The 116,375-nt window shown below is 40.2% G+C and overlaps 2 protein-coding genes and 1 long non-coding RNA gene across 4 annotated transcripts; 2 read left to right on the forward strand and 1 right to left on the reverse strand.

Moving 5' to 3' along the window:
• Positions 1-290: 290 nt before the first annotated feature.
• Positions 291-24,928, forward strand: LOC103565264 (purine nucleoside phosphorylase-like). The gene is made up of 6 exons (XM_070584793.1): positions 291-426; positions 15,092-15,261; positions 17,644-17,747; positions 17,946-18,121; positions 18,235-18,425; positions 19,268-24,928. Exons 1-6 carry the CDS (start codon positions 416-418, stop codon positions 19,483-19,485), a joined length of 870 nt encoding a protein of 289 aa, XP_070440894.1. The 5' UTR covers positions 291-415; the 3' UTR covers positions 19,486-24,928.
• LOC103565260 (purine nucleoside phosphorylase) lies at positions 401-58,203 on the forward strand. Of its 2 annotated transcripts, none has more exons than XM_070584772.1 (6): positions 401-426; positions 53,904-54,073; positions 55,955-56,058; positions 56,258-56,433; positions 56,547-56,737; positions 57,562-58,203. In XM_070584772.1, the coding sequence occupies exons 1-6, from the start codon at positions 416-418 to the stop codon at positions 57,777-57,779; spliced, it is 870 nt and encodes a 289-aa protein (XP_070440873.1). In that variant the 5' UTR covers positions 401-415; the 3' UTR covers positions 57,780-58,203. The 2 variants fall into 2 exon arrangements, with proteins under 2 accessions (XP_070440873.1, XP_008539482.2); XM_008541260.2 differs by lacking the exon at positions 401-426 and adding an exon at positions 50,779-51,525.
• An 11,804-nt stretch (positions 58,204-70,007) lies between these two features.
• Positions 70,008-70,699, reverse strand: LOC139077375 (uncharacterized). Its single transcript, XR_011529834.1, has 3 exons — positions 70,601-70,699; positions 70,373-70,475; positions 70,008-70,144 (listed from the first exon to the last, which is right to left on the reverse strand). It is a non-coding gene; the product is annotated as an uncharacterized lncRNA (long non-coding RNA).
• Between the last annotated feature and the right edge of the window lie 45,676 nt (positions 70,700-116,375).

A 116,375-nucleotide genomic window follows, 5' to 3' on the forward strand; every position in this document is an offset into this window, starting at 1 on the left:
GAACGGGGTTGGAGACAGATGGTTCGGGGGGTCTCCTCCTGACTTCTTAGCCCTCTTCTGTCATAGGCTTCCCTACCGGAAACCCTGGCCTGAGGACTGGAATGGGTGCAGATATGAAATACTTGATGCCCCCTTGGGGGCAGGAGGGGGCGCGAGAAAGGATCCAGGCCCGGGAAGATCTCGGATTAGGTTTGCAGCCAAGCCTGGGGCGATTGAAACAGTGTGTGTCACCTTGGAGATAGGACTGGCCTGCGTGCTCGGCTGCCATTGGCTGGGGGCCTCCGGGCTGGGGATAAGCCAGCGCCGAGGGGACAGCGCGCTAAGTGTGCGGCCCTGACAGGCGGCGGCAGCTCAGCTCAGCGGAGCAGATCGCGGCAGCGAAGGGCGGGCTTGTCTAGAGAACGTCGGCGGTTCCATGGAAACCCAGTGAGGCGGGCACCAGGCTGGGGGAACCCTGGCGGCCCCTGGGGAGGGGAAATGGCTGTCACCAAGACCTGGAAACCCGGCTGTGGGCCCTGAGGGAGCCGGGAAAGGGAGAGGGCGCCCTTGAGCTGCTGCGAGGCCTAGCAAGGAACCCGGGGTCAGGGTCAAGGCTCAGAGCAGTGGGGCAGCCGGCGCCGGCAGGGACGCAGGCGGGAATGGAGCCAGGGTGGCGCCAGTGGAGCAGGAAGGGGACAGGTTGGTAGAGTGTAGTGTACTCCGAAAAGAAGCCAGTGTGTTTTTGTGTGAGTTGGGGGTGTAAGTCTAGAGGGGGGCATACCCCCATCCCCCAATATAGGGCGAAAATCTTCCCACTGCACGTGCTCTTCACAGATTCCCATTCTAGAGACCAGGTAAAGCCACGAGGTAGTTTTGGGGCCCAAATCTAGAGTTCCTCCTTCAGAGGAGAGATTGCTCAGGTCCCTTGCCAACACCTCCCTTCCCGCCAAATTGGAGGTCCAATTGAGTTGGGGACAGAGTCTCCAAGGAGAGAAGGAAACCCTTATTCCATGACCCGGGCACCAGACCCTGCCCACTTGCCCGACTCCCCTCTTACCTTTGAAAACCTTTTTCTCTGCTTTGGTCCCGGAAATGCCACTCCAAGTCTCTAGTGTTAGGCATCGCAATGGCTTTTGGATGCTCAGGGCCCCAGGTTGTCCTCAGGGCACTAATGGCCAATGAAGAAGTCCTATGGCTGTGGCTAGAAATGCTAGGTGACTATGGCTTCACACTTCCTTCATTTCCTTTGCACCTCTTGGGGATGCTGTTTGATTTACTTCTTACTGTTTGATGGTTTCTCTTCTCCATCGTCCTGTGGTCCCGGCTCTGTTTTTCCTGCCCCTGTCCCTTACTCAGCTACTTCCTGAGGGAAGCCTGGTGTATTGTGGACTGATTTGGTTTCAAAGGCTCTGCTTTTGAAGGAAAGAATTTCCTCTGGAGGCTTGGTTAGCTGTGTTCATGGGTGTGAGAGAATTGGACTGGAATTGTGAGAAAAATTCTAGATAGATTCTTGGGATGTATGGGTTCTGGATGAGTGTATGTCCTTAAGTCTCTGAAAGGCAAAGACCCTTGGTGAAGAGAAGAGAAGATGGGAGACGGCAGGGAGAAGAATAGAGACAAGGGGGAAAATGGGAGCAGCTTCAAGTGCTGGGGGCCTGAACCAATGATTTATGGAGTCATGGATCATTGGAGCTTGTTAGCAAGTTTTTAATTCATTTTCAAATTGAACCTCTAAGATAGGCGGTACTGATTACATTCCCTTTGTTTATAGCTGAGGAAAGTATTTGAAGCATGAGTTATTTGCCTAAAAAGACAAAATTGGGACTCAAGTCCAAGTTGAGCTCTCCTTACCTCTAGACCAGAAATTCCTAAACCTAGTTTTTGAATCAGAATTAACTGAGGCACTTTTGTAAAAAATACAGATTCTGGAGTCTTTCTCCAGAATTATGAATCCGGAGGGGTGGGCTCCAGAATCCATTTTTAACAAGCTGCTGTGAGAAATCTGTGCAGTTGGTTCTGCTCCAGTGCTGAAAACCAGAGTGTGAATGGAATCTGCTTTTTTGTGGGGTAGCTTGTCTTGTCCAGGCTTGAATTACCCCTGGCAATTCCATATGACAGGGCTCTGTGTGTGTCTGGGGATCCCGCAAAGAAGGGTCCAATTGAACTGACATGTAGACCTCCACTAGGAGTGTTCCTATGGCTCTCTTTGTCAATCAAAAAATTTAGCCCTTAGTATTTGTCTGAGGGAAGAGCTAGAGGGTGTCAGTCCAGAAGGAAATTGGATTTATTCCTTCCCCTCAGGTTAGTTAGTCTTAATTACGTTTTGAGTGTTCTGAGCAGGCAGGTATGGTACTAAGAAGGGTGGTAGTAGGAAGGTCTTAGTCCCTTTCTGAGTGTACTCCTGGGCCTGCCTCCTCAGGCCCTGCACTTTTGTTGTTGTTGAGTTCATAATAGTTTACATCATTGTAAAATTTCAGTTGTGCATATTTACTTATCTATCACTGTATGAGTGCTCCCCTTCACCCCCTGTTCCCTCCCCCAGGCCCCTTCCCCTGGTAACCATTGAACTGTTTTCTTTGTCCATGTGTTTTTTTATCTTCCACATATGAGTGAAATCATATGATGTTTTTCTTTCTCAGTCTGACATATTTCGCTTAACATAATACCCTCCAGGTCCATCCATGTTGTTGTGAATAGGACGATTTTGTCTTTTTTATGGCGGAGTAGTATTCCATTCTATATATATATGTGCCACAACTTCTTTATTCAGTCATTGGTCAGTGGGTACTTGGGTTGCTTCCATGTTTTTGCTATTGTGAATGGTGCTACAATGAACATAGGGGTTCATAAGTCTCTTTGGATTATTGATTTCAAGTTCTTTGGATAGATACCCAGTAGTGGGAAACTTAGGTCATGTGGTATTTCTATTTTTAATTTCCATATTCTTTTCCATAGTGGCTGCACCAGATTGTATTCCTGCCAGCAGTGAATGAGGGTCCCCTTTTCTCCACAACGTCCCCAACCTTTTGTTTGTTTGTTTGTTTGTTTGTTTTAGTGATTATAGCCATCTTATCAGGTGTAAGGTGATATCTTAGTGTAGTTTTGATTTACATTTCCCTGATGATTACTGATGTTGAACATGTTTCCATGTGCCTATTGGCCATCTGTAGATCTTCTTTTGAAAAATGTGTGTTCATATCCTCTGCCCATTTTTTGGTCAAGCTGGGTTTTTTTTGTTGTTCAGTTCTGTGAGTTCCTTATATATTATGGAGATTATCACCTTGTCGGATATATGATTTGCAAGTATTTTTTCCCACTTGGTGGATTGTCTTTTTGTTTTGATTCTAGTTTCCTTTGCCTTGCTGAAGGTATTTAGTCTGATGAAGTTCCACTTGTTTATTTTTTCCTTTGTTTCCCTTGTCTGAGAAGACATTGTATTTGAAAAGATCCTTTTAAGAGTGATGCCAAAGAATGTGCTACCTATATTTTCTTCCAGAAGTTTTATGGTTTCAAGTCTTACCTTCAAGTCTTTGATCTGTTTTGAGTTTATTTTTGTGCATGGTGTGAGATAATGGTGTACTTTCATTCTTCTGCATGTGGCTGTCCAATTTTCCCAACACCACTTATTGAAGAGACTATCTTTTCTCCATTGTATGTTCTTAGCACCTTTGTGGAAGATTAGCTGTCTGTAGTGTGTGGTTTATTTCTGGACTTTCAATTCTGTTCCATTGATCTATGTGTATGTTTTTGTACCAGCACCATGCTGTTTTGATTACTATGGTTTTGTAGTACATTTTGAAGTCTGGGGTTGCGATGCTTACAGCTTTGTTCTTTTTTCTCAGGATTTCTTTAGCTATTCTGGGTCTTTAGTTGCCCTATACGAATTTTAGAATTCTTTGCCCTATTTCTGTGGATAGTGTCATTGGGATTCTGATTGGGATTGCATTAAATCTGTAGATTGCTTTGGTAGTATGGACATTTTAATTATGTTTATTCTTCTGATCCATGTGCATTTAACATCCTTCCATTTCTTTATGTCGTCATTGATTTCTTCCAATGATGTCTTATAGTTTTCATTGTATAAGTCCTTCACCTCCTTGGTTAAATTTATTCCAGATATTTTGTTCTTTTTGTTGTGATTGTAAATGGAATTGTATTCGTGAGTTCTCTTCCTGTTGGTTCCTTATTAGAGTATAGAAATGCAACTGAGTTTTGCAAGTTGATTTTGTACCTGCAACTTTACTGTGGTTGTTGATTATTTCTAATGGTTTTCCAATTGGTTCTTTAGGGTTTTCTATATATAAGACCATATTGTCAGCAAACAGCAAGAATTTCACTTCTTCATTTCCTATTTGCATTCATTTTTTATTCTTTCTATTGCCTAATTTCTTTGGCCAAAACCTCCAGCACAATATTAAATAAGAATGGTGATAGTGGGTACCCTTGACTTGTTCCTGTTCTCAGAGGGAAGGTGTTCAGTTTTTCCCCATTGAATATGATGTTGGCTGTGGGTTTGTCATATACGGCCTTTATTATGTTGAGGTAATTTCCTTCTATCCTCATTTTGTTAAGAGATTTTTTTTTTTTATCATAAATGGCCATTGGATCTTATCAAATGCTTTCTCTGCATCTATTGAGACGATCATGTGGTTCTTTTTTTTTTTATTGAGTTAATGATAGGTTACAAGCTTGTGAAATTTCAGTTGTACATTAATGTTTGTCATTTGTGTTGTAGGTGCACCACTTCACCCTTTGTGCCCACCCCCCACCCCACCTTTCCCCTGGTATCCACTAAACTGTTCTCTTAGTCCACATTTTTTTTATTATTTTTATTTTTATTTATTTATTTATTTTTTATTAATGTTATGATAGATTACAGCCTTGTGAGATTTCAGTTGTACATTTTCGTTAGTCATGTTGTGGGTACACCACTTCCCCCTCTGTGCCCTCCCACCACCCCCCCTTTCCCTGGTAACCACCGATCAGATCTCCTAATCAATATACTAACTTCCACCTATGAGTGGAGTCATATTAGTCGTCTTCTCGCTGGCTTATTTCACTTAACATAATTCCCTCAAGGTCCATCCACGTTATTGCAATTGGAATAATTTTGTCCTTTTTTACAGCTGAGTAGTATTCCATTGTATAAATGTACCACATCTTCTTTATCCATTCATCTGTTGTTGGGCACTTAGGTTGCTTCCATGTCTTGGCTATTGTAAATAATGCTGCAATGAACATTGGGGTACATAGGACTTTTGGGATTGCTGACTTCAAGCTCTTTGGATAGATAACCAGTAGTGGGATGGCTGGATCATATGGTAGTTCTAATTTTAATTTTTTGAGGAATCTCCATACTGTTTTCCATAGTGGCTGCACCAGTTTGCATTCCCACCAGCACTGTATGAGGGTTCCTTTTTCTCCACAACCTCTCCAACATTTGTTACTACTAGTTTTAGACATTTTTGTCATTCTAATGGGTGTAAGGTGATATCTTAGTGTAGTTTTGATTTGCATTTCCATGATGATCAGCGATGATGAGCATCTTTTCATGTGCCTATTGGCCATCCGTATGTCTTCTTTGGAGAAATGTCTGTTCATGTCTCCAGCCCATTTTTTGATTGGGTTGTTTGATTTTTTTGTTGTTGAGTTGTGAGAGTTCTTTATATATTATGGATATTAAGCCTTTGTCACATATATGACTTGCAAATATTTTTTCCCGGTTAGTGGGCTGTTTTTTTGTTTCAGTACTGTTTTCATTTGCCTTGTAGAGGCTCTTTAGTCTGATGAAGTCCCATTTGTTTATTCTTTCTATTGTTTCCCTTCTCTGAGAAGACATGGTGTCCGAAAAGATCCTTTTAATACTGATGTCAAAGAGTGTACTGCCTACGTTTTCTTCCAGAAGCCTTATGGTTTCAGGTCTCACCTTTAGGTCTTTGATCCATTTTGAGTTTATTTTGGTGAATGGTGAAAAGGAATGGTCAATTTTCATTCTTTTACATGTGGCTTTCCAGTTTTCCCAGCACCATTTGTTGAAAAGACTTCCTTTTCTCCATTGTATGCCCTCAGCTCCTTTGTCAAAGATAAGCTGTCCATAGATGTGTGGTTTTATTTCTGGGCTTTCAATTCTGTTCCATTGATCTGTGCACCTGTTTTTGTACCAGTACCATGCTGTTTTGATTACTGTAGCTTTGTAGTATGTTTTGAAGTCAGGGATTGTGATGCCTCCCGTTTTGTTCTTTTTTCTCAGGATTGCTTTAGAAATTCGGGGTCTTTTGTTGCCCCATATGAATTTTAGGATTCTTTGTTCTAATTCTGTAAAGAATGTCATTGGGATTCTGATTGGGATGGTGTTGAATCTGTAGATTGCTTTAGGTAGAACGGACATTTTAACTATGTTTATTCTTCCAATCCATGTACATGGAATGTCTTTCCATCTCCTTATGTCATCATCCAATTCTCTCAGAAAGGCCTTGTAATTTTCATTATGTAGGTCCTTCACTTCCTTAGCTAAATTTACCCTGAGGTATTTTATTCTTTTTGTTGCGATCGTGAATGGTATTGTGTTCTTGAGTTCTTTTTCTGTTAGTTCGTTATTAGAATATAGAAATGCTACTGATTTATGCAAATTGATTTTGTACCCTGCAACTTTTCTGTAGTTGTTGATTACTTCTAAGAGTTTTCCAATGGATTCTTTGGGGTTTTCTATATATAAGATCATGTCGTCTGCAAACAGCGAGAGTTTCACTTCTTCCCTCCCTGTTTGGATTCCTTTTATTCCTTTTTCTTGCCTGATTGCTCTGGCCAGGACCTCCAGTACTATGTTAAATAAGAGTGGTGATAGAGGGCATCCTTGTCTCATTCCTGTTTACAGGGGGATGGCGTTCCATTTTTGCCCCTTGAGTATGATGTTGGCTATGGGTTTGTCATACATGGCCTTTATTATGTTGAGGTAGTTTCCTTCTATGCCCATTTTGTTCAGAGTTTTTATCATAAATGGCCGTTGGATCTAGTCAAATGCCTTCTCTGCATCTACTGAGATGATCATGTGGTTTTTATTCCTCAGTTTGTTGATGTGGTGTATCATGTTGATTGATTTGCAGATGTTGAACCATCCCTGTGTCCCTGGTATGAATCCCACCTGATCCTGATGTATGATCCTTTTGATGAATTGCTGAATTCTGGTTGCCAAAATTTTGTTTAGAATTTTTGCATCTATGTTCATCAGTGATAATGGCCTGTAGTTCTCTTTTTTCGTGGTGTCCTTGTCAGGTTTTGGTATGAGCATGATGTTGGCCTCATAGAATGTGTTAGGAAGTGTTCCATCCTCCCTAATTTTTTGGAATAGCTTGAAAAGGATAGGTATTAAATCCTCTCTGAAAGTTTGGTAGAATTCCCCAGGAAAGCCATCTGGTCCTGGGGTTTTATTCTTTGGGATGTTTTTGATTGCTGTTTCAATCTCTTTCCTTGTGATTGGTCTGTTCAAATTGTCTGCTTCTTCTTGAGTGAGCTTTGGGAGATTGTAGGAGTCCAAGAATTTATCCATTTCCTCTATCCATTCTGTGGACATATAGTTTTTTGTAGTATTCTCTTATAATCTGTTGTATTTCTGCAGAGTCTGTTGTTATTTCTCCTCGCTCATTTCTGATTTTGTTTATTTGAGCTTTCTCCCTTTTTTTCTTTGTAGGTCTGGCTAGGGGTTTGTCAATTTTATTTATCTTCTCAAAGAACCAGCTCTTTGTGTCATTGATCCTTTCAACTGCCTTTTTCGTTTCAATAGTATTTATTTCTGCTCTGATTTTTATTATTTCTCTCCTTCTGCTGACTTTGGGCTTTATTTGTTCTTTTTTCTCTAGTTCAGTTAGGTGTAGTTTAAGATTGCTTATTTGGGATTTTTTCTTGTTTGTTAAGATGTGCCTGTATTGCGAGGAATTTTCCTCTTAATACAGCTTTTGCTGTATCCCGTATGAGTTGGTATGGCATGTTATCATTTTCATTTGTTTCCAGGTATTTTTTGATTTCCTCAATGATCCATTGCTTGTTCAGTAGTGTGTTATTTAGTCTCCACATCTTTGTGACTTTCTCAGCTTTTTTCTTATAATTAATTTCTAGCCTTATAGCATCATGATCGGAGAAGATGCTTGTTATTATTTCAATTTTTTTAAATTTGTAGAGGCTTGCCTTGTTTCCCCACATATGGTCTATCCTTGAGAATGTTCCGTGTGCACTTGAGAAGAATGTGTATCCAGCTGTTTTAGGATGAAGTGATCTATATATGTCTAGTAAGTCCTATTGTTTTAGTTTTTCATTTAGCTCCACTAGTTCCTTGTTGATTTTCTGTCTGGATGATCTGTCCATTGATGTGAGTGGGGTGTTGAGGTCCCCTACTATTATTGTGTTGTTTTTAACATCTTCCTTTAGGTCTGTTAATAGTTGCTTTATGAATCTTGGTGCTCCTGTATTGGGTGCATAGATATTTATATGCGTTATTTCTTCTTGATGAAGTGTCCCTTTGATCATTATATATTGTCCCTCTGTGTCTCTCTTTACCTGTCTTATTTTGAAATCCACTTGGTCTGATATAAGAATTGCAACACCTGCCTTTTTTTGCTTGCTATTAGCTTGAAGTATGGTCCTCCACCCCTTCACTCTGAGCCTGTGTTTGTCCTTGGGGCTGAGGTGTGTTTCCTGGAGGCAACAAATTGTTGGATCGTGTTCTTTAATCCATTTTGCCACTCTGTGTCTTTTTATTGGAGAGTTCAATCCGTTTACATTGACAGTGATTATTAATGTGTGTGGACTTAATGCTGTCAATCTGTCGCTCATTATCTTGTTTTCCTGCGTTTCTTTTCCTGTGTGCTTTAGCCTACCCATTTAATACTGCAATTTCTTATGCTGGGTTTCTTAGATTTTTACTTATTTATGTTTTGTGGCTCTGTTCTCTTTTTTAGTTTAATGGCTACTCTGAAGTTTGTATTTAGAATCTCATGTATAATATAGTCTATTTTCTGGTGGTCTCTTACTTACTTGGCCTATACTGATTTAGACCCTTTGCTCTTCCCCTCCTAAATAATTATTTTCATTTCTTATTCCAACTCCTGTTATGAATTTGTAGTTAAGAATGATAAGATCATCCTTGCTTTGGTAGTTTCCTTACCTTTACCCTAATGCTATAGTTGAATACTTGCTATCCTGTTCTGGTTCTATCCATCGGTCTCCCTAGTCTGTGGTTTGTGACCCCTTTCTCCCTGTTTTCTTTTTTCAGGTATGAGAGCCTTCTTGAGGATTTCTTGTAGTGGAGGGCTTTTAGTTACAAATTCCCTTAACTTTTGTTTGTCTGGAAAAGATTTAATTTCTCCCTCATATCTGAAGGAAATTCTTGCTGGATAGAGTATTCTTGGCTGAAGATTTTTATCTTTTAAAGCTTTGAGTATGTCACTCTATTCTCTCCTAGCTTGTAAGGTTTCTGTAGAGAAATCCACTGAATGTCTGATAGGAGCTCCTTTGTAGGTAATTCTCTTCTTTCTTGCTTCCCTGAGTATTCTTTCTTTGTCTTTTCTTCTTGCCATTTGTACTACTATCTGCCTTGCAGTAGGTCTTTTTACATTGACAAATTTAGGATATCTGAAAGCTTCCTCTACACACATTTCTCCATCAATCCCTAGATTTGGGAAGTTCTCTCTATAATTTCATTAAGCACACTTTCTGCTCCATTTTCCTTTTCCACGTTCTCGGGAATTCCTATGATCCTTAAGTTCTTACTCATTGAATCCACTATCTCTCGGAGATTTTCTTCTTAGTTCTCTTTCTTCCCCTGTCTGGAGCCATTCAGCCTGTCTATCTTCAATTATGTTAAGTTGCTCTTCTATGGTGTCTACACGGGTATTCAGGGAATCAGTATTCTGTTTTATCTGGTCCATTGTGTTTTTCATCTCAAGTAATTCTGTTTGATTCTTCTTTATAATTTCAATCTCTTTTGTGAAGTAACTCCAGAACTCATTGGCTTATTTCTCTATCTTTCTCTCTACCTCATTGAGTTTCTTGATTATAGCTGCTCTGAACTCATTATCACTTAGTTTACCTAATTCCAAGTCCTCAGGACTTAATTCTATGTTTTTATTGTTTTCCTTCTGGTCTGGGGCTTTTATAAATTGCTGGATGGTAGAGGAGCGGTTTTTTCGCATAGTGATAGAATTCGGTTGCAGTTACCGCCTGTCGCCAGTAGATGGCGATTCGAGAGCAGCGTGTTCTGAGCTCTCTGCCTTCGGGCAAGATGGCGGTGCCCAGTGCGCTTTTCCGTGAGGGAGGGGCTGCTTTTCTCACGCGCAGATCTGGATTCAGATCAGTTCTGTTCTCTGGTCTCCTGAGGCCCTGGGTTTATGGGGTCCTCACGCACGGAAGCTTTCCACTGTCAGCGGGTTTCCACTGAACCAGCGGCAGGAGTCCTCGATGATCCCCCAGTCGCGCGGCCGTTCCCCCGCTCCTTCCCGACCCACGCAGCAGGGATCGCAGACTCTAGGGGAAGGAGCGACGTTCTCTCCTACCCCATTCCAGCTCCTCCGAGGCTGTCAGCAAGGTCTCTGTTCTCCGCCTTCTTGGTATTGTAGGTCTCTAACGTGTTGGCATTAGATTTATTCTCTGAAATTCAGTTTTTCCAATCCTTTGTTGTATTTTGGAGGGGAGAGAATCCCGGGTCAGCTCACCCCACCATTTTGCTCCGCCCCTCTCCCGATCATGTGGTTCTTATTCCTCATTTTGTTAATATGGTGTATCATATTGATTGATTTGTAGGTGTTGAGCCATCCCTGTGTCCCTGGTATAAATCCCGCTTGATCATGGTCTATGATCTTTTTGATGTATTGCTGCATTTGGGTTGCCAATATTTTGTTGAGGATTCTTGCATCTATGTTCATCAGCAATATTGGCCTGTAGTTTTCCTTTTTTGTGCTGTCCTTATCAGGCTTTGGTATCAGTGATTTTGGCCTTGTAGAATGTGTTAGGAAGCATTTTTTGGAATAGCTTGAGAAGGAAAGGTATTAAATCCTCTTTGATTGTTTGGTAGAATTCTCCAGGGAAGCCATCTGGTCCTGGACTTTTATTTTTTGGCATGTTTTTGATTACTGTTTCAATCTCTTTACTTGTGATTGGTCTATTCGGATTCTCTGTTTCTTCCTGATTCAGCTTTGAGAGGTTGTAAGAGTCTAAGAATTTATCCATTTCTTCTAGATTGTCCAATTTGTTGCATATAGCTTTTCGTAGTATTCTCTTATAATACTTTGTATTTCTGTGGTATCCATTGTAATTTCTCCTCTTTCATTTCTAATTTCGTTTATCTGAGCTCTCTCTCTTTTTTTCTTTGTAAGTCTCGCTGGGGGTTTTTCAATTTTGTTTATCTTCTCAATGAACCAGTTCTTTGTTTCATTGATCCTTTCTACTGCCTTTTTTGTTTCAATTGCATTTATTTCTGCTCTGATGTTTATAATTTCCCTCCTTCTGCTGATTTGGGGTTTTGTTTGTTCTTCTTTTTCTAATTCAGTTAGGTGTAGTTTGAGATTGCTTACTTGGGATTTTTCTTGTTTATTAAGGTGACCCTGTATTGTGATTAATTTCCCTCTTAGTACCACTTTTGCTGCATCCCATATGAGTTGGTATGATATGTTTTCATTTTCATTTGTCTTCAGATAGTTTTTGATTTCTCCTTAATTTCTTCAATGATCCATTGATTGTTCAGTAGCATGTTGTTTAGGCTCCACATCTTTATCCCTTTCTCAGCTTTTATCTTGTGGTTAATTTCTAGCTTCATAGTATTGTGGTTGGAAAAGATGCTTGTTCTTATTTCCATCTTGTTAAATTTATTGAAGCTTGCCTTGTTTCCCAACATATGGTCTATGCTTTAGAATGTTCCCTGTGCACTTGAGAAGAATGTATATTCTGTTGTTTTTAGATGGAGTATTCTATATACATCTATTAAGTCCATCTGTTCTAGTTTTTCACTTAATTCTACTGTTTCCTTGTTGACTTTCTGCTGTCCATTGACATGAGTGGAGTGTTGAGGTCCCCTACTATTACTGTGTTATTGTTAATGACTCCTTTAGGTTTGTTAATAGTTGCTTAATGTACTTTGGTGCTCCTGTGTTTGGTGCATGGGTATTTATAAGTGTTATGTCTTCTTGGTGGAGTGTCCCTTTGATCATTATATACTGTCCCTCTTTGTCTTTCTTTACCTGTCTTATCTTGAAGTCTACTTTGTCAGCTATAAGTATTATAACACCAGCTTTCTTTTGTTTGTCATTAGCTTGGAGTATCATCTTCCAACTCTTCACTCTGAGCCCATGTTTGTCATTGGAGCTAAGATGTGTTTCCTGGAGGCAGCATATTGTTGTGTCTTGTTTTTTAATCCATCTCACCACTTGGTGTCTTTTTATTGGGGAATTCAGTTCATTTACATTTAAAGTGATTATTGATAAATGAGGGCTTAATGCTGCTACTTTATTGCTCATTTTCTGGTTCTCCTGCATTTCCTTTGTTTCTTATTCCTTGTATTTCAGACTACCAATTCAGTCATGTGGTTTTTTATGCTAGATTTCTTAGTGTTCTGCTTATTTATTCTTTGTGTCTCTGTTCTGTTTTTTTGTTTAGTGGTTAACATGAGATTTGTATGCAAAATCTCGTAGATATGCTAGACCATTTTCTGATGACCTCTTTTTTCCTTATACTAAACCAATTCAGTCCCTTTCCTCATCCCCTCCTATGTTGCTTTTGTCACATCTTATTCCACCTTGTGTTGTGAGCTTGTGGTTAAAATCACAAGATTATCTTTGTTTTTGGTGTTTTCCTTCCCTTTATCTTTAATGTTATCTTGAATATTTACTAACCTGTTCTGATGGATAGCTACAATTTACTGATTTTGTCTACCTATGTATCTCCTTACTCTGGGCTTTGTAACCCCTTTCTTCCCTCTCTTTTTGCAGGTATGAGGGCCTTCTTGATGATTTCTTGTGTGTGTGTGTGTGGGGGGGTCTTGTGGCTATGAACTCCCTTAGCTTTTGTTTGTCTGGGGAAGCTTGTATTTCTTCTTCATATCTGAAGGATATTTTCGCTGGATAGAGTTTTTGGCTGAAACTTTCCATCTTTCAAATATTTGAATACATCATTCCACTCTCTCCTAGCCTGTGAGGTTTCTGCTGAGAAATCTGCTGAAAGCCCAGTAAGGGTTCCTTTGTAAGTTATTGTTTTCTGCCTTGCTGCCCTTAGTATTTTTTCTTTGTCATTGACTTTGCCAGCTTGACTACTATATGCCTTGCAGTAGGTCTTTTTACATTGACATAGTTAGGAGATCTCAGTCTCTTCCACGTAGATTTCTATCTCCTTCCCCAGGGAAATTCTCTGCCATTATTTCTTTGAACAAGCTTTCTGCTCCATTTTCCTTCTCTTCTCCTTCTTGTATACCTATAATTCTTATGTTGCATTTCCTAATTGAGTCGAATATTTCTTGGAGACTTTCTTCATTTCTTTTTAATCTTAGTTCTCTCTCCTCCTCCATCTAGAGCAATTCTATATTTCTGTCCTCAATGTTGCTTATTCATTCCTCCATGATATCAACTCTAGCATTCACGGAATCCATATTTTATTGTATCTCATCCATTGTGTCTTATTTTTTTTTGAGGAAGTTTAGCCCTGAGCTAACATCTGCTGCCAATCCTCCTCTTTTCTCTGAGGAAGACTGGCCCTGAGCTAACATCTGTGCCCATCTTCCTCTACTTTATATGTGGGACGCCTACCACAGCATGGCTTGCCAAGCAGTGCCATGTATGCACCCGGGATCCAAACCGGTGAACCCCGGGCCACTGAAGCAGAACATGTGCACTTAACAGTTGTGCCACTGGGCCAGCCCCTCATTGGTTGTGTTTTTCATCTCCGATATTTCGGATTATTTCTTCTTTATACTTTCAATCTCTTTTGCAAAGTAGCTCCTGAACTCATTGAATTGTCTGTGCATTCTCTTTTAACTTGAGTTTTTTAATGATAGCTATTTTGAATTTTCTGTCACTTAGATTATATATTTCTGTCTCTTCAGGATTGTTGTCTGGGTACTTGTCATTTTTCTTCTGGTCTGGATATTTAATGTATTTTTTCATACTGTTAAACAACATGGCTTTGTTCTTCTGCATTGTGGTATTATTTGATTGCCATTTCCACCTATTGCCACTGGGTGGAGGTCAAGAGCTGCATATTCTGAGCCTTCTCGTTTCTGCTGGGATGGCAGGTGCTGGACTCAGGTGCTGGGCAGAGGGGAGGGGTGTTTTCTTTCTTCTGCATACTCTCTGGGGCTTCTTGCTCTGCCCTTGCTATCTGCTCTCCTAGGAGGTTGACTTGATGAAGTCACTCCCATGATGGCTAGTTAACTCTGTAGGGGGTTTTCCCCTGGACTGTGAGGGACCTTGGGGATCTATGATGTTCCCATGAAAGGGTGCCCCAAGCCTCTTTCCTCTCTTTGGCCATGCACAATCCCTGGATCACTGTCCTTTGGTGAGGGAGTGAAGCTTTCTCTTATCCCATTCCACCTTCTGACATATGGCTGCATGGGTGTCTCAGATGTCTTTTATACTGTGTGGATGTCCTTTGTTGGAATATGAATGTTGTTTTCATGGTATTATAGAGGGAAAGTTCACCAGGAGAGCTCACTCTGTCATGATGCTGTCATCACTCGTTAGGCCCAGCACTTTTACCCTCCTTGATTTGGTTATTTCACTGTTTTTCTTTGTAGGCTCGATGATCCCTTCCTCTAAATCTTTGTAATAAGGAGAGCTATTAAACCTGCCAGTGGTAGCAGAACTGGAGTTGGGGCTGGTGGTGGAGACATAGAAATCATTAACTTTTGCCAGGAATGAGGAGTGCATTTCATGTCAGAATTTTAGCAAATCTGACTCAGAAAGAGGAGTGAGTGGGTGGGTGAGCTTAATGTGGCATCTCCTCTGGGGCAGTTCTTTGGCCAGCTACTCTGTCCCCTGTCACCTTGGTACATCTCCCAGCCTCTGTACACTGAGGGTCATTACTCTGTGACACCCTTGGGATGGGAGCGAAACTCACCTTGATTTTCCCTTTCTCCTAGGTTCACATATGAAGATTATCAGACCACCGCACAGTGGCTTCTGTCCCACACCAAGCACCACCCTCAAGTGGCGGTGATCTGCGGTTCTGGGTTAGGAGGTCTGACTAATCAGTTAACTCAGGCCCAGAGCTTTGACTACAGTGAGATACCAAACTTTCCCCGGAGTACAGGTACTGGCCAGGGGAGGGAGGGATGGCACTGGGGGATGTTGATGGGATTCTGATGGAAGGGCAATGCTTCCATGCCTGGACCTGGTTATCCTCTATGGCATTTGACTGGAGACAACTGTTGTGATGGAGGAGAAAAGACCACAGGAATCAGAATGACTTTAGAAGGAAAGTTCCGTGTTAGGAATTTCAGAATAAACACATATGTCTTTGTTGGGATACTATATGATGACGTGTTTCCTAGGCTTGAATAATTCAGAGCTCCTTAAAGCTCTTCAACACCTCGCCCAATGCTCCCCCATATACCATGGTCACCACAGAGTCACACACACACCCCTCTCTCATTTCTTTCAGTCTGCAGCATTAATGGAAAAATAAGTACCTGTAACCACCCAGGACAAGATCAGGCCATCCCTGTTCTGTGTCTTCCTGCCATTCCCAATCTCCCAGCGCTAGCTCCAGTCTTAGGATAAGGTACATGCTGGTGCACAGCAACAAATGAGCAGGCTGCCATGTTCTTGCAGACAAATACACAGAAAATATGTGAATACACAGGACCTGATTCACACTGACCTTTGGAGGGGGGAAGAAGCAGATGTCCACTGTGCACAATGGAGCTCTGAGGGATTGGAGGATAGTGTATCCAGCATCCTAATAGCAGCCAGAAATTTCTAAGGCTAAGGCTTAGAAAGGGCCAGGTGAAATAGGGACAAAGATAGTTTGTTTGGTTTACTGATTAATTTCTCAGAACACTAACTTCTCTTGGCTTACTTATAAATTTTTTAACTTCCTACCTTCTTTTCCCTGGAGGGTTATGACTTTTCACAGATATTTTTGAAGTCTTTTGCAGCAAGACTGGGGGACTAGAGTGGGAAGTTGGAATGGGGGATGGAGAAGGAAAAATTAAAAAGAGAGAGGAAGGGCAAAGTTTTCTAAGGGAGATAGTAGTGGCATTGGCTCTACCTGCCACTCATACCCCCAGTGAGAAGGGGATTGCACTTAATGATAAGTGGATTAATTTTTAAATTTTATCAACCTGTTTTTTATACTCCACTTGAGTTTTCAATCTCTATCACTTCTGCTCTTTTACTGGTATTTTTTTTTTTTAAATAAGCTCCTATATCTTTGTGTCTCCATCAACTCTTCCGCTTAGTTTTGGTCCCTCTCTCAGACCATCCATGCTCTAAGGAATACGTTGGCCATGTCCATTAGAGGTGACATGCCAAATAAGGGAAATGGTAATCATGGTTATGAGGTCTGGGTGGGAGTTATCTTTGCACTCCCATCCCCTGCTGCCCCATCCTGGGCATGTGCTCCCACAAGACTGTTTTGTGGGTCTAATGGAGGAGACTTGTATGGATCCAAACTCTGCCCATTTCCCCTTGTTCGGTAGCCTCTTTAGAAAGCTAGAATATGCCTTGAGTTCCCTGTCAGGAGTGAGGAAGCATATAGTTAGGGTAATAAGTAAGAATGTACACTTTGAGAATTTTGAAAATTTGGAAAAGAGTTCTATAATTACTGCATTCACTGTATTCATTGTTACCCCTTTATTCTATTTTTCACTCCTATTCTCTCACATTATAGCTTTCTCATTCTTTTGAAATTTCTTTAAAAAGCTTTCCCGGGGCCGGCCCCATGGCTGAGTGGTTAAGTTTGCATGCTCCACTTTAGCAGCCCAGCATTTCACCAGTTTGAATCCTGGGCACAGACATGGCACCGCTCATCAAGCCATGCTGAGGGCGGCATCCCACATGCCACAACCAGAAGGACCCACTACTAAAAATACACAACTATGTACCCAGGGGCTTTGGGGAGAAAAAGGAAAAATAAAATCTTTTTTTTTTTTTTTGAGGAAGATTAGCCCTGAGCTAACTCCTGCCAATCCTCCTCTTTTTGCTGAGGAAGACCGGCGATGCACTAACATCCGTGCTCATCTTTCTCCACTTTATATGTGGGACGCCTGCCACATCATGGCTTGCCAAGCGGTGCCATGTCCGCACCTGGGATCCAAAGAGGCAAAGCCCGGGCTGCCAAAGCAGAACGTGCAAACTTAACCACTGTGCCACCGGGCCAGTCCCCCCCAAAATAAAATCTTTAAATAAAGAAAAAAAGCCTTCCCTTCCTTGGAGGTATATGAATATTGAACATCCTTACCTCCATAGCTCCTAATCTCAGGATGTATTTATATAATTTTTTGTCAATTTATGATTAATTTCTGTCTCCTCTACTCGACTTAAACTTTCTGAAAGCAGAGATGATAACGTCTTCTTTTGCTTCATTATGACCTCATGTTGAGCACAATGAGTTGCCTCACGGTAGGTGTTCATGGATATGTGTTGTATGAAGGCATCATCCCATTCGTTTCCCTTTCTTGTTTATATACAGTGCCAGGCCATGCTGGTCGACTGGTGTTTGGGTTCCTGAACGGCAAAGCCTGTGTGATGATGCAGGGCAGGTTCCACATGTATGAAGGCTACCCGCTCTGGAAGGTGAATCAGGGGCATCAGCCTAGATGAATCTGGAAGAAGGGAGAGAGCCGTCTCTCCTATTCTATTACCTAGCTACCTGGTCTAGGTAATTTTTGGTCCCCTCCTTTCTCTTTCATGACGTAGATCATGCAGGTCTGTGTGGGTGGATTGGCGAAATTTTAAAGAACAGTTTATGATCTTTTATCTTTTGCATTGAAGGTGACCTTCCCAGTGAGGGTTTTCCATCTTCTAGGTGTGGACACCCTTGTGGTCACCAATGCAGCTGGAGGGCTCAATTCCAGCTTTGAGGCTGGAGATATCATGCTGATCCGCGATCACATCAACCTGCCTGGTTTCTCTGGTCAGAACCCTCTCATAGGTCCCAATGATGAAAGGTACAGATCTTGCTCCTTTGGTTATAGATGGATGGGTTGTAAGGAGTTGCCTGGAACTTAAGAGAAATCTCATTGTATTCCATTAATCTGAGATAATCCAACCTGTGCCCTAGGTTTGGAGTTCGTTTCCCTGCCATGTCTGATGCCTACGACCGGGATATAAGGCAGAAGGCTCACATTGCCTGGAAACAAATGGGGGAGAAGAGAGAGCTACAGGAAGGCACTTACGTGATGGTGGCAGGCCCCAACTTTGAGACTGTGGCCGAGTGTCGTCTGCTGCAGAAGCTGGGGGCGGATGCTGTTGGTGAGCAGGGGCATGTGGCTCTAGGCTTGAAGAGGGAGGGATCTGGTAGAATAAGGATGGCAAGAAGTACGAGATTGTAGAGCTGATGGTGGATTGAGAGAGGATCTGACTTAAAGGAAGATTGAATGAAATTGACTCCTGGAAAGATACTAAGGTAGTGAGGTTTGGTGTGTTGTCCCATCAAACCTCCCCACCCAGCATCAAGGGCTTTAACAGCTGTAATGCTTCTAACTTATCCAGGATTTGATAACTGTTTCTAAGGATTATTCTCACAAATATCATCATAGCCACCTTCTGTACCTTGGCTAGAAGACAGAACTGCATGATTAAAACTGACTTCAAAATTGCCATAGACAAGGGCTGGCTCCATTGCCTAGTGGTTTAGATCAGTGCTCTCCACTTCAGCGGCCCAGGTAGGCCCCTACACATTCGTTGACAGCCATGACATTGCAGTAACCCAAATACAAAATAGAAGAAGATTGGCATGAATGTTAGTTCAGGGCAAATCTTCTTCAAGCAAAAAAGAGGAAGATTGGCAACAGATGTTAGCTTAGGGTGAATCTTCCTCAGCAAAAAGAAACAAACGATATTTTGTCACAGACAGATACAGAAATAAAGTATTGCAATGGTAATATTTATAAGAAAAGTGTAAGGCCCTCTGAGGCTCCACTCCTTTAAACAGTACAGAACAACCTAAGCTCAACTCTAATTTAGCTGTTTCTTTGGATTTTTTTTGAGATGTTAAATTGTCAGTGAGGTGATGAATAGCGGTTAGGCCAAAGGATGAGGAAAAGAGTCACTTGAGGATCCTGAGAGTTGGTGTCCCTCTTTCTCCCCATCAGGCTCGAGCACAGTTCCAGAAGTTATAGTTGCAAGGCACTGTGGACTTCGAGTCTTTGGCTTCTCCCTCATCACTAACAAGGTCGTTATGGATTATGAAAGCCTGGAGAAGGCCAATCACGAGGAAGTCCTAGAGGCCGGGAGACAGGCGGCACAGAAACTGGAAAAGTTTGTCTCCATCCTTATGGCTGGCATTCCACAGCCTGGCTGTGCCAATTAACCGGGCCTGGAGTGGTCTGGCTTCTCCCTTATGGGATCTAGGTAGCTGCTACCTGCTTTGGCCCCTTGGTGGGTCGTGTGCCTCAGCCCTTAGGTAGTAGCAGACAAGAAAGGAAGAACCACATCCTTCTCCTCCCCACTTTCCCATCAGAACTTTCTGGTGCCAATTCTTCTTTTGCTCCATTGTTTTCTAAACAGTTCTTGTCCAAGAGTTGGAGCACAAGGCCTACCATGTATCCATGGATATCCCCAGGATGTGACTTAGGCCATTGAACTTGCTACAGTAGCTTCTCTAGTGTCTTGAGATGATGCTCTCACATTCCTGAGAGCTCAGTTCTGAGTCCCCTAAAGCAGTAGATAATACACAAAGGCCAGCCTTATGTCTCTTGGACTTTAATGCTTTCATCCTTTGAGAATACAGAAAAAGATAAAATAATTTCTTCACTTTTGTGCAATTTGTTGTAAGGCTGTGTCACAGGCCAAGGGGAGTATGAAAGGCCTTGAGACCACATATCTTGTGTGACTATCTGCTTCTCAGAGAAGTAGCTAAGCACTGAGATGAGGTTGTATGTGAATGCAGGAAAGAGGAAGGAAAGGCAAAGTGATGACAGGATAAAGTATCTTAGATGAGATGAGGATGGAAGGGCTAGCTTCTGGCAGATGAAGGCCTCTTCCGTCACATGAGTCTGCTCTGTCCCTTGCCTTATGATCACCTCCTGTCTACTTTCTCATCAATATCAGCCCCCATTAACTAGTCTTGAAACTGAGGATGAAAGACTTCAAATTTCCCTGGATTCAGATGAAACCTGTACCCACAAGGTTAACATGGGAAACAGAGTAACCAAAGTTTCTGAGCTTGCCTGGAAGAATACCAGGAGGACCACTGATAAGACAGTAGCTTCCTGACAGCCCTCCACCTGACTAAGCCTCATGCAGGAGCATTGAGAAGCTATAATGACCGATTGTAAGCTTCACATGTCGTAGACTAAAGATCCACCACAGGCAACACGTGGAACCCTTTGGAATTTGGACAGGTCTCCTGTGAAGACGTATGAAGGACAGCTGCCCCTACGCAGAGGACTCTTAGTACTTCAGCCCCCCAAGGCCATATGTTCCCCTCATCTTATTCTCAAGATACGCTTTGGAAAAACTGTTTAAACTGCATATTGGCAAGCTGATCTGTAACTGGTAGAAAGAATAGCTTGTTAGTAGAAAATTTGTGTCCTCTGCTCAAACTGTTCCCTCTGTCCGAGATAAGAAAGGCACTGAGGTTTTCTTAGGTTGCTCAGGAATGTTGCATTCAGGAGATCTGCTACGGTGAGGCACCCAACTTTCTGTGGTCATCCATCGCCTGACATTTCTGAGCCCCCTCCCCAACTCCATTTGCTTTATATAAGTCATTTCCAAATCAGCTCCCTTTTAAGACGGGTGTTTTTTAGGATGATAGTCAGCTCTCTGCCAATTTGCTAGTTTATCGCTTATTAAAGTTCTTTCTCTACCATCGCCTGCTTGACCTTTTATCTCGGGGAGTGTAGATCGAGCCCTTGCTCTGTATCAATCTCAGCTTCTGTTCATAGTCGCCACTTCCTTGTTAGGCCTTCATTATATTTCCTCTTGATTTCCTTCTCTTTGCTACTCGACATGTCACCAGCCACGGACTCTAACCCACTTCCCTTGTCTTGCCTAAAGTCTAACCTTTTTTTGTGTTTGACCTAATTCTCTTGTCTTTTTGAAAGCTACTGATATTCCCTTCTCTAATGACTTTGGAGTCTTGAGCTTTGTGGTTTCAGCTATGCTCCAGGAAGAAGCTCTAAGTGCCAACAGCCCTAGACCCATCCACTCTGAACCAGTCCAGACCTCAACCACAAGAATGACAACTGTGCAGACAGAGAATTGTACTAAAATAAACTGCCCTCATTAACATCCTAAATTCTCCTCCTCTGGGAGGGGCGAAGTAGCGCTTTTTAGATCATGCTATTTATATAAAAGCGTGATTTCAGGGGCTGGCCCTTTGGCCGAGTGGTTAAGTTTGTGCCCTCTGCTTTGGCGGACCAGGGTTTTACTGGTTCGGATCCTAGGCGAGGACATGGCATCTCTCATCAAGCCATTCTGAGGTAGCGTCCCACATAGCAGAGCCAGAAAGACTTACAACTAGAATATACAACTATGTACCGGGGGGCTTTGGGGAGAAGAAAAGAAAAACAAAGAAGATTGGCAACAGATGTTAGCTCAGGTGTCAATCTATAAAAACAAAACAAAACACAGAAAGCATGATTCCAAACCATGCGTGTGCAAACGTATGCCCACCTCTACATGTGATGATGAAACTTCCCCTTTGAATATTCATTCCTTACCCCAAATAAAGGCACCCACCTCCCTTTGCTAGGGGAGCCATAGCTTTGTGAAATTATTCCCAAAGTTCTCCATTTGCTTTGCTGCAAGCTGCAAATTTTCTGCCTTGTGTGACAACTCCTTTTGGTGTAGTTTGGGTAACACACCAAGAAGGGGACTCAGGTTTGGTCTGGTAACAAATTGGTGAACCAGATGGGACCCAGTCCCTCTGAGGCTCTATTTTTCCAACCATGTTGCTTATGCTACTGGAGGTTGAGGGGTGAGCCTGCCGGGGACTTGCTTCTTGGTGTTGGTGCTGTTGGTTTGACGTCACTTCCCCATTAGGAGACTCAGTGGCCACAGTGAGCATTTTGCTCAGAGGATCTCTCAATGGATGTAAGTGGCGCCAACCCCGTAGTACAAAGATAAGTTATTTCTTTAAGTTGTCTCACAAAGTCAGGTTGCCTGATCCTTGGGTTAAAGGGTGCCCTAGCCTTGGGTTCGAGTCCCAAAGTTCACTTCTTGGAGTCTGGGTTTTGGGTTCAGATCCCCTCTGGAGGTAGCCTGGCTCAGGGGAGTGAGAGTCCCTGGCTGGTTGGAAGGATTACATGACCGACCACTGGAAGAGCTGATGCTTGGCTCTGGCAGAGGAGCAATCCCTGTTGACTAGTTATTGAGCAGTGAGGGCTTGAGGCCCATTTGAGTTTGTCACTGCTGGGGCTTGATGAACTTCTTACAGCCCTGTTGTGTTTGTGTTGTGAAAGCTACAAGGGGTGGGTTCCAGTCCTCCCTGGGAGCCACTGAGTCTTTATGTTTCTGTAGTGTCTGTAACAGAAGGAGCTGATCCCCTGTGGCTGGAGTTAATTCTCTCAGAAGTTACAGAGTCCATCTCTGAGTCTTGTTTTGCAGTTGTGGAAAAAGGCAGGGTTCGGTCCCCGCGGGCTGAGTTCAGAATGTTTGTGATCTGTGTGGGTGCTGGTCAGCCATGCCAAACAGAGGCTTTGCCTTAAAGTGACAGAATATTTATCATGGTTTCTTTCTCTGTTTCCTTAGCAAACTGGCTCTAGGCCTCTCAGATCTCTCTCTGTTCCTCAGTTTCTTTACAAGCGGTCATTGGGGAAAACTCAACGCCCCCCTGTTTTTCTTTCCCTCACACTTTCTGCTAGAGAATTTCCATTGACCTCTCCCAGATTTCCTCCTAAAATCTGCTTGGGGTAATTTAGTCTCCTTAGTCATCCACCCTCAGGAGGTAGCTTTTGCTTTTGGTGGTGAAAGAAATTAGGTTTGGGCATATGAAAAGACATCTTTGGTAAGTAACAGAACTCGTGCACGGCAGTGCCAAGGTACTTGGCTTCTGAGCACTTGGTCTGATTTTTCTGTAGTGGATAATGGATCTGGCAGGCTTTTGTTTTTGTCCTTGCGTTACGCTTTTCCAACAAACTGGCTGGAAGTGATGGACTTTCTGTAAAATGATTACATCTGTTTTGCCTAATTATATTTTAAATTATATTTTTGGGATTATGAGAGCATATAAATCCACCCTTCAGACAATGTTAATTAAACACGCTAAAAGAGATTTAACTTTAAAATGGCCCAAAGGGGACAATTTCAGTTTACCCAAACTGGTCTATTTACATATGTAATTGTAAAAAGAGTGGCTATAAAAAAAAATTAAACAACCAATGGGAAGACTATTTTAGTTTTTGAGACTTCTAAACTTGGTCAGAAATCCCATGCTGCCTCTTTAAGAAAAAATAATTAAATAAGCAAACACACTAGTGAAATGAAACCAAGTCTGCTGCTCCTCCTTCCTCTCTTTCTGAGCTCACCAACTTCAACTTCCCCAAAATTTCAGATCTAAAGTCAAGCAAGTGAAAATAAGTCAACTTTTAAAATATCTTACAATGACAGTGGCCATTTTGGGGAACCGTTGTTTCAGATACATCCACCTTAAGGGTGACCCTTGGGAAAAAAAGAAGAGGATTCAAAACCTCTCACAGTGGAATGCATTCTTTGATGAATATACGGAAGCTTCTAAAAGATAACATGACTTTAAAAACAGCTGTAAAAAGGATCCTTACAGCAAAATACAGAGAAAAAAATCATCGAATGAAAATCTTTAGCCATCTAAACAGGTCCCAATTTGGATCCAGATTCTTTTGAGTTTTGTCCCTAAAGCATGGTCCAATTTTAAAGGTTTTTATTTGTGTTTGTCTACATGTCATTGTATGTGTGTCTGGATGACATAATTTTTAAAGAGAGTTCTATTTAATGGACTTAAAATAAGGGCTTATGTAAATTTTTTCTAAAGGTAATAAAAACTAGCCCAGATGTCTTTCAAGTTAGCATGATGTAAAGTGATCGCTAGTAAATAAAACTTGTTTAAGTTTGTTGGTTTAATTGAAACAGACATGTCCTCAGAGATATCAACATTGGATATGATGTAAACATACAGCCTTTATAAGTCAAATAAACTCTTATTATCTCTGTTAGAAAATTTGTTGGTAAAAATAATAACTTAAAATAGCTGATTTGGTCTGATGTCTCATGAAGTTTTTATAGACAATCTAAATAATTGTTGGAAACAGGTAAACTAAATAGATACAAAAAAGATAAATCACAAAAGGTAAAAGTTTTGGGGAGAACTGTTTAAAAATAATTATGTATTCTGACATATGTACTTAAAACACTTCAAGTTAACGGCTAACTGCTTGGTGTCACAGAAGGAAATCATGTTAAATGGTCATGTCCTGTATGACTCTATTTACATAACATTTGTATAACGTGGAAAACATAATAGCAGTTGCCAGTGGTTAGGATGATGGCGATAGGGATACAAGTCTGACTGTAAAGAGAAACCACAGCGGGGATCTTTGTGGTGATGAAATAGTTCTGTATCTTGATTGCAGTGGTGGTTACATGAATCTACTAGAAATAAAATGACACAGAACTACATAGACACACACACACACAAACACACTATACCAATGTCAATGTACTATAGTTAAGTACAATGTAACCACTGGGGAAAACCAGGTGAAGGGTACATGGTGTGGGCCCTCAGTGTATTGTCTTTGTGAATTCCTATACATCAATAAATATTTCAAAATAAAGACCTTTGTTAAAAGTGTTAATTCTCATTACAGAAGTTTTGCATAATGGTATAGAGAAACACATACAAGACCCTCACTGAGACTGTTATTTACATTTTGGTGCATATCCTTGAGGTGTTCTCCCACCCCATCCAACCCTGTGTTGATGTTAAGTTCAACATGTCCATGAAAATGACAAGTAGAGATGTCAAATGGCAGCTGAATATAGTGAATAGGCGTTTAGAGTTCAGAAGAGTCTGAGCTGGAGATCTAAATTTGGGAGACATCAACGTATGACTAGGTATGTGAGTCATGAGGCTGGATGAGAGTTTTTAGTTTACTCTAATGCTTGCCTGAAGGCTCTGCCTTAAATTATAGGCCAGAATTTGTGTCTTCAATAAAGAAGGACAGTCTCAGAACCTCGTAAAACAGACTGTACCAGAAACTTCCAGCTATTGACACTTTCCATCACTTAGACAACTTTCGTACCAAACCGGAGGACGGAGTCAAGATTTACACAACTCTTTTTAGTCAAAAAACAGACAGCTTCATTGGACTGTTAACTCAAGATCCACCAGAACAAGAATTAGTTGTGTAGGACAAATGAACTGATAAGGGAATTCTGTGGTTATTTATTTGCAATATTGTTTTAATGTTCTATCTTAGTGTTGATGTTGTTTGAATGCCCAATTCTGAATATTTAAAGAAGGCTTTTTATTTCTTCTTAAAGTTGCTATAATCCATAACAAATTACTAGATTCTGCTTTTTTAATTTTATTTATTTATTTATTTATTTATTTATTTATTTATTTCAAAGATTGGCACCTGGGCTAACAACTGTCGCCAATCTTTTTTTTTTTCTGCTTTGTCTCCCCAAACCCCCCGTGTACACAGTTATATATCTTAGCTGCAGGTCCCTCTAGTTGTGGGATGTGGGACGCCGCCTCAACGTGGCCTGATAAGTGGTGCCATGTCTGCGCCCAGGAACCAAACCCTGGGCCGCTGCAGCGGAGCGCATGAACTTCACCACTCGGCCACGGAGCTGGCCCCAGATTCTGCTTTTTTAAACTGAAATAAACCTTTATAGGTGATATCTGATTCTCACTGACCCACATACTCAGTCAAGAATTCAGAAATTCTTACCAAGCCCCCTTACTTTTCATGGCAGTATATTACTTGCTTAGGTTCAGTAAGAGTTTGTCTCCCTTTTTACCAGGATATAATGGAAAAAATGTTTATCTAACCAAAGCTTGGCACAGAATGTCATTTTTGAGAATGATGCTCCTTTAATCCCGTATGATGGACTAATGCCTACATGTATTCTCAGGACACTTGCCTAGGACCTGGCTTACAGGGTCCAAGCTTTGCAGGAGGTGGGAAACATCACCTCCTGGCAGGCCAGGAAATTTAGGAAATTATGGGGTGCTTGGGAAGAAAGCAATTCACCCAAATCTGTAGGTACTTAGGTGAAATCTGTGGAAAGAGTTTCTTTGGCTTGGTTTTTCTAAACTCAAGATAGCAAATTAAAGAGGCTTTTAAAAGCCCAACCTGAGGTTCCTTAAGGAAACTTCCAGGTAGAAGTTAATTTTGTGGGCTTGTCAATAATATATGGCTCTAGACATATAAAACCAAATTAAGGAGGCCTGTACAATAAATTAACACTCTTGTGGCACCTGTATACATTATCAGGCCAAGCCAACAATATTGTTTTTCTGCTTCTTTTCTTTCCCATTGAATTGAAAGTTTCTTCTCTTAGCTCTTTTCTTATCCTCTGTGTCTAGCACAGTGTGTGGCATAAAGAAGGAAGTCAAGATTATTTATCAGAAGAATAAATACCAAATTATGAAATTGTATTTGCCACTGATTTCAACTGTGAGGCAGTGATGGAATGCAAGGGAGGGTGAGTGTGGGGCTGAACTCACCAAGCTGGGTCTCCTCTGCCCAACTCCCAGCTTTAACTGGGGAAAGAGGGAGAAGTCATTAAAAATAAACTCAGAATTAGCTTTAAAAATATTCTAGGAATAAATGAACACACAAGTAAGAATAGTAAACAGTGAGGAGAGATGAAACAAGATGGGCAAAATGTTGATTGTTGAAGTTGCATGCGGTGGCCACATGGGGATTCATTATACTCTTCTTTCTACTTAGGGAATGTTTGAAATTTTTTGTAAGAAAAAGTTTTTAAAAAATGATCTTAAAGGGGAAGGAAATTTTAAAAGGAATTCTGAAGGCTTTGTGAGGAAGGAAGAGACAGATAAGCAAGTCAGTCAGTTTTGTTGTTTTGTTTTTGGGTTTTGGCACCCAGTAGTAAAAACCACACTCTGACCCACATCTGTGTTCCTCTGTTGACTGCCCAGTTCTGGGAGAGGATGTGCAAAACAGCAGAGTTTCCTGGAATACTGAACCTAGAGAGGGACATGGTCAACTGTCATTATTTCAGTCCTGAGTCCTGGCAAGCTTCACTCTAGACACTGGTCCTTTGGCTGAGCCATTTCAGGTCTGATACTGGGCGGCGGCCAGATACTGTCATGAGCAGAATGGGAATGGAATGCTCTAAGGGCTGAGGAGGAGGCAGGAGAGGGGTGTAGGTGTGTGGAGGGAATCAGTGCTGGAGACCCTAGGAAGGGGGAAGCACTGTGCCCTGTATTCATCATTCCCTCCCCCAACAGTGATTCTGGAGGGAATGAGGAGAAGAGGAGTCAGCCTGGCCCTGGGAGTGAGGAAGCAGGAGAGAGAACAGGCATTGCTCATTTGCCTTGGAGTACAAACGTTCCTTCAGACCACCTTCAGGTCTCTGTGGCTGCAGACAGGGCCAAGCTTATTGGTAAACACAGGATAAAAGTCACCTAATGACATGTGATTCTTGAAGTTTCTTTCCAATACACTCCAAGAACTTCTCTCATGCTAGCTGGTCACAGTGTGTAAGACTCCACTGTTGGAGAGACATTCCTTTAACATTTATCATTTTTTCCTGCCTTTTTTTTAAATGAAATTATTCCTGAAACAGTTGACATATTTAATTGGGCTTGTAGTCAATATCAATTTAATGTGATTGCCTCTGAAAGATGAGAAAAAATAAAAGCTAGCATTTATAATAAGTGCCACGGAATTAAGTACTTTATTTACATTATGTCATTTAACACAGTGAGGTGATTGATGCTATAGTGCAGCTCCATTTTATAAATGGGGAAGCAAAGCATTAGGAACCTTCAGTAAAATATCTAAGATCGTCCAGCTAGTAAATGACAGAGTCAGCATTTGAACTCAGAGTTGTCTGACTGGAAATCCATGTTCTTGGAAGTTCCATTGCGGACAGAATTCTTGGCAATCCCTGAGATCATAAGGGTACTAGACACTAGGACTGAGAAGGAGAGAACACTGGTAAAGATATGCGTGTGTGTGTGTTTGCTGGAGTGGAAGATGCCTATTTGTAAAATGGTTGATAGGTAATGGTCACATGACTCTTTTAGAATGGTCACAAAGCCTGAAACAGCGAACTTTACAGAGAAAGGCCTTCAAACAATTGTTACTATGTGTATTTCAACTTGAGGTAGTGGTCAAACAAGTTGTAGTGGAACAACATTTAATTCAATTGGCAAGAAGTCTCTGAAGTTAGAAGATAAACTAGCTAAACTCGTGGGCTGTAATCTTTCAGTTAGCAAGGACACTTTTTATTATTCCCTGCCCCCTTGGGTCCCTGTAAGCTACATTTGTTAAGTTACAGTTATCTCTCTTGCTTAGACTGAGATAACAAAGTCATCCAGAAAGGTCAGACGATGCGCTCAGGAAGGGCTTCAGGAGGTGGAGGCAGCACCGATACCCCAGCACATTGGATCCCGTGCTCAACTCACAGGCCCACACTTGATTCTGTCTGTGCATCTGGAGTTTTTCAGTCTCACGGGACTGACTCATACAAACCAGTCCCAAAATGACACTATAAACAACAGCTACATTGAACACTATGTGCAGTGGGAAATACCCCTGCCCCACACAGTCTGTCTCTCACTTAAGTGGGAGACCAAACCATGAAGAGATGTTTGCTTAGTGAGCAGGCATGGGAGTAGTGTTGAGATTCATTCCGGCAGGGTGGGTGGGGGGAGACATTCCTGACTGGGATTTAAGGGCTGAGCCAGCATCATAGCCCTGAGCAGTGCTGGCTACAAGGAAGCAATTCCCAAAATTTAGAATTTCCCTTTCTAATCTCCAAGCTCCCCCATCTCCTTCTTAAAGTATATTATTAGGCTTGTTGGTTTGTATTCTTTTATACTCCACCTTGTTCCAAGATAGGAGTAAAGATATCCTGCAAAACTGTCTGCAATAAATGATAACCCAAATCAAATTTAGTTAAGAGAAAAGAGGCAGGACACAGTTTGATTGGTTGGACTTTAGTTGTGAGGATGCTAAAATCAATATACTTCCCTAAACCTGCATTTTCGTCCCCAAAGCTGGGGTGTGTCGGTTCTTGGCGCCTCCCCCCATTGATAGATTATGAGTTTGGGTAGATTAGGAGTTTGATTTCACAAATGGTGGCTACTATTTACCAAAGGCTGATCTTAGCTGAGTAAATCCTCAGATGGTACCAAAAATTTCAAGTTTTGAGGAAATTTTGCTGTTATACTCATGAATCACCGCAATTTAATTAATTTAATTTTCCTATTTGTATTAATTTTTACAAAATTTACCAAGAAGAGTTTTTGATGAGAATGAGATGACCACAGTTTCCACAGTGGATTGATATAATTCCAATAAACTTAGTTTTAGTTAGTATGTTATAGGTTTATTTAGAGTAAATTTGTGGTTTTCATGAAGATTTCTACAATGTTAAAATTAGCTCACAGACCTCCATTTTTACATTCTTCCATATAAGAAAAATCTTGAAAGGACAGTCAACAAGTGCATCAACAGAAAAAGCCTACGTCAAGAAAGTAGACATAGGTGCCCCTCCAAAGCCAGTATTTTCCCTGAACAGAGAATCAGCCCACGTGAGAATAACTAAGCTAGCCTTTAAGCTAAAGGAGCCCACTTTTCTTTCATGAAACTGTGTCTGGTGCTCTCGCCACGTCGTTGTCAGGGCAACCAGTGATCCAAGGAGCAGAGGCTTTTTCCATGTGAAGCCCAGACACCCTGGTAAGGTGACCAGATGAAGAAGCCAGCCCCATGGGCATGATGCTCCTAAATGGCACGTTACAGAGCCAAGAACAGAAGCCTCTCACCAAGGAGAAATTTTGCCTTTTCTGTACTTTCTTGAGACCAGAGACCAGGTTCACTTGGGTCAGCAGACCCTGGTGCAGAAGCTAGCACAGAACAGGCATACAGCAAGGTTCGGTGGAGGAGAGAGCAAAGGAGGGAAGGCGAGAAAGGGGAAGGAGGATGGGATCTCCCAGAGCAACGGTCTAGCCCACAGCCTGGAGGAGAGCAATGGAGATGAGCAAGAGGAAAGGAAGAGTAGGGGCTTTGAGAGAGAGATGCCCTTCTGACAGCTTCCAGGTTCCCATGCTCAGAGTCTCTCTTACCTTCCCCAGTATGTGGTTACTCTCGCCTAGCTGGCCAGAGACATGACTGAAGTTCTGCCTTCAAAGATGACAGCTGGGGAAATAAGAAAAAGGAAAGCACTTAGAGTCTGTAGTAAGACATCTTGATAAGTAAGATGTATGCAGACCTCACTGAATTAACATTGATCAGCTTAGCTGAGATAACGGTAATGTTGTTTTATTGGTGAATGTCCCTATTCTTAGAGATGCATGCTCATATGTTTAAAAGTGACTGACATGATGTGTACAACAGCTTACTTCCAAATGGCTCAGGGAGAAAAAGGAAGTATGTATGGCAAAATATTAACAAATGACAAATTAGGCAGAAGGTATACTAGTTCATTAACTACTCTTTCTTTTTTCAAAAAAATGATTTTATTTTTCCTTTTTCTCCCCAAAGTGCCCCCGGTACATAGTTGTATATTTTTAGTTGTGGGTCCCTCTAGTTGTGGCATGTGGCATGCCACCTCAGCCTGATCTGACCAGCGGTGCCATGTCCATGCCCAGGATCGGAACTGGCAAAACCCTGGGCCACTGAAGTGGAGAGTGTGAACTTAACCACTTGGCCACGGGTCCAGCCTCTAACCACTCTTTCTTTGCTTTTACAGGTTTGAAGATTTTTGAAGTAAATAGTTGGGGACAAAGTGGACATTAATAATTTCTACAAAATATATCAAATCCACAGAAAGTACACCAAACTCGTAACAGTGCTCATCTTGGACAAGGAGATATAAGGGTTCTTTTTTTTCATTTATTTTGTACCTTTTATTGTCCAATTCTTCTACATTGATATGTATTGCTTTTGTAATCATATAAGATTTTTATTTAAATTTTAAATACACATGTATCTGTGTATATATTGTTAAGGCCACAGCAAGGATTATTCCTTCTGTCCCTGTGGCCTCTCTCACTGCACCAAACAGCCTCGAGCCCCTGTCCCAGCAAAGCAAGGCCCCTACAAACCCCATTTCTCAGCAAATGCACTCATGCATATCACTAGCCCCATAACCCTCTTCCCCACAAATACTTTCCTCATAAACTACTGGCCTCATGTTACCGAAACTGAAGTGGGTTCACTCCTGGCGAGTGAAATCAGACTCTACACCGAAAGTAGTTGTCTCACAAAGTAAAGTGTATTTGCAGCAAATAGGAGACCATGAGGAATCATTTCCAAAGCCATGGCACCCCCGAACAAAGGGAAACATGGACATTTATTTTGGACAGAGAATGAACATTCAAAAAGGAGAGGTGGGATTCTCTTGTGTTGGCTCAGTTGGAAAACACGCCTCCACATGCATTGCAGGTTATGGTAATGAGGCCTAAGCTCCTCCTGGAGAGATCTTAGTATTAAAAATAAGGCAAAGAAATCAAAACTACACTAAGATATCACCTTACACCTGTTAGAATGGCAAAAATAATGAAAATAAAAAGTAACAAATGTTGGAGAGGTTGTGGAGAAAAAGGAACCCTCATACACTGCTGGTGGGAATGCAAACTGGTGCAGCCACTATGAAAAAACAGTATGGAGATTTCTCAAAAATTAAAAATAGAAATACCATATGACCCAGCCATCCCACTACTGGGTATCTATCCAAAGAACTTGAAATCAGCAATTCCAAAAGTCCCATAAACCCCTATGTTCATTGCAGCATTATTTACAATAGCCAAGACATGGAAGCAACCTAAGTGCCCATCAGCTGATGATTGGATAAAGAAGATATGGTGTATATATACAATGGAATACTACTCAGCCATAAAAGGATAAAATCATCCCATTCACAACAACATGGATGGATCTGGAGGATATTATGTTAAGTGAAATAAGCCAGATAGAGAAAGACAACCTCTGTATGACTCCACTCATATGTGTAAGTTAAACATGCGGACAATGAGCATAGATTAGTGGTTACCAGGGGAAAGAGGGGGGGAGGGGGTGGGCACAAAGAGTGAAGTGGTGCACCTACAACATGACTGATAAACAATAATGTACAACTGAAATTTCAGAAAGTTGTAAACTATCATAATCTCAATAAAAAGTAAAAATAAAATATGACAATATATTTGACCTCAAGTAATCAAAGAAATAAAAATTATGAAAACCAAAAAAAAAAAAAATAAGACAAAAGTCTTAGTTGTCATAACTCTGGTAGTGAGGCTTGATCTGGTTCAGGGTTGTTGGTGATTGTGTCTCCTTAACATGACAAAAGGAAAAAAGAACAATTTGGAAAAACAATCAAGATATCCAAATCCACCCTTCAGGTCCTCGGGGTAACTTGTCGGTGACACACACAAAACATACTCCCTCTAAACAGCTCTCCTGGAACAAATGGCTTCCTTCACCACTGACTGCACCTCTGTGCAAGGCTTCCACCCGTGAACCACTCCTTCCCCAAGGTTCCTGGTAACCCTTTCTCCACCTATCCTCTCTGTCACCCCTCAATCCCCTGAGGAATTCCTCCTGCTCTGCTGCTGAGGATTTCTCAATTGCTGAGCTAAGAGGTTGCCCTTCCCTGCCTGAGGAAGCAGTGAATTGCTTCCACTTGTGTCTGGGATCAGTCACAGCTCCCTACTCTTCCTAACTTAGCCCCTCAACTCCTCACCTCCCACCCTGCAGTGGGTCAAGCAGAAACGGACAGGCATGGATACATGATTATTGTAACATGAAAGTACAGTGTAACACCCCACCATCCTTCCATATAACTAGAGTGTTGGAGAAGTGTACTATTGGTATTCAGGCTTTTGCAAACAAGTCCTAAGTGACTTGATTTGAATAGAATTTTAGAGGTTGTAAGGTCAAAGATTTCCCTCCAAAACTTTGCCAAATACTCATCTGGCCCTTGCGTCAATACGTTAAGAATGTAAATCACCAATTTCCTTTTTGTGGAGCTCTTCACAAATTGAGTAGAATCAGACTCCTTGTTCTAGTTTGAACTCTCCAAAGTTGCACAGAACAAATATGATTTTTCTTGTACTTGGACAAACCTTTTAAAATGATAGAAGACAGTTCCTCACCTCCCTGTTTCATCCCCAATTTGCCACCAAGCTTTACTCCCCTTGGACCTTTCCTAATCAGCCTAAACGTGTGATGAATTTCCACATATTACCCACCCACGTCACGGTAGGATTAAAACATGTGGCGACAAAAGTCCTGAATCTGAGTCCTGCCTTAGCCATTCATTTGCTGTGTGATGGTGGAAAAGTCAGGTGACCTTTCTCTAAGCCTCTCTTTTCTCATCTGAAGAATAAAGATGAGAATAATATGAATGACACTTAGTCAATGGTCTCTATAAATATCAAAACTCCAAAGGACAAAGAATGTAACATCTTCTGTAGACGGTAAAGCACTGTGTACACATTACACGCTGTGATATTCACATTAAAGGTCCAATCACAGCAGGAGTGTCTTCCTCTCTCCATCATAGATTAGATCCTTCACTACTTGGCACTTTTGGTAAAATTTGGCCACACACTTTAGGATTCAGCATCAATGGTTCTTTTGGAATGATTGTGGTGATGATTACTCCAGGGGAATCAGTATATTTATAATAAGAATGGTCCAGCTTCATTCTCTTATTTTTAAAAATGGTTCAACATAGTTGCTACAACCTCCCTCTGTACTGGCCTTTCCTCCACACTCAATCAGCATTATAACAGCTTCTTTCCAGATTTCAAAGCCTGGCCACATTATCCAAGTATGTCCCAAAGTCTGGAGCCTTTGGGGTCTCTAAGCTGGATTTTAGCACTCAGGTTCTGGGGAGGAAAGGCTGCCTTCTCTCTAATATCTTTGCAGAGGATGTAACAGTGTCCTTACCCTGCAGGGACCACCTTGTAGAACTCTTTCTCTGCTGCCCTCTTATGCGCAGGTGTTCAGTCAAAGCCAAGCTCCCAATGAGGCCTCATTTCCTTTCATTATCGAGGGACCCTACTGGATGGCACAGTTGTAACTGTAGTATAAGCAAGTCACAGAGTACCCTATCAGTAATCAATTAAAGGTGCCATTGAACTCCCAGACAATAGTACAAACCATTTTGTCTCCTCTCTCATTTCACACCCAAGTCCCAGTTGGGTTCTTTCCATTTCAAGATGTCTCCCATCATTAAAAAAATTAAAAAAAATTTTTAAGCCCCTTCCCTTGACCCCACATCCTTCCTCCAGCCATCACTCCCTATATAGCAAAATTTCTCAAAGGAGTTGTTTGTACATGCGGTCTCTACTTTCTCATCTCTCATTCTTTCTGGTGTTATCCTTGTTGCTCCACTGAGACTAATTTTCACGGTCAGCAGTGACCTTGACACTTGCTTTCCAACCTCCTACTTCCTGATTTTCCACCTACCTCACTGAGAGGTCATTCTCAAACTCTTTTGCTAGATCCTTCCCCTCAGCCTGATTTCTGTCCCCAGATGGTATCATCCAGATCATTTGTTTTAAAGCCATCTATATGCTAATGACTTCCAAATTTATACATCTAGCTTAAACTTCCTCTCTCTGATTCCAGACTCATTTATCCAACTGCATACTCCACATGTCCACCTGGAGGTCTAATCTTGCCAAACTTAACAGCTGTAAAAGAAGACTCTTCATTACCTGCCGAAACTGCTCCTCCCTTAAGAGTCTCATCTGAGTAAATGGCAACTCCATTCATTGAATATGTCAGGCCAAAAACTTAGGAATGATTCTTGGTTCATCTTTTTCTTATACCCTGTTTCTGATATATCAGCAAGTCGTTCCTGCTCTATCTTCTTAAATATCTCCAGAATCTGATCTCTTTACCACCCATATCACCACTGATGCAAACCAAAACCTACTTTTAGTCTGGTCCTCCACAGTGGTCTGCTATCTGATCTCCCTACCACCATTTTTGCTCTATATGATTGATTTTCTACAAAGCAGGCAGTGAGGTGGTTTTTTGTTTTGTTTTTTTAAGATGAATTAGTTACAAGTCCTTTCAGTAGCCTTTTTTCATGCTCAAAATAAAACCCAAACTTCTTCCCGTGGTCTACTCCATCTATCCATATCTCTGACCTTACCTCCCACAACGATTCTTGTTGTTCACTCTAATAACAGTGGCCTTCTTGCTGTTGCTAAATTGCTCAATTTCCTGAGAACCTTTATGCCAGCTGTACCTTCTGTTTGAACACCTCCCTTAATCATTGCATCCCTCATTTATTCAAGTCTCGATTCCAGTGGCAGGTCCTCAGAAAGACTTTCTGTGTACTAACTTATTTAAAATCTCTTGTGCCTTCATTACCTTTTTTTTTTTCAGATAGCTTTTCTGAAATGTATTTTACATATTATAAAATTCACCCATTTCAGAGCCAGTCCTGATGGCCTAGTGGTTAAAGATTGATGCTCTCCACTTTGTTGGCCAGGGTTTGGTTCCCAGTCGCAGAACCATACCACTGTTTGTCAGTAGTCATGCTGTGGCAGTGCCTCACATAGAAGAAATAGAAGGACTTACAACTAGAATATACAATTGTGCACTTAGTCTTCGGGGAGGGAAAAAAGAGGAAGATTGGCAATAGATGTTAGCTCAGGGAGAGTCTTTCCCACCAAAAAAAAAAAAATTCACCCATTTCAGGTATACCCTTCAATGATTTTTGCTAACTTCACTCAGTGTTCAACTGTCACCATGCAGTTTTGGAATATTTTCACTCTCCAAATAAGATCCTTTATGCCCATTTACATTGATGTCCTTTTCCACCCTGAGCCCCAGGAAACCACTACCCTACTTTCTATCTCCATAAGTTTGTCTTTTCTGGACATTTCATATAAATGGAATCAAAGGATACATGTTCTTTTGTATCTGGATCATTTTACTCAGCATGTTTTGGAGGTTCATGCATGATGTAAGATGTGTCAGTAGTCTGTTCCATTTTAGTCTGAATAGTATTCCATTCTAAGGACACACATTTTGTCTATCCATCCACCAGTTGTTTCCCATTAGGGGCTATTTTGAGTAGTGTTACTGTGAACATTTGCGTGTAAGTTTTTGTGTGGAAATCTTTTCATTTCCCTTGGGTGGACATCTAGAAGTAGAATTGCTGGGTCATATGGTCATTTTATGCTCAACTTTTTGAGAAACTGTCAAACTGTTCATCCAAAGTGGTTACATCATTTTACATTCCCACCAGCAATGTGTGAGGGTTCTTGTTTCTCTGTATACTTGTCAACATTTGTTAACATCTATCTTATCTATTATAGACATTCTAGTGAGTATGAAATGGTATCTCATTGTAGTTTTAACTTACCTTTCTTTCCTCCGTTACTATTCATCCCCTTTCTTTGATTACTTTTTGTTAACAGTTATCATTATCTTAGATATTTATATGTTTCTATTTATTTGTAGTCTGACTCCTCAGTTTAATGTCAGTTCCGTGAAGTCAGGAACACTGTTTTGTCCTTCTCTGTGTCCTCAATCCCTAGAACATTTGTTGAGTAAATGAAGAAACATACCTTCCTCATGAGTTCATATTTCTCAATGCTCAGCAACCTGGAAAGACACACCTGATGAGTGTCCTCCCTGGGATGTTGAAATGCGTCAAGTTTCCCCAAGGTTTTATGGGCAGGCAAGAGTTAGAAGGGGATAATTTTGGTTTTTCCCAAAAAACCACACACACACATACACATATATGCTGACATTTCTATCTACAGCTTAATACATCTGATTATCAAAAGGACAAAGTTCAAAATAAATGCAGAAAAAATAGACAAACCTCAATATAATACAGGGTTGTCAGGTAAATGTTATAGTTATCTGAGTGCCCACTATGTTAAAAAATGTTAATACAAGGAAAAAATTGATGACAAAACCTGACTCAGACAGCACTTGAATAAATCAAACAGGGTTATTTATTCAAAGGGCACAGAATAAAGTCAGCTCTATGAGAGAGATGAACAAATTTTCCAATTCAGATAGAAGTACAAATGTCTTGATTCCAACACCTTCATCAGAAGGGTGCATTGTTCCTGAAAACTCTAAGTAAGTTAGGGTCATATTAGACTTTATGGAAATATAAGAGTATCTCTCAGTCCAGTCTAGTTGTACTCAACAGCAAGTGTGAATACGCTCAGAGCCCCTCCTTGGGCAGATGCACCTCACCTGTTTAAGGGTCACACAACACACAACACTCCTGCCAGGTGCAGTTTGGTTCTCTAAGGTGTCTCTCTCAAACTCTCCAGCCTAGTCCATTCTGGTCAGAGAACACTCCTGAACTCAGTATTGTGGAATCATAACTGAGATCAATTTCCTAGGTTTTTGGGATTCCTGCTAACAGGACTTAGGCCCACCATAGAGCTATCCTGAAGTGAAAAGTTGGTGAGTTGAAATATTTTAGAAGCTGGACAACCTCAAAGAATGGCAGATTGGGTGACATAGCATCATGGCGGCATGAGAGGCTCCCTTTGTCTCTCCCCCTCAATTTACAACTAGTAAAACATCCATAACTCAACAAAGGCTCCTTTACCCAACAGACCAGGACAAGTAGAGATCCACACATCAGTACATTAGAAAGTGGGTGGATTGGAAAACAAAGACGTGAGATTAGGGAACAGCAGAGGCTGTGCCCATGATACAGCCCCTGGCTGCAGCCACTGAAGCCATAGCCCCAGGGTACCCAGAGCAACAACAGAGGAGATGAATAACACACAGGCCTTCAAGTCACAGTGGTAGCTGCAGCCACAGAGAACCAAGTAGCAGCAATGGTGGGGCCGAGATCCCAGTCCCACCAGCCATAGTGCCACCTGTGACTCCAGGCCCCACACTACTGGTGGTGATGTCCATAAATCCAACAACCCAAATGGGGCAGAGGTTCCCATGACCCTAAACCCCCTCAGCTCCCCAACACATGGCAGAACCTGTAACACAGACAAAGTGATATAATCAAAAGTGTATACACCCAATTTTGGGAAAAGTACACTTTATTAGTACAAATGTGGTTACAATTAGAAAAGTGACTGTATACAATAACATCCTTGTATGTAATATATCTGCTGAATGAGCAGAATGAGCCACCCAGCTAGTTTTTCTGCCAAATACATGTTTTCCTTTTTAATTTGTTAACAATTTTAGCGTGTTATGTAATTCTCAATGAATAAACCAGAGAATTAATTTCTAAATGAAGTAATTAATACTTTAAAATGTTATACTTTAAGTTTTCAGAGTGTGAGGTTTTATATCAGTGTAAGATGAGCCTGAGTTAGGAGTCAGATGTTCAGATCCTGGTCCTTGGCCTGACAATGACAGTTTGGTTTGACCTAGGGCACCACTTAGCTCACTGAGCCTCAGTTCTTTCACCTCTAAAGTGAGAATATTAACCTTCCCCTGTCAATATCATAAGATTATTATCAGAATTAAAATAGGTAAGTAAGGTACATGAATATTCTTTTAAACAGAAAAGCACCAGCCAAATGCAGGCTGTCATTATTCTAATGGGCTTGTTTAATGTGTCATAATATAATTGAAATTGTCTTCTAAGGTGTTATGCCAAACACAGTGGAAATAAGTGAAATTTGCTTTCTTTCTCAAACTGATTGGTACGTTTGGAATGTAAACTGAATATGATTGTACAGAGACTTTGAAAAGAAGAAATATTAACTTTTGGGAAAAATGCAACAAACAAATTCTAGAGCTGAAGAACTCAATAAATGAGATGAAGAATGCATTAGAAAGCATTAGGAAAAGAGCAGACCAGATGATAGAGAAAATTAGTGAGGTCAAAGACAGAAATGTAAGAATGATTCAGGTAGAAGAGGAGAGAATATTAAGATTTTTAAAAAATTAAGTAATTCTGTGAGAGCTTTCCAACTCCATTAGGAAAGGCAACATAAGGATAATGGATTTCCCAGAAGGAGAAAAGTGAAAGAAGTGAGCAGAGAGTATACTTAAATAAATAATAGCTGAGAACTTCCCAAACCTGGGGAAGGAACTGGACATAGAAATCCACCAAGTTAGTAGAACAACAAATTATCTCAATGCAAAAAGATCTTCTCCAACACATGTTATATGAAAACTGTCAAACATCAGGATAAAGAAAGAATTTTAAAGGCAGCCAGGGGCAAAAACACAGTAACATACAAAGGACACCCCTTAGGTTACTAGCAGATTTCTCAGAAGAAAATCTACAGGCCAGGAGAGAGTGGAATGGCATACCCAAAATAGTGAAAGATAAAAACTGTCAGCCAAGAATACTCTATCCAGTAAAGTTGTCCTTCAGGTATGAAGGAGAGATAACGGCTTTCCCAGACAAAAAAAAGGTGAAAGAGTTTATCACCACTAGACCTGACTTACAGGAAATGTTGAAAGGAGTCCTTCTACCTGAAATCAAAAGACAAAAGTATGCAAAACTTTGAGTAACGTTATAAACAGACATACAGAATCAGAATGTTGTGACTCTATTATCAGAATAGGTTGTTAAAAACTTGATTATACCTTAAACGTTAAAGGGGAGAAAAGTTTTAAAAATAATTATAACTACTTTAAATTAGTAATGAACTCACAGTAAAAACAGGAATATTTGTGACAAAAAAACCATAAATGGAGAAGAGAAAAAAATGGCACCTGTATAGGAAAATGAGAATAAGATACCATCAACAGAAATAGATCTATCTCATCATGAGGTGTTTTATATAAACTTCATGGTAACCACAAAACAGAAAGCTAGCACAGACATGAAACATATAAAAAGATGAAACTGAGAAAAATAGCACAGAAAAGCATCAAACTGGAAAGGCAGGCAGAAATACAAAGAAAAAGAAAAAATGGAAATATAGAACAACCACAAAACAAAAGATAAAACAGCAGTTATTAAGCTCTCATATATCAATAGTCACCCTAAATGTAAATGGATTGAATTCACCAATCAAAAGACACAGAGGCACTGGATGGATTAAAAACAAGACCCAACTACATCCTGCCTCCAAGAGACCCATCTCAGCTCTAAGAGAAACATAGGCTCTGAGTGAGGGGATGGAAGACAATACTACAAGCAAATGGCAGCCAAAAGAAAGCAAATGTAGCCATGCTTATGTCAAAACAAATTGTCCTCCACCTGAAAAAGGTAGCCAGAGACAGAAAGACATTATATAATGATAAAGAGGACAATCTTTTCTGAAGATATAACCTTTATTAATATGTATGCACCTAACATAGGAGCACCAAAATATATGAAGCAATTATTACCAGATCTAAAGGGAGAAATGGACAGCAATATAGTAATAGTGGGGTACTCTAACACCCCACTTACATCAGTGGATACACCATCAGACAGAAAGTCAACAAGGAATCATCAGCCTTAAATGAAATATGGGACCAGATGGACTTAATAAATACTTAAAGACCATTGCATTCAAAGCCAGCAGAATACACATTTTTCTCAAGTGCACATGGAACGTTGTCAAGCATAGACCATATGTTGGCACACAAAACAAGTGTCAATAAATTTAAGAGATTGAAATCATATCAAACATCTTTTCTGATCACAATGGTATGAAACTACAAGTCAAATACAAGAAGAAAGCTGGAAAAATGACAAATATGTGGAGACTAACACCATGCTATTGAACAATTATTGCATCAATGAAGAAATCAAAGGAAAAATGAAAAAATACCTGAAGATAAATGAAAATATGATATACCAAATTATATGGGATGCAGCAAAACTGGTACTAAGAGTGAAGTGTATAGCAATACAAGCCTACATCAAGAAACAAGAGAAATCTCAAAAATCTATCTTTACACCTACAAGAACCAGTAAAAGAAGAACAAATGAAGCCCAAAGTCAGTAGAAGGAAAGAAATCATAAAAGTCAGAGTGGAAACAAATGAAATGGAGACTAAAAAGACAATAGAAAAGATGAATGAAACTAAGAGATGCTTCTTTGAAAAGATAAAATTGACAAACCTTTGAGCTAGACTCACTAAGAAAAAGAAAGAGAAGGCTCAAATAAATAAAATCAGCAACAAAACAGAAGTTACACACACTACCCTCTTGGCCCCTTTGTCTTTTGAGGAAGACTTGTGTTGGACGAGCTTCTAATAGTGGTGACATTTCAATTATTAGTAGTACAAAGTGGAAGAGGAATTTTGTACAGAAAGTTTAGAAAAGTCTTTCAAATTATCCTTTGTTTGGTAAATGACCTACTTAACTGAGCCAAGCACTAAGAAAAAGCATCCTGGAATGGCCCTCTCACCCTTCTTTCATCAGTTCTTTGTACCTCCATCCAGCTCTAAAACTCTACCTGGACCTGTAGGCAATTATGCTAGCATCTGCCATTTGTCTCTGAGACAGCTGGTTTAGAGGGAAGTAGTGTGTATCCTTTAGACATAATCACAACTATAACTTGTTCATCTAATGAGATGACTTATAGACATTTCTATTTAATCGAGTTATTAAATATCTCTGTATAACAGTCTCAGCTCAGAAAATGTTAAAGTGAGAATATAAAAATAGTCATTTCTCTCAAGGGCCTTACAGTCTTAAGAGGTACATTTGTAAAGCCATGAAGTGTTTATATAAGGTGGTATAAAATAGGTACAAGTCACATGTGATGGAGTCCAAAGGATGGACGGATTGCATACACTGGACCCTGAGGATTGGGTGTTTAGGGAAAGTTTCATAGGAAACTCTGACTTAGTCTCAAAGGATGGAGGGGAGGGAGATTTCACACCAGGGTGTGCCAAAGCACAGAGCTGTGAAAAGTACTAGGCATGCTTATGCGTCATTGTTACAACAGGTGTGACTAGACCAGAGGACATGAAGGGCTCTAGTGAGATATGAGCAAATGGGTATTTGGAGGTTAGAAGAGGGCCGCATGTAGCACCTGGCTTTCTTACCCTTGATCTGCCTTTTGATGAGATGAATCAGGATCCGGAATGGTGCCACCTGAGAAATATGTCCCAGAGAGACTTGAGTGGAATATTGAAGAGCATTCTAGCTTTATAGATTTACTAAACGGGTTTACCCATTTATCCTGTAGACGGTGTCGTGTATTTCATGATAGAATACTAGATTCAAGAAGAAGGTTGTGAATTTGATGTCTTTATTCAAGAATCTAATTCCTTAGTTTTAAGTTAAATTACAAAAAGTAGAACTCACCTGCTTTATTCAAGTGTATATTACTATATTCATGTTAAGGCATTAAATGTACTCCCATCCTGACAGAAAATAAAATTGTGTATTCTTTATAGTCCAAACTAGGAGGTATGACAATTAAGTAGCTGCAGGCAAGTAATAGCCATTTAATAATAAATATTAATTTAATAATAAGTAATTAGAATGAATTCTAAATTCACTAGAATTCTAGGTTCGATGCTGTATGGATTGGAGAGAGAAAACATGAACACAGAAAATGTCTGCAATTTCTTTTTTTAGGACAGCTTTATTGAGATATCATTCACATACAATAAAATTCACCCATTTAAAGTATATAATTCAATGGTTTTTAGTATACTCACAAACAAGTGCAATTATAACCACAATCAATTTCCAAATATTTTCATCACCTCAAAAGGAAACCTGGTACATTTTAGCTAGCATTCTGCCCATCCGCCCACATCCCCAGCCCCAAGCAACCACTCATCTTCTTTCTGCTCTACAGATTGAATTAGTTTGGACTTCATATGGATGGAATCCCATATGGAATCATGTGGACTTTGTGCCTGGCTTCTTTTACTCAGCATAGTGTTTTCAAGGTTCATCCAACTTCTAGCGTGTTTCAGTACTTCACTCCTTTTTATAACCAAATAATATTCCATTGTATGGGTATACCACAATTTGTTTATCAAGTGTCTTCAATTTCAAAGTGCCAACCAACCCAGCCCACTGAATGACTCAGTGCAGGTGAATGAAAGAATAAAAGCAAAAAGTCACAGGAGACAGTTCTGGAAGGGCCACCTACAGAAGGGCAATTCTTGAAAAAAACTGGTGGTGAGACTATTCTTCTCCAGAGGGGCCTGTAGAATGCCTGAAAAATGGATTGATTTTCTTGAGTCTCACGATAGATGTCAAAACACACACATTTCATCAAGTCAGCCCTTCTTCCCTGAGCCTATCATGGTCATCTGTATCAACATGAATAATGTTTATTAATCATGTACTTTGTATAGAACATTGTCCTAAAACCATGATATGTTGGTAATGAGACAAAGTGCTTGCAGTCTAGATGGAGACAGGAAATATGCATAAAAAAAGAAAAATGGGGCTGAGTTAGTTGTGCCCTCTATGCTTACTTTCTGGTCTTTTCAAATGTTCTATTGTCTTGGTTTAGAAAAACAGTTTTGAAAAAGCACCATAATATGTAATGTGTGAAAAGTAGCATATGCTAAGTGCTGATGATAACATGTGCTGCAGACCTTCCGAGAAGAGAACCAACGCAGGGGATGGGGAGTGGGAAAAGGACTGGGAGACTTGAGTTGGGCCTTAGAGGGAAGATAGGTGGAGGATGTGGCAGAAAGCACCACATGCAGGCATATTCAGGAATGTTTAATCATTTAACAGACTGAACTGGTTAAATTGAAGAAGTCATGAATGGGAGCAGTGGGAGATAAGGTGGAGAGGGGCTACATTGCTTAGGGCTCTGATCCCAGGCTGAGGAGTAAGAACCTTATTTTCTAGGCAAGATGGGCAGCCATATTTAACTAAGCTTTTTAACTAAGGACTGACAGGTGAAAATCACACTGCAGTATTTTGACGGATTGAAGCCTAAGTAGAAACAGGGAGGCTTGTTTTGATGGTAGAATTACCTTCACGCCAAATTAGCTGTAAAGAACAGCATCATTGGTGGTGTTAAATATTTAATTTTTAATCAGGTTGAGGTCTTTTGTGGTATTTAAAAGAATATGCTGTTATAGAATAAAATGTAAAGGTAAAGGTGCAAGTAATTTAGACATAAAAATATACATTGTCAAGTTAGCAGTTTTCTCTTTTTTTCAGGTTAAAATTTTGAATAGGTGATATAATCACATAGTTTAAAAATTAAACGACACAAAATGTATACGGTAAAATGTTTCACCTCCATTCTGTCTTCCATCTGCCCTTCCTTCTGGTAACCACTGTCAACAATGCAAAATAACCAATAACCGTGCTATTTATAGGAGAGATATGGTGAATTGTACTTGAGCCAACCCAAGGATTATAATCCAGAAAGGCCTTTTCCAGAAAGGAAGAAACATTCTGGAGAAGCTGGATTTTCAGTACTGTCTTGTACCATTTTAGAACAAAGAATCATACATTGAACACACCCGGGATACATATTCACCAAAATTTCAAAGAGGTATTTAGTTGCAAATTAGCAAGTCAACTTGACCCTGATGTTTGGAAAGGAAACTTATTTTAGGAGTACTAATGGGGGTGTTACTGATAGGGTGTTACCAATAGGGCATTTTTGGCTCTGTAGGAGGGAAAGTGCACATTCTTAGTTTAATGGTTAAAGCAGATGTACAAAGTATGTTTGATAGGCCATAAATCAGGCTTTCTTTTTTTTTAGTACAAGTCAAATCAGTTTTGAATCAGAATAGTTACCCAGTATATCCCAGTATGTGAGAATCTCGTCACCACTTATTAGTTTCTTGTGGCTTCTTCCAGGATTTCTACAAATATAAATAAATACAAATACATACTCTTATTTTTCTCCTCTTCTTTTCACAGAAGTTAGCCTGCTATTGTACTCTTCCGCATCTTGCTATTTTATTTTATCTTAATGTATCTTGGAGATCTTTTCACATCAGTAAATTAGTATTTTTTTCTTGATGAGTTAGGTCAGTGCTGTCAAGGATACATATCTCTCACCTCAAATTTTTTAGAAACAAAGGAAGAAATGGTCTTAATTTTTAAATTTTTTTAGCCATTTCCCAGTGTGTTTGTTGATTACTAATAGGAATGGAGCCAAAGAGATAATGCCACCCGGTGCCTTTTTAAAATAAGAAGAAGGATGAGAATAGAACTGTTCATTCTGTGCTTTGCCTTCTGTGTAAATTTGATGTAGCTTAGATTTGCAGACTTTTTCCTTGTAAATAGGCCTCTTTTTTCCATAATTACTTTTGGTTTCTAAGGGACATCTTTAGAGCAAACACTGGCTATCTGCCTGGTTTTCCTGTTTTTGTAAAGGTGGATTTTAATAAAAATGGAAAATTTCCTGTCTTCAATCTCTTTGCCAGATTGTTAGTTTGGGCATAAATTAGATTTGGTGTTGTTTGGGATTAATCTGCCTTTGTTCTCTTGTTTTTAGGTCAGAGCCCCCACCCTTCCATTTGCTTTCACTTTCACTTCAATTCTGAGTTGGTTCATTTTAGGAATCTGACTTTATCCCACTTGCAAATCTCTCTTTTTTTCTCGTTCTCTTTCTCTTCTGTCAAGAGATGTTCACACGTTGAGGTATATGAGGTAAGTATTCGGGTTCAAAACTGGTTCAGCTTGAACTAAGAAGCCTGACTTATGGCCTATCAAACACACATTGTATGTCTGCTTTAACCATTTTAGTAGAGAATGCACTCTCAAGATAATAATGCATACCTCCCCTATTGGTAACCTCCTATTGGTAATGACGCTATTAGTCTCCTTGTTGAAGTGAGGGTCATGATAACCTGCTAATTTGCAACTAAATACCTCTTTGAACCTTTGAAAATGTATCCTGGGTTTGTTTACTGTATGTTCCTTGTTCTAAAAAGACATAAGACTGTACTGAAAACCATGCTTCTCCGGAACTCTTTCTAAGGCCTTCCTGTACATAATCCTCACTCTGGCTCAAGTAAAACTCACCTTATTTTTCTTATCTATAGAATAGTTATTGGTTGTTATGCGTTGAACCAGTGGCTACATTTTGAACACTGCAGAATTAGAGCTGGTGTTGATTGGCTGGGTGCACCTCTAGTTAGTAGATATATACAGAACATTCCATCCAAAACCTGCAGAATACACATTCTTTTCCAATACACATGGAACATTCTCCAGGATATATCACACATTAGGCCACAAAACAAGTCTCAATAAATTTAAGATGACTGAAATAGTACCAAATATCTTTTCTGACTACAATGGTATGAAACCAGAAATCAGCTATAGGAATAAAACCAGAAAAGCCAAAAATATGTGGAGATTCAACAAATGCTACTGAACAACTATTGAGTCAAAAGAAATCAAAGGAGAAATCAAAAAATACCTGGAGACAAATGAAAATGAAAATATGAAATGTCAAAATTTATGGGATACAGCAAAGCAGTTCTAAGAGTGAAGTCTACAGCAATACAATTCTACCTTAACACAAAAGAAAAATCTGAAATAAACTATGTAATAGCGCACCTAAAGAAACTAGAAGAAGAACAAACCAGTAGAAAGAAGGAAATAATAAAAATCAGAGTTTAAATAAATCAAGTACAGACTGAAAAAAAATCAATGAAACTAAGGTCTGGTTATTTAAAAAGATAAATAAACTTGACAAACCTTTAGCTAGACTCACCAAAAAAAAAAAAAAAAAAAAAAGAGAGAGAGAGAGAAGGCTCAAATAAATAAAATCAGAAAAGAAAGAGGAACAATTAAAACAGACATCTCAGAAATACAAAAGATTATAAGACAATACCATGAATAACAATATGCTCACAAATTGGATAATCTAGAGGAAATGATAAATTCTTAGAATCGTACAACCTTCCAAGGCTGAATCAAGAAGAAATAGAGAATTTATATAGACCAATCACCAGTAAGGAGATAGAAGCAGAAATAAAAAACCTCCCCCAAAATAAAAGTCTAGGACCAGATGATTTCCCTGGTGAATTCCACCAGACATTCAAAGAAGACTTAATACGTATCTTTCTCAAACTTCCAAAAAATTGTAGAGGAGGGGAAGCTTCCTAACTCATTCTAGGAGGGCAACACTACCCCGATACCAAAACCAGACAAGGATAACAACAAAAAAAGAAAATTACAGGCCAATATCACTGATAAACATTGATGCAAAAATCCTCAAGAAAATACTAGCAAATTGAATATAATACATTACAAGGTCATACAGCATGATCAAGTGGTATTTATTTCAGGAACGCAGGGATGGTTCAACATCTGCAAATCAATCAATGTGATACACCACAGTAACAAAATGAAGACTAAAAATCACATGATCAATAAACATAGAGAAAGCATTTGAAAAGAAACAGTATCCATTTATGACAAAAACTCTGAATAAAATGGGTGCAGAAGGAAAGTACCTCAACATAATGAAAGCCATATATGACAAACCCATAGCTAATGTCATACTCAACAGAGTAAAACTGAAAGCTATCCTTTTAAGAACAGGAACCAGCCAAGGATGTCCATTCTTGCCACTCTTATTTAACATAGTATTGGAAGTCCTAGCCAGAGCAATCAGGCAAGAAAAAGAAATAAAACAGATCCAAATTGGAAAGGAAGAAGTGAAACTGTCACTATTTACAAATGATATGACTTTATGTATCAAAAATCCTAAAGAACGCACCAAAAACCTGTTAAAAATAATAAATGAATACAGTAAAGTTGCAGAATACAAAGTCAACATACAAAAATCAGTGAAGTATCAGAAAGAGAAATTAAGAATACAATGGCATTTACATTTGCAACAAAAGAAATAAAATACCTAGGAATAAACTTAACCAAAGAGGTGAAAGACCTGTACACTGAAAACTATAAAACGTTGTTGAAAGAAATTGAAGAAGACAGAAAGAAATGGAAAGATATTCTGGGTCTTGGATTGGAAGAATTAACATAGTTAAGATGTCCATACTTCCCAAAGCAATCTACAGATTCAATGCAATCCTATGAAAAGTCCAATGACATTTTTAGCAGAAATAGAACAAAGAATCCTAAAATTTATGTGGAATGACAAAAGACCCTGAATAGCTGAAGGAATCCTGAGAAAAAAGAACAGAGCTGGAGGTATCACACTGCCTGATTTCAAAATATACTACAAAGCTATAGTAACCAACACAGCATGGTACTGGCACAACAACAGACACACAGATCAATGGAACAAAATCGAGAGCCCAGAAATAAACCACACATCTATGAAGAGCTAATTTTCGACAAGGGAGCCAAAAACATATAATGGAGAAAGGAAAGTCTCTTCAATAAATGGTGTTGGGAAAATTGGACAGGCACATGCAAAAGAATGAAAGTGGGCCATTGTCTTATACCATACACAAAAGTTAACTCAAAATGGATTAAAGACTTGACTGTAAGACCGGAAACCATAAAAGTCCTAGAAGAAAGGATAGACAGTATACTTTTTGACATTGGTCTTAGGAGTATATTTTCAAGTACCATGTGTGACCTGGCAAGGGAATCAATAGAAAAAGTAAACAAATGGGACTACATCAAACTAAAAATCTTCTGCACAGCAAAGGAAACCATCAACAAAACGAAAAGAGAACATAACCATTGGGAGAAGATATTTGCAAACCATATATCTGATAAAGAGTTAATATCCAAAATATGTAAAGAACTCATACATCTCAACAACAAAAAACCAAACAACCAAATTAAAAAATGGGCAAAAGAGCTGAACAGACATTTCTTGAAAGAAGATATACAGATGGCCAACAGGCACATGAAAAGATGTTCAACACCACTAATTATTAGGGAAATGCAAATCAAAACTACAGTGAGATATCACCTCACACCTGTCAGAATGGTTATAATTAAAATGACAAGAAATAACAAGTGTTGGAGAGGTTGTTGGGAAACTGGAACTCTCATACACTGTTGATGGGAATGCAAACTGGTACAGCCAATATAGAAAACAGTATGGCGATTCCTCAAAAAATTAAGAGTAGAAGTATCATATGATCCAGACATTCCACTGCTAGATATGTATCTAAAGAACAGGAAAACACAATTGTGTAAAGATATATGTATCCCTATGTTCATTGAGGCATTATTCACAATAGCCAAGATTTGGAAACAACCTAAGGGACCATCAAGGTATGAATGGATAAAGAAAATGTGGTAGGTATACACAATGGAATACTACTCAGCCATTAAAAAGGATGAAACCTTGCCATTTGTGACAACATAGATGGACCCTGAGGGTATTATGGTAAGTGAAACAAGTTAGATGGAGAAAGTCAAAAACTGTATAATCTCATGCTGAAATAGAAGATGAAAACAACAACAAAATACATAGAGACAGAGATTACATTGATGGTTATCAAAGGAGAAAGGGGGCGGGAGGACGGTAAAAGGAGTGGATGGGCACCTGTGTATGGTGATGGATGGTAATTAGCCTTTGGGTAGAGAAGGTTTTGTACTCTACACGGAAACTGAAGTATAATAATGCACATCTGAAATTTATATAATGTTATAAACTACTGTTCCCTAAATGAATGAATGAATGACTAAATAAATAAATAAATAAAAGAAAAGAACATTTACCAAAAAAAACAAGATGTGTTCTCAGGAGGTGTAGTCTGGTAAACTGCCCTTGCCTGTCACATATTACAATATATACATACTGCAGATTCTCTCCACATGACACCAGAGAAACACTACAGAAGATTAAGCATTGCCCCCCAATTTTCCCATTGTAAGCATTTTGTAGATCATCTCCTTTTGGTTTACATACACTTACTTTAGATAGATTTCATTAATCAAGTTTGCACATTTTAAGATAGTCATGTTCTAATCTTGTCTTTTTTTGTCAACTGGATTGGATTTGGGGTGTTTAAAAAAACCTCTCAGCAATCAAATATGAATAGAAATTTCCTTGGGCTGACTTTTACTTATGACTGATCTTATCCATCATTTCAAATCATGCTTTCAATGTTTCAAGTGTTCATAGTCTCATTACTAAGATCTCTAAGATTTACTTTCAGATCATCCTGTTGTTACTTTTGCTAAAATTACTGGATTAATAAGGACAATAATAATGATAACAAACCAATAATAACAATGGTGATGACAAACTGTGCATTTGGACTGGGCTCAGTTCTTTATATATATTATGTTTCTCTTTAAATATATTGTCGTTACTTCTCTGTCCCTAGCTCTAGAACAGCTCAGGCACAAAGTTGATGCTCAATAAATATTTCTTCCATGACTGAGATAGAAACAGGGCTGGGAAAGAGTGACCTGGGCCATGGTGGTGGGTGAAATGGCAAGCAGCAAAGATGAGGTTTCAGGAGAGTGGAGACAGGTAGAGGATTCCAACAGCTAAGCACGGGCCAGTGAGTAGCGATTTCATGTGAGGCTGGTTAAACTTGCAAAAGTCGAGAGAGGAAATAATTGAATTCTTGCAAAGACGTTATATTGTGTAGTTCTGTTTCGGGAATTTCCATCTTGGGAGGAGTCCTCCAGTTTTCTGAATCGCTTCCATCCAGTATTGCGTAATTGAAGGGATTGTCTGCCTCTTTCCAGGCCATCCCTACTCCGTCCCCAACCTTTCTCTGTCGGTGTCGATGTCCAGGATCCAGGAATTCTTGCCCGTGGAACTTTTCTCTTCTCCCCATTCAGGCCTGGATTTAGACCCCCAATATGTTCTCCCAAATCCTGTAACCTCCACATCAGCAGTGTTGTTTGCTCGGTCGACCCTGTTTCCTTGTTCAGGAAGCAGCTCAGATTCAGGCTACTCAGTTTTATTCTGAGGTTGCATGATCTAAAGTTTCAAATTTTCTTTCCAATGTCTCACGGTTCGCTGTAGACACACCTGGGAGTGGGGTTGTAGACAGATGGTTCAAGGGTCTCCTGCCGCCTTCTAACCCTCTTCCCGAATAGGCTTCCTTGCCGGAAACCTCGGCCCTGAGGTCTGGAATGGATACAGGGATGAAATGCACTCCTCCAGGAGTCGGGTGGGGAGCCAGACAAGATCCAGCTCCGGGAAGAACTCGGATTAAGTTTGCAGCCAAGCCTGGGGCGATTGAATCAGAGTGTGTCACCTTGGAGAGAGGACTGGCCCGCGTGCTGGGCTGCCATTGGCTCGGGACTTCCGGGCTGGGGATATAAGTCAGCGCGGAGCAGACAGCGCGCTGAGTGCAGCCCTGACCGGCGGCGGCAGCAGCTCAGCTCAGCCGAGCAGATTGCGGCGGAGAAGGGCGGGCTTGTTCAGAGAACGTCTGCAGCACCATGGAGACCGGGTGAGGCGGGCACCAGGCCCGGGGAGCCGTGGCGGCCCCTGGGGAGGGGAAATGGCTGTCACTGAGACCTGGAAACCCGGCTGTGGGCCCTGAGAGAGCCGGGAGAGGGAGCGGGCTCCCCAGAGCTGCAGAGAGCCCTGGCAAGGAGCCTGGGGTCAGGGTCAAGTCTCAGAGCAGTGGGGCGGCCGGCGCGGGCAGGGACGCACGCGGGAATGGAGCCAGGGTGGCGCCAGTGGAGCAGGAAGGGGAGAGGTTTGTAGAGTGTAGTGTACTCGGAAAAGGGACCAGTGTGTTTGTGTGTGTGTGCGCGCGCGCACATTGGGGGTGTAAGTCTAGAGGGGGGCATACCTCCTCCCCCGAGTACGGGGCAAAAGTCTTCCCACTGCACGTGCTCTTCACAGATTCCCATTCTAGAGTCCAGGTAAAGCAACGAGGTAGTTTTGGGGCCCATATCTAGAGTTCCTCCTTCAGAGGAGAGATTGCTCAGGTCCCTCGCCAACACCTCCCTTCCCTCCAAATTGGAGGTCCAATTGAGTTGGGGACGGTGTCTCCAAGGAGATAATGAAACCCTTATTCCGTGAACCGGGCTCCAGGTCCTGCCCACTGGCCCCCACTCCTACCTTTGAAAACCTTTTTCTCTGCTTTGGTCCCGGAAATCCCAGTCCAAGTCTCCAGCGTTAGGGATCGCAATGGCTTTTGGATGCTCAGGGCACTGATGGCCAATGAGGAAGTCCTATGGCTGTGACTAGAAATGCTAGGTGGCCAGGGCTTCACACTTCCTTCATTTCCTTTGTACCTCTTGGGGATGCTCTTTGATTCACTTCTTACTATTTCATTGTTTCTCTTCTACATCCTCCTGTGGTCCCCGCTCTGTTTTTCCTGCCCCTGTCCCTTACTCAGCTACTTCTCTGAGGGAAGCCTCGTGCATTGTGGAGTGATTTGGTTTCAAAGGCTCTGCTTTTGAAGGAAAGAATTTCCTCTGGAGGCTTGGTTAGCTGTGTTCATGGATGTGAGAGAATTGGACTGGAATTGTGAGAAAAATTCTAGATAGATTCTTGGGATGTATGGGTTCTGGATGAGTGTATGTCCTTAGGTCTCTGAAAACCAAAGAACCCTGGTGAAGAGAAGATGGGGGAAGGCAGAGAGGAGAACAGAGACATGGGGGAAAGTGGGAGCAGCTGCAAATGCTGGGGACCTGAACCAATGATTTATGGAGTCATGGATCATTGGAACTTGTTATCAAGTTTTTAATTCATTTTCAAACTGAGCCTCTAAGATAGGTGGGGCTGATTACATTTGTTTGTTTTATCTCTGAGGAAAGTATTCAAAGCACAAGTTTTGCTTGTCTAAAAAGGCAAAATTGGGACTAAAGTCTAAGTTGATTTCTGCTTCCCTTCCGACCAGAAATTTCTAAACCTGGTTTGTGAAACAGAAGTACCTGAGACACTTTTGTAAAAAGTACAGATTCTGGGGTCCTTCCCCAGCCTTATATCTGGAGGGGTGGGCTCCAGAATCTATTCTTAACAAGCTACTGTGAGAAATTTATGCAGTCGGTTCTGCTCCAGCGCTGGCAACCAGAGTATGAACAGGGTCTTCTTTTTTGTGGGGTAGCTTGTCTAGTCCGGGCTTGAATTATCGCTGGCAATTCCATATGACAGGGCTCTGTGTGGGTCTGGGGATCCCGGAAAGAAGGGTCCAATTGAACTGACATGTAGACCACCACTAGGAGTGTTCCTATTGCTCTCTTTGTCAATCAAAAAATTTAGCCCTTAGTATTTTTCTGAAGGAGGATCTGGAGGGTGTCAGTCCAGAAGGAAATTGGATTCATCCCCTGCCCTCAGGGTAGTTAGTCTTAATTACATTTTGAGCATCCTGAGTGGGTACTAAGGAGGGGTGCATTGGGTTTGTCACTGCCCTAAGGAAGGTCTTAGTTCCTTTTTGAGTGTACTTCTGGGCCAGCCTCCTGAGGCCCAGCACTTTTATTCTCCTTGATTTGATTATTTCGCTGTACTTGTCTGTAGGCTAGATGGTCCTTCCTCTAAATCTTTGTCACAAGAGAGAGGTTAAACCTTGCAGTGGTGGCAGAACTGGAGTTGGGGCTGCTGGTGGAGACATAGGCATCATTAATGTGCTAGGAATGAGGGGAGTGTTTCATGTCAGACCTGTAGTGAGTCTGATTCAGAAAGAGGAGAGGGTGGGTGAGCTTAATGTGGCCCCTCCTGAGAAAGAGGAGCCTCCCCTCTGGGGCAGCTCTTTGACCAGATTCTCTGTCCCCTGTCACCTGGGTACACCTGCCAGTCTTTGTGCGCTGAGGGTCATTAGTCTGTGATATGCTTGGGATGGGAGCGAAACTCACCTTGATTTTCCCTTTCTCCTAGGTTCACATATGAAGATTATCAGACCACCGCACAGTGGCTTCTGTCCCACACCAAGCACCGCCCTCAAGTGGCGGTGATCTGCGGTTCTGGGTTGGGAGGTCTGACTAATCAGTTAACTCAGGCCCAGAGCTTTGACTACAGTGAGATACCAAACTTTCCCCGAAGTACAGGTACTGGTCAGGGGAGGGAGGGATGGGACTGAGGGATGTTGATGGGATTCTGATGGGAGGGCGATGCTTCCATGCCTGGAGCTGGTTATCCTCTATAGCATTTGACTGGAGACAACTGTTGTGACAGAGGAGAAAAGACCCCCAGGAATCAGAATGACTTTAGAAGGAAATGTCCCCAGTAGGAATTTCAGAATAGACAGGGCGTGTGTGTGTCATGGTACTATATGATGACCTGTTTCATATGCTTGAATGATTCAGAGCTCCTTAAAGCTCTTCAACACCTCCCCCAAGTGCTCCCCCATATACCATGGTCACCACAGACTCACACACACACCCCTCTCTCATTTCTTTCAGTCTGCAGCATTAATGGAAAAAACAGTGCTGTAACTTCCCAGGACAAGATCAGGCCATCCCTGCCCTATGTCCTCCTGCCATTCCCGATCTCCTAGTTCTAACTCCAGTCCTAGGATAAGGCAGACACTGGTGCACAGCAGCAAATGGGCAGACTGCCATGTTCCTGCAGACAAATGCACCGATAATACGTGAATACACAGGACCTGCTTCACACTGACCCTTTCCAGGGGAAAGGGGCAGATGTCCCCTGTGCACAGTGGCGCTCCAAGGGATCTGAGGAGAGCATATCCAGCATCCCAACAGCAGCCAGAAAGCTCTAAGACTAGGGCTTGGAAAAGGGCCAGGTGAAATAGGGACAAAGATAGTGTGTTTGCTTTACTGATTAATTTCTTAGACCACTAATTTCTCTTGGTTCCTTCATAAATTTCCTGGCTTTCTACTTTCCTCTTTTCCCTGCAGAGCTGTGACGTTTCACAGATATTTTTCAAATCCTTTGGAGCAACTAGGAGACTAGAGTGGGGAGGTGGGAATAGGGTTGGAGAAGGAAATATTAAAAAGAGAGAGGGAGGGCAGAATTTTCTAAGGAAGATAGTAGTGGCGTTGGCACTACCTGTCACTCCTACCCCCAGCGAGAAGGGCATTGCACTTAGTGGTATGTGGACTAACTTTTAAATTTTATGAACCTATTTTTTTTGTATTCCACTTTAGCTTTCTAATCTCTGTCACTTCTGCTCTATTACTGACAATTTTTTAATAAGCTGCTATATCTCTGTTTGTCTGTGAACTCTTCCTCTTGCTTTTGGTGTATCTCCCAGAACCTCCATTCCCTAAGGGATAGGGTGGCCATGTCCATTAGAGGAGAAATGCCAGATAAGGGGCGGTAGTTATGGCTATGATGTCTGGGTGGGAGTTGCCTTCGCACTCCCGTCCCCTGCCTGCCCCATCCTGGGCATGTGTTCCCACAGGACTGTTATGTGGGTCTAATGGAGGAGACTTGTATGGATCCAAGCTCTGCCCATTTCCCCTTGTTCAGTAGCCTCTTTAGAAAGCTAGGATATGCCTTGAGTTCCCTTTCATGAGCGAGGAGGCATATAGTTAGGGTAATAAATAAGAATATACATTTTGAGAATTTTGAAAATTTTTGAAAAGAGTTCTATAATTACTGCATCCACTGTTTCATTATTACCCATTTATTCTACTTTTTCCTCCTATTCTTTTGCAGTATGACCTTCTCCTTCTTAGAAATTTCGTTAAAAAGCCTTTCCTTCCTTTGAAGTATGTTTATACTGAACATCATACCTCCATAGCTTTAATCTCAAGATAGACTTATATACTTAATTGTAAAATTATGATTAATTTCTGCCTCCCCCACTCAACTTAAACTTCTGAAAGCAGAGATGATAACATCTTCTTTTGCTTCATTATGACCTCATGTTGAGCACAATGAGTAGCCTCGTAGTAGGTGCTCGTGGATATGTGTTGTGTGAAACATCATCCCATTCGTTTCCCTTTCTTGTTTGTATACAGTGCCAGGTCATGCTGGTCGACTGGTGTTTGGGTTCCTGAATGGCAAAGCCTGTGTGATGATGCAGGGCAGGTTCCACATGTATGAAGGCTACCCACTCTGGAAGGTGAATCAGGGGCATCAGCCTAGATGAATCTGGAAGAAGGGAGAGAGCCATGTCTCCTATTCTATTACCTAGCTACCTGGTCTAGGTAGATTTTTGCTCCCCTTCTTTCTCTTTCATGATGTATATCATGCATGTCCACGTGGGTTGGTTGGTGAAATTTTAAAGAACAGTTTGTGATCATTTATCTTTTCCTTCTAAGGTGACCTTCCCCGTGAGAGTTTTCCGTCTTCTGGGTGTGGACACCCTTGTGGTCACCAATGCAGCTGGAGGGCTCAACCCCAAGTTTGAGGTTGGGGATATCATGTTGATCCGCGATCACATCAACCTGCCTGGTTTCTCTGGTCAAAACCCTCTCATAGGTCCCAATGATGAAAGGTGTGGATCTTGCTCCTTTGGTTATAGATGGATAGATTGTAAGGACTGGCCTGGGGGTTAGGAGAAAGCTCATTGTATTCTATTCATCTGAAATAATACAACCTGTGCCCCAGGTTTGGAGTTCGTTTCCCTGCCATGTCTGATGCCTATGACCGGGATATGAGGCAGAAGGCTCACATTGCCTGGAAACAAATGGGGGAGAAGAGAGAGCTACAGGAAGGCACTTACGTGATGGTGGCAGGCCCCAACTTTGAGACTGTGGCCGAGTGTCGTCTGCTGCAGAAGCTGGGGGCGGATGCTGTTGGTGAGAAGGGGCATGTGGCTCTAGGCTTGAAGAGGGAGGGATCTGGTAGAATAAGGATGGCAAGAAGTAGGAGATTGTAGAGCTGATGGTAGATTGAGAGAGGATCTGACTTAAAGGAAGATTGAATGAAATTGACTTCTAGAAAGGTACTAAGGTAGTGAGGTTTGGTGTGTTGGGACAACAAACCTCCCCACCCAGCATCAAGGGCTTTAACAGGTGTAATGCTATGACCTATCCATGATTTGATAAGTGTTTCTAAGGATTATTCTAACAAAGATCATTATAGTCACCCTCTGTACCTTGCCTGGAAGACAGAACTGTATTATTAAAAGTGACTTCAAAATTGCCACAGACAGGGGCCTGCCCCATGGTATAGTAGTTACATTCAGCTCACTCTGCTTTAGTTGCCCAGGTTCCGTTCCCAGGCATGCCAAATAGAGAATGACTGGCATGGATGTTAGTTCAGGGCAATCTTCCTCAAGCATAAAAGAGGAAGATTGGCAACAGATGCTAGCTCAGGGTGAATCTTCCTCAGCACAAAAAAAAAGAAAAAAGAAAGAAAGAAAGAAAAGAATTGCCACAGAAGGATAGAGAAATAACGTATTGCAATGGTAATATTATAAGAAAAGTGTAAGGCCCTCTGAGGCCCCACTCCTTTAAGCAGTACAGAACACCCTAAGCTCAACTCTAATTTAGCTGCTTCTTTGCATGTTTTTTGGCATATTAAATTGTCAGTGAGGTAATGAGTACCGGTTAGGCCAAAGGGTGAGGAAAAGAGTCACTTGAGGATCCTGAGAGTTGGTGTCCCTCTTTCTCCCCATCAGGCATGAGCACAGTTCCAGAAGTTATAGTTGCAAGGCACTGTGGACTTCGAGTCTTTGGCTTCTCCCTCATCACTAACAAGGTCGTTACGGATTATGAAAGCCTGGAGAAGGCCAATCACGAGGAAGTCCTAGAGGCCGGGAGACAAGCGGCACAGAAACTGGAAAAGTTTGTCTCCATCCTTATGGCGGGCATTCCACAGTCTGGCTGTGCCAGTTAAGCAGGCCTGGAGTGGTCTGGCCTCTCCCCTATGGGATCCAACTAGCTCCTACCTGCTTTGGCCCTTGCTGGGTTACATGCCTCTGCCCTTAGGTAGTAGCAGACAAGAAAGGAAGTGCCACATCCTTCACGTTCCCCACTCCTCTCACCGGACACTTTTGGTGCTCTATCCTCATTTGCTCCACTGTCTTCTCAGAATACTTCTTCCCCAAGCCCTGCCACACATCCATGCATATACCCAGGATGTGGCTTAGGCCGTTGAACTTGGCACAGTAGCTACTCTAGCTTTTTGAGATGATGCTCTCACATTCCTGGGGCCTCAGTTCTGAGTCCTCTGAAGCACTAGATCCCACACAAGGACCAGCCCAATGTCTCTTGTACTTTTATACTGTCATATTTTGAGAATAAAGAGAAAGATGAAATGACTTCTTCATTTTTGTGCAGTCTGTTATAAGGCTGAGACACAGGTGGAGACTCGTATGAAAGGCTGTGAGACCACATCTTGTGTGACTGTCTGCTTCTCAGATAAGTAGCTAGAACTGAAATGTGGTATGTGAATGCAGGAAAGAGGAAGGAAAGGCAAAGTGACGACACATGAATATGTTTGAATAGATGAGGATGGAAGGGCTAGCTTCTGGCACATGAGGCCACTTCCCTCAGACCAGTCTGCTTCTGTCCCTTGCCTATAGCACTTGTCTGGTGTGCTGTGGTGGCAACCCACATATAAAGTAGAGAAAGATTGGCACAGATGTTAGCTCAGGGTTTATCTTCAAGCAAAAAGATGAGGAAGATGGGCAACAGATGTTGGCTCAGTGCTAATCTTACCCCTCCCCCAAAACATGTAAATTAGACAATGAGATAAATCATACAAATATTGAAAAAGGAATCAAAAAGGGAAGAATCACAAGACTCACCCTAGCATATTGAAAACCTTCAGATGGGTCTCAAAAAGAAAAATGGAATTTATGAAACAGACGTGAATTCAGTTATAACAAGTGGACATGAATTAAGTTATAGCAAAGCTTTTAATAAAACACTGCCTAAGGTTGGGTGGGCTAAAGGGACCCCATACTGCTCTTGCTCTTCCAACCTTAAAGGACTTCAAACAGGCCCATTCTATTCACCCTAGTTTGAAAACATTTTAAAAAGCCAGAAGGTAGAAATCACGAGAAACCTAATGAACAATTACTTGGGCAATGATAAGTCTGCTAAGGTGAATAAGATTATAAAGATTAAAGTGTTTAAACTAATTATATGAAGAGGTTGTGTAAACTTTGCGTGAATGTTTTTTGGAAATGGATGTTATGTCTGGCTGGGAGTACTTCCCCTACACAGTAGTATAATATCGAAACTTGTTGATGGAACCCTAATGGGAGTTTTGATTAGAGGTATTTAAGAGTTGCTAAGATTAAGATAAAACCTTGAAAAAAAATTAGTATGTTTAAATAAACTATATGAAATGATTGCATCTTTTTTGCCTGATTGTATTATAGATTATGCTATGGAGATAAACATTGTGTCTCACATTTCCTCTGCCTGATACTATAACAGCACATAAATCCACTCTCCAGGCAACAATAACTAAACACATTAAAGGAGAGCTTACTTTAAAATGGCCAAAATGGGACCATTTCAGTTTACTCAAACTGATATATTTGCATATGCAATTGGAAAAAGCTGGCTATAAAATTAACCAATCAGAAGCCTATTTTAATCTTTTGAGATTCTAAAGGAAATCAGGAATACTTTACTGCCTCTTTAAGAGAAAATAATTAAGTAATTAACATGCCAGATTAGGGGACCTCAGTGGCCTTGCTAGCAAAATGAAACCAAATCTGCTGCTCCTCTCTCACTGAGCTTCCGTACTTCAACTCCTTTGAAATTCCTGATCTAAAATTAAGCAAGTAAAAATGGGTAAACTTTTGAGACAATATGAAATTCTAATGGTCATTCTGGGGAACCTGTTTCAGATGAGCTGACCTTAAGGGGACACCCTTAAAAGAGGATTCAAAACCTCTCACCTGCTTAATATGCAGAAACTTCTAAAAGACAAAAGGATCCTTACAGCAAAAACAAAAGAATCTTTAGTAACAAAAACTTTTGCCATCTGAGCAGGTCCATCTGCCAAGGAGAAATTTGGATTCGTGTTCTTTTGAGTTTTGTACTTGAGACCTGGATAAAATTTTGAAGATCTCTGTTTACGTCTATCTGTCTCCGTATATATTTGTCTGTCTCCAGATGATATAATTTCTAAGGATCTCTATTTAATTTTCTTGAAGTTGATGCTTATATAAATTATTGCAAAATGTAATAGAAACTAACCCAGATATCTTTCAAGTTAACATGATATAAAATAATCTTTGATAAATAAAAGCTTGTTTAAGTTTGTTGGTTTCATTAAACATTTTTCAGAGTTATCAACATTGGTTATGATACAAACATGTTATCTCTTACAAAATTTGTCAGTGAAAATAACTTAGAATAATAGCTTATTTTGTCTGATGTCTCATGAGGGCTTTGTAGGCTATCTAAATATAATTATTTGGAATGAGTAAATTAAATAGATGTGTTATGGTGTATGTACTTAAAACAAGTTAAGATGCTGGCTAACTGATTTAATGTCACCTAAAGTTTTTGTGAGTAATGAAGCTTAATTCTTGGGAACAAATGATTTAGATAGAGGAAATGGGTAAGAGTTTTTGGGTGCAATAATTATGTTTTCTGGCCTGTATACTTGAAAAACAGCTTCCAAAATCTTTTTGGTAGGTTAAAACTTTGGAGTTTGGCTAAGTTAAATTATCTGATGAAATTTATTGAGTATCTAGGTCATTCCACATAAGATAAAATATTAGAAATTGATTACTGGGCATAGATTGTCTGCCTTTGGTTTCTCATCTCAGAGAAACTGAAAGATGCTTAAGTTTTTAATAAACATATTTTGTGCCATGCTAGGGACTTTTCTGTGAGAAAACACATATATTTCTAGAAAGTCTGTATCCATGGAAAGTAAAATGTATCTTTTCAGTAAAGAAGGTATAGAGAATAGAGGTATTTTTGTTTCTTTTGTTAAAAAATGACAAATTTGTCCTAAAGTACTAGGAAAGGATAAAGAAAAGAAGGCATGGGACAAATTCTGAATATAAAAGCATATGACAGAAGTTTTGTGGAAGTAAAACCCTGAGGATTTTTGTGTATGGTCAAGTTGGCCAAGATTAAAATTTCAATTAAATGAATGAGTTTCAATATCAAACATAAACTGGTGCAAAATTAGAATTTGGCTTTCTCTCTCTTAAAAAGGATAATTCTCTTGAAACTTTGGTCTGCTCTGGATAAAGAAATGATAAAAAGTTTTCCCTTATTTTTGAGTAAGTTTACCTAAAAGACAATCTATATTTTGTTAAAATAAGGTCCTATGTTCAAAAGGACTGAAATTTCTCTATTAAGGGTTTTTTCTTTTTTTTTGACTGTTTTAACTCTCTGCTTGCTTTTGACTACTTCTGTTGTCACTTTGGTTAAATGAATAACTAAGCATTGTTTCCTATTTGACCAAGTGTTTTAAAACTTTTTTTTATTTTTAATGAACTTCTCCCCAAAATTAGTCTTTCTTTTGACTTAAAAAGGGAAGCTTTAGGAATTTCCAATGAGCCCAGGGACTTCTCAAAGAATTTGTTCTCTCTTTCTATAAAGGGGAAGATATTAAACCAATTAAACTATTTGGTATGTTACATAACATGGACAGCATTGTCAAATAAGTGGTGATAAACCTTCTTAGGTTATATTGTGTGGGTAAATGTTATTAATATGTGTTTAAGAAAAATTATATAACATTCCTAAAATTATGATCTGTCCTGTTTATCAGTGATAATTCTGGCTATTATCTCAAAGTGTTATCTGTCACATCTTTGTCAATTGCCATTTTTTAATGCTTTGTTATTTGCAGAGAGCTGTTGTTTTATTCTGATATTTTAGCAGATGTGTTTCATCTTTGGAGAGATTCATGAAAAGGACTCTGACACTTGCTCTAGGATACAAGTTTGTGATAAACTTTCAGAATATGAAACTGAGTTAGACAAGAAATTAAAGAACTGTAATGGAGAAACTGATGGTCTCATGAAACTGCTAATAGAAGATGAAGAGTTGATATAACGGGAGTAAATAAACTGATAAGGATAATTATAATTTTTATGACTTTTAGTTTGAAATATTGCTGATTTTAAAAAATGTTTTGTTTTTCCTGATTTAAGGAAAATTTTTCTCTTTTTTCTTAAGGAACTATGACTTATAGCAATTTGTAAGCAGAACTGAGGCATTTATCTTTTTCCAGAATTTAGAAACTCTTGATGAGTGAGTGTTCTTAATAGCAATATAGATGTTTGCATAAGTTCAGTAAGAATCTGTTCTTATAAAAGGCTACAATTGGAAATACTGGTTATATTACCAAGGCTTTGACTGGACTGTCATATTTGAGAAAAACATACATCAACTCAGACATGACCATACAGCTTTTGAGAAACAAAGGTTAACTTTATGAAATAAAGTCACTTGGAAATATTGGACTGGTACCTTGCTTACAGTGTTTCCAACACCTTACCAGATGAGTAAAGAAGGTCTCTTCCCTAGGAGGTACAAGGAGCCTCAGGATATTTTGGGGAACCTCAAGAGAGGAAAGGAATTCACCCAAATCTGTAGGTATTGCAGACAGAGTCTGATGACAAGTCCTTGGCTTGGCTTTCCTGGCCTCAAGAGGCCCTTAAAATTCAATCTTGAGATTCCTTATAAAAAGGTCCAGCAAAGCAGATTTAAAAGAGCCTATATGACAGTTGCTATTCTTTCTGTGGTAAAAATGAGAGTGATTTAGAGAGAAAAATTATGTTTGAATAGAAACTATAGTACACATTTGTGGATGTTGGATTTTGGTTCTATTATTTGTCTTTGATGTTTTTCTTTTCTATCTGTAAACTGCACTGGATCCTGAATCCTTCTAGTTTCCTTAAATACTTGTTACAGATCTCCAAATTAATATTTTCATTTTTTTTCCTTCCTTTTAATCTGGAATCATTGAGAACTGAGACCACTCTTTTTCCTGAAGCTTTGCACAATGAAATTGGAAAACTGGAAGTAAACTTAAGACAGCACCATGATAGTCCATGTTTGGGCAATCTTCATACCTGTTGTTGCGTAAGCCACTTAAAAGGTATACCTGAATGCCTGATGATGTCATCAGAGACATTTTGAACTGCAGGGGATTCTTCAACATAGACATCTAGAGATCTTCTCAACTGACTGTCCCCTGGACTCAAAATTTAGTTTATAGTTTGTTCCAATCATTAACCTTGCTTTTCTTTTTGTTTTTCTAGAAAAGCTTCTTATCAAATACCTGGTTACTTGCTTACACAATATAGGCTTAACTTTGGGAGACCCTTCCTATTATCTAGAGATGACCAAAGAGACCTGGAGGGAACCTGAAACAAGGAACTAGGCACTAGATGTTCCTCTGCACCATCTTTGTTGTGGAGATTAGGTCCTCTTAAAATCCTGGAAGCACAAGATGAGTCCTTACGAGAAACACCACAAGGAATGGGAACCATGCAATAGAAGTACATCACAACCTGGATCACCAAAACCTTGTCTGGCTTTAGCTCTAGACATTGACTCTTCTGACTGGACAAATGAACCCCTGACCAACCACAAGTTGCTATCTAGAAGATGGTCTTCTGAAGATAAGCAATGAATAACTCCCAGGTTCTTACCTTACTTGTTGGACTATTACACAGAAACTACTTGGCTACATCAGATTTCACCTGAGATTCCAGGCCCTAACCTTGATTGGTTTACAGATCACTTCTACTGGGATTAAGGTCCATTATGGAGGGGATACTAAACTTTGGGCTGTCTATTTTGCTAATATGTGTGGTCATCTATGTAATTGTAAAGTGTAGACTTATATGTTGTTCCAAAGCCATTGATCAGAGTACTGAAATATTAGTCACGCAAAGCATGTCTCGCTCTCCTCATCTGGTACCTCAAAATATTTACAGTAAAAGTAAAGCAGTTTCATTCATCTAAGCTTGATCTTCACCCATTCACGGTAGGAAGCAACTAGAGCAGTCTTCACCCCCATTCCCCAAGATTGAGGAATGATCATAAAACAGTGGGGGTTAAAACCTAGGATGAAAGAGTTAAAGTTTTCCCAGATTAGGATGAAACCATGCCTGTACCCACAAGGTTAACAGGGGAAACAAAGTAACCAAAGTTTCTGAGCTTGCCTTGCAGAACAGCAGGAGGACTTCTGATAAGACAGTAGCTTGCTGACAGCCCTCCACCTGACTAAGCATAATGCAGGAGCATTGACAAGCTAAAAAGACTGATTGTAAGCTTCACACATCAAAGACTAAGATCCACCACACACAACACATAGAACACCCCTGACTTTGCACAGGCAGCCCATGAAGAAATATGAAAGACAGTTGCCCCTGTACAGAGGGCTCTTAGAACTTCAGCCCCCATGGCCACATGCTGCCCCTCCGTGTCTTATTCTGCAATATACTTTGGAAGAATGCTTAGAACTGCATGTAGTTAAGCTAATCTGCAACTGGTAGAAAGAATTACTTGCTAGCAGAAAATTTACGTCCTCTGCCCAGACTCTTCATTCTTTCCCAGATAAGGAAGGAACTGAGGTTTTCTTAGATTCCTCAGCAATGTTGCATTCAACAGATCTTCTGTGGAGAGGCACTCAACTTTCTGTTGTCATCCATCACCTGACATTTCTGAGCCCCACTTCCCAACCCCATTTGCCTTATATAAGTCATTTCCAAATCAGTTCCTTTTAAATTTTTTTTTTTTTTTTTTTTTTTTAGGATGATAGGCTGCCATCTTGCAATTTGCTAGCTTATCGCTTATTAAGTTCTTTCTCTACCACCGCCTGCTTGGCCTTTTATCTAGGGTGAGCAGATCGAGCTCTTGCTGGGTATCAACCTCAGCTTCTTTTCATAGCTGCCACTTCCTTGTTAAGCCCTCAGTATATTTCCTCTTGATTTCCTTCTCTCCACTCCTCAACCTCTCACAGCCATAGACTCTAACCCTCTTCTTTTGTCTTGCCTAAACCATAACCTTTTTTTGTGTTTGACTTAATTCTCTCGTCTTGTTGAAAGGTACAGATGTTTCTTTCTCTAATGACTTTGGGGGTCTTGAGCTTATGTGGTTTCATCTATGTTCCAAGAAGAAGCTCTAAGCAACAACCACCATGGGCCTATCTGCTCTGAACTGGTCCAGACCTCCACCACAAGAATGACAACTCTGCAGACAGAGAATTGTACTAAAGTAACTGTCTTCATTAACATCCTAAAGTCTCTTCTGGGATGGGCAAAATAGCTATTTGTAGTTCATGCTATGTATATAAAAGCATCATTTCAAACCACGCATGTGCAAACTTATGCCACCTCTACATGTGATGATGAAACTTCCTATTTGTATATTCTTTCCCTGGCCCAAATAAAGGCACCTACATCCATGTGCTAGGCGAGCAATACCTTTGTGAAATTATTCCCAGTGGGCTCTATTTTCTTTGTTGCAAGCCAAAAATAAAATTTCTGCTTTGTGTGACAACTATTTCTGGTATAGTTTGATTAACTTACCAAGAAGGGGACTCAGGTCTGGTCTGGTAACAAATTGGTTACCCTGGTGGGACCTCTGTCCCTCTGAGGCTATATTCTTCCAGCTCTCTGGTTTACAGTACTGGAGGTTGAGGGGTCAGCCTCACAGGCAGGGTGATGCTTTCTTCTTGGTGTTTGTGCCGCCAATTTGACATTGCTTCCCCACTGGGAGACCCAGTGGCTACACTGAGCATATTGCTCCAAGGATCTCTTGATGGAGGTAAGTGGTGCAATCCCCACAGGATAACTATAAGTTATTTCTCTACATTGTCTCACTAACCAGGCTGCCTGATCCTTGGGTTTAAGATTGCTTTAGCCTTGGGTTCAAGTCCCAACATTCGTTTGTGGAACCTGGGTTTTGAGTTCAGATCCCCATCTGGAGGCAGCCTGGCTCATGGGAGTGAGAGTTCATGTTTGGTTGGAAGGATTGCATGACCTGGCTACTCTCGAAGAGCTGATGTTTGGCTCTGGCAAATGGGAGCAATCCTTGCTGACTAGTTATTGGGCAGTGAAGGCTTGAGGCCCATTTGAGTTTGTCACTGCTGGGGCTTGATGACCTTCTGAGGGCCCTTTTGTGTTTGTGTTTCTAAAGTGGCAAGGGGTGGGTTTGAGTCCCCCTGCCCTGGGAGCCACTGAGTCTTTATGTTTGTGTAGTGTCTGTGACAGAAGGAACTGATCCCCTGTGGCTGGGGTTAATTCTCTCAGAAGTTACAGAGTCCATCTCTCAGTCTTGTTTTGCAATTGTGGAAAAAGGCAGGGTTCGGTCCCTGCAGGCTGAGTTCAGAATGTTTGTGACCTGTGTGGGTGCCGGTCAGGGACGCCCAACAGAAGCTTTGCCTTAAAGTGACAGAATATTTATCATGGTTTCTTTCTCTATATCCTTAACAAACTGGCTCTAGGTCTCTCAGATCTCTCCCTGTGCCTCAGTTTCTTTACCAGCAGTCATTGGGAAGAACTCAATGCCCTCCTGTTCTTCTTTCCCTCACACTTTCTGCTAGAGAATTTCCATTGACCTCTCCCAGATTTCCTCCTAAAATCTGCCTGGAGTAATTTAGTCTCCTTAGTCATCCACCCTCAGGAGGTAGCTTTTGCTTTTGGTGGTGAAAGAAACTAGGTTTGGCACATGAAAAGACGTCTTTGGTAACTGACAGAACTCATGCACGGCAGTGCCAAGGTACTTGCCATCTGAGTGCTTGGTCTGATTTTCCTTTAGTGGATTTTGGATGTGTCAGTTCTTTGTTTTTGTCCTTGTGCTAACCTTTTTTTAACAAGACTGGCTGGAAATGATGGACTTTCTGTAAAATGATTACATCTCTTTTGCCTAATTAGGGATTATGAGAGCATATAAATCCACCCTTCAGACAGTGTTAATTAAACATGCTAAAAGAGATTTCACTTTAAAATTGTCCAAATGGGACAATTTCAGTTTACCCAAACTGACCTATTTACACATGTAGTTGGAAAAAAAGCGAGCTATAAAACAAATTAAACAATGAATGAGAAGACTATTTTAGCTTTTGAGGCCTCTAATCAAGGTCAGAAATCCCATACTACCTCTTTAAGAAAAAATAATTAAATAAGCCAACATGCCAGGAAAACGAAACCAAGTCTGCTGTTCCTCCCTCCTCTCTTACTGAGCTCACCAACTTCAACTTCTCCCAAATTCCAGACCTAAAATTAAACAAGTGAAAATAAGTAAACTTTTAAAATATCTTACAGTGGCAGTGGCCATTTTGGGGAACTGTTGTTTCAGATACATCCACCTTCAGGGTCACCCTTGGGAAAAAAAGAAGAGGATTCAAAATCTCTCACAGTGGAATGCATTCTTTGATTAATATGCGGAAGCTTCTAAAAGATAACATGACTTTAAAAACAGCTGTAAAAAGGATCCTTACAGCAAAATGCAGAGAAAAAAAATCTTGAATGAGAATCTTTAGCCATCTAAACAGGTCCCAATTTGGATCCAGATTCTTTTAAGTTTTGTGCCTACAACATGGCCAAAATTTTAAAGATTTTTCTTTGTGTTTGTCTACATGTCATTGTATGTGTGTCTGGATGATATAATTTTAAAAGAGATTTCTGTTTAATGAATTTAAGAGCTTATACAAATTTTTTTTTCAGTGTAGTGAAAACTAGCCCAGATGTCTTTCAAGTTAGCATGATGTAAAGTGACCTCTGGTAAATAAAACTTGTTTAAGTTTGTTGGTTTAATTAAAACAGACATGTCCTCAGAGATATCAACATTGGATATGATGTAAACATACAGCCTTTATAAGTCAAATAAACTCGTATTATCTCCGTTAGAAAATTTGTCAGCAAGAATAATAACTTAAAATAGTAGCTGATTTGGTCTGATGTCTCATGAAGTTTTTATAGACAATCTAAATAATTATTGGAAATAGGTAAACTAAATAGATATAAAAATGATAAATCACAAAAGGTAAATGTTTTTGGGAGAACTTTTTAAGAATAGTTATGTATTCTGATTTATGTACCTAAAACAACTTCAAGTAACAGCTAACTGCTTTAGTGTCACAGAAAAAAATAATGTTAAATGGTCATGTCCTGTATGACTCCATTTACATAACATTTGTATAACGTGGAAAACATAATAGCAGTTGCCAGTGGTTAGGATGATGGCGATAGGGATACAAGTCTGACTGTAAACAGAAACCACAGCGGGGATCTTTGTGGTGATGAAATAGTTCTGTATCTTGATTGCAGTGGTGGTTACATGAATCTACTAGAAATAAAATGACACAGAACTACATAGACACACACACACACACACACACTATACCAATGTCAATGTACTATAGTTAAGTACAATGTAACCACTGGGGGAAGCCGGGTGAAGGGTACATGGTGTTGGCCCTCAGTGTATTGTCTTTGAAAATTCCTATGCATCAATAAATATTTCAAAATAAAGAAGTTTTTTTAAAGTGTTAATTCTCATTACAGAAGTTTTACATAATGGTATAGAGAAACACATATAAGACCCTCACTGAGACTGTTATTTACCTTTTGGTGCATATCCTTGAGGTGTTCTCCCACCCCATCCAACCCTGTGTTGATGTTAAGTTCAACATGTCCATGAAAATGACAAGTTGAGATGTCAGCTGAATATAGTGAAGAGACATATAGAGTTCAAAAGAGTCTGAGCTGGAGATCTAAATTTGGGGGATATCAGCATATGACTAGGCATGTAAGTCATGAGACTGGATGAGAGTGACTGTCAAGATCAGGTTGATTTTTCCTTTGTTTTATTTTTAGAAGAGAAAAATTCCCCACTTGTTTATTGATTAAAAAAAGACCAAGTAGAGGAAAAACTGATAATACAGGAGAGAAAGGAGGGAATTGTTAGAGCAATGATTTTGAGTGCTCAGACTCTAGGGGTGGATTGCCTGAGTTTACATGTATAAATGTGTTATTTTATCTATAAATTACACTTCAAGATGGTAAACAGCATGCTTGCTGTAGATGGTTGGATCTGGTGATGTGGTTGAGAACCACTGGTTTAAAAGAATCAGTAATGGAGAACAGCCCAGTGGTGTAGTGGTTAAGTTTGGTGTGTTCTACTTTGGTGGCCTGGGTTCATGGGTTCAGATTCTGGGCGCAGACCTACACCACTCATCAAGCCATGCTGTGGCAGTGACCCACATACAAAGAATAGAGGAAGATGGGCACAGATATTAGCTCAGGGCCACTCTTCCTCACACACACACACACAAAGTAATAGTCAGGGGCCTTGCTACACTGCACGCACAGGACCCTTCCCTTCATTCTGCAGCTGTGGCTGCTACTGCCTAATTACAGTTGACTGGATATAAGAATCCAGGTCAGCCTTGGGCTGGAGGCTCCTCAGCTATGAAGAGTTTCTTAAGATGGGAGACATGGAAAGAAAAGAGGGGAAAGCATGCTGAATAACGTTTTACTAGTAAGGTATCCAACTCTGCTGTGGGGCACAAATAAGGCATTAGATGAGCTTTTTTTCAAGAGTTTTTGTCACTCACATGCCCATCAGATACACTAAAGTCCAAGGTGGGAGCAGTAGAGGGAGGCATTTTTCCAGAGAGAGATGTGTTATTCAAGATGTTCCAACGCTTAAACGTGGTCTTCCATTAGGATCCCAGAGTGCTCAGTGGTGTGCAGAGCATAGCATCAGTTTACCCACCAAAGACAAAGGGATCTGGCCTATTAAGGATATTTGGCAAACATCTTGGTAGTGAATGCTTCCTTATGATATTGCGTGGTGTAATTCTTCTTGCAGAAACAGTTCTGATGTCTCTGCTCTGCTCAAGAGTGGCCAGCCAAGGGTGAGTAGAAACTGAAACTTAACCCCTGCTCTGCTCAACAAACTGTACAAAATGGCACAGGGTTGACTTCATCCAGAGGACGGGATTTTCTTCCAATCCATACAAAGGTGTTGTTTAGGCCATCTGGGGACCTAAATAGATGGCTTTACATTTTAGTTCATTTCACATAAATGACCTCACATAACCCTTACAACTTGTCCAACAAATAAGAAGAACTATAACTATTATTCCTGTTTTACAATAAAATCAAGGCCTCAGGATAAGTGTCTTGTGGAAGGCTGCATAGGTCCTGGGTGCAGAACAGGAATGCGACCCTGGTCTACAGACTCCCATCCTCTGTTCCTTCTCTCTGCCTTGCCCCTGATAGTCTGTTCCAGTTGACGTCAATTCTCATGGATCTAGAGAAGAATTGGTTACCATCAATGCCCAAAACAATCTTGCACATATAAGATGGATATTTTTAGGTATTATTAAGAATCATAAAAACTCATATTTGTAAAATGAACTCTCATAAACCTGCTCACAATCCATAGAAACAGACCCTTCTCACCTCTGTGAGAACTTGGACTCTTAGAATCCTTTCATCCCCTCTCTAATCACTGCAGTTCCCTGATCTGGGTCCTTACCTGTTCAGGCTCTGCATAGCCCCGGCTCCACTTGGCAGATGACCCTCTGGGGGAGTTATCACACTATGTCTTGTTCTTTCTCACTGAGTGATTTTGGCAGCTTCTGTAATGTTGGAGGAGTTTTGTTAATAACATATGATCAGTAAAACAGACCACAACCACTCGACTCTGGTACAACAGGAACTTCCAGAACCAACAAAGTCTATAGAAGCTGCTCCCAAAGATTACCTGTAGCCCACGGATCCCTCTTGCCAAGTTCTCTTCTTCTCACAGCCTACACCTCTGCTAGGAAAGATGCCAGCTCACTGACCTTCTGGTTGTGTTCTCTATAAAAATTATGTTCATTCATTGATATCAAGCAGCATAAGTAACATTCACTGACTTCTTTGAAATAGGCTTAAAAATTATCTTTAGAGACATTCTGTGTAAAGACTTTTTTGAAATGTCTTTATTATCTGGTTTTAAACAACCAGATTTCCTTGTAAGTTGCATTATTATTTTTTATGAATCTACATAAATTTTCACATTTGAAAATTATCAGATATAAGGTAATCACAGGCATTTTATGGCTCTGTCACCGGCAGGTAGTTTTTAGTTTACTCTAATGCTTGCCTGAAGGCTCTGCCTTAAATTATAGGCCAGAATTTGTGTCTTCAATAAAGAAGGACAGTCTCAGAACCTCGTAAAACAGACTGTACCAGAAACTTCCAGCTATTGACACTTTCCATCACTTAGACAACTTTCGTACCAAACCGGAGGACGGAGTCAAGATTTACACAACTCTTTTTAGTCAAAAAGCAGACAGCTTCATGAGACTGCTAACTCAAGATCCACCAGAAAAAGAATTAGTTGTGTAGGACAAATGAACTGATAAGGCAAATTTGTGGTTATTTATTTGGAATATTGGTTTATTGTTCTACCTTAGTGTTGATGCTGTTTTAATGTCCTATTCTTAATATTTAAAGAAGGCTCTTTTCTTTCTTCTTAAATTCACTTTAATCCATTATTTTCAAGTTAAAATAAACATTTATAGGTGATACCTGATTCTCACTGACCCACACACACAGCCAAGAATTCAGAAACTCTTACCAAGTCCCCTTACTTTTCATGACAGTATGTTATTTGCATAGGTTCAGTGAGTTTGTTCTCCTTTTAAGCAGGATGTAATGGAAAAATCAGTTATGCAATGAAGGCCTTTCCCAGAATGTCATTTTTGAGAATGATGCTCCTTTAATGCCTTATGATGAACTAATGCCTGCAAAGTCCTCTCAGGACACTTGCCTAGGACCTGGCTTACAGGGTCCAAGCTTTGCAGGAGGTGGGAAACATCACCTCCTGGCAGGCCAGGAAATTTAGGAAATTATGGGGTGCTTGGGAAGAAAGCAATTTACCCAAATCTGTACGTACTTGGGTGAAATCTGTGGAAAGAGTTTCTTTGGCTTGGTTTTTCTAAACTCAAGAAAGCAAATTAAAGAGGCTTTTAAAAGCCCAACCTGAGGTTCCTTAAGTAAACTTCCACGAAGAAGTTAATTTTGTGGGCTTATCAATAATATATGGCTCTAGTCATACAAAACCAAATTAAGGAGGCCTGTACAATAAATTAACACTCTTGTAGCACCTGTATAAATTATCAGGCCAAATCGACAGTATTGTTTTTCTGCTTTTTGTCTTTCCCATTGAACTGAGAATTTCTTCTCCTAGCTCTTTTCTTATCCTCAGTGCCTAGCCCAGTGCGTGGCATAAAAAAGTAGTCAGGATTATTTACTGGAAGAATAAATACCGAGTTATGAAATTGTATTTACACCTCATTTCCTCTGTGAGGCAGTGATAGAGAGCTGGGGAGGCAGGGGGAGGGGCTGAACTCACCAAGCTGGGTCTCCTCTGCCCAACTCCCAGCTTTAACTGGGGAGAGAGAGAGAATTCTTAAAAATAAACTCAGAATTAGCTTTAAAAATATTCTAGGAATAAATGAACACACAAGTAAAAATAATAAACAGTGAGGAGAGATGAAACAAGATGGGCAAAATGTTGATGACTGTTGAAGTTGCATGCAGTGGCCACATGGGGATTCATTATACTCTTCTCTTTACTTAGGGCAAGTTTGAAATTTCCCATAAGAAAAAGGTTTTTTAAAAATGACCTTAAAGGAGAAGGAAATTTTAAAAGGAATTCTGAAGGCTTTGTGAGGAAGGAAGAGACAGATAAGCAAGTCAGTCAGTTTTGTTGTTTTGTTTTTGGGTTTTGGCACCCAGTAGCAAAAACCACACTCTGACCCACATCTGTGTTCCTCTGCTGACCACCCAGTTCTGGGAGAGGATGTGCAAAACAGCAGAGATTCCAGAAATACTGAACCTAGAGAGGGACGTGGTCAACTGTCATTATTTCAGCCCTGAGTCCTGGCAAGCTTCACTCTAGACACTGGTCCTTTGGCTGAGCCATTTCAGGTCTGATACTGGGCGGCGGCCAGATACTGTCATGAGCAGAATGGGAATGGAATGCTCTAAGGGCTGAGGAGGAGGCAGGAGAGGGGTGTAGGTGTGTGGAGGGAATCAGTGCTGGAGACCCTAGGAAGGGGGAAGCACTGTGCCCTGTATTCATCATTCCCTCCCCCAACAGTGATTCTGGAGGGAATGAGGAGAAGAGGAGTCAGCCTGGCCCTGGGAGTGAGGAAGCAGGAGAGAGAACGGGCATTGCTCATTTGCCTTGGAGTACAAACGTTCCTTCAGACCACCTTCGGGTCTCTGTGGCTGCAGACAGGGCCAAGCTTATTGGTAAACACAGGATAAAAGACATCTAATGATGTGTGATTCTTGAGGTTTCTTTCCAATACACTCTAAGAACTTCTCTCCCACTAGCTGGTCACAGTGTGTAAGACTCCACTGTTGGAGAGACATTTCTTTAACATTCATCGTCTTTCCCTGACTTTTTTTTTTAAATGAAATTATCCCTGAAAGGGCTGACATATTTAATTGGGCTTGTAGTCAATATCAATTTAGTGTGATTGTGCCTGGAAAATGCAAAAAAATAAAAGGTAGCATTTATAAAGTCCTGACTGAGTGCCACAGAGTTTTGTTAGGTACTTTATTTACATTGTGTCATCTAACACTGTGAGGTGACTAATACTATACTACAGCTCTATTTTATAAATTTGGAAGCAGAGTATTAGGAACATTCAGTAAAATAGCCAAGATCATCCAGCTATTAATTGACAGAGTCAGCATTTGAATTCTGATCTGTGTGACTGGAAATCTATGTTCCTGGAAGTTCCCGTGTGGACAGGAAAAAGTATGGAGATAGACTGTTAGGTCACTTGGGGGTTCTTGGCAATCCCTGAGGTCATAACGGTACTAGACACTAGGACTGAGAAGGAGATTACACTGGGAAAGACATAGGGGTGTGTGTGTGTCTGTCTGTCTGTGTCTGCTGGAGTGGGAGATGACCACTTGTGAAATGGTTGATAGGTAATAGTAACACGACTCTTTTAGAACAGCCACAAAGTGCTGAAATAGCAAACCTCACAGAGAAAGACTTTCAAACAATTGTCACTATGTAGTATTTCAACGTGAGGTAGTGGTCAAACAAATTTTAGTGGAACCACATTTAATTCAATTGGCAAAAAGACTCTGAAGTTAAAAGAACATAAACCAGCTAAACTAGTGGCTTCTAATCTTCCAATACCCTAGGAGACTGTTTATTATTCTCAGTCCCACTGGGTCCCTGTAGGTTACATTTGTTAAGTTACAGTTATCTCTCTTGCTTAGACTGAGATAACAAAGTCATCCAAAAGGTCAGATGATCGCTCAGGAAGGGCTTCAGGAGGTGGAGGCAGCACCGATACCCCAGCACATTGGATCCCGTCCTCAGCTCACAGGCCCACACTTGATTCTGTCTGTGCATCTGGAGTTTTTCAGTCTCACGGGACTGACTCATACAAACCAATCCCCAAATAACACATAAACAAGAGCTACATTGAACACTATGTGTAGTGGGAAATACCCCTGCCCCACACAGTCTCTCCCTCACTTAAATGGGAGACCAAACCATGAAGAGATGTTTGCTTAGTGAGCAGGGGTGGGAGTAGTGCTGAGATTCATTCAGGCAGGATGGGTGTGGGGAGACATTCCTGACCGGGATTTAAGGACTGAGCCAGCATCTTCCCCCTGAGCAGTGCTGGCTCACAAGGAAGCAATTCCAAAATTTAGAATTTCCTTTTCTAATCTCCAAGCTTCCCCATCTCCTTCTCAAAATATTTTATCAGGCTTTTTGGTTTGTATTCTTTTATATTCTACCTTGTTCTAAGATAGGAGTAAAGGTATCGTGTAAAATTATCTGCAATAAATGATAACCCAAATCAAATTTAGCTAAGAGAAAAGAGGCAGGACACAGTTTGATTGGTTGGGCTTTAGTTGTGAGGATGCTAAAATCAATATACTTCCCTAAACCTGCATTTTGGTCCCCAAAGCTGGAGTCTGTGGGTTCTTGGTGCCTCCTCCCATTGATGGCTTATGAGTTTGGGTTAGATTAGGAGTTTGATTTCACAAATGCTGGCTACTATTTACCAAAGGCTGATCTGAGCTGAGTAAATCCTCAGATGGTACCAAAATTTCAAGTTTTGAGGAAATTTTGCTGTTATTCTCGTGAATCATCACAATTTAATTAATTTAATTTTCACATTTGTATTAATTTTTTTAAAAATTTACCAAGAAGAGTTTTTGATAAGAATGGGATAAGCAGGGTTTCCACAGTGGATTGATATAATTCAAATAAACTTAGTTTAGTTAGCATGGTATAGTCTTAGTTAGAGTAAATTTGTGGTTTTCATGAAGATTTCTGAAATGTTGAAATTAGCTCACAGATCTCCATTTTTACATACTTCCATATAAGAAAAATATTGAAAGGACAGTCAACAACTGTATCAAAAAAAAAAAAAAAAGCCTAGGTTGGGAAAGCAGACCTTGGTGCCCCTCAATTAGGAAATCCGATATTTTCCCTGCACAGAGAATCAGCCCACCGGAGAATAACTAAGCTAACGTTTCAGCTAATGGGGCTTACTTTTCTTTCATGAAACTGTGTCTAGTGCTCTCATCAGGAAATGGTCAGGGCAACTAGTGATCCAAAGAGCAGAGGTTTTTTCCATGTGAAGCCCAGTCACCCCGGTAAGGCAACCAGATGGGCAAGCCAGTCCCACGGACATGATGCCCCTAAATGGCAGGTTACAGAACCAAGGACAGAAACCTCTCACCAAGGAGAAAATCTGCCTTTTCTGTACTTTCCTGAGACCAGAGACCAAGTTCATTTGGGTCAGCAGACCCTGGTGCAGAAGCTAGCACAGAACAGGCACAAAGTAAGGTTTGATGAATGAGCGAGGAGGGGAGGGAAGGAGAGAAAGGAAAAGAGGGTAGGATTCCCCAGAGCAATGCTCTAGCCCACAGCGGGGAGGATGAGCGGGTGAGATGAGCTAAGGGGGAAGGAAGAGTAGGGGCTTTGAGAGATAAATACCCTTCTGACAGCTTCCAGCTTCCCATGCCCAGAGTCTTTCTTACCTCCCCCAGTATGCGGTTACTCTGGCCTAGCTGGTTAGAGAGATAGTCTTCCTCCAACCATGAGAGTCTGAGAAATAAGAGAAAGGAAAGCATTTAGAATCTGTAGTACTATATCTTGATAAGTAAGACACATGCAGACCTTACTGAATTAATATTGATCTTCTTAGCTGAGAAAACGGTAATGTTGTTATACAGGAGAATGTCCTTATTCTTAAAGATGCATGCTGGTATGTTTAAAAGCGGACTGACGTGATGTGCGCAACAACTTACTTCTAAATGGATCAGCAAAAGAAAGAATTATGTATGTGGCAAAATATTAGGAATTGAATTAGGTGGAATATGTACTAGCTCATTACATTATTCTTTCTACTTTTTTACAGCTTTGAAGATTTTCGAAGTAAGTAGTTGGGGACAAAGTGGAGATTAAAAATTTACAAAAAATATATCAAATCCTTAATAAATACACCAAACTGGTAACAGCATTCGTCTTAGCTGAGGGGATATAAGGGTTCTTTTTTGTTCTTTATATTGTCCAATTGTTCTACATTAATATATATTGTTTTTGTAATCATATAAGATTTTTATTTAAAATTTTAAATATATATGTGTGTGTACATATATATATATATATAACTATATACAGGTATATACATATATATATATATACACACACACACACACATAACTATATATATATAGTTAAGGCCGCAGCAAGGATTCTTCCTTCTGTCCTTGTGGCTTCTTTCACTGTACCAAACATCTCCCCACCTCACGCCTGATAAAGCAAGCCCCTTACAAACCCCATTTCTCAACATGTCCTCCCTTGCATATCGCTAACCCCGTAACTCTCTTTCCTCATCAGCTACTGCCCACACAAAACATACTCCCTCTAAACAGCTCTCCTGAAACAAATGGCTTCCTTCACCACTGACTGCACCTCTGTGCAAGGCTTCCACCCACGAACCACTCCTTCCCCAAGGTTCCTGGGTAACCCTCCCTCCACCTATCCTCTCTGAGTCACTGCCTGAATCCCCTGAGGAATTCTTCCTGCTCTGCTATTGAAGATTTCTCAATTGCTGAGCTAAAAGCTTCCCCTTTCCTGCCTGATGAAGCGTGAATTGCTTCCACTTGAGTCTGGATGAGTCACAGGTCCGTATTCATCCTAACTTAGCCCCTCAACTTCTCACCTCCCATCCTGCAGTGGGTCAAGCAGAAATGGACACGCACGGACACAAAATTATTGCAACATGAAAGTACAGTGTAACACGCCACCATCATTGCATATAACTAGAGTGCTAGAGAAGTGTACTATTGTTGTTCAGGCTTTTGCAAAGAAGTCTTAAGGGACCTGATTTGAATAGAATTTTAGAGCTTTCAAGATTGAAGATTTCCTTCCAAAGCATTGCCAGCTATTCATCAGGCCCCAGCTTCAACTCTTTAAGACAGCAACTCAATGATTTCCTTTTTGTTGGGCTTTTCACAAATTGGGTGGAATCTGCCTCCCTGTTCTAGTCTTAACTCTCCAAAGTTGCACAGAATAAATATGATTCTTCTTCTACATAGACAATCCTTTTAAACAATGGAAGACAGTTCCTCACCTCCCCGTTTTGTCTCCAATTTGCCCCTTAGCATTACTCCCCTTGGACCTTCCATAATCAACATAAACATGTGATGTGCTTCCATACATTACCCACCCCCAACACTCTGTAGATTCAAAGATATGGAGCCAAAAGTCCTGAGTCTGAGTCCTGGCTTATCCATTCATTCGCTGTGTGATGGTGGAAAAGTCAGGTGACCTTTCTCTAAGCCTCTCTTTTTTCAGCAGAAAAATAAAAATGAGAATAATATGAATGACACTTAGTTAATGATCTCTATAAACATCAAAACTAAAAAAAACAAAGAATATGACATCTTTTGCAGACTGTAAAGCACTCTATACATGTTACATGCTGTGGTATTCACATTAAAGTTCCAATCACAGCAGGAGTGTCTTCCTCCCTCCATCATAGATTAGATTCTTCCCTACTTGGCACTTTGGTAAAATTTGGCAACACAACATTGGGATTCAGCATCAATGGTTCTTTCACAATGACTGTGGCAGTGACTACTCCAGGGGAATCAGGATATTTATAATAACAATGGTCCAGCCTTGTCCTGGTCTTTTAAAAAATGCTTAAACGTAATTGCTACAACTTCCCACTGTACTGGCCTTTCCTCCATACTCAATCAGCTTTATAATTGCTTCCTTCCCTCTAGATTTCAAAGCCTGGCCACATTATCCAAGTTTGTCCCAAAGTCTGGAGCCTTTGGGGTCTCCAAACTGGATTTTAGCACTCAGGATCTGGGGAGGAAGAGCTGCATTCTCTCTAACATCTTTGCAGAGGAGGTAGCAGTGTCGTTACCCTGCAGGGAACACATTGCAGAGAACTTTCTCTGCTGCCTTCTTATGAACCACTATTAAATCAAAGCCAAGATCCCAATGAGGACTCATTTCTTTTCATTATCAATGGTTCCTATCGCATGGCACAGTTGTAACTGTACTATAGGCAAGTCACAGAGTACTCTATCAGTGATCAACTAAAGGTGTCATTGAGCTCCCAGACAATAGTACAAACCATCTTGCTGCCTCTCTCATATCACTTCCAAGTCCCAGTGGTGTTCTTTCCACTTCAAGATGTCTCCCATCATTAAAAAAATTTAACAAAAAATTTTTGAGCTCCTTCCCTTGACCCCACATCCTTCCAGCCACCACTCCCTATATAGCAAAATTTCTCAAAGGAGTTGTTTATATATGCTGTCTCCACTATCGCATCTCTCATTCTTTCCGGTGTCATAATTATCACTCCATTGAGATTAATTCTCAAGGTCTCAAGGTCTGTACTAATTCTCTTGACATTTGCGCTCCAAGACATCCTACTTGCTAATTCACCCCCTCCCCGCCCACAGATGGAGCATTCTCAAACTCCTTCGCTAGATCCCTCCCCTCATCCTGATTTCTGACCCTAGATGGCATCATCCAGATCATTTGCTTTAATGCCATCTATATGCTAAAGGTTTTCAAATTTATATACCTGGCTTAAATCCCTTCCCTTGATTCTGGACTCATTTATCCAACTGCATACTCCGCCTATCCACCTGGAGGTCCAGACTTGTCAAATTTAACAACTGAAAAAACAAACTTTTGATTACCTGCCAGAACTACTCCTCCCTTATGAGTTTCATCTCAGTAAATGGCAATTCCATTCATTGAATATGTCATGCCAAAAACTTGGGAATGATTCTTGATTTCTCTTTTTCTCATACCTTATTTCCAATAGATCAGCAGGTCGTGTCTGCTCTATCTTCAAAAATATCTCCAATATCTGACCTCTTCTTACCACCTCCATCACCACTGATGCAAACAAAAACCAGCTTTTAGTCTGGTCTACCAGAGTGGTCTGCTCTCTGATCTCCCTACAGCCATTTTTACCCCATACCATCGATTTTCTGCAAAGCAGGCTGTGAGGGTTTTGTTTTAAGGTGAATTAGTTATAAATCTTTTCAGTAGCCTCCCTTCATGCTCAAAATAATCCCCAAACTTCTTACCATGATATACAACACCTGCTTACATCTCCACTCTTGTCTCCCACCATGATTCTCATTGTTTACTCCACTCTAATAACATTGGCTTCTTGCTGTTATTGCATAACCTTCTTGCTGTTGCTAATTTGCTTAGTTCCCTGAGAACCTTTCCGCCAGGTGTACCTTCTGCTTGAACACACTTCCCTAATCATTGCATTGCTCACTTTCTCATTTATTCAGGCCTCTGTTCAAATGCCAGTTCCTCAGAGAGGCCTTCCCTGCACTAATCTATTTAAAATCCCTTGCCCCTTCGTTACCTTTTTTTAAAAAATAGCTTTACTGAGGTATATTTTACATGTTATAAAAATCACACATTTCGAATGTGCAATTCAATGATTTTTAGTAACTTTACTCAGTGTTGCAATCACTGCCATACATCAGCTTTTGAATATTTTCATCACCCAAATAAGATCTTTTACACCCATCTACATTGATCTCCTCCAATTTAACGTAAGTTCCATTAAGGCAGGAACGCTGTCTTGTCCTTCTCTGTGTCCTCAATCTGTAGAACATTTATTGAGTAAATTAAGAAACATCCCCTCTTTGTGAGTTCATATTTCTCAATGCTCAGCAGCATGGAAAGATACCGTTGATGAGTGTCCTGTCTGGGATGAAGAAAAGCTTCAAGCTTCCTCAAAGTTTTATGAGCAGACAAGAGTATATAAGTTGACAAATTTGGTTTTTGCATATGTATATGTATGTATGTACACATACAAACACACACATCCTGGCATTTCTATCTAAGGCTTAATATATCTGCTTATCAAAGGGACAAAGTTCAAAACAAATGCAGAAAAAATAGACAAACATCAGTGCAATATAGGGTTCTCAGGTAAAAGTTATGGTTATCTGAGTGGCCACTATATTGAAAAATGTCAATACTAGGAGCAAATTGATGACAAGACTTAACATAGATATTATTTGGTTATAAAAAGGAATGGAGTACCGATACATGCTACAACTTCGATGAACCTTGAAAACACTATGCTAAGTGAAAGAAGCCAGTCACAAAGTCCACATGATTCCCTTCATATGAAGTCCAAAATAATTCAGTCCGTGGAGTAGACAGTAGATTAGTGGTTGCTTGGGGCTCGGGAGGTGGGGGAGTGGGCAGAATGATAGCTAAAAGGTACAAGGTTTCCTTTTGAGGTGACAAAAATGTTCTGAAGTTGAGTATGGTGATAATTGCACTTATCAGTAAATATACTAATACCATTGAATTATATACTTTAAATTGGTGAATTTTATCATATGTGAATTATACCTCAATAAAGCCATTTTAAAAAAGAAAATGAAACATTTTCTGTGTTCATGTTTTTCTCCCCAATCTATACACCCTTGAACCTAGAATTCTAGTGAATTTAGAATTAATACTTATTACCTATACTTCAGTAGCTACTACTTGCCTGTAGCTGCTTTCCTTGTCATACCTCCTAGTTTGGACTATAAAGAATGTACTATTTTGTTTCTGTCACCATTAGAATACATTTAATGCCCTAACACGAATATGGTAATATATACTTATTTAAAGCAGGCAAGTCCTACTTTTTGTACTTTAACTTAGAACTAAGAAATTAGACTTCTGAATTAAGACACCAAATGCATAATCATCTTCGATCTAATATTCTATCATGAAATGTGGGACACCTTTAGGAGACTCAGAACTGAGACCCCAGGAACGCGAGAGCATCACTTCAAAAAGCTGGAGTAGCTACTGTGCCAAGTTCAACAGCGTAGCCAACATCCTGGGCATATGCATGGATATGTAACAGGGCTTGGGCTCCAACTCTTGGACAAGAACTGTTTTGACAAGACAATGGAGCAAAAGAGGACCTGGCACCAGAAGGGTCTGATGGGAGAACTGGGGAAGGTTAAGGATAAGGATCTTTCTTTCTTGTCTGCTACTACCCAAGGTCAGAAGCACATGACCCAGCAAGGGCCAAAGCAGGCAGCAGCTACTTGGATCCCATAAGGGAGAGGCCAGACCACTTCAGGCCCGGTTAATTGGCACAGCCAGGCTGTGGAATGCCAGCCATAAGGATGGAGACAAACTTTTCCAGTTTCTGTGCCACTTGTCTCCCGGCCTCTAGGACTTCCTCGTGATTGGCCTTCTCCAGGCTTTCATAATCCGTAACGACCTTGTTAGTGATGAGGGAGAAGCCAAAGACTCGAAGTCCACAGTGCCTTGCAACTATAGCTTCTGGAACTGTGCTCATGCCTGATGGGGAGAAAGAGGGACACCAACTCTCAGGATCCTCAAGTGACTCTTTTCGTCACCCTTTGGCCTAACCGGTACTCATTACCTCACTGACAATTTAATATGCCAAAAAACATGCAAAGAAGCAGCCAAATTAGAGTTGAGCTTAGGTTGCTCTGTTCTGCTTAAAGGAGTGGGCCCTTACAGGGCCTTACAGTTTTCTTATAAATATTACCATTGGAATACTTTATTTCTGTATCTGTATGTGACAAAATTTCATTTGTTTCTTTTTGCTGAGGAAGATTCACCAGAGCTAACATCTGTTGCCAATCTTTGTCTTTTTTGCTTGAGGAATATTCGCCCTGACCTAACATCCATGTCAATCTTGTCCTAATTTACATGTGGGTTGCCACCACAGCTAACCTTTCAGACTAAGGAGGGCTACTTTCTTGTCATCAAACTGTGTCTGGTGCTCTGATCAGGAGGTATTGAACATCGGGGAAAATCGTGGTCCAAGGAGCAGAGGTATTTTCCTTGTGAAGCCCAGATACCCTGGTAAGGCGACCAGATGGACAAGCCAGACCTACAAGCATGATGCTCTTAAATGTCAGGTTACTGAGCCAAGGACAGAAACCTCTTGCCAAGGACAAACTCTGCCATTTTTGTACTTTCCTGAGACCAGAGACCAGGTTCACTTGGGTCAGCAGACCCTGGTGAAGAAGCTAGCACAGAACAGGCACACAGTAAAGTTTGGTGAAGGAGAGAGGAAAGGAGGGAAGGAGAGAAAGGGGAAGGGAGGGTAGTATTCCCCACAGCAATGGTCTAGCCCACAGCCTAGAGGAGAGCAATGGAGATGAGCTCAGGGGAAAGGAAGAGTAGGGGCTTTGAGAGAGAGATGCCCTTCTGAGCTTCCAGATTCCCATGCTCAGAGTCTTTCTTACCTTCCCCAGTATGTGGTTACTCTGGCCTAGCTGGCTAGAGACATACTGAAGTTCTGCCTTCAAAGATGAGAGCTGGAGAAATAAGGAAAAGGAAAGCTTTTTCCTTAGAGTCTGTAGTAAGACGTATTGATAAGTAAGACATATGCAGACCTCACTGAATTAATGTTGATTATCTTAGCTGAGATAACAGTAATGTTGTCATACAGGAGAATGTCCCTATTCTTAGAGATGCATGCTGGTATGTTTAAAAGTGGACTACCATAATGTGTGCAACAACTTACTTCCAAATGGCTCAGGAAAAAAGGAAGTGTGCATGGCAAAATATTAACACTTGGCAAATTAGGTGAAAAGTATACTAGTTCGTTAACTATTCTTTCTTCTTTTTTACAGCTTTGAGGATTTTCAAAGTAAGTAGTTGAGGATAAAATGGACATTAAAAATTTCCAAAAAATATAGCAAATCCATAGTAAGTACCTCAAACAGGTAACAGTGCTCATCTTGGCCAAGACGATATAAGGGTTCTTTTTATTCTTTATTTTGTTCTTAATATGATCCAATTGTTCTACATTAATATATATTGTTTTTATGATCATATAAGATTGTTATTTAAAATTTTAAATATATATGTGTGTATATATATATAAAGACCACAGCAAGGATTCCTTCTTTTGTCCCATGTGGCCTCTCTCACTGTACCCCCAGCCCCCACCTCAGCAAAGCAAGCCCCTTACAAACGCCATTTCTCAACATGTCCTCCCTTGCATATCACTAGGCTAATAGCCCTCTTCCCTATGAAGACTTTCCTCATCAACTACTGCCCACACAAAACATACTCCCTCTAAACAGCTTTCCTGGAACAAATGGCTTTCTTCACCACTGACTGCACCTCTGTGCAAGGCTTCCACCCATGAACCACTCCTTCCCCAAGGTTCCTGTGTAACCTTCCTCCACCTATCCTCTCTGAGTCACCGCCTCAATCCCCTGAGGAATTCCTCCTGCTCTGCTGCTGAGGATTTCTCAATTGCTGAGCTAAGAGGTTGCCCTTCCCTGCCTGAGGAAGCAGTGAATTGCTTCCACTTGTGTCTGGGATCAGTCTCAGCTCCTTACTCTTCCTAACTTAGCCCCTCAACTCCTTACCTCCCACCCTGCAGTGGGTCAAGCAGAAACGGACAGGCATGGATACATGATTATTGTAACACAAAAGTACAGTGTAACACCCCACCTTCCTTCCACATAACTAGAGTGTTGGAGAAGTGTACTATTGTTATTCAGGCCTTTTCAAAGAAGTCCTAAGGGACCTGATCTGAATAGACTTTTAGAGGTTGAAAGGTCAAAGATTCCCCTCCAGAGCTTTGCCAAATATTCATCTGTCTCTTGCTTCAACACTTTCAGAATGCAACTCAAAAATTTCCTTTTTGTGGGGCTTGTCACAAATTGGGCAGAATCTGTCTTCCTGTTCTAGTCTTAACTCTCCAAAGTCGCACAGAATAAATATGATTCTTCCTGTACATGGACAAATCTTTAAAAATGTTAGAAGATAGTTTCTCACCTCCCCATTTCATCTCCAATTTACTACCAAGCTTAACTCCCCTCAGACCTTTCATAATCAGCCTAAACATGTGATGAATTTCCACACATGAGCCACCCACATCACTGTAAGATTCAAAAATATGGAGACAAAAGTCCTGAATCTGAGTCCTGGCTTAGCCATTCATTTGCTGTGTGATGATGGAAATGTCAGGACACTTTTCTCTAAGCCTCTTTCTTCTCATCTGAAGAATAAAGATGAGAATAATATGAATGACACTTAGTCAGTGGTCTCTATAAATATCAAAACTCAAAAGGACAAGGAATATGATATCTTCTGTAGACTCTAAAGCACTGTGTACACGTTACACGCTGTGATATTCACATTAAAGGTCCAATCACAGCAGGAGTGTCCTCCTGTCTCCATCATAGATTGGTTCCTTCTCTACTTGGCACTTTTGGTAAAATTTGGCCACACAACTTTAGGATTCAGCATCAATGGTTCTTTTGGAATGATTGTGGTGATGATTACTCCAGGGGACTCAGTATATTTATAATAACAATGGTCCAGCCTTGTTCTGGTCTTTTAAAAAATGCTTCAACAATTTTGCTATGACCTCCCTCTATATTGGCCATTCCTCAACACTCAATCAGCATTACAATTGCTTCCTTCCCTCCAGATCTCACAGCCTGGCCACATTATCTAAGTATGTCCCAAAGTCTAGAGCCTCTGGCATCTCTAAACTGGGTTTTAGCACTGAGGTTCTAAGAAGGAAGGGCTGCATTCCCTCTAATGTCTTTGCAGAGGATGTAACAGTGTCATTACCCTGCAGAGACCACTTTGCAGAGCTCTTTCTCTACTGCCCTCTTAGGATTAAGTCAAAGCCAAGCTCCCAGTGTGGACTCATTTTCTTTCATTTTTGGGGGTCCCTATCACATGGCACAGTGGTAATTGTACTATAAGCAAGTCACAGAGTACTCTATCAATATCAGTTAAAGATGTCATTAGGGGCTGGCCCCATGGCCGAGTGGTTAAGTTCGCGCGCTCCGCTGCAGGCGACCCAGTGTTTCGTTGGTTCAGTTGCTGGGCCTGGACATGGCACTGCTCATCAAACCACGCTGAGGCAGCGTCCCACATGCCACAACTAGAAGGACCCACAACTAAGAATATACAACTATGTACCAGGGGGCTTTGGGGAGAAAAAGGAAAAAAATTAAAAAATCTTGGGGAAAAAAAGTCATTAAACTCCCTGACAATAGTACAAACCATCTTGTCTCCTCTTTCACATCACTCCCAAGGCCCAGTGGCATTCTTTCCATATCAAGATGTCTCCCATCACTAAAAAAATGTAAAAAAATTTTTAAGCCCCTTCCCTTGACCCCACATCCTTTCTCCAGCCACAACTCCCTATATAGCAAAATTTCTCAAAAGAATTGTTTACATATGCTGTCTCTGTGTTCTCATCTCTCACTGTTTCTGGGGTCATCATTTTTGCTCCACTGAGACTACTTGTCATGGTCAGCAGTGACCTTGACACTTGCTTTCCAAGACATCCTACTTCATGATTTTCCTCCTACCTCACTGAGGGGTCATTCTCAAACTCCTTTGCCAGATCCTTCCCCTCATCCTGATTTCTGTTCCTAGATGGCATCATCCAGATCATTTGTTTTAATGCCATCTATATGCTAATGACTTCCAAATTCATATATCTAGCTTAAACTTATTCTCTTTGATTCCAGACTCATTTATCCAACAGCATACTCCACATGTCCACTGGAAGGTCTAGATTTGTCAAACTTAACAGCTGTAAAAGCAAACTCTTGATCCAAAACTGCTCCTCCCTTAAGAGTCTCATCTCAGTAAATGACAACTCCATTCATCCGATATATCAGGCCACAAACTTAGGAATGATTCTTGAGTCCTCTTTTTCTCATACCCTATTTCCAGTATATCAGCAAGTCTTGTCTGCTCTATCTTCAAAAATATCTCCAGAATCTGACCTCTTCTTCGCACCTCCATCACCACTGATGAAAACCAAAACCGACTTTTAGTCTGGTCTACTACAGTGGTCTGCTATCTGATCTCTCTACTGCCATTTTTGCCCTATACCATTGATTTTCTACAAAGCAGATAGTGAGGTTTTTTTGCTTTTTTTTTTAAAAGGCAAATTAGTTAAGAATCCTTTCAGTAGCCTTCTTACATGTTCAAAGTAAAACCCAAACTTCTTACCATGATCTACACCACTGACTTATATCTCCGACCTTATCTCCCAGCATGATTCTCATGTTCACTCTATTCTAATAACAGTGGCCTTCTTGCTGTTGCTAACTTGTTAAGTTCCCTGAGAACTTTTATGCCAGCTGTACCTTCTGCTTGAACACTCTTCACCAATCATTGCATTGCTCACTATCTCATTTATTCAGGCCTCTGTTCAAATGCCAGGTCCTCAGAGAGGCCTTCCCTGCACTAACCTATTTAAAATCCCTTTCACCTTCATTACCTTTTTCTTTTAAATAACTTTTCTGAGGTGTATTTTACATATTATAAAATTCACCAATTTCAGTGCCAGCCCTGATGGCCTAGTGGTTAAGGTTTGGTGTTCTCCACTTCAGTGGCCCAGGTTTGGTTCCTTGTTGCAGAACCATATCACTGTTTGCCAGTAGCCACGTTGTGGCTATGCCTCACACGGTAGAAAGAGAAGGACTTACAACTAGAATATACAACTAGGTACTTGGACTTTGGGGAGAAAAAAGAAAATAAAGAGGAAGATTATCAACAGATGTTAGCTCAGGGAGAATCTTTCTCAGTAAAAAAAAAAAAAAATCACCCATTTCAAGTATACATTCAATGATTTTTAGTAACTGCACTCAGTATTGCAAACATCACCATGCAGTTTTGGAATATTTTCACTCTCCAAATAAGATCTTTTACATCCATTTACATTGATCTTCTTTTCTACCCTGATTCCCAGGAAACAAATACCCTACTTTCTATCTCCACAAGTTTGTCTTTTCTGGACATTTCACATAAATAGAATCATAGGACACATGTTCCTTTGTATCTGGATTATTTTACCCAGCATGTTTTTCTGTTTCATCCATGACATAACATGTGTCAGTAGTCTGTTCCTTTTTAGTGCTGAATAGTATTCCATTCTAAGGATACACATTTTGTCTATCCATCCACCAGTTGTTTCCAGTTAGGGGCTATTTCGAGTAGTATTTCCCTGTAAGTTTTGCGTGGATATGTTTTCATTTCCTTTGGGTAGACCCCTAGAAGTAAAATTGCTGGGTCATATGGTAGTTTTATGCTTAACTTTTTGAGAAACTGCCAAAGTGTTTATCCAAAGTGGTTACACCATTTTACATTCCCACCAGCAATGTGTCAGGGTTCTTGTTTCTCTGCATGCTTGCCAACATTTATTAATGTCTCTTATCTATTATAGATATTCTAGTGAGTATGAAATGGTATCTCATCATAGTTTTCACTTGCTTTTCCTTCCTCCATTACTACCCATCCCCTTACTTTGATTATTTTTCCTAAACACTTATCATTACCTTGGATTTTTTTGTATATCTCTTTATTTGTAGCCTGACTCTCCAATTTAGTGTAAGTTCCACGAAGCCAGGAACACTGTCTTTTCCTTCTCTGTGTCCTCAATCCCTAGAACACTTGTTGAGTAAAGGAATAAACATACCCTCCTCAGGAGTTCATGTTTTTCAATACTCAGCAGCCTGGAAAGATACACCTGATGAGTGTCCTGCCTGGGACCTTGAAAAGCTTCAAGCTTCCTCAAGGTTTTGTGGGCAGACAGCAGTTTATAAGTTGATAATTTTTGTTTTTGCATATGTATATCTATGTATATACATATGTGCACATACACACATATGAACACATCCTGACATTTCTTTATAAGGCTTAATGCATCTGATTATCAAAAGACAAAATTTGAAATAAGTGCAGAAAAAATGGACAAACAGTGCAATAAAGGGTTGTCAGATAAATGTTATGGTTAGCTGAGTGGCCACTATATTGAAAAAATGTCAATACTAGGAGCAAATTGATACCAGACCTGACACAGACATCACTTGTATAAATCAAATATGGTTATTTATTCAAAGGGTGCAGAATAACAGCTCTGTGTGAGAGATGAACAAATTTTCCAATTTAGACAGAAGTACGAACATCTTGACTCCAACACCTTCACCAGAAGGGCGCATTGTTCCTGAAAACTCTAAGTTAGGGTCATATTAGACTTTATGGGAATATAAGAGTATTTTTCAGTCCATTCTAGTTGTACTCATAAGCAAGTGTGAATATACCCAGACTCCCTCCTTTGGCCGAGGTACCTCACCTGTCTAAGGGTCACACAACACACTATACTACTGCTGCGTGCGGTTTGGTTATCCAAGGTTTCTCTCTCAGACTCCCCAGGTTAGTACAGTCTGGTCAGAGAACATTCCTGAACTCAGTATTGTGGAATCATAATGGGGGTCAGTTTCATAGATCTTTGGATGTCCTGCTAACAAGCCCTTAAGCCAGCTGTAGAGCTATACTGAAGTGAGAAGTTTGTGAGTAGGAAATATTTTAAAGCAGGACAGCCACAAAGAATGGCAGATTGGGTGACACAGCATCATGGTGGCACGAGATGCTCCCTTTGTCTCTCCTCTTCAATCTACAACTAGTAAAACATCCATAACTCAACAAAGGTTCCTTTGCCCAACACACTAGGACAAGTAGAGATCCACACATCAGTACATCTGAAAGTGAGTGGACTGGAAAACACAGAAGAGGTGAGATTGGGGAAGAGCAGAGGCTGTGCCCATGACCTAGCCCCTGGCTTCATCAGCTGAAGCCACAGCCCCAGGATACCTAGTGCAACAACAGAGGAGGCACACAAGACACAGTCCTACAAGTTGCAGTGGCATCTGCAGCCACAGGAAACAGGGTAGCAACAATGGCAGGGCTGAGATCCGAGTCCCCACAGCCATAGTGGCACCTGTAATTCTGGGCAACCCTCTCCTGGCAGTGATGTCCAGGAAACCAACAACCCCAGATGGGGCAGTGGCACCCGTGACCTGGCTCCCCCATCCTCCCCTTACCAAATGATAGAGCCGGCAACACAGGGAAATTCACATAATCAAAAGAGTACACACCCTATTTTGGCAAGAGTACACATTATTGGTTAAAATTTGGTTTTAATTAGGAAAGTGACTGTGCAAAATAACATCCTTGTATTCAATATGTTTGCACACTGAATGAGTCACCCAGCTAGTTTTGTGCCAAACACATGTTCTCCTTTGCAATTTGTTTACAATTTCAGCATGATACGTAATTCTCAATGAATAAGCCAGAGAATTAACATCTAAATGAAGTAATTAATACTTTGAAGGGCTATACTTTAAGTTTTCAGTGTAAGGTTTTATATTAGTGTAAAATGAGCCTGAATTATGAGTCAGGATGATCAGATCTTGGTCCTTGGCCTGCCAGTGACAGAATGACTTTGGGACACCACTTAGCTTCCTGAGCCTCAGTTTCCTCACCCCTCAAGTGGGAATCTTAACCTTCCCCTGTCAATCTCATAAGATTGCTATCAGTATCAAAATACATAACGTTTGTGAAAGTTCTTTTAAACAGAAAAGCACCACCCAAATGCAGGCTGTCATTATTCTAATGGGCTTGTCTAATGTGTCACAAGACAATCCAAACTGTCGTCCAAGGTGTTATGCAAAATACAGTGGAAATAAAGTGAAATCTGCTTTCTTTCTCAAACTGTTTGGAAGGTTTGGAACATAAACTGAATATGATTGAGCAGAGACTTTGAAAAGAATAAATGCTGTTTGGGGAAGAAAATGAAACAAACAGAAATTCTAGAGCTGAAGAACTCAATAAATGAAATGAAGAATGCATTAGAAAGCATTGGAAATAGAGCAGGGCAGATGAAAGAGAGAATATGTGAGCACAGAGATAGAAATGTAGGAATGACATGGGTAGAAGAGGAGAGAAAACTAAGATTTTTTAAAAGTTAAGTAATTCTCTGAGAACTATCCAACTTTGTTAGGAAAGGCAACATAAGGATAATGGGTATCCCAGAGGGAGAAAGAAGAAGAAGCCAACAGTGAGCACGCTTAAAAAAATAATAGCTGAGAACTTCCCAAATCTGGGGAAGGAACTGGATATACAAGTCCACCAAGTTAATAGAACACCAATTATCTCAATGCAAAAAGATCTTCTTCAAGACCCATCATATGAAAACTGTCAAAAGTCAAGGACAAAAAATAATTTTGAAGGCAGCCAGATGAAAAAAAGACAGTAACACACAAAGGATCCCCATTAGGCTATCAGCAGATTTCTCAGAAGAAACACACAGGCCAGAAGAGAGTGGAATGATGTACTCAAAATACTGAAAGATAGCAGCTGTCAGCCAAGAATACGCCATCCAGCAAAGTTATCCTTCGGATACAAAGGAGAAATGAAGGCTTTCCCAGACAAAGAAAAGCTGAGGGAGCTCATCATCGCTAGACCTGACTTAGAGGAAATGCTGAAAGGGGTTCTTCTACCTGAAACAAAAAGACAGAAGTACACAAAACTTTGAGTAAGGTGATAATTAGACAGATTCAGAAAATTGCAACTCTATCAAAATAAGTTTTAAACACTTAATTATAGCATAAAAATATAAGGGGAAAAAAGACATTAAAAATGATAGCCACTTCAATTCAGTAATCAACTCACAACATAAAAAGGCATACAAAACAAACTTTAGGACACCAATACAGTAAATTAAAATTCTCGCTGCACCTGTGTAAATAACTGGGCCAAACCAACAATATTGTTTTTCTACTTCTTTTCTTTCCCATTGAGCTGAGAGTTTCTTATTCTAGCATTTTTCTTATCCTCAGTGCCTAGCACAGTGTGTGGCATAAGGAAAGTGGTCTAGATTATTTATTAGAAGAATAAATACCAAGTTATGAAATTGTATTTCACCTCATTTCCTCTGTGAGGCAGTGATGGAGAGCTGGGGAGGCAGGGGGAGGGGCTGAACTCACCAAGCTGGGTCTCCTCTGCCCAACTCCCAGTGTTAACTGGGGAGAGAGGGAGAATTCTTAAAAATAAACTCAGAATTAGCTTTAAAAACATTCTAGGTTGGGCTGGCTCCATGGCGGAGTGGTTAAGTTGACACGCTCCACTGCAGCAGTCCAGGGTTCGGATCCTGGGCACGGACATGGCACTGCTCATCAGGCCACATTGAGGCGGCGTCCCACATCCCACAACTAGGAAGACCTGTAACTAAGATATACAACTATGTACGCGGAGTTTGAGGAGATAAAGCAGAAAAAAGAAAAAAGAAGATTGGCAACAGTTGTTAGCTCAGGTGCCAATCTTTAAAAAAAAAAATTCTAGGAATAAATTAACACAAGTAAAAATAGTAAATAATGAGGAGAAAGGAAATAAGATGGGCAAAATGTTGATGATTGTTGAAGTTGCATGTGGTGGCCACATGGGGATTTAGTATACTCTTCTCTCTACTTAGGGCATGTTTGAAATTTCCCATAAGAAAAAGTCTTTAAAAAAATGACCTTAAAGGAGAAGGAGATCTTGTCAAGATGGCGGCATAAGCAGACTCTGAACTTATCTCCTCCCATGAACACAACCAGGTTACAACTATTTTTGGAACAATTACCCTGGATAGAAAACTGAAAACTGGAGAAGGAAATAACAAAAAGGAAATGTGAGGGCTTTGTGAGCAAGGAAGTGAAAGATAAGCAAATTCAGGAGTTTTGTTTTCTTTTTAGGTTTTTGCACCCAGTAGTTCAAACCACTCCCTGACCCACCTCTGCACTCCTCTTCTGACTGCCCAGTTCTGGGAAAGGATCTGGAAAACGACAGATTTTACAGGAATACTGAACCTATCTCATCTAACACTGTGAAGTGACTGATACCATATCCCCATTTTAAAGTGGGGAAACAAAGCATTAGGAACCTTCAGTGAAATACCCAAGATCATCCAGCTAGTAAATGACAGAGTCAGCATTTGAACTCAGAGTTGTCTGACTGGAAATCCATGTTCTTGGAAGTTCCATTGTGGACAGAATTCCAATTCTTGGCAATCCCTGAGGTCATAAGGGTACTAGACACTAGGAGTGAGAAGGAGAGAACACTGGGAAAGAAAATGTGAGTATGAATGTGTGTGTGTGTGTGTGTCTGCTGGAGTGGAAGATGACTTTGCGAAATGGTTGATTGGTAGTAGTAACAACTTTTTAGAATGGCCACAAAATGCTGAAACAGCGAAACTCACAGAAAGAGACTTTCAAACAATCGTTACTATGTAGTATTTCAACTTGAGGTAGTGATCAAACAAGTTTTAGTGGAACCACATTTAATTCAATTGGCAAAAAAACTCTGAAGTTAAAAGAACATAAACCAGCTAAACTCATGGCCTCTAATCTTTTAATTAGCAAGGACACTTTTCATTATTCCCTGCCCCCTTAGGTCCCTGTAAGCTACCTTTGCTAAGTTACAATTATTTCTCTCGCTTAGACTGAGATAACAAAGTCATCCAGAAAGGTCAGATGATCCGCCCAGCAAGGGCTTCAGGAGGTGGAGGCAGCACCTTTACCCCAGCACATTGGATACCGTCCTCAACTCACAGGCCCACACTTGATTCTGTCTGTGCTTCTGGAGTTTTTCAGTCTCACGGGACTGACTCATACAAACCAATCCCAAAACGACACTATAAACAAGAGCTACATTGAACACTATGTGCAGTGGGAAATACCCCTGCCCTACATATTCTCTCTCTCACTTAAGTGGGAGACCAAACCATGAAGAGATGTTTGCTTGGTGAGCAGTGGTGGGAGTAGTGTTCAGATTCATTCAGGCAGGATGGGTTTGGGGAGACATTCCTGACCAGGATTTAAGGACTGAGCCAGCATCTTCCCCCTGAGCAGTGCTGGCTCACAAGGAAGCAATTCCAAAACTTAGAATTTCCCTTTCTAATCTCCAAGCTCCCCCATCTCTTTGTTAAAATATATTAGCAGGCTTGTTGGTTTGTATTCTTTTATTTTCTACCTTGTCCCAAGATAGGATTAAAGGAAGCTTGCAAAGCTATCTGCAATAAATGATAACCCAAATCAAATTTAGTTAAGAGAAAAGAGGCAAGATACAGTTTGATTGGTTGAACTTTAGTTGTGAGGATGCTAAAATCAACATACTTCCCTAAACCTGCATTTTGATCCCCAAAGCTGGAGCGTGTGGGTTCTTTGCAGCCAACCCCCCCCCCCCTTGATAGTTTATGGGTTTGGGTAGATTAGGAGTTTAATTTCACAAATGGTGGCTACTATTTACCAAAGGCTGATCTGAACTGATTTAATCTTTAGATGGTACTGAAAATTTGAAGTTTTGAGGAAATTTTGCTGTTATACTCATGAATCACCACAATTTAATTAATTTAATTTTCCCATTGTTATTAATTAAAAAAAGTTAGCAGGAATTTTTGATAAAAATAAGATAAGCAGGGTTGCCACAATAGATTAATATAATTCAAATAAACTTAGTTTTAATTAGCATGTATAGGCTTACATAGAGTAAATTTGTGGTTTTCTTGAAGATTTCTGAAATGTTAAAATTAGCTCACAGACCTCCATCTTTACATTCTCCCACCTAGGAACAATCTTGAAAGGACAGTCAACATCTGAATCAAAAAAAAAAAAAAAGCCTAGAACGAGAAAGTAGACAAAATATCCTTAATTTGGAAATCCAATATTTTCTCTCCACACAGAATCACCCCACAGGAGAGCAGCTAAGCTAAGCCTTCAGACTTAGGAGGCTTACTTTCTCTTCATCAAAGTGTGTCTGCTGCTCTGCTCAGATAATAATGAATGTCAAGAAAACTAGTGGTCCAAGGAGTAGAGGCTTTTCCCATGTGAAGCCCAGATACCCTGGTAAGGTGACCAGGTGGACAAAAGAGTCCCATGGGCATGATGCTCCTAAATGGCAGGTCACAGGGCCAAGGATAGAAACCTCTCACCAAGGAGAAACTCTGCCTTTTCTGTCCTTTCCTGAGATCAGAGACCAAGTTCACTTGGGTCAGCAGACCCTGGTGCAGAAGTGGGCAGAGAACAGGCACACAGTAGAGTTTGGTGAAGGAGAGAGGAAAGGAGGGAAGGAGAGAGAGGAAGGGAGGCTGGGATTCCCCCAGAGCAATGCTCTAGCCCACAGCCTAGAGGAGAACTGTTGAAGTGAGCAAGAGGCAAGGAAGAGTAGGGGCTTGAGAGAGAGATGCCCTCCTGACAGCTTCCAGGTTCCCATGCCCAGAGTCTTTCTTACCTCACCCGGTAGGTAATTACTCTGACCAGGCTGGTAAGTAAGACATATGTAGACATCACTGAATTAACATTGATCTTCTTAGCTGAGATGACGTTAATGTTGTTATACAGGAGAATGTCCCTGTTCTTAGAGGTGCATGCTGGTATGCTTAAAAGCGGATTGCCATGATGTGTGCAACAACTTACTTTCAAATGGCTCAGGAAAAAAAGGAAGTGTCTGTGGCAAAATATTAGCAACTGATGAATTAGGTGGAAGGTATACTAGTTCATTACGCTGCTCTTTTGACTGCTGTACAGATTTGAAGATTTTCCACATGAGTAGTTGGGGACAAAGTGGACATAAAAATTTCCCAAAATTATATCAAATCCATAGTAAATACACCAAACTGGTAACAGTGCTTATCTTGGCTGAGGGGATATATGGCTTCTTTTTTGTTCTTTATATTGTCAAATGATTCTATATTAATGTTCTACATTAATATGTTTTTGTAATCATATAAGATTTTTATTTAAAATTTTAAAGATGTATGTATATACATATATATATATATATATTTTTTTTTTTTTTAAGGCCACAGCAAGGTTTTTTCCTTAGGTCCCTGTGGCCTGGCTCAGTGCTGCAAACATTACCCCCACCCCCTGCCCCAGCAAAGCAAGCCCCCTACAAACACCATTGCTCAACATGTCCTCCCATGCATACTACTAACCCCATAACTCTCTTCCCCATGAAGACTTGCTCATAAACTACTGCTCACACAAAACGTATTCCCCCTAAACAGCTCTCCTGGAACAAATGGCTTCCTTCACCACTGACTGCACCTCTGTGCAAGGCTTCCACCCATAAACCATTCCTTTCCCAAAGTTCTTATGTAACCCTTCCTCCACCTATCCTCTCTGAGTCACCGCTTCAATCCCCTGAGGAATTCTCCCTGCTATAATGCTCAAGATTTCTGCATTGCTGAACTAAAAGTTTGCCTTTCCCTGCATGAAGAAGCAGTGAATTGCTTATACTTCTGTCTGGGATCAGTCACAGCTCTCTACTCTTCATAACTTAGCCTCTTAACTTCTCATCTCCCGCCATGCTGTGGGTCAAGCAGAAATAGACATTTATGGATACAAAATTATTGCAACACGAAAGTACAGCGTAACACCCCACCATCCTTCCATGTAACTAGAGTGCTAGAGAAATGTATTATTCAGGCTTTTTCAAAGAAGTCCTAAGGGACCTGATTTGAATAGAATCTTGGAGGTTGTAAGGTCAACGAATTCCCTCCAAAGCATTGCCAGCTATTCATCAGGCCCCAGCTTCAACTCTTTAAGAAAGCAACTCAATGATTTCCTTTTTGTGGAGCTTTGCACAAACTGAGTGGAATCTGTCTCCCTGTTCTAGTCTTAACTCTCCAAAGTTGCACAGAATGAATACAATTCTTCTTGTACATGGACAAACATGTAAAAATGATAGAAGACAAACCCTCACTTCCCCATTTCTTCTCAGATTTGCCACCAGCTTAACTCCCCTTGGACATTTCATAATCAGCCTACACATGTGATGAATTTCCACACATTACCCACCCACCCACCTCACTCTGTAGATTCAAAGACATGAAGCCAAAAGTCCTGAGTCTGAGTCCTGGCTCAGCCATTCATTTGCTGTGTGATGGTGGCAAAGTTAGGCGACCATTCTCCAGCCTGTCTTTTTTCATCTAAAGAATAAAAATGAGAATAATATGAATGACACTTAGTCAGTAGTCTCTATAAATATCAAAACTAAAAAGGACAAAGCATATGACATCTTCTGTAGACTGTAAAGCACTGTGTACACGTTACATGCTATGATATTCACATTAAAGGTCCAATCACAGCAGGAGTGTCTTCCTCTCTCCATCATAGATTGGTTCCTTTTCTACTTGGCACTTCTGGTAAAATTTGGCCACACACTTTGGGATTCAGCATCAACGGTTCTTTTGGAATGATTGTGGTGATGATTACTCCAGGGGAATCAGTATATTTATAATAACAATGGTCCAGATTCATTCTGTTATTTTTAAAAATGGTTCAACATAATTGCTACAACCTCCCTCTGTACTGGCCTTTCCTCCACACTCAATCAGCATGATAATTGCTTCCTTCCCTCCAGATTTCAAAGCCTGGCCACATTATTCAAGTATGTCCCAAAGTCCGGAGCTTCTGGGATCTCTAAGCTGGTTTTTAGCACTGAGGTTCTAGGGAGGAAGGGCTGCATTCCCTCTAATATCTTTGCAGAGGAGGTAACACAGTCATTACTGTGCAGGAAACACATTGCAGAGCTCTTTCTCTGCTGCCCTCTTAGGATAAACTACTAAGTCAAAGCCAAGCTCCCAGTGTGGACTCATTTCCTTTTGGTATCAAATGTCCCCTATCACCTTGCACAGCTCTAACTGTAGCATAAGCAAGTCACAGAATTCTCTATCAGTAATCAATTAAAGGTGCCATTGAACTCCCAAACAATAGTACAAACCATCTTGTCTCCTCTCTCATGTCACACCTTAGTTCCAGTTAGATTCTTTCCATTTCAAGATGTCTCTCATTGTTGAAAACATTTTTAAAAAAAGATTTTTAAGTCCTTTCCCTTGACCACACGTCCTTTCTCTAGCCACCACTCCCTATATAGCAAAACTTCTCAAAGGAGTTGTTTGTATATGCTGTGTCTACATTCTCATCTCATTGTTTCTGGGGTCATCCTTGTTGCTCCACTGAGACTATTTGTCATGGTCAGCAGTGACCTTGACACTTGCTTTCCAAGACATCATTCTTCCTGATTTTCCTGCTACCTCACCTAGGGGTCATTCTCAAACTCCTTTGCTAAATCCTTCCTCTCATCCTGATTTCTGTCCCCAGATGGGATCATCCAGGTCATTTGCTTTAAAGCCATCTATATGCTAATTACTTCCAAATTTATACATCTAGCTTAAACTTCCTCTTTTTGATTCCAGACTCATTTATCCAACTGCATACTCCACATGTCCCTCTGGAGGTCTAAACTTGTCAAATTTAACAGCTGTAAAAATAAACTCTTGGTTACCTGCCAAAACTGCTCCTCTCTTAATGATCTCATCTCAGTAAATGGCAATTCTATTCATCAAATATATCAGGCCAAAAACTTAGGAATGATTCTTCTTTTTTTCTTTTTTTTGAGGAAGATTAGCCCTGAGCTAACATCTGCCTCCAATCCTCCTCTTTTTACTGAGGAAGATTGGCCCTGGGCTAACATCTGTGTCCATCCTCTACTTTGTATGTGAGATGCCTGCCACGGCATGGCCTGATAAGTGGTGCATAGATCTGCACCCAGGATCTGAACTGGCAAAACCCTGGCTGCCGAAACAGCTCACAAACTTAACTGCTGAGCCACTGGGTCGGACCCAGGAATGATTCTTGATTCCTCTTTGTCTCATACCCTGTTTCCAATATATCAGCAAGTCGTGTCTGCTCTGTCTTCAAAAATATCTCCAGAATCTGACCTCATCTTACCACTTCCATCACCACTAATGAAAACCAAAACCAACTTTTAGTCTGGTCTACCACAGTGGTCTGCTATCTGGTCTCCCTACTGCCGTTTTGCTCCATACCATTGATTTTCTACAAAGCAGGCAGTGAGGGTTTTTTAACTTTAATTCATTAAAAATCCTTTTAGTAACCTCCTTCCATGCTCAAAAGATGGCTTAAAATTCTTACCATGATCTACAACAACTACCTACATCTCCAACCTTATCTCCTACCACGCTTCTCGTTGTCCATTCTCTTCTGATAACGTTGGCATTCTTGCTGTTGCTCACGTGCTAAGTTCCATGAGAACCTTTATGTTGTGTACCTTCTGCTTGAACACTCTTCCCTAATTATTGCATTGCTCACTCCCTCATTTATTCAGCGTCACTTCAAATGCTGGGTCCTAAGAGAGGCTTTCCTTGGACTAACCTATTTAAAATCCCTTGCTTGTTTATTACTTTTTAAAAATTTTATTTATTTATTTATTTGGTGAGGAAAATTGGTCCTGAGCTAACATCTGTTGCCAGCTCTTCCTCTTTTTGCTAAGGAAGATTAGCTTTGAGCTAACATTGGTGCCCATCTTCCTCTATTTCGTGTGTGGGACTCTGTCACAGCATGGCTTGATGAGTGGTGTGTAGGTCCACACTTGGGATCCAAAGCTGGGAATTGCTGGTCACCGAAGAGGCATGCATGATCTTAACCACTACACCACTGGGCTGGCCCCATCCCTTTTTTTTCAATAGCTTTACTGAGGTATATTTTACATATTATAAAATTCACTCTTTTCAGGGCCAGCCCTGAAGGCTTAGTGGCTAAAGTTTGGCTGTCTCTGCTTCTTGGCCCAGGTTCAGTTCCCAGTCACAGAACCACACTGTTTGTCAGTAGCCGTGTTGTGGCAGTGGCTCACATAGAAGAACTAGAAGGATGTACACTTAGAATATACAACTATGTACTAGGGATTTGGGGGAGAAAAAAAGAAAGAGGAAGATTAGCAACAAATGTTAGCTCAGGGTGAAACTTTCCCCCCCAAAAAATAATAATAATTCACCCATTTCAAGTATACCATTTGATGATTTTTAGTACCTTTATTCAATGTTGCAACCATCACCATAAATATATGTGGAATATTTTTTCCCCTAAATAAGATCCTGAATCCTCAATTACATTGATTTCCTTTTCCATCATGAGCCCCAGGAAACCACTAATCTACTTTCTGTCTCTATAAGTTTGTCTTTTCTGGATGTTTCATATAAATAGAATCATAGGATATATATTCTTTTGTGTCTGGATTATTTTACTCAGCATGTTTTTGTGGTTCATCCATGACATAACGTGTGTCAGTAGTCTGTTCCTTTTTAGTGTTAAATAGTATTCCATTCTAAGGATACACATTTTGTCTATCCATCCACCAGTTGTTTCCAGTTAGGGGCTATTTTGAGTAGTGTTGCTGTAAACATTTGTGTGTAAGTCTTTGTGTGGGTATGTTTTCATTTCTCTTGGGTAGACACCTAGAAGTAGCATTGCTGGGTCGTATGGTAGTTTTATGCTTAACTTTTTGAGAAACTGCCAAACTGTTTATCTAAAGTGGTTACACCATTTTACATTCCCACCAGCAATGTGTTACATTCTTGTGTCTCTGCATACTTGCCAACTTTTATTAATGTCTCTTATCTGCTATAGACATTCTAGTGAGTATGAAATGGTATCTCATTGTAGTTTTAACTTGCCTTTCCTTCCTCTGTTGTTATCCATCCCCTTACTTTGATTATTTTTCCTTAACACTTATCATTACCTTAGATTTTTTTACGTATCTATTTATTTGTAGTCAGACTCTCCAATTTAATGTAAGCTCCATGAAGGAAGGAACATTGTGTTGTCCTTCTCTGTGTCCACAAGCCCTAGAATGTTTGTTGAGTACATGAAGAAACATACCCTCTTCATGCGTTCATATTCCTCAAGGCTCAGCAGCCTGGAAAGATACACCTGGTAAGTGTCCTGTCTAGGATGAAGCAAAGCTTCAAGCTTCCTTAAGGTTTTATGGGCAGACAAGAGTTATAAGGTAATAATTTTAGTTTTTACATATGTATATGTATGTATAAACATATACACAAACACACATACACACACATCCTGGCATTTCTTTCTAAGGCTTAATACATCTGATCGTCAAAAGGACAAAGTTCAAAATGAATGCAGAAAAAATGAACAAACATCAATGAATACAGAGTTGTCAGGTAAATGTTATGGTTATCTGAGTATTGAAAAATGTCAATACTAGGAGCAAATTGATGACAAGACTTGACATAGATATCACTTGAATAAATCAAATAGGGTTATTTATTCAAAGGGCACAGAATAAAGTCATCTCTCTGAGAGAGATGAATAAATTTTTCCAATTCAGACAGAAGTACAAACATCTTGACTCCAACATCTTTACCAGAAGGGAGAATTGTTCCTGAAAACTGTAAGTAAGTTATGGTCATATTAGACTTTATGGAAATATAAGAATCTCTCTCAGTCCAGTCTAGTTGTACTCAATAGCAAGTGTGAATATGCTCAGAGCCCAACCTTGGACAGATGCACTTCACCTGTCTAAGGGTCACACAACACACAATACAACTGCCAGGTACAGTTTCGTTCTCTAAGGCATCTCTCTTATACTCTCTAGGCTAGTGCATTCTGGTCAGATAACATTCCTGAACTCAGTGTTGTGGAATCATAACAGATATCCATTTCCTAGATCTTTGGGAGTCCTGCTAACAAGCCCTTAGACCAGCCATAGAGCTATCCTGAAGTGAAATTTGGTGAGCAGAAATATTTTAGAAGCTAGCCAGCCACAAAAAATGGCAGATTGGGTGACATAGCATCATGGTGGCATGAGATGTTCTCTTTGTCTCTCCCCTTCGGTCTACAACTAGTAAAACATGCAACTCAACAAAGGTTTCTTTGCCTAACACACTAGGACAAGTAGAGATCCACACATCAGTACATCTGAAAGTGGGTGGATTGGAAAACACAGAAGATGTAAGCTTGGGGAAGAGCAGAGGCTATGTCCATGATCCAGTCCCTGCTTCACTAGCTGAGGCCACAGCCCCAGGGAACTCAGAGCAACAACAGAGGAGGTAAACAACAGACAGGCCTCCAAGTTGCCATGGCATCCTCAGCCACAGAAAACCAAGTAGCAGCAATGACGGGGCCAACATCTTGGTCCCTCCAGCCACAGTGTCACCTGTGACTCCGGGCCCTGCACCCCTGGCAGTGATGTCTGTGAATCCAACAATCCCAGATGGAATACCAGTGCCAGTGACCCTGGCACCCCCCACCACCACATGGCAGAGCCTGAAACACAGGCAAATTGACATAATCAAAACAGTGCACATCCAATTTTGGCAAAAGTATACTTTATTGGTTTAAATGTGGTTATAGACTGTACAAAACCAAATTCTTATATGCAATATCTCTGCACACTGAATGAGTCACCAAGCTAGCTTTCTGCCAAAGACATGTTCTCCTTTTTGTTTGTAATTTCAGCATGTGATGTAATTCTCGATGACTAAACCAGAGAATTAATTTCTAAATGAAGTAATTAACACTTAAAAATGATATAGTTTAAGTTTTCAGAGTGTGAGGTTTTATACCAGCGTAAAATGAGCCTGAATTTGGGGTCAAGATGTTCAGATCCTGATCCTTAGCCTGGCAATGACAGTATGCCATGGGGCACCACTTAGTTCACTGAGCCTCAGTTTCTCCACCTCTAAAGTGAGAATCTTAAGCTTCTCTTGTCTATCTCATGTGATCATTATCAGAATCAACATAGGTAAGGTACATGAATGTTCTTTTAAAGCAAAAAGCACCACCCAAATGCAGGCTGTCATTATTCTAATGGGCTTGTCTAATGTGTCACAATACAATGGAAATTGTCATCCAAGATGTTATGCAAAACACAGTGGAAATAAAGTGAAATCTGCTTTGTTTCTCAAACTGATTGGTAGGTTTGGAAAATAAACAGAATATGATTGAGCAGAGACTTTGAAAAGAATAAATAGTAATTTCTGGAAAACAATGAAATAAACAGAAATTCTAGAGCTGAAGAACTCAATAAATGAAATGAAGAATGCATTAGAAAGTGATGCGGGGTCAGTGAGCTGAGGAGTCGAAAGAAAGATTTCTTGTACTCTCAAGATCTGGCAGTAGTGCTCTTTTATTTAGAGAATAGTATGGAATAGCATGGGGACAGGGCCCATGGGCAGTCAGAGCTTCTGCTGCCACCGCTTCTGCTGCCCCCGCTGGCATGGGGACAGGACACTTGGGCAGGCAGAGCTCCTGCTGCTGCCCCGAGTTGAGGGTTAGGGCTAATTTTATAAGGCATAGCTATGTGAATCATTTCTTTACAAGACAAAGGAAAGAACATGAAAAAAAGTTAAAATAGTATCAGTGCAGGTGGGGTCTGGTCGTTGGGTGATCCCATGACTTTTAGACAAGAATCAAGTCGGATTAAGTAAAGGACAGAAGCCACCACCCTAAATCAGTTACATGAGATTGCCAGACAGCAATCAACTTAAGTTCTTGCCTTCCCCATTAAGAGTTTCTAGGGATAAGGTCATCTCTCTTCTTCTGGTACAGAGAGGGAGGCACCTTTTACAGATAGAGATTTACCTTACAAATGTAAATATGTCCCAACAAGGGCAAGTTCCATTCTTCAGAGCCTCCTTCCCTGTGCCAGTTTATCAAAAGCAATCAGCCCCAAAACAATCCCGATGCCAAAGAGACATATCTTGGGGTGGCCAATTTCAGGTCCCTACAAGGTCATCCCCCTTCCTTCACAAATGCAAATGTCTCTCAAAAGGGCAAGCAAAATTCCAGTCCTCGGAGCCTGCTTCTTATCTGTAGTTTTAAAAATAACCAGCCTAAAATCCTCATCAGAAAGCACTGGAAATAGAGCAGACCAGATGAAAGAATTTGTGAGCTCAAAGACAGAAATATAAGAATAATTCAGGGAGAAGAGGAGAGAATACTAAGATTTTTTTTAAATTAGGTAATTCTATGAGAACTATCCAACTCCATTAGGAAAGGCAAAATAAGGATGATGCGTATCCAAGAAGGAGAAGAAAGGAAGAAGGGAGCAGAGAGCATACTTAAAAAAACAATAGCTGAGAACTTCTCAACCCAGGGGAAGGAACTGGGTGGACTTGTTCCACCAAGTTAATAGAACACCAAATTATCTCAATGCAAAATGACTTTCTCCAACACAGATTATATTAAAACTGTCAAAAGTCAAAGATAAAGAAATGATTTTAAAGGCAACCAGGGGGAAAAAAGATGGTAGCCTACAAAAGAAACCCCATTAGGCTATCGGCAGATTCCTTGGAAAAAACTCACGGGGCAGGAGAGAGTGGAATGACATACTCAAAATACTGAAAGATAACAACTGTCAGCCAAGAATATTCCATCCAGCAAAGTCATCCTTTAGATATGAAGGGGAGACAAAAGCTTTCCCAGAGAAAGAGGACCTGAGAGAGTTTATCACCACTAAACCTGACTTACAGGAAATGCTGAAAGGAATTCTTATACCTGAAAGAAAAAGACAGAAGTCCACAAAACTTTGAGTAAGTTCGTAAACAGACATACAGAATCATCAGAAAATTGTAACTCTATAGCAGAATAGCCTAAAAGTTAAAGGGGAGAAAAGTTTTAAAAATAACCATAGCTACTTCAATTTAGTAATGAACTCACAACAGACAAAGGGATATTTGTGACAAGCAAAACAAAAGGGGAAGAGAAAAACAGAACCTGTATGGGGAAATGAGGATAAGATGATATCAGCAGAAAAAAAGTCTATCTCATCTATGAGATGTTTTATAAACTTCATGGTAATCACAAAACAAAAAGCTAGCATAGATGTGAAACACAAAAAAGAGGGAACTGAGAAAAACAGCCCTGAAAAGTACCTAATGGAAAAGGCAGACAGAAATACAAGAAAAAGAAAAAAATGGAAAAATATAGCAACCAGAAAACAAAAGATAAAGTGGCAGTATGAAGCCCTTATGTATAAATAATTATCCTAAATGTAAATAGATTGAATTCACCAATCAAAAGACACAGCATGGCTGGATGGATTAAAAACAAGATCCAACTATACGCTGCCTCCAGGAGACCCATCTCACCTCTAAAGAGAAAGAAAGGCTCAGAGTAAAGGAATGGAGGATGATATTCCAAGCAAATGGTAACTAAAAAAAAGTAAATGTAGTCATACTCATGTCAGACAAAATAGACTTCAAGCCAAAAAAGGCAACCAGAGACAGATAGACATTATCTAATGATAAAGAGAACAATCCATGGGAGGATATAATATTTATTAATATATAGACACCCGACATAGGAGCACCAAAATATACGAAGCAATTATTAACAGACCTGATGGGAGAAATAGGCAGCAACACAATAAGAGTAGGGGACTATATCACCCCTCGTACATCAATGGATAGAGCATCCAGACAGAAAGTTAACAAGGAAACATAAGCCTTAAATGAAACATTGGACCAGATGGACTTAATAAGTACATACAGACCATTCCAACCCAAACCAGCAGAATACACATTCTTCTAGAGTGTACATGGAACATTCTCAAGCATAGGCCATATGTTGGCACACAAAACAAGTCTCAATAAATTTAAGAGATTGAAATCATATCAACCATCTTTTCCAATCACAATGGTATGAAACTACAAAACAAATGCATGAAGACTGCTGGAAAAATCACAAATGCGTGGAGATTAAACAATATACTTCTGAACAATTCTTGTGTCAACAGTCAGAGGAGAAATCAAAAAATACCTGAAGACAAATGAAAAGGAAAATATGATATACCAAAATGTATGGGATGCAGTAAAAGAGGTACCAAGAGGGAAGTTTATAGCAATACAGGCCTACATCAAGAAACAAGAAAAAAATCAAACAATCTAACTTTACTTCTACAGGAACCAGTAAAAGGAGAAAAAGTGAAGCCCAAAGTCAGTAGAGGGAGGGAAATAATAAAAATCAGAGTGGAAATAAATGAAATAGAGACTAAAAAGACAATAGAAAAGATGAATGAAACTAAGAACTAGTATTAGTAGTATATTAGCAGTATTGATTGGAAGAGGCATTTGGTACAGAAAGCTTAGAAAAGTCTTTCAAATGATCCCTTGTTTGATAACTGACCTACTTATTGAGCTCTGCACTAATAAAAAGCATCCCGGAGTGGCCCTGTCACCATTCTTTCATCAGTTCTTTTTACCTCCATCCAGCTCTAAAACCCTACCTGGACCTTTAGGCAATCTGCTAGCATCTGTCATTTGTCTCTCAGAGAGCTGGTTTAGAGGGAAGCACTGTACATCCTTTAGATGTAAACACAACTATATCTTGTTTATCTAAAGAGATGACTTATAGACATTTCTATTTAATCAAGTTATTAAATATCTCTGTATAACACTCTCAGCTCAGAAAATGTTAAATTGAGAATATAAAAATGGTCATTTCTCTCAAGGCCTTTACAATCTTAAGAGATACATTTGTAAAGCCATGAAGTATTCATATAAGGCGGTATAAAACAGGTACAAGTCACACGTGATGGAGTCCAAAGGATGGACAGATTGCATACACCAGACCCTGAGGATTGGGTGTTTAGGGAAAGTTTCACAGAAAACTTTGACTTAGTCTCAGAGGATGGAGGGGAGGAAGATTTTGCACCAGGGTATGCCAAAGCACAGAGCTATGAAAACTACTAGGTATGTTCATGGGTCATTGTCACAACAGCTGTGACTAGACCAGAGGACATGAAGGGCTCTAGTGAGATGTGGGCAAACAGGTATTTTCAGGTTGGAAGAGGGCTGCATCAGGTGCTTGGCTTTCTTACCCCTGATCTGCCCTTTCCTGAGATGAATCAGGATCCGGAATGGTGCCACGTGAAAAATATGTCCCAGAGAGACTTGAGTGGAATACTGAAGGGCATTCTAGCTTTATAGATTTAGGAAATAGATTTACCCATTTACCCTGTACAGGATGTCATATATTTCATGATAGAATACTAGATTCAAGAATAAGGTTGTGAATTTGATATCTTAATTCAAGAGTCTAATTCTTTAGTTCTAAGTTAAAGTACAAAAATTAGGACTCACCTGCTTTATTCAAATGTATATTAGTATATTCACATTAGTGCATTAAATGTACCTCCATGGTGACAGAAAACAAAATTGTAAATTCTTTATATTCCAAACTAGGAGGTACCCCAAGGAAAGTAGCTATAGGCCAGTAATAGTCATTTACTAAGAAGTATCAATTTAATAATAAATGATAATTAATTTTAAATTCGCTAGAATTCTAGGTTCAGGGGTATATGGATTAGGGAAAGAAAACATGAACACGTAAAATGTCTTCTTTTTTTAAAACAGCTTTATTGAGATATAATTCACATATAATAAAATTCATCCATTTAAACTATATAATTGAGGAGTTTTTAATATAGTCACAGATAAGTGCAATTATCACCACAGTCAATTTCTGAATATTTTCGTGACTTCAAGAGGAAATCTGGGGGCCAGCCCCATGGCCAAGTGGTTAAGTTCGTGCGCTCTGCTTCGGCGGGTTTGAATCCTGGATATAGACACGGCACCACTTATCAGGCCATGCTGAGGTGGCACCCCACATGCTACAACTAGAAGGACCCACAACTAAAAATGTACCAGACAACCATGTACCAGAGCTCTTGGGGAGAAAAATGAAAAATAAAATCTTAAAAAAAAAAAGAAAGCCTGGTACCTTTTAGCTATCATTCAGTCCACCCACCACACCTCCCTGGCCGCAAGCAGCCACTGATCTACTTTCTGCTCCACAGGCTGAATTACTTTGGACTTCATATGAATGGAATCCCATATGGAATCATGTGGACCTTGTGACTGGCTTCTTTCACTTAGCATAGTGTTTTCAAAGCTCATCCAAGTCGTAGCATGTATCAGTACTTCATTCTTATTTTACAACCAAATAATATTCCCGTTTATGGATACAGCACCATTTGTTTAAGTCTCTTCAATTTCAAAGTGCCAACCGACCCAGCCCACTGAATGTATCAGTTCACATGAGCAAGAGAATAAAAGCAAAAAGTCAAGGGACATCATCCTGGGTGGGCCACCTAAAAAGGGTAGTTCTTGAAAAAAACTAGTAATGAGACTATTCTTCTCCAGAGGGGCCTGCAGAATGCCTGCAAAATGGATTGATTTTCTTGAGTCTCACGATAGGTGTCAAAACACACACATTTCATCAAGTCAGGCTTTCTTCCCTGAGCCTATCATGGTCATCTGTATCAACACCAATTACGTTTATTAATCATGTACCTTGTATAGAACATTGTCCTAAAACTATGATACAAATTGGTAATAAGACAAAGTGCTTGCAGTCTAGATGGAGACAGGAAATATGCATAGAAAGAGAAAAAAGAGGCTGAATTAGTTGTGCCCTCTATGCTCATTTCTGGTCTTTTCAGATATTATATTGTCAGAGTTTAGAAAAAGGAATATAATATGTAATGTGTGAAACGTAGCATATGCTAAGTGCTGATGATAACATGTACTGTAGAACTTCTGAGAAGAGAACCAATGCAGGGGATGGGGATTGGGAAAAGGACTGGGAGACTTGAGTTAGGCCTTAGAGGGAAGACAGGTGGAGAGGATGTGGCAGAAGGCACCACCTGCAGGTAAATTCAGGAATGTTTTATCATGTAACAGACTGAACTGGTTAAATTGAAGAAGTCATGTATGGGAGCAGTGGGAGATAAGGTGGAGAGGGGCTAGATTGCTGAGGGCTCTGATCCCAGGCTGAGGAGTAAGAACCTTATTTTCTAGGCAAGATGGGCAGGCATTGAAGGCCTTTTACCTAAGTACTGACAGGTGGAAATCATACTGTAGTATTTTGATGGATTGAAGCCTAACTAGAACCAGGGAGGCTTATTTTGATGGTAGAATTACTTTCACCCCAAATTAGCTGTACAGAATAGCATCATTGGTGGTGTTAAGAATTTAATTTTTAATCAGGTTGAGATCTTTTGTGGTGTTTTAAAGAATATGCTGTTATAAAATAAAATGTAAAGGTAAAGGATCAAGTAATTTAGAAATGTAAATTTACACATAAGTCAAGTTAGCAGCTTTCTCTTCTTTCTACGTTAAAATTTTGAATAGGTGATATAATCACATAGTTAAAAAATTAAACAACATAAAATGCATATAGTGAAAAGTTTTACCTCCATCCTTTCTTCTGTCTGCCCTTCCTTCCCCGACTCCACTTCCCTGTGACCACTCTCAATGACACAAAATAACCAATAACTGATAATCTATAGATAGGAGAGATAAGGTGAGTTTTACCTGATCCAAACTGAGGATTATAACCCAGGAGGGCCTTTTCCAGAAAGGAACAATGTGTTCTGGAGAAGCCTGGTTTTCAGTATAGTCTTATACATTTTTAGAACAAAGAATCATACATTAAACATACCCGGGATACATATTCATCAAAATTTCAAAGATGTAAGGCCAGCCCGGTGGTGCAGCAGTTAAGTTCGCACGTTCCACTTCTCAGCAGCCCAGGGTTCGCCGGTTCGGATCCCTGGTGTGGACATGGCACCGCTTGGCACGCCATGCTGTGGTAGGCGTCCCACATATAAAATGGAGGAGGATGGGCACAGATGTTAGCTCAGGGCCAGGCTTCCTCAGGAAAAAGAGGAGGACTGGCAGTAGTTAGCTCAGGGCTAATCTTCCTCAAAAAAAAAAAAAAATTCAAAGATGTATTCAGTTGCAAATTAGCAAGTCTTCATGACCCTGATGTCGGAAAAGGGAATTTATTTTGGGGGTACTAAGAGGGGTGTTACCCATAGGGCATTACCAATAGGGCATTATTGGCTTTGTAGGAGGGGAAGTATACATTCTTATTTTAATAGTTAAAGCAGATGTACAATGTATGTTTGATAGGCCATAAATCAGGCTTTTTTTTTTTATTTCAAGCCAAGTCAGTTTTGATTCACAATACTTACCCCATATACTCCAATATGTGAAAATGTCATCACTACTAAGTAGTTTCCTGTGCCTTCTTCCAAGTTTAATACAAATATAAGTAAATACAAATAGATATTCTTATTTTTCTCCTCTTATTATACACAGAAGTTAGTCTGCTGTTGTACTGCTCTGCATCTTATTTTATTTTATCTTAATATATCTTGGATATCTTTTCATATTACTGTTTTTTCATGATGAATCTTGGTCAGTGCCGTAAAGGGTACACATGTCTCACCCCAAATTTTTTAGAAGCAAAAGAAGAATATGGTCCTAATTTTTAAATTGTTTTTTTAGTCATTTCCCAGTCTGTTTGTTGATTTCTAATAGAAAAAGAGACAAAGAGATAATGCCACTTGACGTTCCATTAAAACAAGAATGGGGAGGAGCACAGAACTGTTCATTTTGTGCTGTGCCTTCTGTGTAAATTTGATTTAGCTTAGATTTGCATTGACTTTTTCCTTCTAAATAGGCCTCTTCTTTCCATAATTACTTTTGGTTTCTAAGGGACATCTTTAGAGCAAACACTGGCTATCTGCCTGGTTTTCCTGTTTTTGTAAATGCGGATTTTAATAAAAATGGAAAATTTCCTGTCTTCAATCCTTTTGCCAGATTTTCAGTTGGGGCATAAATTAGATTTGATATTGTTTGGGATTAATCTGTCTTTGTTCTCTTGTTCTTAGGTCAAAGAATCCCCACCCTTCCATTTGCTTTTTCTTTTCACTTCCATTCTGACTTGGTTCATTTTAGGAAGCTGACTTTATCCCACTTGCCAATCTCTCTTTTTATCTTGCTCTCTTTCTCTTCTGTCAAGACATATGGAGGTATATTGGGTAACTATTTAGGTTCAAAACTACTTCAGCATGGACTAAAGAAGCCTGACTTATGGCATATGAAGCACACATTGTACATCTACCTTAACCATTAAAGTAGAGAATGCATTCTCAAGACAAGAATGCATACTTCCCCTATTGGTAACATCCTATTGGTAACGACACTATTAGTACCTTTGCTGAAGTGAGGGTCATGATAACCTGCTAATTTGCAACTAAATACCTCTTTGAACCTTTGAAAATGTCCTGGGTGTGTTTAATGTATGTTCCTTTTTCTCAAAAGATATGACTGTACTGAAAACCATGCTTCTCTGGAACTCTTTCTAAGGCCTTCCCATGCATAATCCTCACTCTGGTTCAAGTAAACTCATCTTATTTATCTTATCTATAGAATGGTTATTGGTTATCATGCATTGACACTAGAGGCTACTGTTTTGAACACGGCAGGATTAGAGTCGGTGTTGATGGGCTGGGTGTACCTCTAGTTTGTCTTCTGATCCAGTTCATGGTTAGGTGGGCCGGGAGAAATAGAGACAATGGGGAATAATAATAGCCAACATTTACTGTGTGCTTACTATAATTCCAGGCACTTATCTAAACACTTAACAGGCATTTTATGTAATCCTTGCAACAGCGCAAGTGCTATTATTGTCACCATTTTACATGTGAGAAAACAGAGGCACAGTGAGAATTTTACTTGTGTGGGATCACACAGCTGGTAAGTAAGGGATGGAGATGGAATTGATACACATGTAGTTTGATTACAGAGTCCCCTCATTTAAATTCAGGAATGAGGTGACATGGACTAACTCTGGCCATAGTTTCCAAACTTTGTGCTAAGGTGCAAACTTACTGGACATAATGAGATATTTTAAAATTTTGAGGGGAACACAGCAATATTCAACATCTTGTATGCCATGCAAACTATTAGCTCAAGGTAATTCACAATTTGAACATTAGGTTGTGCTACGTTCTTTTTGATGACAATACCTTTGTGAAGCTTTGTTTTACTAAGTCCCTCAGATAAAAGAGTACTGTGTGAAAATCAGCACAGAACAGGAAATGAGGGTAGCAGTGTTGGATTCCAAGGTTTGAGAAGTTGTGCAGTGCCCCACAGGTGCTTACATCCCATTAGAGACTATTTGTGGCTATTTAAGAAAAAACTTTAACATATTTTTTCTTTCAATTTGTGCGTATTATTTTTTTCAGATGGTTACTAAGTTGTTAGAAATCAACTACTTGCAAAGCAAAACTGTTAGGTATTTCTTTTGACCTACGGGTGCTCTGAAAAAATTGCTGGGATGTTAAGTACACTATAAACCAAAAAATTAGGAATCTCTAGACTAGGGTGTTGAAAACCGATCAAAATAGTCATAAAGGAATATATTACAGGGACTTCCCTTGAGATGGCCTAAAGAGATGAAATAGACATTTAAGACATTTCATATATTTGACCATTAAGCATGTGCTGTATACCAGTGTTCATAGTACAGCAGATATACATACACAAAATCTGAAACCATACCCTTCAAAGGTCGAAAATCTGGGAGGAAAGCAGTAAGAGATGTAAACAAACCAACTTTAGGAATAGGACAGGACCAAGGGTAAGGTTGGATGCAACCTGGAGCCTGGGCCCCCTTGTTGGATAGACCACAAGATAAAGATGTGGTCTCCATTGCTGGGAAGATGGCAGCATAAGAGGGCTCTGAATTCACCTCCTCCCATGGACACAACAAATTTACAACTACCTTTGGAATAATTACTCCTGAGAGAGAACCAGAAACTGGATAAAAATGACCCCTACAACAGGGGACTACACTGACTGAGGTGTAAGAGGCAGAAATACGTTTCTGGAGAGGAAAAAAGCCACATTCCAGCTGAGGTGCATCACAGATGAGGAGCAATCTTAAGGTATGAAGCTTTCCCTAGAGGAGTGGGGGATCTGAGCAGTTGATCTTTGCCACAATAAGCAGCTTTTGAACTCAGCACAACTAAGACAAATGTACTAATATCCGGCTTTGCTTGCTATTAACAAGAACAGGTAATACCTCCAGAAAAGCTATCAAAGATAAAGGAAAGACTGGGGCTGGCCCCGTGGCCGAGTGGTTAAGTTCGCGCACCCCGCTGCAGGCGGCCCAGTGTTTCGTTGGTTCGAATCCTGGGCACGGACATGGCACTGCTCATCAGACCACGCTCAGGCAGCGTCCCACATACCACAACTAGAAGAACCCACAACGAAGAATATACAACTATGTACCGGGGGCTTTGGGGAGAAAAAGGAAATAATAAAATCTTTAAAAAAAAAAAAAAAAGATAAAGGAAAGAAACGTCCACTCTTAAAGGGCTCATGTACAAATTCACCCATTTCAGACAGCAACACAAAAATCACTAGAAAGAAAGGTTCACAGTCCCTTGGTGAAAAGAGACTCACTTGATAGGCTCTGGGCACATCTCAGGAAGGCAGGAGGTAGCTGGGACCCCGTCCCCAGGGTCAGAGACATTGGTGGCAGCCATTATTGTGACCTAGTACAGGTGGGCTGACACAGACACTGGCAGAGGCCATTGGAGTTATTCCTCTGACCTGTTAGCACAGGGGTTTGCCTCACTCATGAGAGCACTGATTTAATCCAGCTCAGCCAGGGCAGGTAGCCTGCCCTAGGCAAGGGTCCCACCCAATAGCAAGCCCTCAGGCAACTTGTGGGCCTGCATTGGTGAAGCATGTGGGGCCCCTGCAGTAGGGCAAGTGGGTCCACTTCAGTGGGGTGGGGCATGGGCATGGCACAGGGCTGCACTGACAGGCTGTGTGGACCTGTGGGTGGTGGGTTTTGTTAGTTGCAGTAGACTTGTGCTTCTCAAACAGCCATATAGGGGGATCTGCCCCAACTTCCAATGCCTGAAACAATCATATGCTGCCATGCCTGGGTCTCGCCCCACCCAGCTGTACTACTGAGAGAGCTGACAACACTCTTGCAGGCCAGAGGCCTACAGCAATTGTAAGCCTCTGAGCCTAGCAACCAGCCACACTGGGGGCCTACTCACTTAACAGAAAAACTTCAGCAGGAATGTGATATTAGACCTTGTAGCCAACTGTGCTTAACTACCCCTACCCAATAAAGTGACTGAAGGGATCTAGCAGCTGCACACAGCTGAGCCTTACAAATAGCCAGCCAGGCAGACAGCCTAGCCTTCCTGTGCACCTGCAGTAAGAGAAACCCCACAACAACAGAAGGACACACATAGTCCATATAAGCAACACTCCTGGAACATTCGGAAATGGTGACAAGAGGAAAGCACTTTGCTGGGCCTCATAAGGCATCTCTTATATAAGGCCACTGCTCCAAGATTGGGAGACATAGCTGAACTACCTAAAACATAGATATAAGCAAAGAGAAATAGGCAAATGAGGAGACAAAGGAATACATTCCAAATAAGGGAACAGGACAAATTCTCAGAAAAAGAACTAAGCAAAACAGAGATAACAATCTACCTGATAAAGAGTAAAAACTAATTGCCATAAGGATGCTCACTGATCTTGGGAAAAGAATGGATGAACACAGTGAGAACATCAACAAAGAACTGGAAAATATAGAAAAGAACTTATCAGAACTTAAGAATATAATAAGGGAAATGAAAAATTCACCAGAGGGAATCAATGGCTGAATAGATGATACAGAAGAATTAATCAGCAAGCTGGACAAAAGACTTAAGGAAATCACCCAAGCTGAACAGATAAAAGGAAAAAGAATTTAAAAAACGAGGACAGTCTAAGGGATTTCTGGGACAATATCAATCACATTAACATCCGTATTATAGGTGTCCCAGAAGGAGAAGAGACAGATAAGGGGGCAGAGGAAATATTTGAAGCAATAATAGCTGAAAACTTTCCTAACTTAAAGAAGAAGACAGACATCCAGGTACAGGAAGCACAGAGAGCATAAAATAAGATGAACCCAAAGAGGCCAACACCAAGACAAATGATAATTAAAACGTCAAGATCTAAAGACAAAGAGAGAATCCTAAAAGCTGCAAGAGAAAAGCAACATGTAATATACAAAGGAAACCCCATAAGACTATCAGTATTAACAGTATTCTCAGTATTAACCCTGTAGGCTAGAAGGGACTGGCATAGTATATTTAAAGTGCTTAAAGGAAAAAACCTGCAGCCAAGAATACTCTACACTGCAAGGTTATCATTCAGAATGGATGGAGAGATAAAGAGTTTTACAAACGAGCACAAATTAAAGGAGTTTATTACCAATAAACCAACCCTACAAGAAATGTTAAAGGGACTTATAAAAAGAAGATCACAAATAAGAATAAGATAATTATCAAAAAAATAATAAAATCCCTGGTAAAGGCAAATATACAGTAAAGGCAGCAGATCAACCACCAATGAAGCTAATGTGAAGCTCAAGGGACAAAAGTATTAAAATTATCTATTTCCAAGATAAGAGGTTAATGGACACACACACACACAAAGAGGTTAAACATGATATCAAAAACAAAATGTGGGAGGAGGGGAGTAAAAGAGTAGAGCTTTTAGCAAGAGGTCAAACTTAAGAGACCATCAACTTAATATAGATTGCTATTTACATGTTTTATTATCTATGGACCTCATGATAATGACAAACAAGAAATCTATAATAAATACAGAAAAAAATTAAGAGAAGGAATACAAACATTATACTAAAGAAAGCCATCAAATAACAAGGGAGGAGAGCAAGAGAAGAGGAAAGGAACAGAGAAGAACTAAAACACCCAGAAAAAAATTAACAGAACGGCAATGAGTACCTACTTATCAATAGCTACTTTAAATGTCAGTGGACTAAATACTCCAATAAAAAGACATAGGGTGGCCAAATGGATAAAAAAACAAGACCCATATATATGCTACATACAAGAGACACACGTCAACCTAGACACTCAAAAACTGAAGATGAAGGGATGGAAAAAGATGCTCCATGCAAATAAAAATGAAAAGAAAGCTAGGGTAGCAATACTTATACCAGACGAAATAGACTTTGGAACAAAAACTGTTAACAGGAGACAAAGAAAGGCACTACATAATGATAAAGGGAACAATTCAATAAGAGGATATCACTTGTCAATACCTATCCACCCAACGTAGATACATCTATATAAAAAAGCAATTATTAATAGACATAAAAGGAGAAACAGACAGTAACATGATAATAGTATGGACTTTAGCACTCCACACACATCAATGGATAGATCACCCAAAGAGAAGTTCTATAGGGAAACGTTGGACTTAAATGACACAATAAACCAAATAGACATAGTAGATATGTACAGAACATCCCATCAGCAAACTACAGAATACACATTTTTTTCCAACGCACATGGAACATTCTCCTGGATAGGTCACAAAACAAGTCTCAATAAATTTAGGATGACTGAAATAGTATCAAGCATCTTTGCTGACCACAATGGTATGAAACTAGAAATCAACTACAGGAATAAAGCTTGAAAAGCCACAAATACATGGAGATTAAACAAAATGCTACTGAACAATGATTGAGTCAATGAATAAATCGAAGGAGAAATAAAAAAATCCCTGAAGACAAATGAAAATGAAAGTATGACATGCCAACATTTATGGGATACAGTAAAGCAGTTCTAAGAGGGAAGTTTAGCAATACAGACCTACGTCAACAAACAAGAAAAATCTCAAATAAACAATCTAACAATGCATCAAAAGCAACTAGAAAAAGAACAAACAAGCTTCAAATTAATAGAAGGAAGGAAATAATAAAAATCAGGGTGGAAATAAATGAAATAGAGACTAAAAAGCAATAAAGAGAATCAATGAAACAATAAATATCAATGAAAAAATCAAGATGGATTCTTTGAAAACATAAATAAATGTGACAAACCTTTAGCTAGACTCAACCAAAAAAAAAAAGAAAAAGAAAAAAGAAAAAGGAGAAGGAGAAGGCAGAAATAAATAAAACCTGCAAATCAAATCAACATGATACACCACATTAACAAAATGAACAATAAAAATCAGATGCTCATCTCAATAGACATAGAGAAAGCATTTGACAAGAAACAGTATCCATTTACAATAAAAACTCTGAATAAAGTGTGTGTAGAAGGAAAGTACCTCACCATAATAAAAGCCGTATATGACAAACCCACAGCTAATATCATGCTCAGTGGAGAAAAACTGAAAGCTGTCCCTTTGAGAACAGGAACAGACAAGGATGCCCATTCTCATCACTCTTAGTTACGATAGTATTGGAAGTCCCAGCCAGAGCAATCAGGCAAGAAAAAGAAATAAAAGAGACCCAAATTGGAAAGGAAGAAGTGAAATTGTTACTGTTAGCAAATGACATAATTTTATATACTGAAAACCCTACAGAGTCCACCAAAACACTGTGATAAGTAACAAATGAATACA

This window comes from Equus przewalskii, chromosome 1 (assembly GCF_037783145.1).
Source record: "Equus przewalskii isolate Varuska chromosome 1, EquPr2, whole genome shotgun sequence".
Lineage (NCBI taxonomy): Eukaryota > Metazoa > Chordata > Mammalia > Perissodactyla > Equidae > Equus > Equus przewalskii.

What these genes read in the sequence shown, in the direction of transcription:
- LOC103565260 (XM_070584772.1), top strand. An exon ending in AAACTTTCCCCGAAGTACAG is followed by an intron (nt 54,074 to 55,954) that starts GTACTGGTCAGG and finishes GTTTGTATACAG; the next exon opens with TGCCAGGTCATGCTGGTCGA. An exon ending in ATAGGTCCCAATGATGAAAG is followed by an intron (nt 56,434 to 56,546) that starts GTGTGGATCTTG and finishes CCTGTGCCCCAG; the next exon opens with GTTTGGAGTTCGTTTCCCTG.
- LOC103565264 (XM_070584793.1), top strand. An exon ending in ATAGGTCCCAATGATGAAAG is followed by an intron (nt 18,122 to 18,234) that starts GTACAGATCTTG and finishes CCTGTGCCCTAG; the next exon opens with GTTTGGAGTTCGTTTCCCTG. An exon ending in GCTGGGGGCGGATGCTGTTG is followed by an intron (nt 18,426 to 19,267) that starts GTGAGCAGGGGC and finishes TCTCCCCATCAG; the next exon opens with GCTCGAGCACAGTTCCAGAA.